The sequence below is a fragment of the Populus trichocarpa genome, chromosome 15 (assembly GCF_000002775.5).
Source record: "Populus trichocarpa isolate Nisqually-1 chromosome 15, P.trichocarpa_v4.1, whole genome shotgun sequence".
Lineage (NCBI taxonomy): Eukaryota > Viridiplantae > Streptophyta > Magnoliopsida > Malpighiales > Salicaceae > Populus > Populus trichocarpa.
This window is the reverse complement of record NC_037299.2, coordinates 13,240,441-13,345,429: the sequence shown is the minus strand read 5'-3', so window position 1 is coordinate 13,345,429 and position 104,989 is coordinate 13,240,441. Positions and strand designations below refer to the sequence as shown.

General features: G+C 36.0%; 9 protein-coding genes and 1 non-coding gene across 13 annotated transcripts; 5 read left to right on the top strand and 5 right to left on the bottom strand.

Moving 5' to 3' along the window:
- Window positions 1-9,046: 9,046 nt before the first annotated feature.
- On the top strand, window positions 9,047-13,148 carry LOC18105966 (exocyst complex component EXO84C). Its single transcript, XM_024586633.2, has 5 exons — window positions 9,047-10,290; window positions 10,593-11,108; window positions 11,750-11,938; window positions 12,331-12,467; window positions 12,542-13,148. Exons 1-5 carry the CDS (start codon window positions 9,583-9,585, stop codon window positions 12,786-12,788), a joined length of 1,797 nt encoding a protein of 598 aa, XP_024442401.1. The 5' UTR covers window positions 9,047-9,582; the 3' UTR covers window positions 12,789-13,148.
- Window positions 13,149-16,556: 3,408 nt separating this feature from the next.
- LOC7458307 (protein PHLOEM PROTEIN 2-LIKE A9) lies at window positions 16,557-18,484 on the bottom strand. The gene is made up of 2 exons (XM_024586634.2): window positions 18,232-18,484; window positions 16,557-17,420 (listed from the first exon to the last, which is right to left on the bottom strand). Exon 2 carries the CDS (start codon window positions 17,363-17,365, stop codon window positions 16,961-16,963), a length of 405 nt encoding a protein of 134 aa, XP_024442402.1. The 5' UTR covers window positions 17,366-17,420; window positions 18,232-18,484; the 3' UTR covers window positions 16,557-16,960.
- Window positions 18,485-19,782: 1,298 nt separating this feature from the next.
- LOC18105970 (protein PHLOEM PROTEIN 2-LIKE A9) lies at window positions 19,783-34,133 on the top strand. Of its 2 annotated transcripts, none has more exons than XM_052447430.1 (5): window positions 19,783-19,991; window positions 20,101-20,171; window positions 20,783-20,858; window positions 20,983-21,068; window positions 33,399-34,133. In XM_052447430.1, the coding sequence occupies exons 1-5, from the start codon at window positions 19,929-19,931 to the stop codon at window positions 33,850-33,852; spliced, it is 750 nt and encodes a 249-aa protein (XP_052303390.1). In that variant the 5' UTR covers window positions 19,783-19,928; the 3' UTR covers window positions 33,853-34,133. The 2 variants fall into 2 exon arrangements, with proteins under 2 accessions (XP_052303390.1, XP_006374712.2); XM_006374650.3 differs by lacking the exon at window positions 33,399-34,133 and adding an exon at window positions 22,074-22,808.
- A 12,856-nt stretch (window positions 34,134-46,989) lies between these two features.
- LOC127904389 (uncharacterized) lies at window positions 46,990-48,537 on the bottom strand. The gene has a single exon (XM_052447680.1). It carries the CDS (start codon window positions 48,535-48,537, stop codon window positions 46,990-46,992), a length of 1,548 nt encoding a protein of 515 aa, XP_052303640.1.
- Window positions 48,538-59,342: 10,805 nt separating this feature from the next.
- LOC7457641 (protein PHLOEM PROTEIN 2-LIKE A9) lies at window positions 59,343-66,274 on the bottom strand. Of its 3 annotated transcripts, none has more exons than XM_052447446.1 (5): window positions 66,077-66,274; window positions 65,891-65,976; window positions 61,577-61,643; window positions 61,386-61,465; window positions 59,343-60,443 (listed from the first exon to the last, which is right to left on the bottom strand). In XM_052447446.1, the coding sequence occupies exons 1-5, from the start codon at window positions 66,140-66,142 to the stop codon at window positions 59,912-59,914; spliced, it is 831 nt and encodes a 276-aa protein (XP_052303406.1). In that variant the 5' UTR covers window positions 66,143-66,274; the 3' UTR covers window positions 59,343-59,911. The 3 variants fall into 3 exon arrangements, with proteins under 3 accessions (XP_052303406.1, XP_002321802.3, XP_024442255.1); XM_002321766.4 differs by having other exon boundaries at window positions 61,577-61,646; window positions 66,077-66,273; XM_024586487.2 differs by lacking the exons at window positions 61,386-61,465; window positions 61,577-61,643 and having other exon boundaries at window positions 66,077-66,270.
- A 6,381-nt stretch (window positions 66,275-72,655) lies between these two features.
- Window positions 72,656-77,142, top strand: LOC18109190 (uncharacterized). The gene is made up of 5 exons (XM_024586347.2): window positions 72,656-73,345; window positions 73,496-73,651; window positions 73,873-73,920; window positions 75,214-75,866; window positions 76,191-77,142. The coding sequence occupies exons 1-5, from the start codon at window positions 72,811-72,813 to the stop codon at window positions 76,869-76,871; spliced, it is 2,073 nt and encodes a 690-aa protein (XP_024442115.1). The 5' UTR covers window positions 72,656-72,810; the 3' UTR covers window positions 76,872-77,142.
- Window positions 77,143-78,641: 1,499 nt separating this feature from the next.
- LOC7457639 (exocyst complex component EXO84C) lies at window positions 78,642-84,136 on the bottom strand. The gene is made up of 7 exons (XM_002321765.4): window positions 83,742-84,136; window positions 83,143-83,237; window positions 81,503-82,547; window positions 80,685-81,200; window positions 79,855-80,043; window positions 79,325-79,461; window positions 78,642-79,250 (listed from the first exon to the last, which is right to left on the bottom strand). Exons 1-7 carry the CDS (start codon window positions 83,835-83,837, stop codon window positions 79,004-79,006), a joined length of 2,325 nt encoding a protein of 774 aa, XP_002321801.2. The 5' UTR covers window positions 83,838-84,136; the 3' UTR covers window positions 78,642-79,003.
- A 995-nt stretch (window positions 84,137-85,131) lies between these two features.
- On the top strand, window positions 85,132-85,204 carry TRNAK-UUU (transfer RNA lysine (anticodon UUU)). Its single transcript has one exon. It is a non-coding gene; the product is annotated as a tRNA-Lys (tRNA).
- A 5,034-nt stretch (window positions 85,205-90,238) lies between these two features.
- On the top strand, window positions 90,239-92,832 carry LOC7481781 (vesicle-associated membrane protein 722). The gene is made up of 5 exons (XM_002322324.4): window positions 90,239-90,621; window positions 90,993-91,134; window positions 91,234-91,354; window positions 92,114-92,176; window positions 92,512-92,832. The coding sequence occupies exons 1-5, from the start codon at window positions 90,432-90,434 to the stop codon at window positions 92,653-92,655; spliced, it is 660 nt and encodes a 219-aa protein (XP_002322360.1). The 5' UTR covers window positions 90,239-90,431; the 3' UTR covers window positions 92,656-92,832.
- Window positions 92,833-93,150: 318 nt separating this feature from the next.
- LOC7457637 (transcription initiation factor TFIID subunit 8) lies at window positions 93,151-94,279 on the bottom strand. Its single transcript, XM_002321764.3, has one exon. It carries the CDS (start codon window positions 94,089-94,091, stop codon window positions 93,288-93,290), a length of 804 nt encoding a protein of 267 aa, XP_002321800.1. The 5' UTR covers window positions 94,092-94,279; the 3' UTR covers window positions 93,151-93,287.
- Between the last annotated feature and the right edge of the window lie 10,710 nt (window positions 94,280-104,989).

Genomic DNA, 104,989 nt, shown 5'->3' with positions numbered 1-104,989 from the left:
TAGGTAAGGCGTATTTGGGGTGCTAATACCTTCTCTTTACGCAATCAATCCCCGTACCCGATCTCTGAGACCAGTTAGGGTTCCTAGTGACCAAAATACTAGGTGGCGACTCCCATTCCATTTTCCACTGATAAAAGACAAGAATTTCTTGTCTTCCCATATTTGCCAGATAGATATTTACATTTTAGATTTAAAGTGGGACCATATTTCGCCGCGACGCCGCACACGTGCGACACTTGGATCAACTACTTTGGCAATATCTATGTTTCGCCAAGCAATTTCGATCACTTGTCATTCTGAGGATGTTCGGTGACAATATGACTAATGACACCCTCCTTCATAGATTCAACTCGTCTCTTACTCACCATCTTCCGGACTCGATTCTTGCAATTGTTCAACTGAATGGCCTGAAATCCCCCCATGATATTCAAATCTCCTATTTGGATTATATCACATAGGAAACAATTGTTGCATGGGATTTAACGGAGTCAGGCAAAAAGTCTAGAATCTGGCAAATGCTGGTAAATAAACTCAAATGGCAGAGGGATGTCAATCTTGGCAAAGACATTTGAGCAGTTGATGTTATGGCAAGACCTGACTAGGCAAAATAACTGAGGTTTCTCAATTGAGAGTCATCTTCTGATTCATCTCTCATGATTGTTCTGGAATTCATGGTAGAACCTTCAATCTTTCCCCTCTTCATAGCTTGTTTAATTCTTTCAGCAAATCCTCACAACATCATGTTAATCTTCCAATGTTGTTGTGGTTGTTTGAGGATTGTTACGAGCTTTCCAACAGCTAAGTAATCTTGGCAGTACACAGAAACTTGCAGCACTGTCACTACTGATGTATGGAATCAAGCGTTGTCTCTACTAAAGGAAGAGAACCTGATGAATCTGAAACCCTTTTGTCTCCTCTTCGATTCCTCACTGGCAGTGCAGCAAACAAGCACCTATAGGGGGAATTATGCTCTGTTAAAGTTCAATGTTTGCTCTTGTTTTTATTTCTGCGTTTCCTCCTACATGCAGAACATTCGTTCTCCATGCAGGAGGATGAGAGGGGGAAAATAATCCCCCCCCGGTTGGATTTTTTATGTTGGGCCAGGCTGGTGCTGGCCCAGCACTGATGGGTTCCCCTTTTTCTAGGTTAGGCTGATTCTGGCCCAGCCTTCATGTCTGGGCCGGGTCCGGCCCAGACCCAAAGAGGCAAAGTGAACTGTTGGGCCGAGATTAGCCCAACCCTTTTGGGGCTGAGCCCCGCCCAGTTAGTTGGGCCGACCTAGCCCAGCCCACTTAATATTATATATTATCTATTATAATGTTTTTATATTATTTATATATATAGATATATATCCAAAAAAATAAAAATAAAAATTCTGAAAAATCCTTAAAAATTTTGTTGATTTTCTTGCATATTTTTATCAAAATTGTTTAATACTGGTTTGTAGTTTTATACCGTAAAGATACAAATCCAGTATTAAAATATCGGGTTTTCATCAAGACATCAAAAAATATAAAATAAAAGGAAATGTTTTGCTTTCAAAATTCTGAAAAATCTTTTAAAAAAAAATTGTTGATTTTCCTGCATATTTTTATCAAAATTTCTTAATACTGGTTTATATTTTTATACCGTAAAGATACAAATCCAGTATTAAAATACCCGGTTTTTGTTAAAAAAAAATATTTTGTTTTCATGCATACGGCCTAATCTCTCCAAAATAAAGAAAAAAAATCATCACATCATATTTTCATACAACAAAGAAAATTTCAAAAAAATATATGTATTAACATGCATTTTGGCTTTAACAACAAGTTTGTTAGAGCCATGAGAACTAGGTAAATATTTCAAAAATTCTAAAAAAAATCTTTTTGTCTTCTTTTAGTATTTGGGATTACGAATATATGCGTAAAACATATTCTTGATATTAAAAAATATAGTTTTTTAATATATAGACGTTAGAACGGTTACGATTTTACCCGATAAGATAAGAACCTCCTTATTGTGGAGGACTTTTCTTGAACCACAAACAGACCAACAATTAAAATAGGATAACACCTTAGCTTTTTATCAGACAATCAAACAATGCAGCTTACCTTAGGTAAGGCGTATTTGGGGTGCTAATACCTTCTCTTTACGCAATCAATCCCCGTACCCGATCTCTGAGACCAGTTAGGGTTCCTAGTGACCAAAATACTAGGTGGCGACTCCCATTCCATTTTCCACTGATAAAAGACAAGAATTTCTTGTCTTCCCATATTTGCCAGATAGATATTTACATTTTAGATTTAAAGTGGGACCATATTTCGCCGCGACGCCGCACACGTGCGACACTTGGATCAACTACTTTGGCAATATCTATGTTTCGCCAAGCAATTTCGATCACTTGTCATTCTGAGGATGTTCGGTGACAATATGACTAATGACACCCTCCTTCATAGATTCAACTCGTCTCTTACTCACCATCTTCCGGACTCGATTCTTGCAATTGTTCAACTGAATGGCCTGAAATCCCCCCATGATATTCAAATCTCCTATTTGGATTATATCACATAGGAAACAATTGTTGCATGGGATTTAACGGAGTCAGGCAAAAAGTCTAGAATCTGGCAAATGCTGGTAAATAAACTCAAATGGCAGAGGGATGTCAATCTTGGCAAAGACATTTGAGCAGTTGATGTTATGGCAAGACCTGACTAGGCAAAATAACTGAGGTTTCTCAATTGAGAGTCATCTTCTGATTCATCTCTCATGATTGTTCTGGAATTCATGGTAGAACCTTCAATCTTTCCCCTCTTCATAGCTTGTTTAATTCTTTCAGCAAATCCTCACAACATCATGTTAATCTTCCAATGTTGTTGTGGTTGTTTGAGGATTGTTACGAGCTTTCCAACAGCTAAGTAATCTTGGCAGTACACAGAAACTTGCAGCACTGTCACTACTGATGTATGGAATCAAGCGTTGTCTCTACTAAAGGAAGAGAACCTGATGAATCTGAAACCTTTTTGTCTCCTCTTCGATTCCTCACTGGCAGTGCAGCAAACAAGCACCTATAGGGGGAATTATGCTCTGTTAAAGTTCAATGTTTGCTCTTGTTTTTCAGTCCAGGTCTATCTCTTCTCCCTACTTATGTGTTTTTATACTAATTATTGATGATCTGAAACTACTGCATCCTCTCTTGGATTCCCCACTTGTATAGCCACAAACAAATTTCTATGGAGAGCTCTGCCATGTAGAAGTTCAATGTTTGCTTCTGTTTTTCCAGATCAAACCCTATGTTGCTGGACCGGATGAAGCTCGCAATGGGGGTGACTTCAAAGGAGGTCAAGCTTAGAAAGCTAGCAGCTATTGGGTGCTCTTGGAAGATGTGAAAGCTATGAACAATTAACAGTGCAACTGACCAAGAACAATGGTTGTCATTAGTTGATGACTGAAGGCATTGCTGTTGTTGTTCATGATTGAAAAGGAGAGGTGCAACTTCAATAGGACATGGACAAGCAGTGTTCCCATAAAAGACTATGCAGACATTCCCTTTCGTCTAGCTATTTCACCTTTGATGCTCTCAACTTCCTTTTGACAATGAGCCTCTCTCTGACCCCTTTTTTTTGTTATCTGTCTTTTTCAGTCCAATGTAGTAAACCTCGGATGGGGGAACTTATTTTTTCATCCCAGTACATGCATGATAAATGTATGACATGTAATCTATATGATGAACTGACCCTTCAAAGGAGACATATGGTCATAACTCTTGCATGATGAAACAAGAATTTTATTCTTGCTCAAACTCTACAATAAAAATTTCTTGAATGATGACCATTATATCCCTGTAAGTCTTGAATTCAAGATGCTTCAAGAAGGGCTTGCTCAAATGCAAAACAATGTATACGGAGCATACATCCTAAAGGCATGTTCTAATATTTTTACGTGAGACAAAAGGTAGGTTTACTATTTAGTCTCTAAGAAGGGTCTCTCTTGTCCCAGTGATCACCCTCGTTGTCGCACGTGTGCGGCGTCACGGCGAAATTGTTCCACTTCAATCTAAAATGTAAATATCTATCTGACAAATATAGGGAGACAAGAAATTCTTGTCTTTTATCGGTGGAAAATGGAATGGGAGTCGCCACCTAGTATTTTGGTCACTAGGAACCCTAACTGGTCTCAAAGATCGGGTACGGGGACTGATTGCGCAAAGGGAAGGTATTAGCACCCCAAATACGTTTTACCTAAGGTAAGCTGCATTGTTTGATTGTCTGATAAAAAGCTAAGGTGTTATCCTATTTTTTATTGTTGGTCCGTTTATGGTTCAAGAAAAGTCCTCCTCAATAAGGAGGTCCTTATCTTATCGGGTAAAATCCTAACTGTTCTAACGTTTATATAAAAAAAACTATATTTTTAATATCAGAAATATTGCTACCCAATTTTTAACCCATATTTTTGATAAATTTTCAGAAAAATCAAAAATATCAAAAAAACAACGAAAAACCCAAAAAATGCATTGACAGGGAGAAAAATTTTGGGGGGACGAAAAATTTTGGGGAAAAAAAAAAAAAAACCCTAAAAGCCTAATCTTCTACACTCATGAGCGCCGCCTGACCTTGGCCAAAAAACCAGAGGCCACGGCCAATCTTTCCCATTTTCCACAGACCCTTCCCTCTCTCGGTGGCATCTCCCCGTCATCTACCTCTCATCAGCCAAAGTTTTTCCTCCTCTCAGCCAAGATCCCCCCCTCATCCAAACACACAAGACAGCCCCTCACCTGACACTGTTCCCCAAAGCCATTTCCAGCACCATCTCCTTCTCCTCAGCCAAAAAACCAGAGGCTCAAGCCCCCCTTTCCCCCCCTGACTTTTGACCACGACCCATCGTCCCTCTGCTCCCTCAACCGACAGATCTCACCCTCCAACGGCGACCCCCCTTGCACGAGAAAACCCAGAGAAACCGTCCCTAAGCTCTCCATCTTCCCTGCAAAAGGAGAGAAACCCACCGGACACAAGCCTTCTCCAGTTCTCCCCCTTGAGCCGCCGCCCCCCATCGTCTTGGATTTGTTTTTCTCCCGAGACCAGCCGGCCACTCATTTTTTCCCTTGGCTTTGCTAAACAAACCGGAGAGCATCGGACTGACCTCTCTCTCCCTCGGCCACGACCTCCATCGTCCCCAGCCTCCCAGCCGCCCGCAGACCCAGCTCTCTCCTCACTCGGCCTCGATAACCCATTCTCCTGGACCAGCCGCCAGCTCGTGAAGACCCGGCAACCCCCCACTCTTCTTCATCGGTTCAACCCACGTAGCAGATCTGGACCGTGAACCAACGGCCGGATCTGCCACCAACATGGGGAAACGAACCGGGAGGAAGAAGGAAGACCGAGAACAGATCTAAAAAAAGGAGTCAACTGCTTGTTGTGTTTTTGATTTTTTTTTTTTTTGTCACCGCCGGCATTAGAAGGAAGAAGGGACGAAGCTGGTACAGCCCCCCTGCTCTCTGGATTTCACGGCGGCGCGTGGACCCACCCGCCGCCAGTGTCGGTGGCGAGTGGAGGAGACGCGCCGCCACTGTTCCGCGCCCAGAAACCTTCCAGCACTGTTCCGGCCTTCTCTGCAATTCCTGTAGATTTTTTGGGTTTTTATTTTGTAACTTTTGAATTGTATTTGATTTATTTTGAATTTTTGTTATTTGTTTTACATGTAGAAAAAGGATGTGTAAGAAAAAAAAAAAAAAGAGATGTGTGTGTTTGTATTTTTTATTTATGTTATTGAATTATAAAAATTAAAAAAACAAAAAAGAATTAAGTGTTTAATTTGAATATGGTTAAATATATTGAGGAGAAATAAAATTATGTTGTATTTTTCATGAAAATATAAGAACATATTTTTATATATATTTTGAGATTTAATAGCTGATTTATTAAAGTCTTATAATTTAATTAATATTTTAAATTTTCAAATCACATTAAACCACAAAGCAGTTTATTTTAGATAGGGTATGTTAGGGGTGCTAATACCTTTTCTAGCCACAACCAGTTTCTTACCCTCGACTCTCTAATAAAGACCAATATATCTGGGTTTCCTAGTAACCATGAATTGGATACTAGGTAGTGACTCCCAAAAAAACCAATCAAGCAAACAAAAGAAAAAAATTGACAGCCGATCACCATGCCGGTGACGTGCGACAAGGAATACGTTTTACGTATAAATTCATAATTTCAAATACTAAAATAAGACAAAAAGTATTTTTTAGATTTTAAAAATATTGGCCAAATTCTCATGGCTCTAACAAACTTGTTATTAAAGCCAAAGTGCATACTAAAACCTTTTTTGAATTTGTTTTTTGTTTTATGTGTAAAAACAATATGATTTTTTATATGAAAATACGATGTGATGATTTTTTTTATTATTTTTTTTATCTTTGAGAGACTTGGTCGTATGCAGGAAAAACAAAATTATTTTTTTTGGTTTTATAAAATGTTTTGCAATATTTTGATGAAAACTAGGTATTTTAATACCAGATTTGTATCTTTACGGTATAAAAATACAAACCAATATTACACAAAATAGATAGAAAAATACACTAGAAAATCACAAAATTTTTTAGAAAATATTTTTGGAATTTAATTTTTTTTTAAATGAACAGTGGATTACTCTCCACTGTTCACATGTAACGTGAACAGTGGAGACCACCGAGGGAAGGAGGCTGACCTGCGGTGGAAGCTTGGCTGCGACGAGGAGGCTCTGCCGGTGGCTCAGCAGGCTTCGATGGAAGGAATGGCGGTCGGTGTCGGTTGCTGGTGAAGGAAGAAGAAAAGTTGTAGAGGAGAGAGGCTCGGCGGCGCGCTCACTATATGAGATGTTCGGGCGGTTGCTCGTGATGGAGATGGAGGTTTTCAAGCCGGTGGTGACGATGTTGGCGGGTGAACGCCCCGGTGGAGAGCGAGAGAGAGAGAGAGAGGCAGGTTCTGCTGGCAGCAGAAACCGGGTTAAGGAGGCTGGTTTTTCGGCTGTCTTTGGACCCAAATTTCCTCCTCTTTGAAGCATGAAAATCACATTTATTTATAGGTGATGGAAGAGGAACACTTCGTCTCTTCTAGTGCCAAATTTCAGCCCTTGGTTCGACCCGAAAACACTCCAACCACTGCTTCAAAGAAGCAATGATGAACTGCCAGTTTTGTGCAGGAAAATGGCTGGTCGGGTTGGCTACTTTGGGGCGGTGTCACCGCCTCTACAGCCTCGATCAGCCAAAATTATTTATACTAGGTTGTATTCAGGTGTCAGGGTATCGTTTTCGTGCATGTTTCATTTAATTTGGGGAAGAAATGAGGCGTCAAACGCCTTGGGAAGGAGGCCCCTCGGGGAGCCTCTCTGAAGAAGATAATGAATAGTAATTGTTCTGCCAATTAGAGTTTAGTCCCTTAATTTGTCATTTATCTCTAATTACACCCTTGATTGGCCTCAAATTTTCAATTTTGTTTAATTTCACCCCTGCCGAACTTCAACTCGAACCCCATATTTCCGTGTCTTTTCCAGTTTGGTCCTTGGTCTCTGATTTATGCAATTTTGACCCTCAATTGATCAATAAACTCCCAATTTCTTAAATTTGGCCCCTGATTTGGTTAATTGCAGCCTCTCTATTTACGCGCCTTTTCCAATTTAGTCCTTGGTTTCAGATTTCCTCAAATAAGTCCCTAATTGGCCATCAAACCTTAATATTTATGCAATTAAGCCCCTGATTTGACCAAATCAACTCTTAAAAATTATAATTTGACCCCAGAACTTTAATTTCTTCCATTTAAAGCCCAAATGGACTTAAAAATCCATTTTTCTTGCAATCAAACCCTCTATAAATTCAATTAAACCTTCAATAAAATCCAATTAAGTCCATAAACATCCAATTTTGGACTTTTCTCCTCAAATTAACTTTTTTTTTCCAACAGGGCTCTCATCATTTAAGAATATACTGTCAAAATTTCAATCTTTGTATTTTTATCCTCCTTAATCAATTTTTCTGACCATTTTCTGAGCGCTCCTACCTCCTATTATTTTTCTAATTTCTTCCGGCTATATATTATTATTTATTATTATTATTGTTATTTTATCTTTTTATATTTTTTTATATTTTTTTATTTTTGTGTGGGGATCCAAAAATAGGTTACAACACTCGTAAAGACAATATGGGGGCTCAGCAAATAATGAGATGACACGTATACCAATCACTAACAGTTTAAGCACTCAACGAAGAGTTAGGGTTTACACAAACTTAAACATTGATTAAAAGTCGTAAGATAAGCTGCTAGTCCCCCACCTAACCTGAAGCTTGTGTGTGCTTTCAAAAATTAAAACATGTGATGCATGAGAGAATTTTATACAATGGATGAATAAAACAAAAATAAAATAAAACAAAACATGAAAAAACTTTAACATATCAAAACACAAAGCTCAGTCCGATAATGTTGAAAACAATACCTTCCCTAGCAGATTCACTATTCTGTAGCACGTCACCTGCGCGGCGTTTGCTGGTGATTTTTCGTTCTCTTTGATTGATTGGTTCATTGGAGTCGTCATCTAATATTTAATTAAGGGCTACTAGAGAACCCAGATATACTGGTCTTATCAGAGATTCATGGGTAAAGGACTGGTTGTGACTAGAAAAGACATTAGCACCCCTAGCACACCCTACCTAAGGTAAGTTGTTTTGCGATTTTAGGTGAATTAAAAATTTGAAATATTAATCAAATTTTAAAATTTTAATAAATCAGTTATTAAATCCCAGAATATATATAAAAACATATTCTTATATTTTCATAGAAAATATAACATGGTTTTATTTATCCTTAAGATATTTAACCATTCAAATAAGACACTTAATTTTTTTTGTCTTTTTTATTTTTATAATTCAGTAACATAAATAAAAATACAAACACACATACACATCCTTTTTTATTATGCTTACTCACCCATAATTACATGTTTACAACTTAAAAAAAAAAAAACACAACAGTATCCAAATATACACAGCAACATTTGAAAATTACAAAAATAGCTTCGGGAACGGTGCTGGAAAATTCTGGGCATCTTCTGTGATTGTGGTACAGTGGCGGCGCGTCTCCTCCACGCGCCATGCACTGATTTATCTTTCTCTCTTCTTCTTCTTCTTCTTTTTTTTTTTTTGTCAATTCAGATCTGTACTTAACAGTTTTCTGCTGTAAATTACCTTGCATTCCTAATCTCGTTTGCTAAATTTTGTTTTCTGATATTTGTAGAATGTCTGAAGAAGTAGTGGAAATGGAGCATGAGTTGGTGGAATTGAGAAAGCATACTTCTGCACAAGGGATTCTTGTGCAGGATTTGATGACTGGGGTTTGCCGTGAATTGGAAGAGTGGAACTCTGCTAATGGCAACATTGGTGATTGTCAGCAAGATCCTCAAGTTGATGAACTTCAAAGTTCCTTGCTAAGTGACGCAGATAATCGGTAAGCCATATTCTTGGAGAATATTGATGTTCTCTTGGCTGAACATAAAGTGGAAGAAGCAGTTGAAGCTTTGGAAGCTGAAGAGAAAAACTGTCCAGAGCTGAAAGGTTCTGGAGATACCTCATCAATGGAATTATCCTCATATAGATCAGCGTTTTTGAAGAGAAAGTCAATGCTCGAGGATCGACTGATTGAGATTACTGAACAGCCTTTGGTTAGCATTCTGGAACTAAAGAAAGCTTTATCTGCTTTGATCAAGCTTGGGAAAGGTCCTTTGGCACATCAACTACTGCTAAAATCATATGGTTCCCGCCTCCAAAAGAGTATTGAGCTTTTCCTTCCGTCATGTTCTGTGTATCCCAAAACATTTCCAGCTACACTATCCAGGCTTGTGTTTTCAATAATTTCCGTGACAACAAAAGAATCTGGTTTCATATTTGATGATAATCCTGTATATAACAATAGGGTTGTTCAATGGGTGGAGTGGGAAATCGAATACTTTGTACGGTTGGTGAAGGAGAATGCACCCTCTTCTGAAAAACTTTTTGCTTTGGGCACAGCTAGCAATTGTGTTCAGGCTAGTCTTACATACTCCTCAATGCTGGAATCACAAGGTCTGAAACTGTCAAAGTTGCTTTCGGTGCTCTTACGACCATACATTGAAGAAGTGTTAGAGTTGAATTTTAGATGGGCCAGAAGGGCAGCTCTGGATGTGACAGAAATAGATGAGAGCTCGCTTTTGTCACCTCGATCTATGTCTCCATTATCTGCTTTTACAACATTGTCAGATAGTGTGCTTGTTGATAGTGGAATGAAATTCATGGACATCATTGAAGTAAGCTGGCTCTCTTCTGTTATTCTGCGAATGAAAAATTCTGTAGACCTTGTGTCCTAGTGCTTTATTTTACACATTTACTTCAAAGTTCAAACAAGCATCTTCAGACCTTGTGTCCTAGTGCTTGTGAAAATATCTGCACACATACATATGCATTTGAGTATGTATGTATGCGTGCATGACACTTTCTTGGTTCACAATGTTTCCTGTTTGAAGTTTACTTATTGATCTGGTAGTCTAGTAGTTTATGATGTTCTAATGATCATTTCATTGATAGTGTTTGGTTCAAATAATTTGTACAGGATATATTGGCACAGCTAACGCCCATGGCTGTCTTGCATTTTGGAGCCAATGTATTAACAAGAATTTCACAGCTGTTTGATAAATACATGGATATGCTAATTAAATCCCTGCCAGGTCCCTCTGATGATGACAATCTCACAGAGCTGAAGGAGGTTAGACACTTCAGAGCTGAGACTGATTCGGAGCAGCTTGCACTTTTGGGATTTGCATTTACTATTCTGGATGAACTTTTACCCCTTGCCGTAATAAAAGTTTGGAGTCTAACAAATGAAAGCAAGGAGCTGGAAAGTGAAAATATTGTGCCTAATGCGAGCATTACAGCAGAATTGAAGGAATGGAAGCGCAGCCTTCAGCATTCTTTTGACAAGCTTAGAGATCACTTCTGTCGGCAATATGTTTTGACTTTCATCTATTCAAGACAAGGAAAAACACGATTAAATGCACTAATTTATTTAAGTGGGGAAGGGGCGGATTTGTATTGGGACTCTGATCCTCTTTTGTCATTGCCATTTCAGGTTACCTTCTTTTCCTACTGCTGATTTCCCCACTAAGGTCTGTTAATGCTACTCTTGGATGTGCATGTGCTTCCATTCTCAATTTCAGTATTTCTTGCAATCCTTGTATCTTCAGGAAACTTCATGAATTCCTCTGTTACTGTGATCACGTCAACCCTGACTTTTAAACTATCTCCATTTCTTTTCTAAATTCATATTTATTAGATATAAATGCTGAATAGCAACCTATTGTTTCCACCACCAAACTTATTCCCATTCCAAGATATTAGATAGAATTGATATTCATAAATACTTATTAGAACTGAGATCTTTTGTTGAATTGCTCATTCAATAAACTGTCCTTATCTTTCATGTCTTGATGAGGACTCAAACCCCCATGCTCTTTAGCACTTATGTGAGTGTTTTAGTCCTTTGTGATATATTGTCTTAATCTTATCGGTTTTGCAAATAGTGTGTTAATGCTTTGATCTGACTCTATTTACTTGTTATTCAACTTAAAACATGCTCTCGAGAAACCTATTGTCAAGCCAAGGATCTTGGATCCGACCCCCTTTCTCTCATTCAGCCACTATACAGAAATTGGGCTTACTATGTATTTTGCACCAGTATCCTTTTGGTACTGAATCTATGTTTTTCTGCAGGCATTATTTTCAAAGCTTCAGCAATTAGCAACTGTGGCTGGAGACGTGTTACTTGGGAAAGAGAAAATACAGAAAATTTTGCTTGCTAGGCTAACAGAGACTGTTGTGATGTGGCTGTCTGAGGAGCAGGAATTCTGGGATGTGTTTGAGGATGAATCAGTTCCACTTAAGCCACTTGGTTTGCAGCAGGTATTTTGTTGTGTCTTCTGAGAGGATGCCAATGTGGGGGTGTTTATGTGTTTTTTTTTTTTTTCTTAAAAGAAAAAAATTGTTGTGCTGGTCATAATACATTTACCTGCTCTTTCCAAATTCTTAGAAAAATACTTTCTGTGAAGAATAATTTGTATTCGTTGCACTCTTCCAAGTTTGTCCATTAATAAATAATTTCTGTAAGGAATAATCTTCTTTTATATCACAAGTTAGAGTACAGGACTAATTGAGTATTATGAAAATCAGAAGTTGAGAAGTTATTTGTTGGAGTGAGAGTCAGTGACTTGGTCCCACAACTGGGTAGATTTGCTTTCTTGTTATCTCTTCTCCTATTCTGTATTCATTGACAATCACTTGAATTTTTTTTACAGTTAATTCTTGACATGCACTTCACTGTTGAAATTGCACGTTTTGCTGGCTATCCATCTCGACATGTGCATCAGATTGCTTCAGCCATAATTGCTCGAGCAATCAGGACTTTCTCAGCTAGAGGCATAGACCCACAAAGGTAGTCACATTTCATTTCCATGAAGTACTGCTGTTCTTGCTGGCAACTGATTTTGCCAACTTTCTCCTGTGCAGTGCACTACCTGAGGATGAATGGTTCGTTGAAACTGCAAGGACAGCCATCAACGAACTTTTGTTAGGAACGTCTGGGTCAGACACATCTGAGATTGACGAGGACCATGTTATCATACACGACGAGATGGTTTCAGACTCTGACGAGACTGCTTCTTCCCTTTCGTCAATAGAATCATTCAAGTCTTTTGCTTCTGCAAACATGGGTGAACTAGATAGTCCCGTGTATTTCACTGATCCCGAGGGTTGAAGATTTTTCGATGACAGCAATCTCTGATCAAATTTTTGGATGTAAAGATTCAAATTGTGAAGCTTAGGACCATGCATGTCATAGGATGTAATGCTCACAAATGTTGTAGCAAAATATTTTGCTGTAGTATCTAGTAATAGTAGTTGAGAGGTGTAATTCTAGAACTGTTACATAAGAGCAATGCTTCATGCTGACCAACTCTGTAGTTGCTAATCCCAGCTGATGTATCTTGTCAAGTGAGGTAGTTTATGCAATTTGGAAATTAGAACCGTCCAGTGAAGGCTAATTTTTACTCAATTCTTGAAGCTGCAGCTGCTTCTACGCAATGCAATTGGTGGAAGATTTTGAGCTTGCACAATATTTCATTTGTTTTTCCTCTATTTACCTGTAGATTCCAAACATGAAGCATCAGATCACGTAGTCAACCTGTAAGTAACATTTGCCATTGTAATTGTTTTTCCTTGAGAAAGAGGAGTTTTTTCCTTCTGCTTATAAAAAGATTCACTAAGATGGCCAATCAACTTTGAGATGCAGAAAATGTATGTTTATTAAAAGCAAGTCTCAATATTTAAACTCAAGAAGTCAAAAGAAAAAAAGTTACAATAGTTTATAATGCCCATCGAAAAGAGTCGTCTTGGGCAGATGACAAGTCGTACAGACATCCCCAAGAATCTAAACAAAGCCTGTCTTGTCTGTTCAGTTAGGGCATTCTGTCTTCCATTTTTGGAGCCAAGAAAGCGCGTGAAAACAGAAAACATAGAGAGAGAGTGCAAAACTTGAAGGGGCAACCAAAAACCCAAATCAAGAAAACAATCAGCAAAAATGGGTTTGGATGCAAATTCAAAAGCAGGAACAATAGGAACAATAAATCAGAAACAGAAGTCTCAAATTTGACAAGCAAGGTCCGCTTACTACCTTGCTGCATCAAATATGATGGCCCTTCTGCCGTTTCTCACTGCTTCAAACCCAAACCCAAACCCACTGGTAAGTAAGTTCAACTTCTTCTTCTTTTTCCCTTTTGGCCTTTCTCAATGTTCTGTTTCTTATAATTTTGTGTAGTTTTTGGGTGCTTTTGTAGGGGTAGAAATGGAGGGGATGAAAGTTGAGGAAGCTTATTTTAGAGGCAGGAATTTACAAGGTGCCAGGTTTCCTATTCCAAATGGGTGTTCTGGTAACTATGTTATATTGCAAGGAATTGAAATATGAAACCTGATTTTTCTTTAAAAAAATTTATGATCCATTATGGGAAAAAAAATGTTTTCTTGTTTGTTTAACGTGGGAATTAGTTTGAGTCTATTTGTGATTATTGTTTTTATTTTTTAATATAGACTATATAGTAATGATTTTGTTAAAGGAATAGCTTAAGTTTTTTAGTTTATTGATAGATTGCGTAAAAGCCCCTCTAAAGGGGTGGTGTTTCTTCTTTCGTTTGTGTATCATATGATTACATGAGAAATTGGCAACGCTGCAAGGAGTGGTGAGGATAGAAAGGAACATCACAGCTGAGGTCAAGGAGCTCACTATAGCGATAAGCTCCAAGGCAGTGAAAGCCAAGAAGAAACGGTTGTGAAGGAAGATGGGAGTGCCTGGATCATGAGAACCTCCAGGTATAGAGTAAGCGGCAGCATAGACACCCGCGGCCACAAGAATGGCTACTGTTGAGCATGACTGGGAGGTTTTCTCGACCCAATCTTGCGCCAACTTGAGTTGTTCTTTGTGCTCCATTTGGAAGAGCTCATGTGTGGTCAATTTATTCTCGTTGCCACCTTGCAATGCTTGAGATGGCGGAACCACCCACAGCCCCCGCTTCTTGGACAGAGAAGGTGGAAGCACCTTCAGCACCAGCTGCACGGACAGAGAAACATGAAAACAAATTCATTAGCGTTGGTAAAGTCATTAATTATAGGAAAATAGGTTTCCCTATCATGGTCCTTAATTATAGGATTACATTTTCTTTGGAACACTTGCAATACAAATCACTTATAGCTAGGTATAGAAAGCTGCATTTCACTGATTTTGAAGTAATTTGGAATATGGGCTAATTGAAAACATTCTTTAATTTCCTTGTAATTAACAAACAAATTTTACTTGCAGCTAGGAATAAAGAAATGTATTTCATAACAATATAGAATGGGGTTACGGTTGTACAAGAGTGGCTAGCTTACCTTGAACCATTTTATTTCTTCTTGTAGTTCGAGTGCAGGGCCGGGCTTGGTTCCTCCGTGATAGGAAGGATGATGGCTATTGAATCTCCTATAATCACGGAATGAAACTAGGTTCAAATTGAATCAGTTTTTTTTAGATTTAAAAAACCAACCGAACCGAGTTATATTGGTTTTGTAAAATATCAACCGGACCGGACCGAAATCCGGTTCAAACTAAATCGGTTCGGTTCGGTTAAATTCAATTTTTTATCATAAAACCAGGAAACTTAATCTCATAAAAGATCAAAGACTAATTTTTTCTTGTTTGGAATTTTATATTTTCTGCTATTACAAACTTGAGTCGACAAGCGAGGAACAATGCAATTTAGCTAACCATTCAGAAGATTTTGTAATAGATCCATCTATGTTACAACAAACAACAAAAGTTATAAATTCATCTTTGGTCATTAATCATTGTTTTTTGTTGATATGCCTTGGATCCCTGGTCAAACACCAAGTATTGGGTCAAACTTTTCCTTGTCTTTTCTCTAATGAAGGAGTCGTCTTCTTCTACTGCAACTTGCAAGAATAGAGGAGGATTGTGATGGCTTGCGCAGAAGTAAAGAGAGAAGAGAAGTCATGGAGATGGAGAGGTGGGTTTGTGTTTGGCTAGAATCTAGATAATGTGAGACTTTTGAGATGGACATACGCAGAGCAATTGAAACTTGAAAGGAAAAGGAAGATTGAGATAAATATTTTCAGGGGTTAGGGCAGTGACTTTTTGCGAGAGGAAGGGGGGGTATGTTAGGGTTAGGTTAACTTCAGTATTTAACTATTTATATCCTTTTTAAATTGTATAGCTTTTAGATTTTATAGTTGGTCCAGTTTGGTTTGTCGGTTTCAGTTTTAAAACTGAAACCAAATCGGACATGTTAGAATTTATGGTTTTGAAAATTGGTTTAATTGATTTTTTATCTCGGTTCGATTTTTTCGGTTAATTTTTCTTCAGTGTTTTTGGTTTTTTTGGTTGATCGGTTTTTTTGAACACTCCTAGTTGTGTGTGTGTGTGCGCGCGCGCGCTATAATAGAAAAACATAATACAAGATTCTTCTATCTCCTATGTTTCTTCAACATAGAATATTACTGTCTTTTTTGTTTCTTCATGGTATCAGAGCAAGTTCTTACTACCTTGCTGATTAGTTGAAATTCCTATGGAAAACCCGTTCAAGATTGATAGTGTTGATGACACCAATAAATCCTGCAACATGCTAGAAGGAGAGCCAAATCCTAATCAATGTTTAAGCTTAGTTTTACTAAATGAATTTAACTATCTCTTTTAGTCAAGAGCTGTGACAATTGATCTTGGTGGAAGATTCAAACCTGGCTATGTCAATGGCTATACTAAGCCTCTTGAGTCTTCTTCACTAGCTTATGAAGCTAGGCAATGCAAGGATCAACTTGTTATTTCTTGGTTTTCTCCCTTTCTACCGCATCTCTTCGACCTGTCTTTAAAAATCCATTAATTTGTTTTAATAATAAAAAAATGGTTCTTTTTTATCTACCCTAAACTTTAAAATCTTCAAGAATGCACGAGCAGCTTATATATTGAAATTAACAAAATATATATCAAACCCAGAGGATTAATTTTAGGATGTTGACGTAGCATATCATAAGACAAACAGAAAAGCTCTGGAGAAAGAGTCTTAAGTCTATAGTCTTCATTCAAACCATAGCTAAATAACTAGAGTCCTAGCACTGCATATTATAAGTTTTCCATAGTTGGGCTAACTATGAAAATCAAAATAACTTGAAATATGACACTGACGAAAATAGATATAATAGATAACTAGGAGATGCAATCTGGTCCGCTGATCAAATCCCTGAGAAAACATTCCCCCGTTACAAGGCTCTAAATCAGCTTCTACGTCCTCCTTGAACTTCGACTCGATCGGGGGTTTTCAGATGTTGAAATAGAATTAATCGTCATGAGCTGCTATTTCCTTCCCTCTGGACTCGTCGGAACGGGTATTAATTAGATGTAGAAGCATTATTCCCAGCTGGTATTTCCTGAACTATGGCCTCATGAATCCGTAGACCACCCTTCCATTTGTTAGTCCACACTTCATACAAGCCAAAATAGAGCGTCTCCTCGTCATTTTTAGCGTTTTCATCACTTTTAGACTTAGTCTGACTCTTCTTCTCACGAGGTTCCTCTTTACTTTCAGATTTTTCAAACTCAACCCGACACTTATCCGAAGGACGTTCCTCTACTTCCTTGCTTAAGTCTAATAGTTTTATTTCTTTGCGCTGATACTTTCCCTCCTTTCCTATCCTAGCCATCACCGTAACAGGATCGTCCCAGCCAAAGGAATTCTTTGTGTTCATGGATAACATAAAGCTAACTTCATACGTCTTCCCTTTGGTCACAGGCATTTCACCACTTACATCAAGCCAACACACCTCCAGCAGCTCTGCAAAACCATCATCCCTATATTTTGCAAAGAGCAAATAGATTCAAATTGACATAAACAAAATAGGCTCTACATTACTATAGCACCACTATTCAAAATCTGCAGATGCACAAAAGGTAGTGATACAGTTCCATTATGATGGTAAACCATTGGTCTTTAGTTTAATATACTCACCCCTAAAATTCAATCCTGTCATGTAAAGAAATAAATAAATAAATAAATAACTGTTTTATGGTCTCGGCCAAAAATGAAAGGAAACAACAGAAAGAAACAATAACTAATGGATTGAATAGTAGAGAAGATGCATATAGATGCATGCACCTGGAAACAATATCAGGCCAAAGCAAATTACTTTGCATGACCCAGAGATGTTAGAAATTTTACTAAATAACTATACTGTCCGCACATGCAAACAAACAACTTATATGAATGAATCAATCCATACAAATTCATCAACACAATAAATGATTTCTAGCTGCGTTTGGAAGAGTAAGAAAGCTTGATTATGGTGATGACTGTTTGGGTTATTGTTGGGGTAGTTAATGGATTGAATAGTAGAGAAGAAGAAGATAGAAGGAGAAATTTGGGGAGATTGGGTATCTAAAAGAGAAAAAGTAAAAGAAAAAACTAGGTGTGAACCCGATCCAGCGATATAAAATACTTTTTATGAATTTAAAAGACTTTCGTAAACATTTTATGATATTCAAATTATAACTATCAATACTTTCTCTATAGAGAAGAGTTATGCATGAAAAGGATAAAGAATATTAGTTAAAAATCTTGATTGTAATTTAATGATTGTAATTTAATGAAGGGTTCACGCGCCACCGTGAAATCAAGGCAGCAGCGGAGATCCATAATGGCTTCCTCCCTTCTTCCTTTCCTCGCCGGCGGTGACCTGCAAACAAAAAAAAGAAACGCAGGCAGTTGATTTTAGTCCATTTCTGTCCAGATTGTTCTTGGATTTTTTTCTTCTCTTCTTCTTCGTTTTGGATCTGCTTCTCTACAGATCTGTTCTTTTCTTTTCCTTTCCCATTCTTCTCTGTTTCAGGTGGCGGCAACACCAAGGGGGCCGCCGGCTGCTAGGATTTTGTCGGGTCTAGCCAGCGGAGATGGAAGTGGTGGTCCAGTCGGCGGGCTCGGTTGGAGGGGACGAAGAGGTTGCTGGCTGCTGTTGTTTGGTGAGTTGGGTCAGCTGGCCTGTGGGTTGCTGGCGATGTTGAGGCGGAGACACCGTCGCTGAAGAATACGGCGGGGGTTGCCGCTGTGTTCAGTCTAGGAGCGGCGGCTTCAACAGGGAACAAGAGACCCCTGTGTGGCTTCTGGTTTTGGGAGCCAAAAATCCCAATGGCAGGGTGGTGGCCATAAATGAAGAAGATGCTGTGAGCGGGGTCTGCTGGCCGGGGCTGAGGGGAGAAGGAAAAGGGAGCAGAGGGAAAATGTTGGGTTCGGGGCTTGAAGGAAGTTATGGCCTGCTGAAGAGGTGAAAATGAAGTGGCCGAGAGAGAGGGAGGAAAGATTGGCCGTCGCCTCTGGTTTTGGGAGAGAGGGTTCTCTGTTTTTGATAAAGGGGGGCGCGGCGGCCTCTTCCTTCTGTGGGGAAGGAGGGTGAGCGGCTGGGTTGGCAAAGGGAGGGGGTAGCGGCTGCTTAGAGTGGAGAAGATTAGGCTTTTAGGGTTTTCTTTTTCTTTTCCGTTTTTCCACAATTTTTCGTCTCCCCGAAAATTTTTTCGCTTAACAAAATTTGTTATTTTTAATTGCTTGCTACTCACACAATTCAAAAAATAAATTGATTCCTCAACTTTTTTATATTTGATTCTTTATCGATTTTGATTTTTTTATATTTTTAATTTTTTTAAAAAATAAATAATATTAATATCAAATCAACAATGAAAATTTATAAAATTTACACGATAAAAATTAAACACGTTTAAAATACATTTAAAAATTTAAATTCTTTTAAGATGATATTAAAAATACTAAAAATAATGTAAATATATCAAAAATATATTTTTTTAAGGTTTTTGTTATTTTTTATTATTTAAAAAAAATTATCAAAAATATAAATTAAAAGTTAGATAGCAACAATAGTAAAAATCAAAAGCAACCTGTCAAGCACTTGAGGGTCTAACTACCGTGGTCAATCGTGTGACTTGTTCCGTCCCCGTCCCGGGTTCGACCCTCTATGTGCACGTCTGTCACCCCCGCGGTGCCTTACTTGCTCCTGGGCTTGCAGGATGTCCAGCGGGCCGTGGGGAATAGTCGTGGTGCGTGTAAGCTGGCTCGGACACCCCACGAAAATCAAAAAAAAAAAAGCAACCTGTCAAAGAATATCACTTTACTTTAGATAGACTAGGACTACACTTCACGATGTGAATCCCACCATCAATCTTAAGGTAGAAGTCTATTGTCCATATGTGAACCTAAAATACCCTCCCATCTGAAAAAGAAAAAAAGCTATCGTTATTGTTCTTGTATTGAACTTTTACCACATAGTTCCTTGAAATCTCTTTGGCATCCAGATCATGAGTTCTACTTCCAAAAATTCAAGCAGAGGGGCCAGGCGCTCTCGACCACAGCCTCTAAAGGTCGGAATTCTTTTTACTTCTTCGGTAATTCAGATAATCAGTTCGTAATGATCAGGGGAGCAAATGAAATGTTTTAATGATATGACAATTTGGAATTTTTCTTGTGTAGCTTTTTTTGAAGGAATTTAGATCATGGTTCTACAAGTCTGATTCAAGTGGCGTTCAGGGACTTGGTGGAAGGTGAGAATATGGTTTTTTTTTCCTCCTATTTGAAGCTTCTATGTGCATGCTTTTTTTTGCAGTGGTTGAAACATTGTTTACTAATCAGTTTATTTTTGGTATATGATCTGCACATAGAAAATGGAAAAAGGGTCCTTTATTCTATTTTATGTCAATAGATCAGCCAGCCATCCAAGGGCGATGCGAAAATTTATTATTAAGGTGATAAAAAGACAAGATTGATCTATTGAATAAAATCACATACTTTTTTAGGTGAATCGAGATCGCCAATATGTTGAGGTGTGAAGAGGATAATGCTTAACGGATTAACCCGAGTTAACTCGGGTTGTTTTTTTATTTTATTTAATTAATATTTTTTTAATTTCATCATTTAACATTGAATCGGTTGAGAATTGAGTTTTATAATCTATTTTAATTTATTTTTAATGAAAATATCTTGATCTTGAGGTCAAGTTTACGAGTTTTGACATTTTAATTTTTGTTAAATCAAGTTATTTTTTTATTTTTTTCTAAAAAATTATATTAGTCTCATTATATTTGATCCATTAAAAATTAAACTATATAATCTATTTTAATTTATTTTTTATAAAAATACGACAACTATTTTTCAGAGGTAATATGAATATGACGCCGAAAGAGCCTACATCATCTACAGTTGGGTCAGAGACGGATAAAGTCTCCTCAGAGGTCAGCATATTATTACTGCTTGAATTGTAATTAATTAAGATAATTAGTTTGTGATGATTAGGGGTCAAACGAAACGATTTAATAATGACAATTTGGAAATTCTCTTGTTTGACATGTTTTACAGGGCCCTGATGGCAAAACCGTTTTTAAACCAAAGGATCTTAAAATCTGCTGGAAGGAAGAGAGTCAATTTTGGAGTATTCCTGAAGGGTGAGGATAACATACCTGTTTTCTTCTTGAATAGTTATGCTGTTATGTTACAAATCTTGATCTATTGTTATGTTACAAATGTTTTGTTAATAAAAGTAAAATTAGAATCATTAAATTACAATCAAGATTTTTAATTAATATTCTTGCATGTCTTAATTCATTATAAAAAATCAATACATAATTTACAAATATATAAAGTTTTAATAATAATAGCTGGTCCTTTTAGAATTGAACCAATTTAATTTTTTTATAAAGATTCTTTATCCTTTTCATGCATAACTCTTCTCTATAGAGAAAGTATTGATAGTTATAATTTCAATATTATAAAATGTTTATGAAAGTCTTTTAAATTTATAAAAAGTATTTTATATTGCTGGATCGGGTTCACACCTAGTTTTTTCTTCTTTTTTTTTTTTTCTCTTTTAGATACCCAATCTCCCCAAATTTCTCCTTCTATCTTTTCTTCTCTACTATTCAATCCATTAATTAACCCAACAATAACCCAAACAGTCATCACCATAATCAAGCTTTCTTTCTCTTCCAAACCGAGCTAGAAATCATTTATTGTGTTGATGAATTTGTATGGATTGATTCATTCATATAAGTTGTTTGTTTGCATGTGCGGACAGTATAGTTATTTAGTAAAATTTCTAACATCTCTGGGTCATGCAAAGTAATTTGCTTTGGCCTGATATTGTTTCCAGGTGCATGCATCTATATGCATCTTCTCTACTATTCAATCCATTAGTTACTGTTTCTTTCTGTTGTTTCCTTTCATTTTTGGCCGAGACCATAAAACAGTTTTTTTTTTTTTTTATTTCTTTACATGACAGGATTGAATTTTAGGGGTGAGTATATTAAACTAAAGACCAATGGTTTACCATCATGATGGAACTGTATCACTACCTTTTGTGAATCTGCAGGTTTTGAATAGTGGTGCTGTAGTAATGTAGAGCCTATTTTGTTTATGTCCATTTGAATCTATTTGCTCTTTGCAAAATATAGGGATGATGGTCCTGCAGAGCTGCTGGAGGTGTGTTGGCTTGATGTAAGTGGTGAAATGCCTGTGACCAAAGGGAAGACGTATGAAGTTAGCTTTATGTTATCCATGAACACAAAGAATTCCTTTGGCTGGGACGATCCTGTTACGGTGATGGCTAGGATAGGAAAGGAGGGAAAGTATCAGCGCAAAGAAATAAAACTATTAGACTTAAGCGGGGAAGTAAAGGAATTTCCTCCGGATAAGTGTCGGATTGAGTTTAAAAGTGATGAAAACGCTAAAAATGACAAGGAGACGCTCTATTTTGGCTTGTATGAAATGTGGACTAACAAATGGAAGGGTGGTCTACGGATTCATGAGGCCATAGTTCAGGAAATACCAGCTGGGAATAATGATCGTCCACCTAATACCCGTTCCGACGAGTCCAGAGGGAAGGAAATAGCAGCTCATGACGATTAATTCTATTTCAACATCTGAAAACCCCCGATCGAGTCGAAGTTCAAGGAGGACGTAGAAGCTGATTTAGAGCCTTGTAACGGGGGAATGTTTTTTCAGGGATTTGATCAGCGGACCAGATTGCATCTCCTAGTTATCTATTATATCTATTTTCGTCAGTGTCATATTTCAAGTTATTTTGATTTTCATAGTTAGCCCAACTATGGAAAACTTATAATATGCAGTGCTAGGACTCTAGTTATTTAGCTATGGTTTGAATAAAAACTACTATAGACTTAAGACTCTTTCTCCAGAGCTTTTCTGTTTGTCTTATGATATGCTACGTCAACATCCTAAAATTAATCCTCTGGGTTTGATATATATTTTGTTAATTTCAATATATAATTTCATTTTTGAAGATTTTAAAGTAGATAAAAAAGAACCATCTTTTTTTATTATTAAAACAAATTAATGGATTTTTAAAGACAGGTCGAAAAGATGTGGTACAAAGGGAGAAAACGAGGATACAGAAATGACACTTCCTTAATTTCCTTATGGTACTCGTGTCATCTTGGATGGGTCTCAAAATTTTCTGCATTTGATGTGCAAAATTTGATGAAAGGCAGTAAAATAGATGAAAGAAATATCAAATAAAATATTAGAGTTTCAATATAATTCTTGTAAATTAAAAGATCTAAATAGAAACAAAATAGTTGAGTTTTTAGGATAGAAAAATCTAATAAACTACAAAGAATTTTTTTTTTTTAAAAAAAAAACTAAGAAACAACTAGTCTAACAAAAACGGTAAATAAAATAGTAAAAAAGCACAATTAAAAAACATAAAGGTAAAGCATGGTGAGAGAAAAAAGAAGAAGAAGAAGAAAGATAAATCATAGGGAAAAACACATTCCGCTCTTTAAATCATCTTTCCAAGGATAGCTAAAACAGGAAACTAAAAAAAATATATTCTAAAAAACACTTTCCAACAAATCATCGTTCCCAAATAAAACAATGGCACGTGTCAATGTATTAATGGCAATGACATTTCAATGATGTACCGGTATTGTACGGCATCAGCAAGGTAAGAATTGTTTTTTTTTTCCGGGATCATTATAACAAAAGCTACATACTGCGAGAAAATCAAAATATTTGACTGAAGATTATAATAATAATTTTATTTTTTATTTTTTATGAGTGAATAAATATTTTTTAAGTTTTTTTTTTAAGGTATTTAGGTTTTTCTAATTTTCAAGTATAAGCAAATAACACTTTTAACTTCAAAAACAATAAAAGAAAAGTTATTTTTAGGATATTTGGTGTAATTAAAAGAACCATGAGGGTGATTTAGTTTTTTCATATATTTTTTAATAAAAAAAGCTATTGTCGTGTGTTTCACATGCTTATTAAGTTGAAAACATATGTGTCATTAAGAAAATTTATAAGACGTTTTTCTATGGTTAAATCTAACCATTCATTATATAATTAAATGTCTTTTCACATGGAGTTGTGCTTGAAGACATGTCATGATTGGATTGCAACCAATGATCAATTATTTATATTTTTTTTATTTTTAATAACTAAAATACATAATTATTTTTTTTTATTTGTTGTTTGTTTAGGTTTGGCATGAATTGCAATTCTTAGCCCAAAATAGATTTGGCTGATCGGGCCTGAGGCCCAACGTAATCTCAGTTTCTTTTTTTATTTTTTTTGTTAGCTGGATTTAGTCGCTGTTTCAAACCAGTGACCTGGACAGTGATCCGGACCCGCTGGGCAAATCAACAGGCGTACGTGAAATATTCATGCACGTGTGCGACAGTAAGGAGTTAATTATAAATGAAGATGCACAGTATCAAATGAATTATTTTGCGAAGCGGGAAGAGAAGAAGAAAGGTTTACCTGGTCTGCTGGAGCTGGTGGTCTGGAGCGACGACGTCTGGACAAGGCTTCTTCTTCCTTCTTTGTTCTTCTCTCTGTTATTTGTTTTCCCCTGTGTTGGGTTCTTTTCTGCTTTTTTGTTCCTCTGTTCTTTGTATCTCACCCCCTGTTCTCTGGGTTTGTTTCTTCGTTCGTGGCCTCTTGTGCCCCTCTGTTCTGTGCTTCTGTTTCCTTATGATTTTTCTCCTCAGTCTTTTTCCTTTTCGTTTATATCCCCTGGAAAACCCTCTGTTCACTCTATATTTGCCCTTGTGTTTGTTCTCTGTTCTCCTTTCCTGGCCTCTTTCCCTGTTTGCCTTTCTTCTTCCCCAGTTTCCTTTGTTACCCCCTCTGGTTTTTCGTTTCTTCCCTCCCAGTCTTTCTCTGTTTGCATCTCTCTCCCCTCCTATCAATGGTCCTTCTCTGGCTTTTATGAAGCCAAAGAATGTATGATCGTGCACGATCTGCACGATGGGCGTCTTGCACGTTCGCCTTCATTTGAAGACTAGTCGGGTGCTAAAGGCCCTGTCACTGCAAGACCAATTCTGGCATTTAGAGAATATCGTGTGGGTGAGGAGATCGTGTCTGGCCGAAGCTGTGTTAGTGGTGTCTCAAATGGATTTCCTTTGCTTTTCCTAGAGAAGAGAATGAACAGTGTCTTGGAACTGCGTCGTTTGGCTATCTTCAATTTCCCCCCTAAACTTTTGACATTTAGCAATTGGGTCCTTAATCAAGGAAAATCTTTTTTTCCCCTAGATCAAATTGCAATTGGACCCCTGGATTATAGCGTCATTTCCAAAACAATCCTTGGTTTCTGAGTTTTTCAATTTGATCCTTAATTGACTCTTCAACTTTTAATTCTTTCAAGATTACACCTAAAACAATCAATTAAACTCCCTAAATTACCCTCATCATTTCACTTTGGTCCTTGGATTTTAATTTCTTGCAATTTTGCCTCTAATCAGCACCAAACTTTGATATTTCTTCAATTACACCTTTAATTTCATTAATTAAACTAATTTTCAGTTCAATTAAATCCCCAAACTTATTAATTCTTTCAATTTTTGACCAAATTGACTCCCAAATTTATAATTCAATCCTTATTAGTCCTTAAACTTTCGATTTGTGTTGTCTTAACCCAATTCTCAAATTATTTTTTTATTCATTTTTTTTTTAAGAAATCATAAATTGGGTTATAATAAAAGTAATTGAAATGGAAAAGAGAGAACATACAGGATTGAGGATTCTATACTATTGGACAGTAATTTAATCTTTTCTTTACTCTTGATAGAGACATGTTTTTCATTGGCGATAGACATTTAAGTTGGAGAAAAAAATCCTTCAAAATTATATAAGTTAGTCATTTTATTAGTTATATTATTAGCTGCACCTGAGTTAATGACCCAAGAATCATGCACAATACTAGTTACCAAGGCAATTTTAAATGCAATGAGAATACCACCATCGATCTGTGTTTTTTTACAGGATGTGAACCGAGTTTGCAAGGAAGCCCGCAAACTTACCAAGGAGCGCCATAGAATCAGTGACAGATGTTGTCATGGCAATATCACCCTTTTTCCATAAGATATGCAACAAAGTCATTGAGAAGGGTAGATATAGAGAAATTTTTAACATTACTAGGAAGAGAACTAGTGAAGTGAGCAGTAACAACAATGTAAGCCTTATGATAATAGCCCCTTTGAGGTTTCTTCTTCTTTTTAAAATTCAGCTTTAGCTCTGGATGAAAAATCCAACACCTCCTAGTGACCAATATTGTCGATACACGACGTCGGGCGACGGCTCCCGCTTTTTTTGTTTATTTAACAAAAAGGGTTTTTATCTCGATTGGGGGAAACAAAGATTTTATTGGAGTCGCCATCTAGTAATTTGAGGGAACTAGAAATCCCAAATTAGACACTGGTCCCAGAGATTCGGGTACGGGGTTAGTTATGATTAAGGGAAGGTAGACACCACCCTTAAAACATCCTTTCAAAAGAAAGGTTACCCTTACTTGTGTGTTTTTTATTTGATTCAAATGCGATTATATTTTGGGCTTATTTGTAATTTTTTGTAAATGATTAACGTCGGTCCCTAAAAATAGGAGACACGTTAAAAATGACATCAGTCCCTAAAAATTAGGAGACTCGTCTAAAATATGACGTTTCAACCCTAAAAAGGAGAATTACGTCTGGGTTACCAAAAGAAATAATGGATATAATCCATTATATTTTGGGTTTATTGGTAATTTTTTGTAAATGATTAACGTCGGTCCCTAAAAATAGGAGACACGTTAAAAATGACATCAGTCCCTAAAAATTAGGAGACTCGTCTAAAATATGACGTTTCAACCCTAAAAAGGAGAATTACGTCTGGGTTACCAAAAGAAATAATGGATATAATCCATTATATTTTGGGTTTATTGGTAATTTGTTTTTTTTCAAATGGTTAACGTCGGTCCCTAAAAATAGGAGACACGTTAAAAATAACATCAGTCCCTAAAAATTAGGAGACTCGTCTAAAATATTGACGTTTATCCCTAAAAAAGGAGAATTACGTCTGGGTTACCAAAGGAAATAATGGACATAATCCATATTTGGTATTTGCATTTTTGACATCGGTCCTTTTTTTAAAAAAGAGACGTGTCGGCTTTGGTTTTTGTATTTTTTACAACATGCAAGAAAATTTACAAGCATTTATATATAAAAAATATCAAAAATACCAGTAGAAACTCCGAAAAATTACCTGAGTGCCACTGTATAGGCAAAATACTGAAATACCCTCCAATTTCTCCGAAAATTACGAAAATGCCACTGGCGGCGCGTGTGGCACACGCGCGGCTACTGTTGGCGGCGGTGAAGTTTTCTGGCGAGATTTCCGGCCAAAAAATGGTTGCTTCTGGTAGATCTGAGGGCGAGGATTCTGATGGCGGTGGTCTCGACGGTCGTTGATGGCTGAAGAGGGAGAATCGTCGACTTGAAGCTTCGGTGGCAAACCGACGATCGCGGTCCTTTTCCGGCCAGATGAGGCGGATAAAACGATGACAACCACCGGGGTTTTTCTTTACAGCAGGGGAGAAACCTTTCTGTGATGGTGCGGAGGCTGGAGACGGCCGGAAAGTGGAGATCGGATGAGAGAGAGAGCGTCGCCGGCGAGAGGAGAGAGATGCTCTGGGTTATGCTACGGTGAGAACGCAAGCATGGTACACCTGTGCAGTTGAGGCCTGTGATCCGTTGGATCTCTGATGGAAAGATCGTGCGGCTGGGATTGGCCCGATCTGCAGGTTGATCGGACGGTCCGGATGAACAGAGGTAGGATCGGGTGTGACGCGGTACACCGAAATCTCGGTACACCGGGTGACGTGGCGCAACGGGATCAAAGCTTAGATTATTTCAAAGGCTGAGATGTGTTTGGGTTTTAATCTGGTGTGGTAAGCCCTATTGTATCCTCTTAAATCAACGGTTCAGATCTAAACACTATTAGATCTAACGGTTAGGATATATTTGGTATTTTCCATATTGTTTTTTTTTTAAATCAATATCCTACTCTTGTGAAGAAATAGTAAAAAAAAACTTAATAGTGATCGGATATTTTTTTTTCTTTTTCTCCCCTTTTTCTTTTTTCCTGGCGCACTATCTGGCTATTTATAGCCAATCACAGGGACGTCCAAATCACCACCGATTTGCTTTAAAGAAAAAATGGATCATTTGCTTTCGGTGCACCTGCTCCTTTGACAAATTTTTATTTTTATTTTTTATTATGTATAATAATATATATTTATATAGGTAAAATTAAAAACTCAATTCAGTATTAGAAAAACCCGATTCAACCGCTAAAAATCAATTTTAATGACCGAAAATAACAGTTTTGACTCAAAATGACCTGAAACTTATTTTTTACCCTGGTCGACATGGTTTGACCCGTATTGACCCAGTGAACTCGGTTTTGACCAGAAATGACGGTTTTGACCCGAAAACGGCCTGAAACTCATTTTTTACCCTAGTCGACATGGTTTGACCCGTATTGACCCGGTGAACTTGGTTTTGACCAGAAATGACAGTTTTGACCCGAAAACGGCCTGAAACTCATTTTTTACCCTGGTCGACATGGTTTGACCCGTATTGACTCGGTGGAATCGGTTCTTATGGAAAGATGCGGTTGACTCGAGAAAAATATATTTTTGAATTTTTATTTTTCTTAATTTTTTTGGATTTTTATAAATAATAATAGAAATAAAATAACTTTTGAGAAAATCTTGGTGGATCCAAAATTGGGTTACAACAGTTGCCCCCTCTTTACAATGCTTACGGTGCAAAGGCATTGGAAAATTCATTTTCTTTTGACTTTGCATAGTAAGTTTTGTAAAGAAAAACGATGGAAGTGTTGAAAAATACACAGATTTTTCAGTTGGTCTAATTCTTATGGGCGACCTACCCCAAATGAAAAACATGAAAGTGTTTTCAATATTGATCTTGTGAAATACATGAAAGTGATTTCAGATTAATATTGTGAAATACATGAAAGTGATTTCAACATTGTGTTTTTTTTTTGTGTGAAATACATGAAAGTGATTTCAACATTGTTTTTTTTTTTTTTTTTTTTTTTTTTTGTGAAATACATGAAAGTGATTTCAACAATGGTTTTGTGAAATACATGAAAGTGATTTCAACATTGTTTTTTTTTTTGTGTGAAATACATGAAAGTGATTTCAACAATGGTTTTGTGAAATACATGAAAGTGATTTCAATATTTTTTTTTTTTTGAAACACATGAAAGTGATTTCAGATTAGCATTGTGAAATACATGAAAGTGATTTCAACAATGGTTTTGTGAAATACATGAAAGTGATTTCAACATTGGTTTTTTTTTTTTGTGAAATACATGAAAGTGATTTCAACAATGGTTTTGTGAAATACATGAAAGTGATTTCAACATTTGTTTTCTGAAACACATGAAAGTGATTTCAGATTAGCATTGTGAAATACATGAAAGTGATTTCAACAATGATTTTGTGAAATACATGAAAGTGATTTCAACATTTGTTTTCTGAAACACATGAAAGTGATTTCAGATTAGCATTGTGAAATACATGAAAGTGATTTCAACAATGGTTTTGTGAAATACATGAAAGTGATTTCAACATTGGTTTTTTTTTTTGTGAAATACATGAAAGTGATTTCAACAATGAGCTTCAGGGTTGATGAAAAATTCTAAAGGAAGTCATACCTGTATGGTTGAGATCTGATTTGTAAATCGATCTTAGAGATGATGAAATCTTCTCAAGAAAGTCTTGTCTGTACGGTTGGGATTTGATTTGTAATTGGATCCCAAAGATGAGGAAAGCTTTTCAAGGAAGTCTTGTATGTACGGTTGGGATTCGATTTGTGGATCCCAAAGAATGAGGAAAGCTTCTCAAGGAAGTCTTGTATGTACGGTTGGGATTCGATTTGTGGATCCCAAAGAATGAGGAAAGCTTCTCAAGGAAGTCTTGTATGTACGGTTGGGATTTGATTTGTGGATCCCAAAAAAATGAGGAAAACTTCTCAAGGAAGTCATGTATGTACGGCTGAGATTTCTGCCGTTCAAAGTGATGGTAGGAGTAAATTCCTTATAAATCACGCAGTATTTGGCAAAAGACATCATCAACTTCTTGCATTTTCAATACTCTCAAAGTTCTCAACTTTTGAAGCTTTAACCATGTCTTCCTCTTCTTCCAATGCTAACCCAAACCCTGTTCCTGCAGTAGAGCCTGTAGTTTGGCGTACTACCTTTGAAGTGAATGGTCGTCCAGTTACAATAGAGGATACTGTAATGGACAATGAAGATATTGTTGTAGCTGTGGCTAGAGACATGATCCTTCCTCGTGATGAAATAATGTTGGCAGCCAGGACTGATATTGAAGCAGTGAATCAGTCACTTGCTCTCAGTATCAGAGCTACCTCGTCTTTGGTGAACGTTGCAGAGCGTCTTCATGCCAGAAGACTTGAGTTGAATACTCAGGTTCTTGATCTCCATCATCAGATTGAGAATTTAAGGAATAGACTCTGTGATGAGAGACGTCACAGAAACAACTTGGAGAGGAGAAACCAAGAGTTAAATACACGTGTTGACTTTTGGAGGGACTATGTTAACACACGACACCTCGAGTTCGAGGAAGAGATGGAGCGTATGCATAAGCAATTTGAGGAATTCCGAGGCATGATTAATCATCAAGATGAAAATATCCCTGATCGTCCTCGCACTGTTTAACATTTGTACTTGTAAACCCCTTTTCCATGAATAAAAATCCATCTTTCTTGTCTTCATTTATGAATTTTGCTTTTGTGGAATTGCCATCTTTGATGTGATTTAAAAGAACTTCAATTCGTGTGAGTCTCGTTGGATCCCAGTGGGAATTTTGTTTCTTGAAATATCTGCAAAACAAATATGCAATGCCCGTGAAGTTAGATGATATGCAATGCATCTTACCTGTTTTTGAAATATAGGTTCCCCCCTCTTTGATGCTTCATCGTCATGGGGTGGCTTTGTTTGCATTCCAAAGCCTTCTTTGTTCTTTCGATGCATTGGCTCATTCATGTGCTAGCCACCTGCTCAGTTGTAAATGCAGTGCCCATCTTGGGCTGTCCGCGATAATTACTGTTCTCACTGTTTATCAAGCTTGACAATGCCCCCAAGTGTAGTGTTGCTTGATTTATCATTAAGAAGCTTAACAAATCGTTCATCTCCTGGATTCTTTCAAGAATTGTTCTCTGATTGATTGTGCGCATCGTGCCAACACCCATCAAGATTGTCAATCAGTTATGAACTCGACTTCAGTTGAAACATACCCTTCAAGTATATGCGGTCATCCACTTTCATGGAACTGTCATGTCATTCAGACCTGCATTTCATACTTTGCAGTAAAAAGCTCATCGTTGTATGCTCAGTTTCTTTCTCAATAAGTTCTTCTCAACTCATTTAACCAGATTGTGAAAAGAAGTGTCTCGGCCTCATCAATGATGTTGCTTTTATCACCCATACTCATGTGGTGCAGTGCACATTTAAGCTTCAAATCAGATGGTCCCACGGTCAGTCTAGGTGGGTGCGGTGCATCCTCCCAACATTCATTCAAAGCAATTCATGTGATAACATCTTTCAATAGTCATAGCCGTATTGGAGATGATAAACCAAGATGAAGATATGAAGATGTCCTTCAGGTACATCTTTGCTCTCAATTGTTGTCGGGGTTTACTAGATCATAAACTGTTCTTGAACATCATTGCCTTTAATTGATCTGAATGTGCTCATTCACTGATTATCTTTCTTTGAACCATATTGTCCTCAGTTCATTGATTCATCATTTGATCATCTCTATCCCCCAGCTGATTTAAACACTGTTTGTTTTCCTTCTCGGAGGTCCATTGTATTGCCCCCAGGAGTGTCGAGGAGAATTGATGTCATTTCTGTCAGGAATTTGCAAACTTGGTCGATGTTTTTCTTGTTTGAAAATCTTTCTTATTTTGGAATCAAATCTCACATTTCAAAGGTCATGTCTATTCAAGTCTGATTGTTGAAATGAAATCAGAGAGATGTCAATTTTTGAAAGTAGTTTTGGAAATCAAGCTTTATTGGTCAAAGATCCAACACACGCTATTCAATGTAGTCCTTTGATTGTCTTGTATTTTGAGAGAGAAAAAATTGACTCGTTGTAAGATTAAAATGGCTTTTTCCATGGTTTTTTTGTATTCATTTTAAACTCTAATTTTGGGTATATCTTTTGATTATCTGTGATGAGGTGACCTTTTATGAATTTCAAGAAAAACAAGGTACCCGAGTCAAAACTTGAGGCTTTATCAAGAAAGATTGTTTCTTTTTCTTGGCAACAATTTTATCAGCATGCATAATAATCAGTAGCTTGATTCATGAAGTCACGACCTGTATGAAACAACTCTTCAAGTTTTGAGATCGCCATTTATCGGTTCAGATTGCTTACTTGATTAAAAAGGACTTTCTAAAGCACGTAATGTAGGCTATGGTTCATGGCTATGAAAGAAAGGAATTTCACAAGCTCAAAAGGTGTTTGAGGGTTTCAAGAACCTAGGATCACCATCAATTACTCATCAATCTTTTTTCCTCACGTTGTCTTTGTAGAGACAGTGACATATAACCTTGTTAATCTCAAAAATAAAAAGTTGTTTAACATAGGTCATAAGCAAATCCAACTTTTCTTTGATGAATAGCCAATCTAATCTTTTGAATATCGTAAAGGCTTTATCATAGACACACCAAAAGACATCACACTTGATTTTTTTGGGTTAACTTTTGGCATTTGTTGTGTCTTTATCAATCTTTGGCTTTCTTCTTCTAGCCCTTTCTCAATCATTGGACTTTTGTTCTAAGCCTTCCCTTTATCCATCGACTCTAGCATTGTCTTTGTCTTTTCTAGGAAAAGATTCTCATTGCCCTCAGTGTGGGGTGTGATCCTAGTCAGGGTTTTTTATGAAAGAAATATTCTATTAGCTCAAAATGGGACTGCAAGGGATATATATTTCAAGATATATATTTCAAAATGGGACTCTAGCATTGGCTTTATCATATAAGTTGTTTGTTTGCATGTGCGGACAGTATAGTTATTTAGTAAAATTTCTAACATCTCTGGGTCATGCAAAGTAATTTGCTTTGGCCTGATATTGTTTCCAGGTGCATGCATCTATATGCATCTTCTCTACTATTCAATCCATTAGTTACTGTTTCTTTCTGTTGTTTCCTTTCATTTTTGGCCGAGACCATAAAACAGTTTTTTTTTTTTTTTTATTTCTTTACATGACAGGATTGAATTTTAGGGGTGAGTATATTAAACTAAAGACCAATGGTTTACCATCATGATGGAACTGTATCACTACCTTTTGTGAATCTGCAGGTTTTGAATAGTGGTGCTGTAGTAATGTAGAGCCTATTTTGTTTATGTCCATTTGAATCTATTTGCTCTTTGCAAAATATAGGGATGATGGTCCTGCAGAGCTGCTGGAGGTGTGTTGGCTTGATGTAAGTGGTGAAATGCCTGTGACCAAAGGGAAGACGTATGAAGTTAGCTTTATGTTATCCATGAACACAAAGAATTCCTTTGGCTGGGACGATCCTGTTACGGTGATGGCTAGGATAGGAAAGGAGGGAAAGTATCAGCGCAAAGAAATAAAACTATTAGACTTAAGCGGGGAAGTAAAGGAATTTCCTCCGGATAAGTGTCGGATTGAGTTTAAAAGTGATGAAAACGCTAAAAATGACAAGGAGACGCTCTATTTTGGCTTGTATGAAATGTGGACTAACAAATGGAAGGGTGGTCTACGGATTCATGAGGCCATAGTTCAGGAAATACCAGCTGGGAATAATGATCGTCCACCTAATACCCGTTCCGACGAGTCCAGAGGGAAGGAAATAGCAGCTCATGACGATTAATTCTATTTCAACATCTGAAAACCCCCGATCGAGTCGAAGTTCAAGGAGGACGTAGAAGCTGATTTAGAGCCTTGTAACGGGGGAATGTTTTTTCAGGGATTTGATCAGCGGACCAGATTGCATCTCCTAGTTATCTATTATATCTATTTTCGTCAGTGTCATATTTCAAGTTATTTTGATTTTCATAGTTAGCCCAACTATGGAAAACTTATAATATGCAGTGCTAGGACTCTAGTTATTTAGCTATGGTTTGAATAAAAACTACTATAGACTTAAGACTCTTTCTCCAGAGCTTTTCTGTTTGTCTTATGATATGCTACGTCAACATCCTAAAATTAATCCTCTGGGTTTGATATATATTTTGTTAATTTCAATATATAATTTCATTTTTGAAGATTTTAAAGTAGATAAAAAAGAACCATCTTTTTTTATTATTAAAACAAATTAATGGATTTTTAAAGACAGGTCGAAAAGATGTGGTACAAAGGGAGAAAACGAGGATACAGAAATGACACTTCCTTAATTTCCTTATGGTACTCGTGTCATCTTGGATGGGTCTCAAAATTTTCTGCATTTGATGTGCAAAATTTGATGAAAGGCAGTAAAATAGATGAAAGAAATATCAAATAAAATATTAGAGTTTCAATATAATTCTTGTAAATTAAAAGATCTAAATAGAAACAAAATAGTTGAGTTTTTAGGATAGAAAAATCTAATAAACTACAAAGAATTTTTTTTTTTAAAAAAAAAACTAAGAAACAACTAGTCTAACAAAAACGGTAAATAAAATAGTAAAAAAGCACAATTAAAAAACATAAAGGTAAAGCATGGTGAGAGAAAAAAGAAGAAGAAGAAGAAAGATAAATCATAGGGAAAAACACATTCCGCTCTTTAAATCATCTTTCCAAGGATAGCTAAAACAGGAAACTAAAAAAAATATATTCTAAAAAACACTTTCCAACAAATCATCGTTCCCAAATAAAACAATGGCACGTGTCAATGTATTAATGGCAATGACATTTCAATGATGTACCGGTATTGTACGGCATCAGCAAGGTAAGAATTGTTTTTTTTTTCCGGGATCATTATAACAAAAGCTACATACTGCGAGAAAATCAAAATATTTGACTGAAGATTATAATAATAATTTTATTTTTTATTTTTTATGAGTGAATAAATATTTTTTAAGTTTTTTTTTTAAGGTATTTAGGTTTTTCTAATTTTCAAGTATAAGCAAATAACACTTTTAACTTCAAAAACAATAAAAGAAAAGTTATTTTTAGGATATTTGGTGTAATTAAAAGAACCATGAGGGTGATTTAGTTTTTTCATATATTTTTTAATAAAAAAAGCTATTGTCGTGTGTTTCACATGCTTATTAAGTTGAAAACATATGTGTCATTAAGAAAATTTATAAGACGTTTTTCTATGGTTAAATCTAACCATTCATTATATAATTAAATGTCTTTTCACATGGAGTTGTGCTTGAAGACATGTCATGATTGGATTGCAACCAATGATCAATTATTTATATTTTTTTTATTTTTAATAACTAAAATACATAATTATTTTTTTTTATTTGTTGTTTGTTTAGGTTTGGCATGAATTGCAATTCTTAGCCCAAAATAGATTTGGCTGATCGGGCCTGAGGCCCAACGTAATCTCAGTTTCTTTTTTTATTTTTTTTGTTAGCTGGATTTAGTCGCTGTTTCAAACCAGTGACCTGGACAGTGATCCGGACCCGCTGGGCAAATCAACAGGCGTACGTGAAATATTCATGCACGTGTGCGACAGTAAGGAGTTAATTATAAATGAAGATGCACAGTATCAAATGAATTATTTTGCGAAGCGGGAAGAGAAGAAGAAAGGTTTACCTGGTCTGCTGGAGCTGGTGGTCTGGAGCGACGACGTCTGGACAAGGCTTCTTCTTCCTTCTTTGTTCTTCTCTCTGTTATTTGTTTTCCCCTGTGTTGGGTTCTTTTCTGCTTTTTTGTTCCTCTGTTCTTTGTATCTCACCCCCTGTTCTCTGGGTTTGTTTCTTCGTTCGTGGCCTCTTGTGCCCCTCTGTTCTGTGCTTCTGTTTCCTTATGATTTTTCTCCTCAGTCTTTTTCCTTTTCGTTTATATCCCCTGGAAAACCCTCTGTTCACTCTATATTTGCCCTTGTGTTTGTTCTCTGTTCTCCTTTCCTGGCCTCTTTCCCTGTTTGCCTTTCTTCTTCCCCAGTTTCCTTTGTTACCCCCTCTGGTTTTTCGTTTCTTCCCTCCCAGTCTTTCTCTGTTTGCATCTCTCTCCCCTCCTATCAATGGTCCTTCTCTGGCTTTTATGAAGCCAAAGAATGTATGATCGTGCACGATCTGCACGATGGGCGTCTTGCACGTTCGCCTTCATTTGAAGACTAGTCGGGTGCTAAAGGCCCTGTCACTGCAAGACCAATTCTGGCATTTAGAGAATATCGTGTGGGTGAGGAGATCGTGTCTGGCCGAAGCTGTGTTAGTGGTGTCTCAAATGGATTTCCTTTGCTTTTCCTAGAGAAGAGAATGAACAGTGTCTTGGAACTGCGTCGTTTGGCTATCTTCAATTTCCCCCCTAAACTTTTGACATTTAGCAATTGGGTCCTTAATCAAGGAAAATCTTTTTTTCCCCTAGATCAAATTGCAATTGGACCCCTGGATTATAGCGTCATTTCCAAAACAATCCTTGGTTTCTGAGTTTTTCAATTTGATCCTTAATTGACTCTTCAACTTTTAATTCTTTCAAGATTACACCTAAAACAATCAATTAAACTCCCTAAATTACCCTCATCATTTCACTTTGGTCCTTGGATTTTAATTTCTTGCAATTTTGCCTCTAATCAGCACCAAACTTTGATATTTCTTCAATTACACCTTTAATTTCATTAATTAAACTAATTTTCAGTTCAATTAAATCCCCAAACTTATTAATTCTTTCAATTTTTGACCAAATTGACTCCCAAATTTATAATTCAATCCTTATTAGTCCTTAAACTTTCGATTTGTGTTGTCTTAACCCAATTCTCAAATTATTTTTTTATTCATTTTTTTTTTAAGAAATCATAAATTGGGTTATAATAAAAGTAATTGAAATGGAAAAGAGAGAACATACAGGATTGAGGATTCTATACTATTGGACAGTAATTTAATCTTTTCTTTACTCTTGATAGAGACATGTTTTTCATTGGCGATAGACATTTAAGTTGGAGAAAAAAATCCTTCAAAATTATATAAGTTAGTCATTTTATTAGTTATATTATTAGCTGCACCTGAGTTAATGACCCAAGAATCATGCACAATACTAGTTACCAAGGCAATTTTAAATGCAATGAGAATACCACCATCGATCTGTGTTTTTTTACAGGATGTGAACCGAGTTTGCAAGGAAGCCCGCAAACTTACCAAGGAGCGCCATAGAATCAGTGACAGATGTTGTCATGGCAATATCACCCTTTTTCCATAAGATATGCAACAAAGTCATTGAGAAGGGTAGATATAGAGAAATTTTTAACATTACTAGGAAGAGAACTAGTGAAGTGAGCAGTAACAACAATGTAAGCCTTATGATAATAGCCCCTTTGAGGTTTCTTCTTCTTTTTAAAATTCAGCTTTAGCTCTGGATGAAAAATCCAACACCTCCTAGTGACCAATATTGTCGATACACGACGTCGGGCGACGGCTCCCGCTTTTTTTGTTTATTTAACAAAAAGGGTTTTTATCTCGATTGGGGGAAACAAAGATTTTATTGGAGTCGCCATCTAGTAATTTGAGGGAACTAGAAATCCCAAATTAGACACTGGTCCCAGAGATTCGGGTACGGGGTTAGTTATGATTAAGGGAAGGTAGACACCACCCTTAAAACATCCTTTCAAAAGAAAGGTTACCCTTACTTGTGTGTTTTTTATTTGATTCAAATGCGATTATATTTTGGGCTTATTTGTAATTTTTTGTAAATGATTAACGTCGGTCCCTAAAAATAGGAGACACGTTAAAAATGACATCAGTCCCTAAAAATTAGGAGACTCGTCTAAAATATGACGTTTCAACCCTAAAAAGGAGAATTACGTCTGGGTTACCAAAAGAAATAATGGATATAATCCATTATATTTTGGGTTTATTGGTAATTTTTTGTAAATGATTAACGTCGGTCCCTAAAAATAGGAGACACGTTAAAAATGACATCAGTCCCTAAAAATTAGGAGACTCGTCTAAAATATGACGTTTCAACCCTAAAAAGGAGAATTACGTCTGGGTTACCAAAAGAAATAATGGATATAATCCATTATATTTTGGGTTTATTGGTAATTTGTTTTTTTTCAAATGGTTAACGTCGGTCCCTAAAAATAGGAGACACGTTAAAAATAACATCAGTCCCTAAAAATTAGGAGACTCGTCTAAAATATTGACGTTTATCCCTAAAAAAGGAGAATTACGTCTGGGTTACCAAAGGAAATAATGGACATAATCCATATTTGGTATTTGCATTTTTGACATCGGTCCTTTTTTTAAAAAAGAGACGTGTCGGCTTTGGTTTTTGTATTTTTTACAACATGCAAGAAAATTTACAAGCATTTATATATAAAAAATATCAAAAATACCAGTAGAAACTCCGAAAAATTACCTGAGTGCCACTGTATAGGCAAAATACTGAAATACCCTCCAATTTCTCCGAAAATTACGAAAATGCCACTGGCGGCGCGTGTGGCACACGCGCGGCTACTGTTGGCGGCGGTGAAGTTTTCTGGCGAGATTTCCGGCCAAAAAATGGTTGCTTCTGGTAGATCTGAGGGCGAGGATTCTGATGGCGGTGGTCTCGACGGTCGTTGATGGCTGAAGAGGGAGAATCGTCGACTTGAAGCTTCGGTGGCAAACCGACGATCGCGGTCCTTTTCCGGCCAGATGAGGCGGATAAAACGATGACAACCACCGGGGTTTTTCTTTACAGCAGGGGAGAAACCTTTCTGTGATGGTGCGGAGGCTGGAGACGGCCGGAAAGTGGAGATCGGATGAGAGAGAGAGCGTCGCCGGCGAGAGGAGAGAGATGCTCTGGGTTATGCTACGGTGAGAACGCAAGCATGGTACACCTGTGCAGTTGAGGCCTGTGATCCGTTGGATCTCTGATGGAAAGATCGTGCGGCTGGGATTGGCCCGATCTGCAGGTTGATCGGACGGTCCGGATGAACAGAGGTAGGATCGGGTGTGACGCGGTACACCGAAATCTCGGTACACCGGGTGACGTGGCGCAACGGGATCAAAGCTTAGATTATTTCAAAGGCTGAGATGTGTTTGGGTTTTAATCTGGTGTGGTAAGCCCTATTGTATCCTCTTAAATCAACGGTTCAGATCTAAACACTATTAGATCTAACGGTTAGGATATATTTGGTATTTTCCATATTGTTTTTTTTTTAAATCAATATCCTACTCTTGTGAAGAAATAGTAAAAAAAAACTTAATAGTGATCGGATATTTTTTTTTCTTTTTCTCCCCTTTTTCTTTTTTCCTGGCGCACTATCTGGCTATTTATAGCCAATCACAGGGACGTCCAAATCACCACCGATTTGCTTTAAAGAAAAAATGGATCATTTGCTTTCGGTGCACCTGCTCCTTTGACAAATTTTTATTTTTATTTTTTATTATGTATAATAATATATATTTATATAGGTAAAATTAAAAACTCAATTCAGTATTAGAAAAACCCGATTCAACCGCTAAAAATCAATTTTAATGACCGAAAATAACAGTTTTGACTCAAAATGACCTGAAACTTATTTTTTACCCTGGTCGACATGGTTTGACCCGTATTGACCCAGTGAACTCGGTTTTGACCAGAAATGACGGTTTTGACCCGAAAACGGCCTGAAACTCATTTTTTACCCTAGTCGACATGGTTTGACCCGTATTGACCCGGTGAACTTGGTTTTGACCAGAAATGACAGTTTTGACCCGAAAACGGCCTGAAACTCATTTTTTACCCTGGTCGACATGGTTTGACCCGTATTGACTCGGTGGAATCGGTTCTTATGGAAAGATGCGGTTGACTCGAGAAAAATATATTTTTGAATTTTTATTTTTCTTAATTTTTTTGGATTTTTATAAATAATAATAGAAATAAAATAACTTTTGAGAAAATCTTGGTGGATCCAAAATTGGGTTACAACAGTTGCCCCCTCTTTACAATGCTTACGGTGCAAAGGCATTGGAAAATTCATTTTCTTTTGACTTTGCATAGTAAGTTTTGTAAAGAAAAACGATGGAAGTGTTGAAAAATACACAGATTTTTCAGTTGGTCTAATTCTTATGGGCGACCTACCCCAAATGAAAAACATGAAAGTGTTTTCAATATTGATCTTGTGAAATACATGAAAGTGATTTCAGATTAATATTGTGAAATACATGAAAGTGATTTCAACATTGTGTTTTTTTTTTGTGTGAAATACATGAAAGTGATTTCAACATTGTTTTTTTTTTTTTTTTTTTTTTTTTTTGTGAAATACATGAAAGTGATTTCAACAATGGTTTTGTGAAATACATGAAAGTGATTTCAACATTGTTTTTTTTTTTTGTGTGAAATACATGAAAGTGATTTCAACAATGGTTTTGTGAAATACATGAAAGTGATTTCAATATTTTTTTTTTTTTGAAACACATGAAAGTGATTTCAGATTAGCATTGTGAAATACATGAAAGTGATTTCAACAATGGTTTTGTGAAATACATGAAAGTGATTTCAACATTGGTTTTTTTTTTTTGTGAAATACATGAAAGTGATTTCAACAATGGTTTTGTGAAATACATGAAAGTGATTTCAACATTTGTTTTCTGAAACACATGAAAGTGATTTCAGATTAGCATTGTGAAATACATGAAAGTGATTTCAACAATGATTTTGTGAAATACATGAAAGTGATTTCAACATTTGTTTTCTGAAACACATGAAAGTGATTTCAGATTAGCATTGTGAAATACATGAAAGTGATTTCAACAATGGTTTTGTGAAATACATGAAAGTGATTTCAACATTGGTTTTTTTTTTTGTGAAATACATGAAAGTGATTTCAACAATGAGCTTCAGGGTTGATGAAAAATTCTAAAGGAAGTCATACCTGTATGGTTGAGATCTGATTTGTAAATCGATCTTAGAGATGATGAAATCTTCTCAAGAAAGTCTTGTCTGTACGGTTGGGATTTGATTTGTAATTGGATCCCAAAGATGAGGAAAGCTTTTCAAGGAAGTCTTGTATGTACGGTTGGGATTCGATTTGTGGATCCCAAAGAATGAGGAAAGCTTCTCAAGGAAGTCTTGTATGTACGGTTGGGATTCGATTTGTGGATCCCAAAGAATGAGGAAAGCTTCTCAAGGAAGTCTTGTATGTACGGTTGGGATTTGATTTGTGGATCCCAAAAAAATGAGGAAAACTTCTCAAGGAAGTCATGTATGTACGGCTGAGATTTCTGCCGTTCAAAGTGATGGTAGGAGTAAATTCCTTATAAATCACGCAGTATTTGGCAAAAGACATCATCAACTTCTTGCATTTTCAATACTCTCAAAGTTCTCAACTTTTGAAGCTTTAACCATGTCTTCCTCTTCTTCCAATGCTAACCCAAACCCTGTTCCTGCAGTAGAGCCTGTAGTTTGGCGTACTACCTTTGAAGTGAATGGTCGTCCAGTTACAATAGAGGATACTGTAATGGACAATGAAGATATTGTTGTAGCTGTGGCTAGAGACATGATCCTTCCTCGTGATGAAATAATGTTGGCAGCCAGGACTGATATTGAAGCAGTGAATCAGTCACTTGCTCTCAGTATCAGAGCTACCTCGTCTTTGGTGAACGTTGCAGAGCGTCTTCATGCCAGAAGACTTGAGTTGAATACTCAGGTTCTTGATCTCCATCATCAGATTGAGAATTTAAGGAATAGACTCTGTGATGAGAGACGTCACAGAAACAACTTGGAGAGGAGAAACCAAGAGTTAAATACACGTGTTGACTTTTGGAGGGACTATGTTAACACACGACACCTCGAGTTCGAGGAAGAGATGGAGCGTATGCATAAGCAATTTGAGGAATTCCGAGGCATGATTAATCATCAAGATGAAAATATCCCTGATCGTCCTCGCACTGTTTAACATTTGTACTTGTAAACCCCTTTTCCATGAATAAAAATCCATCTTTCTTGTCTTCATTTATGAATTTTGCTTTTGTGGAATTGCCATCTTTGATGTGATTTAAAAGAACTTCAATTCGTGTGAGTCTCGTTGGATCCCAGTGGGAATTTTGTTTCTTGAAATATCTGCAAAACAAATATGCAATGCCCGTGAAGTTAGATGATATGCAATGCATCTTACCTGTTTTTGAAATATAGGTTCCCCCCTCTTTGATGCTTCATCGTCATGGGGTGGCTTTGTTTGCATTCCAAAGCCTTCTTTGTTCTTTCGATGCATTGGCTCATTCATGTGCTAGCCACCTGCTCAGTTGTAAATGCAGTGCCCATCTTGGGCTGTCCGCGATAATTACTGTTCTCACTGTTTATCAAGCTTGACAATGCCCCCAAGTGTAGTGTTGCTTGATTTATCATTAAGAAGCTTAACAAATCGTTCATCTCCTGGATTCTTTCAAGAATTGTTCTCTGATTGATTGTGCGCATCGTGCCAACACCCATCAAGATTGTCAATCAGTTATGAACTCGACTTCAGTTGAAACATACCCTTCAAGTATATGCGGTCATCCACTTTCATGGAACTGTCATGTCATTCAGACCTGCATTTCATACTTTGCAGTAAAAAGCTCATCGTTGTATGCTCAGTTTCTTTCTCAATAAGTTCTTCTCAACTCATTTAACCAGATTGTGAAAAGAAGTGTCTCGGCCTCATCAATGATGTTGCTTTTATCACCCATACTCATGTGGTGCAGTGCACATTTAAGCTTCAAATCAGATGGTCCCACGGTCAGTCTAGGTGGGTGCGGTGCATCCTCCCAACATTCATTCAAAGCAATTCATGTGATAACATCTTTCAATAGTCATAGCCGTATTGGAGATGATAAACCAAGATGAAGATATGAAGATGTCCTTCAGGTACATCTTTGCTCTCAATTGTTGTCGGGGTTTACTAGATCATAAACTGTTCTTGAACATCATTGCCTTTAATTGATCTGAATGTGCTCATTCACTGATTATCTTTCTTTGAACCATATTGTCCTCAGTTCATTGATTCATCATTTGATCATCTCTATCCCCCAGCTGATTTAAACACTGTTTGTTTTCCTTCTCGGAGGTCCATTGTATTGCCCCCAGGAGTGTCGAGGAGAATTGATGTCATTTCTGTCAGGAATTTGCAAACTTGGTCGATGTTTTTCTTGTTTGAAAATCTTTCTTATTTTGGAATCAAATCTCACATTTCAAAGGTCATGTCTATTCAAGTCTGATTGTTGAAATGAAATCAGAGAGATGTCAATTTTTGAAAGTAGTTTTGGAAATCAAGCTTTATTGGTCAAAGATCCAACACACGCTATTCAATGTAGTCCTTTGATTGTCTTGTATTTTGAGAGAGAAAAAATTGACTCGTTGTAAGATTAAAATGGCTTTTTCCATGGTTTTTTTGTATTCATTTTAAACTCTAATTTTGGGTATATCTTTTGATTATCTGTGATGAGGTGACCTTTTATGAATTTCAAGAAAAACAAGGTACCCGAGTCAAAACTTGAGGCTTTATCAAGAAAGATTGTTTCTTTTTCTTGGCAACAATTTTATCAGCATGCATAATAATCAGTAGCTTGATTCATGAAGTCACGACCTGTATGAAACAACTCTTCAAGTTTTGAGATCGCCATTTATCGGTTCAGATTGCTTACTTGATTAAAAAGGACTTTCTAAAGCACGTAATGTAGGCTATGGTTCATGGCTATGAAAGAAAGGAATTTCACAAGCTCAAAAGGTGTTTGAGGGTTTCAAGAACCTAGGATCACCATCAATTACTCATCAATCTTTTTTCCTCACGTTGTCTTTGTAGAGACAGTGACATATAACCTTGTTAATCTCAAAAATAAAAAGTTGTTTAACATAGGTCATAAGCAAATCCAACTTTTCTTTGATGAATAGCCAATCTAATCTTTTGAATATCGTAAAGGCTTTATCATAGACACACCAAAAGACATCACACTTGATTTTTTTGGGTTAACTTTTGGCATTTGTTGTGTCTTTATCAATCTTTGGCTTTCTTCTTCTAGCCCTTTCTCAATCATTGGACTTTTGTTCTAAGCCTTCCCTTTATCCATCGACTCTAGCATTGTCTTTGTCTTTTCTAGGAAAAGATTCTCATTGCCCTCAGTGTGGGGTGTGATCCTAGTCAGGGTTTTTTATGAAAGAAATATTCTATTAGCTCAAAATGGGACTGCAAGGGATATATATTTCAAGAATTATGAAAGGATGAAACAAAAATGGCCTTTTCTCATTTCAAGCAAGGTCGGTTAGAACCGATAAATTTTGACCTCATCCAATGTAATGATTTAGACTTGTACGAATCATAATTCATGAGTCCATAACTATTGAATCCACTACGTGTCATTATGCATACTGCTAAAACTTAGCTACATGGTGTATGGTTCAATTTCATGTGTGAGCTCAAAAGTTTCTTGGTCACCTCATGTCATTTCAACAAGCATCGAGTCATTTAAGCAAAATAATTTTAATCTTCAGGATTGACTAATCTTAAACGCATGTTGGAGCTTGATCAAAATATTTTGTCAAAATAACCTTTGAAAGAAACATCTCATGCTTTCAGAACAACAAAGGGACAAAGAAAAGACATGTTTCGTTAAAAGATGAGATGTGATCCCAAAATAAAATGCAGAATGACAAAACTCATAACAAAAAGGATCGACAATTTAACACTCTTCTTGGATCAGCTTTTCTGGCGATATCTGTGTTTTGCCAAGCATTTCGATCACTTGTCAATCTGAGGATGTTGAGGTGACAATATGGCCGATGATGTCATTTTGCACAAACTCAACTTGATTCTTGAAATTCTTGCAACTGTTCAACTGAATGGCACAAAATCCCCCAATGATATTCATGTATCTTTTACTAAGGGATGAGGGCTCAAAGGCGCACTCAAAAGGAGTTGAGGGCTCAAAGGTGCACTCAAAATGGAGGTAGGGTTAGAAAACGCACTACCTAAGGGATGAGGGCTCAAAGGCGTACTCAAAAGGAGTTGAGGGCTCAAAGGCGCACTCAAAAGGAGGTAGGGTTAGAAAAGACACTACCAAAAGGATGAGGGCTCAAAGGCACACTCAAAATGGAGGTAAGGGCTTAAAGGCGCACTCAAAAAGAGGTAGGGTTAGAAAACGCACTACCTAAGGGATGAGGGCTCAAAGGCGTACTCAAAAGTAGTTGAGGGCTCAAAGGCGCACTCAAAAGGAGGTGAGGGCTTAAAGGCGCACTCAAAAGGAGGTAGGGTTAGAAAACACACTACCAAAGGGATGAGGGCTCAAAGGCGCACTCAAAATGGAGGTGAGGGCTCAAAGGCGCACTCAAAAGGAGTTGAGGGCTCAAAGGCGCACTCAAAATGAGGTAAATTGGCGGAGTCAGGGCAATAAGTCCAAAGTCTAACAGATGCTGGTAGACAAACTCGAGTGGTTGAGGTATGTCAATCGTGGCAAAGACATTTGAGCAATTGATGTTACAGTGAGACCTGGTTGGACCACATAATTAAGGCTTCCCATCGTCAGAGTCATCCTTTGATTCATCTCTCATTATTGTTCTAGAATTCTTGGTAGAATCTTCAATCATTCCCCTCTTCATAGCTTGTTCAAATCTTTCGACAATCCTCACAACATCATATCAATCTTTCCAATGTTGTTGTGGTTGTTTGTGGATTGGTAGAAACTTTCCAACAGCCAGGCAATCTTGGTAGCGCATAGAAACATGCAGCACCACCACTGCCGACGTGTGGAATCATGCGGTCTCAACTGGAAGAGAAACTGATGAATCTGAAAACCCTTTTGTCTTCTCTTTGATTCCTCACTGGCAGTGCAACAAACAAACACCTATAGTGGGAATTCTGCTCTGTTAAAGTTTCAATGTCTGCTCTTGTTTTTCTCAGAGCAGCATCCGATACTGCTGGATCGGAATGGTGTTCACAATAGAGATGTCTGGAAAAAAGGCCAATGCACCAGGAACAGAAAGCTAGCAGCTATTATGTGCTCTTGGAATATGTGAAGGCTTTGAATGACTATCAGTACAGTTGAACGAGAACAAGGGTTGTCGTCATTAATTGTGACTGAAGGCATTACTGTCATTGTTCATTGTTCATGACGAAAAAGGAGAGGTGCAACTTCAATGGAACTTATTCAAACAGATTTATGAGTTTGTACAGACGTTCCCTTTCCACTCTTGAAGCTCAACACTTATTCAAACAGATTTATGAGTCGAGTAGACCTCAGCAGGTGGGGGAACTTATGTTTCAAACGTGTGCATGCTTGATAAATGAATGAAATGCACAAATGGATGCAAAATGCCATATGTTTTATGCATGCTTGTTATTTGTTGCAAGGTTTCCTTATGACGAGGAATAGACCAGATCAGATTCTCTTAAGAAAGTTCTCACTGAGGACTCCAAACCTACAGGAACTTGAACCGATTTAGGGGAGAAATTTGATGCCATAAATCAGAATAAACATTTCTCATAACAAAAAGATGATGAAATTGCCTTTTTATTAATTGATAATATTAAAAGTACAACAAGTCAATCTTTCCAAAGCCTTGGACCGTCATATGCTGAGATCTCGTTAATTCCATCTCTGATCAACCCGAAAAATTGATGGAATTCATTTCTGGTCATTGGCTCACCATCTGCTATTTGTTGGGCTAGGCCTCGTAATCCTAAAGCATAATTCTTGGCATCATCTGCTTGTACATGATAGCGCATAGCTTCAGAAGCCCAACATTCTGCTTCTTTTTCTGCCTTTTCTTTTTCTGATGATAAGGTTTGCTCAATAGAAAGCAAATGGTCTACATGCTCATCTAAATTGGCAATGATTGTATCATGATTTTGACATTGTTCTTGAAGTGATTCATTTTTCTCTTCCAATTTTAACACCATTTTCTCAGCTTTTGATGCTCTTCTAACCTATCTCTTCATGTTGACATCTTGCTTCCTCTTATCTTCTGACAAAAGTACATATTTTTCTTGTAATTGCTGGAACTCAAGTTGTTGATGTTGTAGCTGAGCTGACAAGTCATCCTTTTCTTGTTTTATGATAGCCAAAGCTTTTTCTCGAGTGACTAGATTAGATTCTAACTTTCTTTTTTTAGCCCATAACTCTTCCACTTCAGCATTCAAACTTAGGTTATAGGATTCTTGTTGGGCGCGAACTTCTTCGTGTGTGTCTTCAGCAGACTGAATCAAAAACCTGGGTGGCCCTTCAAAAGGAGGAACTTTATACCCTTTCCCTCTCTTCTTTTGCCATATTGGATATCCTTCAGTTGTTTTTCCTTCTACTCTCTTAGCGGAAGTAACCCTACCAGGATGTTTCCATGCCTTCTTCACTGACTCCAATAATTTCTTTGAGGTCTTGAAATCTTCATAAAATGTTGCCAGTTTAGTAGTCCTTGGAATAAACTGCTCAAATCCAAACTGTCGTAAAACCAGGTTAGGACAGTAACTAATACAGCAGCGGGCTCCAATCAACGGGACCCATGGGTACTCACCACAATACGCCAGATAAGATTTGAAATAAGCATATCGACTTCTCCAATGAAATTGAGATTTACTTAGACTTAGGAACATTGATTCCCATGTGGTTTTTCCTACTTCATGCAAGTGTTTTTCAGCAAAATTCTCCAGCTGAGAATAAAGATGCCACGGGGTACCAACCAAACCTGAAATCTTCCCCTCAATCATATGACTCACAGTCCAGACAAACAATAACTGCAAGCAACATCTTAAACGACCCCTTCCAGCTTTTCTGCAATAATTCAAGGATGAGAAAGTTTCTGCCAATATTGCTGTAGCAGGATTAATTTTAAGGGTCACCACATTTGTGAATACATTAACAGCTTCAAAATCAATCATTCCTTCGGCAGATGGGAAAAGAACCAAACCATATATGCCTAAGGCCAAAATTCTCAATCGAATTTCATTGCTTTCATCATGTAATCTCTTCTTGAATATGGCCTCTAGCTCATTCCAAAACCAACCCTGGCTATTTCCACGTTTAGTTGCATGTGATTTTGCTAGTTGACAGTCTATTTGGGTAATCCAAGCAAAGTTAGAAAGTGCATGCTCTATAGGTGTGTAAAAGTACACCTTTTCTGACTTGGGACAATTTAGCAGGGATTCATACTCCTCGATAGTAGGAGTCATATCCACAGTATCAAATGTGAAGCACCGATATTCTGGATCCCAAAACCCTATCATGGCTTGAAAACAAGCATGTTGGACCCTAATTTTCAGTAAATGTGATAGATCCCCATATTGTTTCTGAAAAGTGATTTGATCATGAGACGATAACTTTTCCCAGCAGTCTAGCAGTTGTCCTGTACCAAGTGGTCTGTCATCTAATTTAACATGCTCTGGCAACTGAGACTCAAATTCTGATGGCAAACAATCCCCTTCATCATGTTGGCTCAATTCTGATCTGGTCAAAAATTCCTCAATGGTAATGGATTTTTCCATCTCACACTTCCTGTAAGGATCGGTGGAGACTTAATGAGCACATGAAATGTATATGAACATGTATGTTCATGCATTGACATTTGTTCGTGTCCTAATGGGTATATCCTACTTGATAGGATCTAGCTCATAAGGTTTGGCTCAGTTTAGTCTATCCTTAAAGATATTCTCCGGTTCTTAGATTGCCCGAATTACTCGTGAAGTAATCGGCCTCTTAACCTTATACAACATGAGTAGGGGAGAAAGACTCCACAGTACTAGTTGCATAGGGTGAGTTACAATCCAAGCAAAAGTCCAAATGAGCATCAGTGGACATAAGTCACACTTGCCACTTGAATCTCTCTTTTCTAATCTTAAAAAGGACGAGCTCGGGTCCAGAGCTTTTATGGGTTCACAGTGAAGTGTGTGAATACACAAATAAATAATATGTATGTATGTGATGAAATGAAAAATTGAAAAGAATCACAGTAGATATTGCATAAAATAAATAATGCAAATAAAATAAGTGCCCAAAAATAAATAGCGATAAGAAAGAGCAAATGAAAAGCAAACACAAGCAGTTGGCTCAACCCTAAGTCCCCAGTGGAGTCGCCATTCTGTCGATACACGACGTCGGGCGACGGCTCCCGCTTTTTTTGTTTATTTAACAAAAAGGGTTTTTATCTCGATTGGGGGAAACAAAGATTTTATTGGAGTCGCCATCTAGTAATTTGAGGGAACTAGAAATCCCAAATTAGACACTGGTCCCAGAGATTCGGGTACGGGGTTAGTTATGATTAAGGGAAGGTAGACACCACCCTTAAAACATCCTTTCAAAAGAAAGGTTACCCTTACTTGTGTGTTTTTTATTTGATTCAAATGCGATTATATTTTGGGCTTATTTGTAATTTTTTGTAAATGATTAACGTCGGTCCCTAAAAATAGGAGACACGTTAAAAATGACATCAGTCCCTAAAAATTAGGAGACTCGTCTAAAATATGACGTTTCAACCCTAAAAAGGAGAATTACGTCTGGGTTACCAAAAGAAATAATGGATATAATCCATTATATTTTGGGTTTATTGGTAATTTTTTGTAAATGATTAACGTCGGTCCCTAAAAATAGGAGACACGTTAAAAATGACATCAGTCCCTAAAAATTAGGAGACTCGTCTAAAATATGACGTTTCAACCCTAAAAAGGAGAATTACGTCTGGGTTACCAAAAGAAATAATGGATATAATCCATTATATTTTGGGTTTATTGGTAATTTGTTTTTTTTCAAATGGTTAACGTCGGTCCCTAAAAATAGGAGACACGTTAAAAATAACATCAGTCCCTAAAAATTAGGAGACTCGTCTAAAATATTGACGTTTATCCCTAAAAAAGGAGAATTACGTCTGGGTTACCAAAGGAAATAATGGACATAATCCATATTTGGTATTTGCATTTTTGACATCGGTCCTTTTTTTAAAAAAGAGACGTGTCGGCTTTGGTTTTTGTATTTTTTACAACATGCAAGAAAATTTACAAGCATTTATATATAAAAAATATCAAAAATACCAGTAGAAACTCCGAAAAATTACCTGAGTGCCACTGTATAGGCAAAATACTGAAATACCCTCCAATTTCTCCGAAAATTACGAAAATGCCACTGGCGGCGCGTGTGGCACACGCGCGGCTACTGTTGGCGGCGGTGAAGTTTTCTGGCGAGATTTCCGGCCAAAAAATGGTTGCTTCTGGTAGATCTGAGGGCGAGGATTCTGATGGCGGTGGTCTCGACGGTCGTTGATGGCTGAAGAGGGAGAATCGTCGACTTGAAGCTTCGGTGGCAAACCGACGATCGCGGTCCTTTTCCGGCCAGATGAGGCGGATAAAACGATGACAACCACCGGGGTTTTTCTTTACAGCAGGGGAGAAACCTTTCTGTGGTGGTGCGGAGGCTGGAGACGGCCGGAAAGTGGAGATCGGATGAGAGAGAGAGCGTCGCCGGCGAGAGGAGAGAGATGCTCTGGGTTATGCTACGGTGAGAACGCAAGCATGGTACACCTGTGCAGTTGAGGCCTGTGATCCGTTGGATCTCTGATGGAAAGATCGTGCGGCTGGGATTGGCCCGATCTGCAGGTTGATCGGACGGTCCGGATGAACAGAGGTAGGATCGGGTGTGACGCGGTACACCGAAATCTCGGTACACCGGGTGACGTGGCGCAACGGGATCAAAGCTTAGATTATTTCAAAGGCTGAGATGTGTTTGGGTTTTAATCTGGTGTGGTAAGCCCTATTGTATCCTCTTAAATCAACGGTTCAGATCTAAACACTATTAGATCTAACGGTTAGGATATATTTGGTATTTTCCATATTGTTTTTTTTTTAAATCAATATCCTACTCTTGTAAAGAAATAGTAAAAAAAAACTTAATAGTGATCGGATATTTTTTTTTCTTTTTCTCCCCCTTTTTCTTTTTTCCTGGCGCACTAGCTATTTATAGCCAATCACAGGGACGTCCAAATCACCACCGATTTGCTTTAAAGAAAAAATGGATCATTTGCTTTCGGTGCACCTGTTCCTTTGACAAATTTTTATTTTTATTTTTTATTATGTATAATAATATATATTTATATAGGTAAAATTAAAAACTCAATTCAGTATTAGAAAAACCCGATTCAACCGCTAAAAATCAATTTTAATGACCGAAAATAACAGTTTTGACTCAAAATGACCTGAAACTTATTTTTTACCCTGGTCGACATGGTTTGACCCGTATTGACCCAGTGAACTCGGTTTTGACCAGAAATGACGGTTTTGACCCGAAAACGGCCTGAAACTCATTTTTTACCCTGGTCGACATGGTTTGACCCGTATTGACCCGGTGAACTTGGTTTTGACCAGAAATGATGGTTTTGACCCGAAAACGGCCTGAAACTCATTTTTACCCTGGTCGACATGGTTTGACCCGTATTGACTCGGTGGAATCGGTTCTTATGGAAAGATGCGGTTGACTCGAGAAAAATATATTTTTGAATTTTTATTTTTCTTAATTTTTTTGGATTTTTATAAATAATAATAGAAATAAAATAACTTTTGAGAAAATCTTGGTGGATCCAAAATTGGGTTACAACAGTTGAGTCGCCATTCTGTCGATACACGACGTCGGGCGACGGCTCCCGCTTTTTTGTTTATTTAACAAAAAGGGTTTTTTCTCGATTTGGGGAAACAAAGATTTTATTGGAGTCGCCATCTAGTAATTTGAGGGAACTAGAAATCCCAAATTAGACACTGGTCCCAGAGATTCGGGTACGGGGTTAGTTATGATTAAGGGAAGGTAGACACCACCCTTAAAACATCCTTTCAAAAGAAAGGTTACCCTTACTTGTGTGTTTTTTATTTGATTCAAATGCGATTATGTTTTGGGTTTATTTGTAATTTTTTTTAATGATTAACGTCGGTCCCTAAAAATAGGAGACACGTTAAAAATGACATCAGTCCCTAAAAATTAGGAGACTCGTCTGAGTTACCAAAAGAATTAATGGATATAATCCATTATATTTTGGGTTTATTGGTAATTTGTTTTTTTAAAATGGTTAACGTCGGTCCCTAAAAATAGGAGACACGTTAAAAACGACATCCGTCCCTAAAAATTAGGAGACTTGTCTAAAGTATTGACGTTTGTCCCTAAAAAAGGAGAATTACGTCTGGGTTACCAAAGGAAATAATGGACATAATCCATATTTGGTATTTGCATTTTTGACATCGGTCCTTTTTTTAAAAAAAAGAGACGTGTCGACTTTGGTTTTTGTATTTTTTACAACATGCAAGAAAATTTACAAGCATTTATACATAAAAAATATCAAAAATACCAGTAGAAACCCCGAAAAATTACCTGAGTGCCACTGTATAGGCAAAATACTGAAATACCCTCCAATTTCTCCGAAACTTACGAAAATGCCACTGGCGGCGCGTGTGGCACACGCGCGGCTACTGTTGGCGGCGAGGAGATTTTCCGGCGTGATTTCTGGCCAACCGATGGTCGATCCTGGTAGATCTGATGGCGAGGATTCTGATGGCGGTGGTCTCTACGGCCGTTGATGGCTGACGAGGGAGAATCGTCGGTTTGAAGCTTCGGTGGACGACGACGATCGCGGTCTTTTTCCGGCCAGATGAGGCGGAGAAAATGATGAAAACCACCGGGGTTTTTCTTTACAGCAGGGGAGAAACCTTTCTGTGGTGGTGCGGAGGCTGGAGACGGCCGGAAAGTGGAGATCGGATGAGAGAGAGAGCGTCGCCGGCGAGAGGAGAGAGATGCTCTGGGCTTTGCTACGGTGAGAACACTAGCACGGTACACCGGTGCCGTTGATGCTTGTGATCCGTTGGATCTCTGATGGAAAGATCGTGCGGCTGTGATTGGCCCGATCTGCAGGTTGATCGGACGGTCCGGATGAACAGAGGTGTGATCGGGTGTGACGCGGTGCACCGAAATCTCGGTACACCGGGTGACGTGGCGCAACGGGATCAAAGCTCAGATTGTTTCAAGGGCTGAGATGTGTTGGGGTTTTAATCTGGTGTGGTAAGCCCTATTGTATACTCTTAAATCAACGGTTCAGATCTAAACACTATTAGATCTAACGGTTAGGATATATTTGGTATTTTTCATATTGTTTTTAATAAAAATCAATATCCTACTCTCGTGAAGAAATAGTAAAAAAAAACTGAATAGTATGTTTTATAATCTCTCCTTTTTTTGCTTTCTTTTTCTTCCTCCCCCGTCTGTCGCACTGTGACTGGCTATTTATAGCCAATTAGAGGGGACATACAAACCTTAAATTTCCACAAATTTTATTTTTTAATCACCGTCTGCTTTCAGCATTTTTTAATCACCGTTTGCTTTCGGTGCAACTGCCCGTTTGACAATTTTTTATTTTATTTTATTTTATTTTTATTTTATTTTTTATTATGTATAATAATATATATTTATATAGATAAAATTAAAAACTCAATTCAGTACTAGAAAAACCCGATTTAACCGCTAAAAATCAATTGTAATGACCGAAAATAACAGTTTTGACTCAAAATGACCCGAAACTTATTTTTTACCCTGGTCGACATGGTTTGACCCGTATTGACCCAGTGAACTCGGTTTTGACCAGAAATGACGGTTTTGACCCGAAAACGGCCTGAAACTCATTTTTTACCCTGGTCGACATGGTTTGACCCGTATTGACCCGGTGAACTTGGTTTTGACCAGAAATGACGGTTTTGACCCGAAAACGGCCTGAAACTCATTTTTTACCCTGGTCGACATGGTTTGACCCGTATTGACTCGGTGGAATCGATTCTTATGGAAAGATGCGGTTGACTCGAGAAAAATATATTTTTGAATTTTTATTTTTCTTAATTTTTTTGGATTTTTATAAATAATAATAGAAATAAAATAACTTTTGAGAAAATCTTGGTGGATCCAAAATTGGGTTACAACAAATATTATGACAATGATGCCACTTTAAATCGGGTCGTTTTCCCTTGTAAGGTCCATCATTGTTCATTGATTTGTTAATAGCATAAGCACAAGTTTCTGATAAAGGGATTTTAGAGTCAAAATTCATAACCTTTATGCGAGCTTCTTCTAATTGAATAGTAGCGCACACACACTAGTAAGGGATTGAAAATCAGGATTCATGAGGATCTTGATGTGAAGATCTTCATATTTTGAACTGAGACTAGCTAAGAGTTGGAAGATCTTGTCCTCCTCTTCATGTTTCCTTAATTTTGCTGCATCAACCGTATAAGGACGATATAGTGCAACACTACAAGATTTAAGAGTTTTACCGACGAAATTTTTTCATATTCCGTAAGACACATATTCTGTCGGTAATTAATTTACCGACGGAATCACCAACGGAAATGCTCCGTCGGTGAATCTTTCATCGGTAATTTTTTGTCCGTTGGTAAATCCGTTGGTAATAAAAAAATAAATTTATCTGCTTCATTTCGTCGATATATCCCTCGGTAATAATATTTTTTATTACCGATGGAATTTTCGTCGGTAATTCCGTCGGTAATTATTTAAAAACATTTTAAAAAAGTTCATTTTATAAAATTATAAAATAATTAAATTAACATAAATTAACACTATGTAATATATACTCAAAATGCTTGGAAAAAAGAATAAGAAAATCAACTCAAACAAATTTGCAACAAATAAATAAAACAAAAAAATAAATTCAACTAAAAAAATTCATATGAAAAAAATGAAGTTGCAATTGCTAAAAATTTAAAAATCCTATAAATAAATCTACTAAAAATTGATCTCATGTGAAAAAAAAATCTCACAACAACATTTATACAATTATTAAGAACAAAAACAATTAAAAATAAAATAAAAAACAAATATAGTGAAAAACATCATGAAAAAAGAAGAAAAAAGAAAAATCTTACCTTAATGTAGTTGCAAGTGAAGCTAAGGAGAGAATTTTTTTTTTGTTAAGCATATTAATTAAAAAAAAACTAAGAGGATAAAAGAAGAAAGAATAAGAAGACATACCCAAGCATGGAGGAAAAGAGAAGGAGATGAGGAGAGAAAAGAAGAGAAAGAAATAGATAAGAAATGATGTTTTTTACATATAATGAAGAAGAAGAATACATACCTTAATGATGTTTTTTACATATAGTGAAGAAAAAGAAGAAGAAGAAGAAGTAGAAGAACATGAAGAAGAATAATAATAATAAGAAATGGGTCTGTTTCTTGTGAAATAAGGAGATTTAGGCTTTTTATTGGAGCGCGTTACCGACGGATAATTGAATATTAATATTTTTTAATTATTCCGTCGGTAATTCCATCGGTAATATTTAATTTAAATTTTCAATTTCGTAAAAAGTTTACAGAAACCGCCAAAAAATTACCGATGATTTTTCAATCCGTCGGTGATCCCGTCTGTAATATTTAAATGAAAATTTTTAATTAATTGAATTTTTTCAGAAAACCGCCAAATAACACCGACGACTTTTCAATCCGTCGGTGATTTTGTCCGTAAAGAACAACAATTAACAGTGCAATTGGAAAGTGAACAGTTCTGGAGCTCTCTGGAAAATACCGACGGACAATTCCGTCGGTGATTCCCTTTGTAATTGACATGATGAATAGTGTTCATATTTTTACCAACAAATTTACAGACGGAATTACCGACGGAAGAAATTCCGTCGGTAATTTCGTTGGTAAAAATGACACGTCATTATTTTTTTTTGCTTTGTTTTAATTTTTTTTCCCACGGTAATTCCTACAGAGGGAATATTTCAGTCGGTAAAATCCCTCGGAAATATTCTCTCGGTATTTCCGTTTGTATTTATCAATTTTCTGGTAGTGCAAGTTCACTCGTCATACCTTCCAGGGTTTTGAGTAATTGAACATAAGTCTTTCCATCTTGCTGCAAATTGGCAAGATTTTTGTTGATATGAAAAATACAAGTTGAATTGTTTTGATTTCCATATATCTCTTTCACAGCTTTCCATAATTCCAAGATTCTAAGTAGCTGAATATTTCAGCAATATAATTTTCATCGAATTAAGTAACCAAAACATAACAAGTTGGTCTTTCCATTGTCGAGCTTCATAAGATGATGAAGTAGACTCAAGAGGCTTAATATGGCCATTGACATAGCCAAGTTTGAATCTTACACCAAGAGCAATTGTCATAGCTCTTCAGCAAGGGAGATAGTTAAATTCATTTAGTAAAATTGAGCCTAAACAGTGATTAGGATTTGGCTCTCCTTCCAGCATGTTGTAGGATTGTTATATGTTGAAGAAACAAAGGAGACAGAAGAATCTTGTATTATGTTTTTCTGTTATAGCAGCAGATACACACACACACACAACTAGGAAGGATGATGGCTATTAAATCTCCTATAATCACGGTCATACAAGAGTCTATCTATAGAAAACAATTATCCTGTTGGAGTCAAACTGAGACTGCAGTCTGCAATCAATGTTGTAGTCGGACTCTGCAATTTGTGTGGCAAGATGTCAGTGTTGCAGGAGGAGTCTGTGTTGGAATGAGAATCCATCTGTTGCTTTCCTTCAATAAGCTTGTTAATCAAATGGGGCAGAACATATTGCATTTGGCTGTGATGCATCGACAGAGGGGGGTTTTCCGTGCTGTCAAGAACAATAACAGACTAGTGACCAGGATGAGCTCGACAATCGACCATAATGGCTACACATTGTTGCACCAAGTTGCACACATGAAGCACTATCACGGAGGAACCAAGCCCGGCCCTGCACTCGAGCTACAAGAAGAAATAAAATGGTTCAAGGTGAGCTAGCTACTCTTGTACAACCGTAACCCCGTTCCATATTTTTATGAAATACATTTCTTTATTCCTAGCTGTAAGTAAATTTTGTTCATTAATTACAAGGAAATTAAAGAATGTTTTCAATTTGCCCATATTCCAAATTACTTCAAAATCAGTGAAATGCAGCTTTTTATACCTAGCTATAAGTGATTTGTATTGCAAGTGTTCCAAAGAAAATGTAATCCTATAATTAAGGACCATGATTGGGAAACCTATTTTCCTATAATTAATGACTTTACCAACGCTAATGAATTTGTTTTCATGTTTCTCTGTCCGTGCAGCGGGTGCTGAAGGTGCTTCCACCTTCTCTGTCCGAGAAGCGGGTGCTGAGGGTGGTTCCACCTTCTCAAGCATTGCAAGATGACAACGAGAATAAATTTCTTTTCCCATATTGGATCATAAATTTTTTTAAAGAAAAATCAGGTTTCATATTTCAATTCCTTTTTTTAATTATGATTTTTTTTAATTTTTGATTAACGTCGGTGTCCGGGTTAGTTTGTGCGCATCTCGACTAATACTACGGGTCCTGAAATTAACGACCATGTAAGCCTCTAGTGGCCCTGAGGTTTGTGAGACTCGAACTGATGACCTCTAGAGAGCAAACTTAGGATCTGACTAGTTGAGTTACAAGGGTTTTCACATTTCAATTCCTTGCAATATAACAAAGTTACCAGAACACCCATTTGGAATAGGAAGCCTGGCACCTTGTAAATTCCTGCCTCTAAAATAAGCTTCCTCCACTTTCATCCCCTCCATTTCTACCCCTACAAAAGAACCCAAAAACTACACAAAATTATAAGAAACGGAACATAAATTGAGAAAGGCCAAAAGGGGTAAAGAAGAAGTTGAACTTACTTACCAGTGGGTTTGGGTTTGAAGCAGTGAGAAACGGCAGAAGGGCCATCATATTTGATGCACCAAAGTTAAGTTAGGTTTGGGCTGACTTGGGCTTGAGTTTGGGCTAAAAATTTAGGTCTTACACTGATTTTGATATGAGTCAATATAAAAATAAAAATGATTATTATTATATTTTTAAAACTCAACTCGGGAGTCGAGCTAGAACTAGGTCCAGGTTACAGGTCAAGTTGACCATTAACCCAAGTCAATATAAGGATAAAAATAATTATTATAATAGTTTTAAAACCAACTCGGGAGTTGACCCGGGACTTGAACTAGGTCATGAGTTAGGTTAATCATTGACCCGAGTCAACATAAAAGGATAAAAATCCTTATGATTATTATTATTATTATTATAAACCGAGCCATCAAGTCGCTGGATGAATAATATTCATCAAATATTCCTGGTTCAACCCCAACGAACCGACCAATGTTCAGAATCGGGTTTTTGACTAGTTTAGCCTATTTTTGACTCATTTTCAACCAAGTCAAACCGATTACCTATTATTTTGACCATTCTAGATTCATACGCAGTGTCTGTCTTGTCAAGCTCAACTCCCAGAAGGTGATATAGTCATTCAAAGAATAAAATGACTATAAAAAAATGCACAAACATTCATTTCGTAGCTATCTAAAGGTAATTATGATAATTGGTGTATTAGACTGAAAGCATTTTTTGGCTCACAGGAGTGTATAGAGATTATGGACAAAACAAATCAAATAATATTCCTTGCTTATTCTTCTTTCTAATTTCCTTATTAACCAAAGTGCTCATAAAAAAAATAAACATTTTTCAATTGATCACCGAGTAATTGGGACAAATTGATAAACTTCTATTGTTTAATAGAGCAATGTAGACGTTCAAACAATATGAAGGATCAATCAAGACAAAGACAAACTAAATTGCAATACAAAGCGCCCCCCCCCCCCCCCCCCCCCCAATTCTTATTTAGGAAAAGCTACTTTCGTGAAATTAGTATTTCTATTTAGTTTAGCTTTTTCTTTTTTACTTAGTTATTAAGTTTAATATTTTTTATAAATAGATCGAAAACCAATATCATTGTTTTTCTTTGCTATCTCAATACACATATTTTTCTCTATGAGCATATCTTCAAAGCTATAATTTATCATTATTTTTCCTTTTTTCTCTATGCTTTACCTCTATATATTTTTTTAATTAAGCTGTTTTTATTGCTTCATTTACATATTTATTGTTTTAGATTTTTTTTTTAAATCTTTCCATTTACTTGAATTTTATTGAAACTTTAATATTTTAGACACACCCAAAATGACACGAGTAGCATCAGGAAAGGAAGTGTCATTTGTGTATCCTAGTAATCCACCCTAAGCTTTAAGAACTTCAAAAATGAAAGCACATGCATGCAAGAGATTACTGAAATTAACAATGTATATCCAGCCATTTTGTACTTTTTTAATTTTTCAAGCAATATAACCAGCTCTTTAGAAGTAAGATCACACCTGCTTAAAAAACTTTCTTAATCAGTTCACACCCAGAGGACTATTGGATGTTGACGCAGCAATTCACAAGGCAAGCAGAAAAGCTCTGGAGAAAGAGTCTTTAATTAAGTCTATAGTTCTTATTCAATCCATAGCTAAATAACTGGGGTCTTAACATTGTATAATTTAAGTTTGCCATAGTTGCGCTGACTAAGAAAATCAAAATAACTTGAAATATGACACTTGCGAAAACAGATAAATAGTCAGATGGAAATCCGGATTAGAAATCAATCTGCCCTGCTGATCAAATCGCTGAAAATACCTGGAAGTAGGCATTGGAAATGGATTTTGACCCTCAAACAGCCTTTGTTGGCTTCACATGAGCTCTAAATCAGTTTTTCATAATGGGATTTCGGATCCAATCAGACACTCGAATTAAAGTTTTCTGCCTTTAATTTTATTTTTTTAGCCTTCCAAGTTAACTTTTGGGGCTTCTGTTTTCTACTCATTTTTTTTTATATGATAATCGAGCAATATTATTGAGGATAACTAGCCATATAGTAGATGTAGAGATTCTGTTTTTCACTTATCTTCTAGAGATTCCTTCGAGTCATAGAACACATCTTCTAGATTTTCGACAAGAGACGGGGCAGCAAAATCATTAACATGATTAGTAGATGTGGAGGCCGAATCGTGAACTGTTATTTTCTGAGCTCGTTGGGAGGAGCTGGCCGTACTTGCTTATCTATGGACATGTCCGCTGTTGGGTTTTCAGATGCTGAAGTAGACTTGTCAGCTGTTGCTTCTTGCACTTTGGAGTCGTCCGAACGGGTATTAGATGTAGAAGCAGAATCTTCAGCTGTTAATTCCCGAACAATGGCCTCATGGATCCGTAGACCACCCTTCCAGTGGTTAGTCCACACCTCATACAAGCCAAAATAGAGTGTTTTCTTATTATTTTCAGCGTTTTCATCACTTCTAAACTCAACCCGACACTTCTCCGCCGGAAATTCCTCTTCTTTCAGGCCTAACTTGGATAGATCTATTTTTACGCGCGTATACTCTCCCTCCTCTCCTATCCTTGCCATCACATAAACAGGATCTTCCCAGCCAAAGGAATTCTCTTCATTCATGGATAATATGAAGCTAATTTCATACGCCTTCCCTTTGGTAGCAGTCATTGAACCAGTTACATCAAGCCAACACACCTCTAGCAGCTCTGCAGGATCGTCCCTATAGCTTGCAAAGAGAAAATTAATAGCCTCATATTGACATAAACAAAATAGTCTCTACAAAAACAACTACAGCACCACTATTCAGAATCAGCAGATGCACAAAAGGTAGTGACACAGTTCCATCATGATGGTAAACCATTGATCTCTAGATTAATATACTCACTCCTAAAATCCAATCCTGGCAAGTAAAGAAATAAATCAAAACTTTTTTTTATGGTCTCGACCAAAAATGAAAGGAAACAACAGGAAGAAACTATAACTAAAAGCATGGCGGGAACCTTGTATATTGATTTTTTTTTAATAATGAATACATGCAAGAATATTCACCAAAATTTTTTATTTTAATTTAATGATGTGGAATAATTAGCCGGGATTTTATGGATCAGATCGAAAAACAAAAACAGTCAAAGAAATTATCCAATCAGGTAGTTTGACTCAAAACAGTTAATCCAATTGTTAAATAAAGCTCAAATTTTATAGGTGAATTCCTGATAGAAAATTGAGCTTGTGCTAAGCTTCCTTTCACACTCCAAGCCCGTTCGATCAATGCTCATATTCGCCAAAAGCTCACTCCAAAGGCCCTCAAAGTTTCAGTCCATATTTTATACTTCTTCCTTCTTAATTTTGGATTTTAGCTATATTATTTTTCCTGATTGGTTGTTTCCTAGTTATTTGAGGTATTTAAACCAATCTTTTCAGATTTTATGGGACTTTTGTTGAATAAACTATAGACTTTTACAACTTTAGTTGTATTTTTGTCTAGCCTTAGGGTTTTATACGCGTGTTAAACTAAAAACCATAGCTTTCTCTGTCTCATTTAGTAGTTATAATTTTACTTCTATTAACAAAATACTTGTAACACAGCACCAGATGATGAACCACACCAAAGTTTGTAACACAGCACCTCAACAAGAAAATAGGCATATATTATCCTCAGTACCTTTCAGAAGTTGTCCAAGCTTGACTTTCTTCCTCCGAAAAGATGCTAAGATTCTTCGGTTTAAACATGGTTTTACCAGCCTATAAAACATGTCAAACAATAGAATTTCCAAATTGTCATCATGAAACCATCTCATTTGATCCCTGATCATCACGAACTGATGATTAATTACCATTTATTAGTATTCTCACCTGTGAGAGGGCCGGTTCTGGATTTTCATTATTTGAAGATGGTTGTTGAGAGTCGCTACTTGCCTTACTGCTGTTAATATTTGTCGAAATCTTCTTAATATCAAATAAAGAAAGGAGTTCTGAATTTAATACACAACTATTGAGAAGTAAATTAAAGTTTAAAAACGTGTGGGATCATTGATCTCTTAGGTTCTATGCTTATTTTAATGTAAATACTCTCTGCGTGTCTAAAATAAATTGCATTATTAACTTATATTGTTTAATTTCTCATGATATAACTACACTATACTAAATATAATATATTTCAATATAAAAAAATTTGTGTTTAAATTATATAAAAGAATTGTGAATAAAAAAGATGTTCTATTAAGGAAACTAAAGAAATCACATAAGTGCCACCTCAAGGCTAGTTGTCACCATTTATGTTACTACCAGATCTTATATATTCCATGATTCTAGGATCAGTTTTTTTATTTCTGTTATGTTAAATATCTTTAAATACCTAAATTTATGCTCTTGGGTTGTATAAAAATACAAAGCATGTACAGAGACTTGAGTGTGTTTTTATAATAAGAACAACAATAACAGTTCAAATTCTTTTTATGGTATCAGAGCAATAATCTCTAATGAGTATTTTTTTTTTCCTTTTATTTTCTGCAACATGGCTGCCATTTATACATCTACCATTGATTCACCCATCACCACCATCAATACGGTCACCACCATCAACAAAAAACTCACTCCTTCCACCTTTTCTCAGTGGAGAGCTCAATTTGAGGCATTACTTATTGATTATGATTTCATTGACTTTTTCACTGGTGCAAAAAAAAGCCCAGCTATTGATACAACAAACTCTGTTGTCTCCAAAGCTGCGAACTCCCATTGGTTCGCCAAGACAAACTCATCCTCCATGCCATTCTTGCCTCCACCTCCACAACTATCACCCCACTTCTTACTTCATACAAAACATCTCATGAAATTGGTATTGATGGCTCTAAATATTATTTTATTTTTGTTAACCACTATACTAAATACACATGGCTCTATTCTATGACTCATAAATTAACAGTTCAAACAATTTTTCCGCAATTCAGAAATCTTGTGAAAAATAAGTTTAACACCAAAATAAAAAATCTTATTCTGACAATGGTGGAGAATATATTGGTCTCAAATCCTACCTTTCGGTTCATGAGATTAGTCATTATACAACTGCTTCCCATACCCCACAGCAAAATAGTATGTCCGAAAGACATTATCGCCATCTTATTGAGATTGATCTCACCTTACTCACATATGCTCACACAAGGTAGAACCTAAGGCCACACCGTGCACATTTGTGGGTTTCTCACTCTCCCAAAATGCATATCTCTGTCTTGAGCCCAATAGCAACGGCTGCAGCTGAGTCCATGTGGCTGCTCTCTCTACTTCACAAAACGAAGTTTCCATTAATACACTCACCTACACTCTTAGATGATAATTTGGGCGCAACACAGTTAAGCTTTAATCCTCTCCAACATTCTAGAATGAAGCACATTCAGATAGATCTTCACTTTGTGCGAGATTTGGTTGAAAAAAAATTTCTTCATGTTCACACTAATGACTAGCTCCCTGATTTACTCACTAAGCTACTTTCTAGACAAAGGACAGAATATCTATAAGACAAGATTGGCCTAGCTGATGGTAACCTGTTCTTGCTGGGCGTATTAAGAATACTAAAGAAATCACAAAAGTGCCACCTCAAGGCTAACTATCACCATTTACGTTACTACCAGATCTTGTGTATTCCATGATTCTAGGATCAGTTTTTCTATTTCTGTTCCGTTAAATATCTTTGAATGCCTAAACTTATGCTCTTGGGTTGTATAAAGATACAAAGCATGTACAAAGACTTGAGTGTGTTTTCATAATAAGAACAACCATAACAGTTCGAATCCTCTTTACGTTCATGTGATAAAATTCAATCCATGTGATTTTATGAGACCCATAAATTATTTAGATATGATTTGAAATCTCTAAGTTATAGTGTAGTGAAAATCGCAGATGACAACTGCTTTTAGATTATTATATTTGTTGTAGGAAGAAGTTTTATAAGTCAATTGTGTGTTTGTTTTATAATATGTAAAATAATACCATATTATTTCAGTTGTTATGGAAGAAGATTATTCTTGTCAGTTCAAAAGAACATAGAGTGAGATTAACAAGTTGTGGAATGAGAATAACATTATCCTTAATCACAAATTGTAAGGAGAGAAGAGTTAAACTAATGCTAGAATCATGTGAGTTTTTCTTATTTATTTATGTTAAACAATGCCCTTTTAATTACAAAACAATCAATTACTATGAACCATGAATATGTTCTCACAGAGAAGTTCATATTCAAGACTTCACTACACTTTAAGGCCAGTTATAGATACAATTTTTCTTTATTAAATTCAGGTCAAAAGTATAGGGACCAATTAGTAAGAGAAAACGTGAGATGTTTAATTTTTATTAAGGTAAAGGGAGAGATTTAATCCACAAAATGTATCTCCCAAGTTTTGAGAATGCTCCTTTTTTCAGCAAGAAACTATCATGTATTTGGCAGCGAATAATGAAAACAATAAATCCATCCGAATTAGTGCAAAAGTTTTAAGAAATAAACTAGATTTGTAGTCCAAAATGACGAGTATGTTCACTTTTAAAATGATATGTTGTTGGGAGATTCATTGCTGAAAAATAGACAACTGAGACTATACAAATTGTCTCCTGGGAAGCTAGTGACAATTTTGAACCTGAGTTCATGGTATAATGGATTTTGGACTTGGCAGTTAGGTTGGCAAAGAGAGTCGAGGGCTTTTGAACTTGATCAAGTTTCTTCCCTGCAAGGCCTCTTAAACGAGATTCAATTGTTTCAATGGAATCCAAATGCTAAAATCTAGAATATTGGAAGTGATGGGAGATTTTTAGTTAAATCTTGCAGTACACTAGTCGATGGCTCTTTTACATCAAACATTTGAGATTCTGCAGATCCCCCAAAGATTCAGACATTTTTATGGTTAGCTGTGCAGAACAGATTATGTTCCTTTCTTTTAGTAGATGGTTACTTCCAATTGATCAATCTTGTTGTTCTTTTTGTGCGAAAGTTATGGAGAATTCAGACCATTTGTTACTTTAATGCAAGTTTGCTTGGAATTTTTGGTCAAAATTCATCTCTTGGTAGGGTATCTCTTGGTGTGTCCCGAAAACTTTCTACTTTTTCAATGGCATACAAATGGCTAAGGGAAAATTTCAAAGAAAAGCGTGGATTCTTCTCTTTTTTGGTGTTGCCTGGAGTATTTTGTTAACCAAGAATAATTAGATTTTCAAGGAAATTTAACCTGAAACATGTTTTACATTAACATTGTGTCGATTGTTTGCGTGGTTGAGAAATGTGACTTAAACTTTTTTTATTATTATTAATTTAGATGTTCGAGTCAGCTTATATGTACATCGATTAATCTTACGAGCCTAAAAGTTAACGATTATATAAACTTCCAGTGGTCCTGAGAGGAATCGAACTCGTAATTATTGGAGAGCAAGCAAACCCAAAACCTGACCAGCCCATCATCAGGTTACTTAAACTTTAGTTACACAGGTAATTAATGACTTCACTAGAAGTTCAGACGATATCTAAATGTGGACGAACACCAACAGTAAGATAATTAAAGTCATACAAATTGATAATCCTCTTAAATACTAAATTTTCACGTCGCCCTTATATGGCTGGCTGACCTTTCGACATAGAAATGAATAATGGACCTCATGCCACTTTCCAAGTGCAGATCATATACAAAAAATATAAACGGTGTTGAAACTACTGCAAACAAGCATGCTCATAGAAACTGCTAATAAAAAAGATAGAAGCATATTCTACCCTCTAAAAATCTTCTGTAAGGGACTTTCTATCTTAGAGGAGAAGCTGGAAAACACTGATCCTTTTGATGAAGCATAAAGTTAAGGTAAGAAGTGTTGTTCTTTGATAAAGCAGGCCAAAATCTTGAGGTTTAACCCTTTTTTCAATGTTTTATTTTGTTTCAGTTTACCCTATGAGACTTGAAATGAGTCCATTTTCATTCCCTAAGGTTTCAATCCTTTAGTCCTAAAAGTTGACAGAAAGAAACTTTTATGAAATGATTTGACGAGAATTAATATTTTATTTTCAGTTATATATCAAAATAAGATTTATATGCAAAGAGAGAGTTTAACTATTTGAACTGCATCTTGAGGTCACCGAGAAAATAAAGAAATAAATATAAATTAAATCATTTGTTCATAAAGGAAGGCGCATATTCTCACCCTTTAGACCCTCTCCCGAAGAGATTTTTCATCTTGGAGAAGTCGGGAAACGATGATCCTGTACCTTCAGCACCCTTTGAAACATGCTAAACAAGAAAAAAAATCCAAATTGTCATATCATTTAAACATTTCATTTGCTCCCCTGATCATTACGAACTGATACCGTAGAAGAAATAGTATTCTGACCTTAGAAGGCGGTTCTTTAGAGCCTTTGGAATCCCCTTGTCTAGAACTCTTGGAACGAAAACTCATGATGATCTGGATGCTAAGGAAAGAGTTTTCAAGGAACTAGCTAGGTGGTACAAAGTTCAAACAATGATGGGAGCTATGTTGTTTGTGAGTATCTATTTCCACGATCTAATATTCTAAATCCAATCCATATATGGTCCATAAATTCACCTCACTGTTTTAGAATCTATCTCCTTCCTAAAAAGAATCATCTACTTCCAGTATTTTCCTGTGATAAAAATCTTTCCTGATCAACTTTCGGTTATAAGTCTGTTTGGGAATGTGGTTGCGGTTGCTTTTCAAGGTGATTTTAATGCCTAAATGCATTAAAATGATATTTTTTTTATTTTTAAAAAATTATTTTTGAGATCAGCGCATCAAAACAATTTAAAAGATTAAAAAAATAATTTTTATCAAAAAAAAATTAAACTTTTTTAGAAACGTGGGTATAACCGCGTTTCCAAACGCACACTTGTGTTCAATATTAGTGTTTTGACGAGACTGTCCACATATTAAATTATGTATTTAAAAAATTAAAAATGTTTCCATACTACCCCTTCTAAGATTCTAATCTTTAAATAATAATAATAATAATAATAATAATAATAATAATAGGATGCATGTATAATAGATTAAGAGGTTTCTATGGAGGGTGCTTTGCAATGAGATAAAAACGGTGTTTGTTTAAAATTTAAAATTATTTTTATTTAAAGTTATTATATTTATATTTTTGAATTGTTTTAATATATTGATATCAAAAATAAATTTTAAAACATAATAAAATATATATAGTTTTAATTTATTTCCGAAAAAAAAACATTTTAAAACGCTTCATCTACAACACTCTCATGCAAGCCTTTAAACAAGCCTCATTCTTTTCAAAGATATGATATAAAACTTATTATTGCTAGGTCTGATAACAATTTGTTTTCTAAAACAAAAACCAAATGGTCAGCTTGCCCTTGTGCTTTAATCAATTTATAAAAATAATTTACTTAATAACCTTACGTGGGGGAGTTATGAAGCAAACTTTGAGGCATATTAATCATGGTTTAAAAACTGATAATTGAATTCTACAAGATCGAATCTTGTGCTGTGTTGTTTCCCAGTGGCTAAACGGTAGAGCCAGGAGGCTTGATGTGGCGCTTCAAATTCGATTTGACCCTAACAAAGTAAAAGATGAACAAAAATCACAGATAAAAAAAATAATCAAAAACAAAAATTATAATATTAGTATAAGAAAAGAAGAGAAGGAATAATAAATAAATAAATCTTTGTTCAAGATCGATAAATCCATTTGCTCAAAAAAATCCATCACTGTTTTTTTGAATAATCATCAAAAATATATTGAAAAAAAAAATCCATCACTGTGAGACATATAATCCAAAGCCACCACCGACAAGCCTGTAACTTCTCCCAAGTCCCATCACCTATTGTCCCTAATGGAGCGAAAAATATTGAATAAATTAGGTAATTAGCACACACAAACTGCGGAATTTTGTTTTTTGGTGAAATAGTATGAATTTAGATGCTGTAGTTGTAAATTGTGATATTTAATTAAATATTATATTTTTAAAAGATAATATCAATTAAATTCAAGATAAATTTGTTGATTAGTTTATAATAATTAGTTAAATTAGTTGACCGGTTCCAAAAATAACAAGAAAAATCACAAAATTATCAAAATCAGAGACTTGAAGTGATTTTTTTAAATCTAAAAATCTGACGGTTATAGTAGCAATTTTATAGTTACTCTGAGAAAAACAGCCTTTAGAAACTTTTATAAAAGTTTGAGCGCAATTTAACGATTGAATCAAAAGTTATGGTCTTTTTAAAGCTATTATTTTGATCTAGCGCGACTAGATTTTGTATTGAGTCTAGACCTATTTCATTAGTCCGTAAATATATTTTCTAGGCTATCTATATAATATGTTTACAGCAGATCTTCATCTAATTATGACAGACTCACATTTAATTGTTTAGAATCATCGATTATTGTAAATCTCTACATCATTGATTTTCATAAAAACATATTGAAAAAAAATTCATAAAATTATGTTTTTTTATGTAAAACAGTCAACTGGTTCATATATCTATAGATCAATCAGCTGACCAATTTAGCAATAGGATTTTAATTAAAACTACATGCTAAGTTGTTATGCTTCAAAAACACAACATATTTAAATGTTATTATTTTAAAACGTGATAATTATCTTGTTATATTTAAAAGTAGAGATATTTAATAAATATTGAGTTAATGTGCTATTTCACATAATCTTAAAAAAAATATATGTTATTTTATCAAATTGTTTAAATGCTATTATTTTAAAACTACATGCTAAGTTGCTGTGTTAAAAAAAAGGGATATATTTAAATGTTATTATTTTAAAATGTAATAATTATCTTATTACGTTTAAAAGTTGAGATATTTAATAAATATTGAGTTAATGTGCTATTTCACATAATCTTGAAAAAATATATATGTTATTTTATCAAATTGTTTAACTGACTATGCTAATGTTTTTTTTTTTAAATAAAAAAATATTTGGGTGTTGAGGTTGTCGGTATAGTTATTAAACCTGGACCCAGTCGACCCGGGAGCTAGACTAATCTGGGTTTGTCAAAAGATCCAGGACCCAGTTGACCTGGCGGGTCAACCCGTGACCTGATTTTTTTTTCTTTTTAAATGTGGGATTTGAAACCCATCAATATATATACTTTATGTTCCCAAGAAAAAAGTTATGCTTTTTCAATGTGGGATAAAAAACCTTTTGATTTAAATACTTCAACTTAAAATGATAACATAGTATCTTTTTAATATGGGATTTGAAACTCATTAGTATATATATTCATGTTCACAAGAAAAAAGCTATGTTTTTTCAATGTGAGATTTGAAACCCATTAGTATATATATTCTATGTTCCAAAAAAAATTGTGTTTTTTCAATATAGAATAAAAAACTTTTTTGGTTTAAATACTTCAACTTAAAAGCTTAACATAATATCTTTTTAACGTGGAATAAAAAACTTTTTAAAATAATCTTTTAAACTTCATTATTTATAATATGTATAGCTTATATTTACATGGATTTTTTTTAATTTTTTCATATAAAATATTAAAATTTTAATTTTTTTTAATTTTTTCAAGTTGATTCGAATTGATCTAGATTGACCTATAAAATCTGAAACCCGATTTTTTAGCCGGGTTAACCCCAGAATAGGTTTAATAACTATAGTTGTCGGAAGGAGGGAAAAATACGGAGGTTGCAGTAAACTGTGTCAAATTAATAGAAGACTAGAGGTGAGGAATCCAATGTCTCTGGGATTAGGCTATATATTATTATATTTAGAATGATGTTGGTACGCTATTTCATTAAAAATATTAGATTTATTATTAAAATAATTCCTACATTCGACCTTTTTAGAATGGTCAGAATCTAGGAAATACGAAGAATTATTTTCAAAATAAACTTGATATTTTGATGAAAGATGGGATAGATGTTTGAACATATTTAATAATTTCTCACGGGAGTTTTAAAAGATTTATGGATATCGGTGCCGTTGAAAAAACCCCATCCTAGTCTAGTTGAAGTTGGAGCACAACTTATTATTGATTAAAAGCTTGTATAATTAGTAGTCATCTCTCTCTCTCTCTCTCTCTCTCTCTCTCTCTCTCTCTCTACATATATATATATAACTAGGGCAATACACAGCAGTTATTCTATAGGGCACTACACAGTATAAATATATATATAAGAAAAGTATAATATTTCTTAATTATATTACAACACATCTTATAATACACCTCCTGAAATTGAAGGTACATTAATGACATGAAACTTGGACGCAAATAAGCAAAAACAGAATAAAGAAGCTACTTAGTAAGAACATTAGTTAATTGATCTTTGAAGGATATAAAAGTAATTTGTATCTTCTTTTTAGTTATTCTATTATAAACAAAGTAATAATCAACCTCAACATACTTTGTACATGCTTAAAAAAAATAGAATAAGCAAACAGATACGTAGCACCCAAATTATCGCACCAAATGGTGGGAACAGAACTGAGAGAAAAATATAAATTTGTTAAAAGATAACAAAGCTAAAAAACCTCAACAGTACCATCAGCTAATGTCTTATATTCTGCTTCAACGGAGGAGCGAGCAACAGTGCGTTGCTTGCAAGATTTCCATGAAATGGGAGTGGTGCTGAGAAAGACAATGTAGCCACTCGTAAATTTCCGATCATCGATGCTCCCCCTCCAATTAGCATCAGTAAAACCATGAAGTGATAACGAGGAGCCATGAGTAAGATAAAGACCGTAATTTTTTAAAATTTTGAGTCCTAAATAATGATACAGGAAAATGCTATATCGTCATATCCTAAACTCTTAAAAAGTTGAACTTCATAAAATGAAAAACTTTCTATTTAATTGTAAAATAGTAATTTATAATAAAATAATAATTTTTATTTTTATTTTAAACCCTTTAATTTATTTATTTTTCTTCAATTTTTTTATATATCATATTTAGACTTCATTCTTTTAATAAAATTTTAAAAAAATATTAATGAGTTATTTTTTATAATATAACCAAACACTGAAAATTAGATTATTGCCTTCTCTTTTTCTTTTTTTAAGGAGAACTCAACATGTTTTTAAATTAGATCACACTCTATTGTCAAAAATTAAGTTATATAGCATTAAAATCATTATGAAACACTTACGAGGATTTCTACCCAATTTGAAAACTTGATGCTTAGATGCGTGCGTACACGCTTTTTTTCCCCCGGTCCCCGGGCGGCAGCAGAAGGGGACAACTAAAGGCACGAGCACTTATATTCCATGCGCCAATATTTTTTAGATTTAAATATTAATTTATCAAGCCAAAAAAACCAAATTGTCCTCGTAATTATGAAATTAACAAAAAAAAACCTATGTAAAAGGAAAAAAATACCGCTGGATGCATTGCTTATTTTTTTTTATTTCGAGGATAAAAATTTTATTTTAATTTATTTAATAAGTGAAAATAAAATAATTTTTTTTTACTTTTTTATATTTATTGTATTTCCTACAATGAAAATAAAATTATTTGACATCAAATTCAGCCTCAAACTCAGCCACTTTCTCTCTTTTTTAGGAATAAAAAATCTGTGGGGCCAGGTTATAAAGTGATCAATCCTTTTCTAAAGTTGTAACGTCGCAGAATTTATTACGGTTCAAAAATCTGTGGGGCTAGGAGAGGAAATTAAGCCTGAGGCGCAGAGAGCGAGTGATCAAACCTTTTCTAAAGCGGGGCTGTTTAGTAATTAGGCTGTGATAATTTTTTAAAATATATTTTATTTAAAAATATATTAAAATAATATGTTGTTTTTAAAATATTTTTGATATTAGTGTATTAAAATGATTTTAAAATATTAAAAAATATCAAAATTAAAAAATTAAAATTTTTAAAATTTTTTTTAAAATACAAAATAAATATGGAATAAAATTTATTAGGATTCAAAAATCTGTGGGGCAGGATAGGAGATTCGACATTGTGAAGGATAGGCTGAGGGAGGTAAGAATAATGGTTAAAGGGCGGCGAGAGGGGACAACTAAAAATTTATTCCAAAGGGTGTTTGGGTGGAAGGTGTGGTTGTTTTTTTCAAAAAGCTACTACATCTCCTACTAAAAACATGTATTTTTTGTTTTTAAAAAGTGTGGTGCGTGAATTAAAAGGATGATACCTTTAAAAAAAAGCTATCACACCTCTCATCCAAACACTGAAGATACGCATCAACAACTATTAAATTTAAATATTAATTTATTAAAAAAAATTAAATTATCCCTATAATTACAAAATTAATTAAAAAAACCTGCGTAAAAAGAAAACAATACCCCTAGATACATTGTTTATTTTTTTTAATTTCAAGGATAAAAATATTATTTTAATATATTTAATAAATAAAAAATAAAATTTTTTGACCTTTTTGTATTTATTGTATTTACTACAATGAAAATGGAATCATTTCACATCAAAATTAACTTTTAGTTGTTTTGTTAATGTTCATATTATTAAAAAAAAAAGGATTAGCCTAACTTTTAGTTCTTTTCAAGAATTTCATTGTATTAATTATTTGGTATCGATCTTTGTTTTTAAGATTAGAGGTCGAGTAAGATATTGGCACTTGGTGAGGAGTCTTATAGTGTACTCAACGAATGGATTAACTGAATGTCAATAAATTTCGAAACCTCCTAATAAATTTCCTAAACTATCAGTACTGAATTTACAGGCTTTATATATAGCCCTTTTGCAAGCATTGCTTCGAATCTAAATTATCAAAATTGATTGTGGAACATTCAGTTGAGCACAAAGTGAATAATATTATGTTTTAGGCATTGAATAATACACCTTTGATTAAACAAAGTATAAAGATCAAGTCTATATCTCCCCTTCTTAATTTTCGTTCCCTTCTCTTCTAAATGGCAGGTTGCCATGTTGAAGGCTGTTTAGGATTCGCCTCCCAAGCACAATCATAGATGTTATAATCCGCCTAGCCCTCCGCCCTTACCAGTCTTCTAAAATATTACTTGTTTTTGTTTTTTGTTTACTTAATGTATTCAATGAAGAGTTTGCTGGAACCAAGAACGTCCCATTACGAGTTCGCTCCTCATTATTAAACCAATTGCAGAGGTACTTTAAGGTAGACAAAAATGAAAAAAATAGAGAGGACATATAAAACTGTAGCCAAGGATGTCTACCTAGCAGCCTTGGAAGAAGACTGGGAGAGGATGATTTATGCTTGCAGTGGCAGCAGTGATATGTACGTGATGTCTCCAGTAACGGTTTCGGGAGATACTCCATTGCACCTGGCAGTGTATAGCAAAAAGGTTAAGCCGCTTCAAACTCTACTCGATATTGCCAAAAAACATTCATTGCTCGAGAAACCCCTTAAAAAAAAGAACGCGTATGGAAATACAGTTCTTCATGAAGCAGTTTTTGCTGGAAATATGGAAGCAGTAGAGCACTTACTCCAGGGTGAATATGATCCTTCAATGCAACTTCAGACTAAAAACGCGCTTGGGGAGACTCCATTTTATAGAGCTGCTGCATGTGGTAAGAAAAAAATAGTGGAGCTTTTAGCTAGAAAAATGGGCCAAATCCCAGAGGGAACGCTATCAGAGGATCACCGCAAGAGAGAAGATTCAAAGCCGATTCTTCATGCTGCCATCCAAGGACACCATTTTGGTTTTGTTCTTAATCCTTTTATTCTCTTTCAAACGAGACTCTTAAGACATCTAGCACACACATTCATCCCCAAACACTTTAGGTACAACTTAAATCTACAATTTATTAGGAAAAAAAGAAAGTAAAATGACATTATACTTTCTAATGCAGACACTGCTCTGACTTTGCTGAAACTGGATCCATCACTTTATAAAATGAAGGACGATCAGGGAATGACCTGTCTTCATGTCCTTGCTGGGATGCCTAGTGCTTTCAAGAGTGGATATGCACTGCGCCAAATTACCATTACGAACTTGATCTACTGTTGTATGTTTGATGCAACATTTTTTCTTCTATTTATTTATTTATATGATCAGCGTTAATAAGCTAACCCCAGCTCGAACATCTGCTCTCAAGGCAAGCTGTTTCAACGGCTGATTAAACACTGCTTTTCGAGTTTTTTTTCTTTTCTTGGAGCATGTTAAATTGCTTACACTACTTTAAATCCCAGAAGGTTTGATTTGACTTAAGTTGAGAGTTTTTTGCAGGCCTTTCCGCCGCAAAGGGTGATGGCGACCAGAGCCGTTGTAAAAAAGGTACTGAAGATTCAAGCTATTTTGCCATCTTGGACAGCCTAACTATTAAATTGATAATAATAATTTTCCACTGATGATGCTCCCTGGTTCTTGTGCTTTTAAAATCGAGCAAGTATAAACAACAACCACACTGCTCATGCAAAAAACTCCTCAGTAAATGCCGACAGCAATTCGTCGAGGGACGAAATTTCCTGCTGCCAAGCAAGAAATATCATCGGCCTTATACTTAGAGATTGGGAGGTAGACCGCACGAGCTGGCCCGATGGATTGGTCCAGTCTCGAGCTTGGGTTTAGCGTTTCCCTATGGGGCTAGTACTATCCACCCGAATATAACTAAAATAAGAACTACCCTATAATCTTTCTAACAAGCATTTGAAAATGTTGACATTAATCCTTTCAAGTACACATGCGTGTGCTTGGGAAATTGTTGAAAAGATAGGAGAGAAGCTAGCCTACTGCATGATCACAGTATGGATAGAACATTAGAAAATATCTATTTTTAAATTTTAAAAAAAAAACACAAACCTTTTTCTCCTTTCTGAGTGTCACTTGAACTGAGGGAGTACTCTTGACCTCGCCGACTTGGGAGGTTTTCCTTGTCTAAATGGGTTTCCTAGTTTCAAAAGAGAAAATATTAAAATTTTCTGATCCGATTAGACTAAAAGAAAAAGTATCTTGTTATGGTTATATTTGTAAAGATCCGAGTTGCCGAGCTAAAAAGGCTCCATTCTCTTTTTTCTAGACCTGGGAATTTCAGCCTCTTCTCTTCCTCTTCTATGATGTGATAATTTCACGGCCATGTATCTCACTATGAATCCAGTTTTTAATGCTAAATTGATTTTCCCTTTTTCCGTGATATGGTCACTCGTACAGAGCTCTAGGATCAGTTCATATCATGTGATGATCAAATTGTTGATGTGCTTACCAAACCTCATTCATCTACGCGCTCTGCATTCCGTCGATCTTATTTGCATGTTGAGGAATAAAATCATCTAACAGAATAGGAGAAGCCAGAACAGAAATCCTTTTATGATACTAATTATACATACGTACGTACGTACGTACGTACATACATATAGGAAGCAACAGTCAGCAGCTGCTGTGTGAACGATTTTTCCGCAGCCTTCTATTGGGGAAACTCTGGGAAAGTGACATAGTAGTCGAAACTCGTACACTTCTCACCAAAGTTGAACTTTTGTAAATTTTCCGGTATACTCCTCTGTTCATATTTGCAGAAAATTCATTATAGCTAGCTCTCTCTGTGTATATCTCACATATGAGGAAACACGATAGGATGGCCACTGGTGGAAATAATCCGGAAAGAAAAGCACAAGCATGAATCTGCGTTGGAACTTGCCAAGGAGCTTATAAAAAAGAACAAGCTTAAATGGTGGCAATCTATCACAGTGAAGCCTACCAAAGTTAATATCGAGACCCCTGGTCAAGGAGGAAGAGGAGGACAAAGTGAAAGACAAGGAGGGGGAGGAATCCCAGGAGGAGGACGCGAAGGACAAGACGGAGCACGAGAAGGAGTTGACACAGGAAAAGGAGGGGGAGGAGGAGAGGTAGAAAATAATGAAAATGGTCAACCAAAAATAGAAGAAAATAGAAGACAAGAGAAGCCTCCTTCACCTCCAAACCCGTTGTTTATAGCAACTAGTAATGGAATAGTAGAGATTGCTAAAGAGATACTTGCTAAATTTCCTCAGGGTATTGAGCTTGTTAATGATGAGGGGCAGAACATATTGCATGTGGCCGTGATGCATCGACGGCGGGAGATTTTCCGTCTTGTGAAGAAAAAGAACATAATAGTGACCAGGATGAGTACGAGCGTAGATAATAATGGCTTCACATTGTTGCACCAAGTTGCACACGTGAAGCACTACAGCGGAGGAGCCAAGCCCGGCCCTGCTCTCCAGCTACAAGAAGAAATAAAATGGTTCAAGGTGAGCTATCTACTCTTAGTACAATCGTAACCCATGCCATATTTTTATGAAATGCAGTTCTTCATTCCAAGCTTTAAGTAATATCTGTTCGTTAATTACAGAGTTTTCAATTTGCCTATATTTCAATTTACTTGAAAATCAGTGAAAGGCAGCTCTTTAAACCTTGCAACAAGTAAAGTAAGATTGCACTTTAATGCACAATCTGTTGCTTTAATAGAAGAAGAAAAAAGAGAATATGTGCCGATGATAGGGAAACCCATTTACCTATAATAAATGACTTTACCGACACTGATGAATTTGTTTCCATGTTCTCTGTCCGTGCAGCGAGTGCAGAGGGTGGTTCCACCTTCTCTGTCCGAGCAGCGGGTACAGTGGGTGGTTCCGAATGACAAGAATTACAACTTCACTGCATTCGAGCTCTTCCAAGAGGAGCATAAAGGTCAACTCAAGTTGGCGCAAGATTGGATCGAGAAAACCTCTCAGTCATGCTCAGCAGTAGCCGTTCTTTTGGCCACCGTTGTCTTTGCTGCCGCTTACACTATACCTGGAGGTTCTGACGATCGTGGCTTTCCCATTTTCCTTCACAACCCTTTCTTCATAGCTTTCACTGTCTTGGATGTTACCGCCTTAGCGAGCTCCTTGACATCAGTTGTGATGTTCCTTTCTATCCTCACCACACCTTTTGAATGCGAGAAATTCTATCACAATATTCCTCGGAAACTGATATGGGGCTTTACTTTGCTCTTCTTCTCAGTGATGACAACCATGCTTGCTTTTACTTGCACTCTTCTTTTAATCATTCGCTTGAAGAAGCAATGGACCACAGGTCTGATGTCCATGGCTGCTTTCCTTCCCGTGTCAGTATTTGCAGTGATGCAGTTCCCTTTATATGTCGCCTTTATGACTACTATGAAGGACTTCTATAAGGAAGTCGTGAAGTCTCTACCTTGGATCCACCTCCCTTTCCGCTCCCATTTCAGGCAAGGGAAGGCCAGAAGAAGATGATTGGCATTTTGAAAAAGTACCTGTTTGCTTCAATATGTGTCTGGAGACCTACCATCGTCTTCAGTTAAGTATTTACTTGTGTTTTCCTTGTAACAAACCCTTCTTTATGGGAGTCAGTCAGTGCCTCTGTCATTTTCTCTTATGATCAGGACACTAAATGAAAAATAAAATATTTGTGATCCAATCTGAAGCAGGGCCGAATCATTCTGGCAATGAGAAATTCTATCATTGATTATCTTAATCACCATCATTATATATTTAAGGTGTTTTGTTTTGAGAGTTTTCGTGAATTAATAAATCATGCTGTCCCTGTTATCTTACGTGTCACATTCTCTCTCTGTTCCTTTTCTTCTTCCCCAAGTGATAAAGGATTTACCGATACTCCTTTGGCCTTAAAACATTCTCCATTAACGTGCTCTAACGATCATAATTACCATCAAAGCATGGATAACAAAATTATCTGAAGCCGTAGAAGTTCCTTATTGCTACCAGTATTTGCTAATTTCAGACGCTCTTTTTCCGCTGAGATTGGAGGCTGATTTTCCTCTGCAACTTTTTGAGGTTGCTGCGTTGGTTAAAAATTTCAGGCGCTGTTAAGGAAGTCAAACTACTCCCTTGAAAAATGTATGTCAAGCTATTAGTATTAATTTTTTTCTTATTGAGTGAGCTAAACATGGAAGAGTGAAAGAAAATAATAAAATAAAAAGACTAAAACTGAAGTCAAGCTTTTCCCCTTAACTCAATCTATTAATTAATGAGAATTTCAAAGTATGAGCTCCACGTGCATACTCCGTCGATTGTTTTACTCTCCGGAATTGCGGCAACTTGTTTTTTTAATCTAAAATTTTAAAATAAATTTTTATCACTGATGTTTTTTGTTTTTAAAAAGACCTCCCAATTTTTCAATGACAAGCTAAATATAAATAAGATTATTAAAACCTATAAATCAATGAGTACTCTCCATTTTCGAGTAAATTTTAACTCTTGAGTCGTCTAATGAAATTTAAAGAAGTCTAAAAAAGCCAAAACTATACATATGTTTCCAATTCATTTTTCAAAGATAAGCTATATATATATATATATATATATATATATATATATATATATATATATATATATATATATATATATATATATATTATTTGATCCAACGTTGCAGCGTTGCCAATTTCTCATGTAATCATATGATACACAAACGAGAGAAGAAATACCTTGCCTGTCAAATTTGGGACTTCTGTTTCTGATTTATTGTTCCTGCTTTTGAATTTGCATCCAAACTCATTTTTGCTGATTGTTTTCTTGATTTGGGTTTTTGGTTGCCCCTTCAAATCTTGCAGTCTCTCTCTGTTTTCTGTTTTCCCGCGCTCTCTTGGCTCCAAAAATGGAAGAGAGAATGCCCTAACTAAACAGACAAGACAGGCTTTGTTTAGATTCTTGGGGATGTCTGTACGACTTGTCATCGGCCCTAGACGACTCTTCTCGATGGGCATTATAAACTATTGTAATTTTTTTTCTTTTAACTTCTTGAGTTTAAATATTTAGACTAACTTTTAATGAAATTATTAAACAGTGAAGGAAGATGCGTCCATACATTTTCTGCATCTTAAAGTTGATTGGCCATCTTAGTGAATCTTTATAAGCAGAAGGAAAAACCTCCTCTTTCTCAAGGAAAAACAATTACAATGGCAAATGTTACTTACAGGTTGACTACGTGAACTGCTGCTTCATGTTCGGAATCTACACAGGTAAATAGAGGAAAAACAAATGAAATATTGTACAAGCTCAAAATCTTCCACCAATTGCATTGCGTAGAAGCAGCAGCAGCTTCAAGAATTGAGTAAAAATTAGCCTTCACTGGGCAGTTCTAATTTCCAAATTGAATAAACTACCTCACTTGACAAGATACATCAGCTGGGACTAGCAACTACAGAGTTGGTCAGCATGAAGCATTGCTCTTATGTAACAGTTCTAGAATTACACCTCTCAACTAATATTAATATATATACTACAGCAATATATTTTGCTACAACATTTGTGAGCATTACGTCCTATGACATGCATGGTCCTAAGCTTCACAATTTGAATCTTTACATCCAAAAATTTGATCAGAGATTGCTGTCATCGAAAAATCTTCAACCCTCGGGATCAGTGAAATACACGGGACTATCTAGTTCACCCATGTTTGCAGAAGCAAAAGACTTGAATGATTCTATTGACGAAAGGGAAGAAGCAGTCTCGTCGGAGTCTGAAACCATCTCGTCGTGTATGATAATATGGTCCTCGTCAATCTCAGATGCGTCTGACCCAGACGTTCCTAACAAAAGTTTGTTGATGGCTGTCCTTGCAGTTTCAACGAACCATTCATCCTCAGGTAGTGCACTGCACAGGAGAAAGTTGGCAAAATCAGTTGCCAGTAAGAACAGCAGTACTTCATGGAAATGAAATGTGACTACCTTTGTGGGTCTATGCCTCTAGCTGAGAAAGTCCTGATTGCTCGAGCAATTATGGCCGAAGCAATCTGATGCACATGTCGAGATGGATAGCCAGCAAAACGAGCAATTTCAACAGTGAAGTGCATGTCAAGAATTAACTGTAAAAAAAATTCAAGTGATTGTCAATGAATACAGAATAGGAGAAGAGATAACAAGAAAGCAAATCTACCCAGTTGTGGGACCAAGTCACTGACTCTCACTCAAACAAATAACTTCTCAACTTCTGATTTTCACAATACTCAATTAGTCCTGTACTCTAACTTGTGATATAAAAGAAGATTATTCCTTACAGAAATTATTTATTAATGGACAAACTTCGAAGAGTGCAACGAATACAAATTATTCTTCACAGAAAGTATTTTTCTAAGAATTTGGAAAGAGCAGGTAAATGTATTATGACCAGCACAACAATTTTTTTCTTTTAAGAAAAAAAAAAAAAAACACATAAACACCCCCACCCTGGCATCCTCTCAGAAGACACAACAAAATACCTGCTGCAAACCAAGTGGCTTAAGTGGAACTGATTCATCCTCAAACACATCCCAGAATTCCTGCTCCTCAGACAGCCACATCACAACAGTCTCTGTTAGCCTAGCAAGCAAAATTTTCTGTATTTTCTCTTTCCCAAGTAACACGTCTCCAGCCACAGTTGCTAATTGCTGAAGCTTTGAAAATAATGCCTGCAGAAAAACATAGTTTCAGTACCAAAAGGATACTGGTGCAAAATACATAGTAAGCCCAATTTCTGTATAGTGGCTGAATGAGAGAAAGGGGGTCGGATCCAAGATCCTTGGCTTGACAATAGGTTTCTCGAGAGCATGTTTTAAGTTGAATAACAAGTAAATAGAGTCAGATCAAAGCATTAACACACTATTTGCAAAACCAATAAGATTAAGACAATATATCACAAAGGACTAAAACACTCACATAAGTGCTAAAAAGCATGGGGGTTTGAGTCCTCATCAAGACATGAAAGATAAGGACAGTTTATTGAATGAGCAATTCAACAAAAGATCTCAGTTCTAATAAGTATTTATGAATATCAATTCTATCTAATATCTTGGAATGGGAATAAGTTTGGTGGTGGAAACAATAGGTTGCTATTCAGCATTTATATCTAATAAATATGAATTTAGAAAAGAAATGGAGATAGTTTAAAAGTCAGGGTTGACGTTATCACAGTAACAGAGGAATTCATGAAGTTTCCTGAAGATACAAGGATTGCAACAAATACTGAAATTGAGAATGGAAGCACATGCACATCCAAGAGTAGCATTAACAGACCTTAGTAGGGAAATCAGCAGTAGGAAAATAAGGTAACCTGAAATGGCAATGACGGAAGAGGATCAGAGTCCCAATACAAATCCGCCCCTTCCCCACTTAAATAAATTAGTGCATTTAATCGTGTTTTTCCTTGTCTTGAATAGATGAAAGTCAAAACATATTGCCGACAGAAGTGATCTCTAAGCTTGTCAAAAGAATGCTGAAGGCTGCGCTTCCATTCCTTCAATTCTGCTGTAATGCTCGCATTAGGCACAATATTTTCACTTTCCAGCTCCTTGCTTTCATTTGTTAGACTCCAAACTTTTAATACGCCAAGGGGTAAAAGTTCATCCAGAATAGTAAATGCAAATCCCAAAAGTGCAAGCTGCTCCGAATCAGTCTCAGCTCTGAAGTGTATAACCTCCTTCAGCTCTGTGAGATTGTCATCATCAGAGGGACCTGGCAGGGATTTAATTAGCATATCCATGTATTTATCAAACAGCTGTGAAATTCTTGTTAATACATTGGCTCCAAAATGCAAGACAGCCATGGGCGTTAGCTGTGCCAATATATCCTGTACAAATTATTTGAACCAAACACTATCAATGAAATGATCATTAGAACATCATAAACTACTAGACTACCAGATCAATAAGTAAACTTCAAACAGGAAACATTGTGAACCAAGAAAGTGTCATGCACACATACATACATACTCAAATGCATATGTATGTGTGCAGATATATTCACAAGCACTAGGACACAAGGTCTAAAGATGCTTGTTTGAACTTTGAAGTAAATGTGTAAAATAAAGCACTAGGACACAAGGTCTACAGAATTTTTCATTCGCAGAATAACAGAAGAGAGCCAGCTTACTTCAATGATGTCCATGAATTTCATTCCACTATCAACAAGCACACTATCTGACAATGTTGCAAAAGCAGATAATGGAGACATAGATCTAGGTGACAAAAGCGAGCTCTCATCTATTTCTGTCACATCCAGAGCTGCCCTTCTGGCCCATCTAAAATTCAACTCTAACACTTCTTCAATGTATGGTCGTAAGAGCACCAAAAGCAACTTTGACAGTTTCAGACCTTGTGATTCCAGCATTGAGGAGTATGTAAGACTAGCCTGAACACAATTGCTAGCTGTGCCCAAAGCAAAAAGTTTTTCAGAAGAGGGTGCATTCTCCTTCACCAACCGTACAAAGTATTCGATTTCCCACTCCACCCATTGAACAACCCTATTGGTATATACAGGATTATCACCAAATATCAAACCAGATTCTTTTGTTGTCACAGAAATTATTGAAAACACAAGCCTGGATAGTGTAGCTGGAAATGTTTTGGGATACACAGAACATGACGGAAGGAAAAGCTCAATACTCTTTTGGAGGCGGGAACCATATGATTTTAGCAGTAGTTGATGTGCCAAAGGACCTTTCCCAAGCTTGATCAAAGCAGATAAAGCTTTCTTTAGTTCCAGAATGCTAACCAAAGGCTGTTCAGTAATCTCAATCAGTTGATCCTCGAGCATTGACTTTCTCTTCAAAAACGCTGATCTATATGAGGATAATTCCATTGATGAGGTATCTCCAGAACCTTTCAGCTCTGGACAGTTTTTCTCTTCAGCTTCCAAAGCTTCAACTGCTTCTTCCACTTTATGTTCAGCCAAGAGAACATCAATATTCTCCAAGAATATGGCTTTCCGATTATCTGCGTCACTTAGCAAGGAACTTTGAAGTTCATCAACTTGAGGATCTTGCTGACAATCACCAATGTTGCCATTAGCAGAGTTCCACTCTTCCAATTCACGGCAAACCCCAGTCATCAAATCCTGCACAAGAATCCCTTGTGCAGAAATATGCTTTCTCAATTCCACCAACTCATGCTCCATTTCCACTACTTCTTCAGACATTCTACAAATATCAGAAAACAAAATTTAGCAAACGAGATTAGGAATGCAAGGTAATTTACAGCAGAAAACTGTTAAGTACAGATCTGAATTGACAATAAGCAAACGATGGAAGGAAATGTTCAAAAGAATATCTGCAGACATTATCGTTTATCTATTAGAAAAACCTCCCATGTATCGTGATATATGTGGATAGGCTTAAGCTTGAAGAGATCGTCCATACAAGGGTCACCTATCCAAACTACAAGTGTTTAGATGGCCACTGAAATAAGGAAGAGGCAAAACATTATGCAAGTTCTAGTATTTCAGTAAGTCAACCCAAATTGTTGTGAATTGTGGGCCCAAATTCTTCTGGAATTCAGAACAAAACTTAAATGGAGGAAATGCTTAAAATCTAGGAGAAGAGGAAGCAATACCCTGCAGAAAGTAAGAGAGAACAGATTTCTCCAAATGGGCTTGCAATCGTTTCCTTGAAGCACTTCAGGTATGATAATCTAATTCTATAGTCTGAGAATAAAAAGTCTCTAGCTTGTTTTCTTAGATCGGACATGACATGAGGTACATCTAATTATCAAGCAAAAACACATGGAATTTTTTACCTCGAGAAAGCAAAGTACTTTGTTTGCATATTGCCGCATAGATTCTCCACAGCATCCTTCAAATCCAAGAGTTCACAACAAACTTTTCTGATTCCCTGCGGTCACAAACTTACTTAAGTTAGTGGAAAAAATACGCAGCCATCTGACCACAGTAACATTCATAAAATCAACACAAAAGGATGACATAATAGAAAACCATTTTCAATGCCCAGGATCAACACCAGTAGCTCCAACCTATCAAAATCCGGATCTATTGAATGCGCAAAACAGGGAAAGATGCCATTAATACATCCGAACACTACAATCACTAAAAATCTAATTCAATGCACTTAGAATTTCGAATCAAATCAACTGAATACAACTTAGAACAAGGCAAAACACCAAGAAACACAATTCTGCAATAGTATGAGAGAAGCCCAGAAGACAAAAACGGCTCTTGACGCTAATTGAGCTCAAAATGAAGAAACCCCAGATTCAAAAATAAAATCTTTTCTCAAATAGTCACAAAAAAAAAAATTAAATACAAAATTTAAGGTCCAACCTTAAACCATTCTAGCTTAAATAAGAAACAAAGAAACATTTGGAAGAAGAAAACAAACCTTTTCTGTGTGAGACTGGTACGAAGAGTCGATCTTGGACTGAGAAGTAATGCTTTCTATAGAAGGGAAATCATCGTCTTCTTCACTGCTCTCCATTTCTTTTTCTGAAAGTGTTTTATCGCAAAGCTCCTCCTTTTCTCTTGAAATATTCAGTTATGCGTAGCTAAGTAATCAAATTAAAGCTCGAAATATAGTAAGAAAGAAAGTAGTGGCAATGTGAGGGTCAGCTAGATCCTAGAGGACAAGTTGGCCTGTCACTTTGGAACTTGTGCTCAACTGCTAGTTTTTTACTTCTCTCAGAGACGGAAGGTTTTTCGATCTCGAGAGCTAGTTGTGATTGGTTGGTTCAATACCATAATCAATTATGGATTAAATTCAAGAAAAGATTAAGAGAAATAAATTGTTTTCCATAATTATACTAATGCCTTTCTGTATGAGATCTCCTTAAAATGCATATATGTTAGATTCAGTTTTATATTACTAAAATTGGCTCCAAAATACTCCCACTATTAAAGCTTTAAATTTGTCCATCAAGGGAATCTTGTAAAAATTATGCAAGATTTGTATTTTAGTCTTTGCCCAGCTAAATTTGTGTTAAAAAAATTCAGCTATTTTAGTGGGTAATTTTCTCCTTTAATTTCACCGTACTTGGTGACTTTGCAATGGTATTTTTTTTGTGTATGTCTTTTCATAAACAATGAAGCTAAGTTAAATTAACATAGAAAGAGAAAGTTTTTGTATTATAGTTTAGTAGTTTTTATACTTATATTTTGTATTTTAAAAAATTATAATTTATATTTTTAGTAATTATAAAATAGATTAAATAATATAAAATTTAAAATGTAAATTATTATACATACAACAAAATTTAAGATATAAACTATAATTTTTAAAAAAGTAATGTAAGTTAAAAGAACAATTAAATTATAACTTCATCATAGTAATTTTTTTAAAAATAAAAACTCTTAACTACCACCTAGATGAATAATTAGAGTTGGATTTAGATACCCCGAGGGCAGTAGCTTATTGGTCAAGTTCTAGGTTTGCTTCTTAGAAATCATCAGTTTGAGTCTCATAAATTTTAAGGTTACTGGAGGCTTACATGATCGTTAACTTCAGAACCTGTGAGATTAGTTAAGATACACACAAACTAATTCGAATACCTATATATATATATATATATATATATATATATATATATATATATATATATATATATATAAAAGTTGGATTTAGGACTCTAATCTCGGTCGTAATTATAACCAAAAGTTTAAAAGAGAGAGATGACTGCAATTACATAATTGAAGATATGATTTTTGATAAAAAGAAGTCTGAAAGTAAACTATATGTTATGAAGTATTAAACATAATGAGAAGACTAGAAATGTAAAGCCGTCTTAGCTCAGCTGGTAGAGCGCATGGCTTTTAACCATGTGGTCGTGGGTTCGATTCCCACAGACGGCGAGACTTTATTGTTTGATCTTTTTTTTCCTCCTATTCGACTACCTGTAGAGCGCATGATGGCTTCCGCTTCACATCCCTTCACCAACACACCACCATCTCCTCCTCCATTACAGCAAACTGTGTCTTCAACAACAAGAAGAGCTCGGTCTATCATTTCCATATCTACTGTGTTTTCCGTACCAAACTTCTATGCTTCGTCTTTTACTACAATTAGTGACTTCTTGGACCTCCCAAATTCCGGTGGTGTCAAGGCCTTGGACATATTTTTAAGACCATTCATTTAATTGTATAAAGGTTGCAGCAATGCATTGCTATGGAAGGTTAGCAGCAAAACAAGGTTGGATGCTTTTCTTATGGAACTTTTTCCCCCTCCTTTCTTAGGTTATCTATAATTCTTTGCAGTGCCATGGCCTTGTATGTTTCTCTGATTAATCTATATATATGAAGCAATTTCAAAGTCATAGGTCATTTTCCAAATGTTAATGCCTCGTATTTAGTCCTTTTTTGGCTCCAAGTATCTGAGCAATCGCTTAAGGTTGAGTGGCTATGGAGTTCGCTTTTCACAAAGCTCAGAAAAAACTTGGTGCTGTCCTTTGCTTCCTGGAGAATAGTTGGTGCAGCTAGCCTTAACTGGACAGACTGAACAATCTTCCTCACAATTGCACAATCTAAAGACTTTATTTAGCACGGGTGAATCTTCATATTCCTCTCCTTTCATATGATGCAAGTGTAAGAACACCATGCTGATCTTAACATATTAACCTGAGATCCTTTCTTTCTGCAAATCCCTCTTGGCCCAATTCAATTCTACTCCACGTACCAGGTCTCCACAGGTCTATCAATGTCAGAAAAATGCAAAATAGTGCCCCAAATGTTCTTAACAGTAGCTCATGAGAAGAACAAAGGATTCCTTTCTTCGGAATGCTGATTGCGCATTTGGGATATCCCTCGAGTCTGCGATATTTCTCCCCATTTCTGACTTTCGTGGCCTTTGTAGATTAGCAAATCCAGTATAGATAACCACACAATAAAGATATGCCTTGGAACCCCGAACAAGTTTGAGCTAGTCCACTATTGTATTTTTCTGCCTTATCTGATCTCATTTAGACTTCACTGAAAGAATGCCAGATACAATCAGATGTCAAGATATACTGTATAGTATACAAATAGAACCTTGAATGTTCTCCATTACAACTCACCTTGCATTTGGCTATTGCCACTCATCACCAACAATTAATGTAGACACCTTTGCATCGTTAGAGTTTTCAGTTTCATAAATCAGTCTGGTTCCATATTTTTTAGCAAGAGGGCCACGAGGATGCCATTTATCTCACAAGAGAAAAGTTTCTTCCCCATTTCCAACAGCGTGGCTGGTATTCCCCCAAATGGCGGTGAAGTCTATATTTGAAAAGATAATTCATACCCCATTTGCTACCCAGAAGGAAAATAAGGTTCAGGAAACTCTAGTCTCTAGTGTGGTCATGACCAGGGGGACTGTTGCCCCTTAAATCTCGAAACGGTCCGACTACTTGGGCTCAAGAATTGCATATAGAAACACTCAGATTTTCAAGACATCATCATAGGATAACCACATTGCATGTTTGATATGGTTTTGGTGTTAAAGTCAGAAGCAATAGAAAGAAGCATTTAGCAAAATGCATTTCTTTTTGCGCTTTTCCTTGTCCTTGAGAGGATTAGAATGTCTTAATATCAATGCCTTTTCTACAGAAGTGTCCATTTTCTCTATTCAAGGTCTAATGTGTTTCATCATATTGGAGTGCTGGAATGAAAAAAAAAAGCAACAAGGAATTTAGAAAAACTCATTGCTTCTGCAAATAGATTACCAGTAGATTGCTAGAGCCTGCACTGCATAAAGACTCTGCTGCATTTGATGCTTCTTCCTGTAACATTTCTTTGAGCTCTTTCTTGTGGATTGCAGAGTTCTTAACTCTTATTGTTCTCTCTAATAAAGACTCCACTTTCGAACATAAAACTGTTGAAGCATATGGTAAAAAATCACACAAATCCGAGCATTTGAAACTCCTTGAGGCATTTTCATTGATAAAAAGAAACACTGGATCCTTACTATAGAATTGTATAATTTCAATAAATTGACCGAGTTCTGTCCTTAAATTATCATAGATTCACTTGTGGATTCTCACTGATGTTATATTCTTCTTATTAGTTCTTCGAGAGGCAGAGGCTTTTTACTGGCATTTTCAATCCAACGAGTCTCGCCATTGGAGAAGGCTCAACTTTGGGAGCTCTTATATTCGACATTGAGCTTGTCAGCCTGAGGAATCAGTGAAGCAGATATCTTGAATCTAAAAGACAAAAACATTCTTAAGCAAGCCATTGGAATCCAATCAGTTTACCAGTAATCAAGATTTTTGTACCCTATACGCAGGACAACAATTGTGTTCGAGTAATGCTAAAGATACTCCTTTTGTCTGAGACGTCACTGTTGTCATAACGGGCTTTTGACCCCTTTTTCAAAATAATTGAGAAAATATCAAGAAGAAAATTTAGGGGAAAAAAAGGAAGAAGAAAATGGCCAGTGCCGTATGTTACATCACAGTGCCGTATGTTACATCACTGATTTGTATAGCAGAGTCATTCCCCATGCCATTACGTTTGTAATGCTGGTCAATAATAATAGGGTTTCTTGAATTTACAAGTACTGTGATATTCTCGAAAGTGATCTTCCTTCCTGACATATCATGATCCACCCTAGAGAGCGAAGAAATCATAACATCAGTACTAATTTCTGGCTCTTTCTCTATTGTTACCCTCCCATGTCTTGATTCTTGCACCATTCGTAGTTCCATTCAGTGTACAGCTTTTAACATGGACCTCTTCTAGTGTTTCATAAACTCCATCCTTTCCTAGACTCCCAGCACTGCATAGAGAGAGTAATGTTTCAAGAAACAGAAGAAAAACCATTGATGGCAATACAATCATCATCTAATTGAACAGAAGAAAATGTGCATAAGAGAAACCTTAAAGGTTCGATCACCAGTTCCTATAAAAGAGTCTTGGACACTGGCACGGTTTGATGCAGAAATATCAATTCCATCAGTATTCGGGCTGTCTTCTAGCTGGAGATGTTGACATCTGATCACATTGATTGATGGCTATGTGACTCTTTTGACTGCTGACATGTTTCAAGTGACTTAGACGTTGGAGGCCATTACATTTGCTGAAATGGAGAGCCTGCAGGCACAAAATTCCTTACTCTCACGATCAGAAAATTGTGAAAGGTGTTCCTTGTATGTTTCGAAGATGATGATGATGAAGACTCAACGTTGGATTGATCAATCTTACCACGCGACGTCTCGAGCAGGTAATAGCTACCACTCGTTGACAATCATAGTAAAATGAGTGACAGTCCAGAAGAAAAAATATGGAAGAAATTAATTAAATTCATTGAATAGCTAGCGACATACATTGCGCAAGCTTCCCAGCAAGGTCCTCCGTTACCATTAAATCTTCCTCCTCCATCAATAACGAGACCATTAATATTCTTAAACCCGATCCATCGATCTCTCAAAATCAACACCAACCCATGAATCAAAGCTTTTTGGTGCATTAATAAGTCATTTAATCTGCAACAATTTTATGAAGTGATTGGAATATTGGATTGAGACAGGTATATATATTATATATAGGATTAGCACAGGCACCAATGGTAGGAACGGGAATATTAAGAAAATGATAAAAAAAAAAAATTGTCTTGAATATTTACATCCTTTTCCAAAACTCACAATATCATAGCTTATAAATCCCCCTTCATTCGGTCTTCACCTAAGATTTAAGTCAATGATTTCGTCAAAAAAAAGTCAACTATCAAAGTTAACATTTTTACTATGATTTAATTGATATTTTTTAAGAAATAAAGCTAATTAACCACAATGCACGCAACATCAAATTAATGACCCTTTCTATTTGTTTGTTCACTCTTCATCATTATAACGTGGCGGTTAGGGCAAAATGAAGGCATTACCTCCAAACCGATGTTCAAAATAAAGGTATTTTCTATGGCTTATAACTTTTCAGGTAGCTCATTATTTTCCGGTATGAGAGTTCGGAGTCTGCTACATTTCTTTTATGCTAAAATTGATAGAGATTGTTTGTATCCTTAAAACAGCCAAATCCCATGCATGCACTTCTTAATTATTATGTTCGAGCTAGGCTTGCATGGTGAGATCATTGTAAATTCTAGGAGACAAGAGGAGCAGTTAATTAAAAAAAACCTTATATTATTGTTAATTTTAGAGCTCGTGAAATTAGTCGAAGTACGCGCAAACTGACCTGGACATCACGTTAATAAAAAAAATTATTTCTTTTTTTTATTTTTAAGTTAAGATCTTAATTAAAATTAGTATTTATAAGCATTTGTTCAAATACCAATAATAAATAATAAGAGAATAACCAAGGATTGAACTTTGTGAAGATATCAAGAAATGAAAGCATCTCACACTCGCTTTGCAACACAATAATGCTAAGTTGTAAAGTTTTACTAATTCCATGCCAATATCCAAGTGAAGAAATTTATGTAAGCAAAGTGATTACACAAGATACTCAACTTGATGAAGTAATTTATCACTTTTATTTTTTATTTTTTCTTTCAAAAATAAAATCATGTTTTCTAAAAATAAAGTTTCTTTTTTTCTTTTTCATATTCTCCATGTATTTTTAATTCATCCATGTTTAATTGAAATGATAAATAAAGACTAATATAAATAAACTATTCAAGAAAATAAAACTTAATTTAACTTACAATATTTTTTATTAAATTAAAAAAAATTCTTGCACTAACTTACACATCAAATAAAGAAAATAAATTTCACAACCATGCCAAATATTTATTTATTTATTAGATAAATTAGACAAAAGTGGTCTTATGGATGTAAAAAATGAGAACAATCTCTCACAAAATTATCCTCTTAATTACCCTTCTAATTAAAACATTTGGAAACCTAATTAATTTTCTCACACAAAACCCATTATTAAACCTCACTTTCCTTTTTCTCTACTCTTTCCTCTCTCTCCTTTCCCTTTTAAAAAACCACATCTTTGAAAGCCCTCTCCTCTTTCGCTTTTACTCTCTCTCTCTCTCTCCTTCCCAAAAGCAACAAGGAAACAAACGACAAGGAGAGAGAGATACCAAAAAATCCCTCTCAGATCTCTCTCTCTTTTGAAAACCCCAAATTTTGAGTTTTCAAAAATGAGCCAGAAATCACTGATCTACGCATTTGTTTCTCGAGGAACTGTGATTCTTGCTGACTATACTGAGTTCAGTGGGAATTTCAATTCCATAGCTTTTCAATGTCTCCAGAAACTTCCTGCTACTAACAACAAGTTTACTTACAACTGTGATGGCCACACTTTCAATTACCTCGTTGACAATGGCTTTAGTAAGTGTTTTTTATTTGTGGGTTTTGTTTAGTTTTGAGGTTTTTATGTTTTCAAAGAGTTTTTGTTCTGGGTTTTCTGTTTTGGTATCTCGGTTATCATTGTTTTTTGCTGTAAGAGAGGGTTTGTTGGGTTTTTGTAGATTTTATTTAGGGAGGTGCGGTTGATGAGACATGAATTGGATCTGTTTGATTCTCTTGAAACTGTGGCTCGACTGTAGAGAGGATTTGTGTTTTTGGGTTTCGGAAAATGTTATGTTAATGCAAAACCTAAGAATTCTAACGTTCTTAAATAACATATGAAAGTAGTATAAGGATTCTAAGTGACTTTGCCTTTACGTCGAAGATTGACTTGAGCGTTTTTGTTGTTGCAGCTTATTGTGTGGTTGCAGCTGAATCGGCTGGAAGACAAGTACCTATAGCTTTTCTGGAGCGTGTTAAGGATGATTTTGTGACAAAATATGGCGGTGGAAAGGCTGCCACAGCCCAGGCCAACGGTCTTAACAAGGAATTTGGGTGGGTGATCTAGCTGGGTTAAGACTGTTGAGAGAAGAGGGTGAAGTTTTGTTTTGTTAATGTTGTTGATAATTGAGGTGAACTGTTAACTTGTTGCAGGCCAAAATTGAAGGAACATATGCAATATTGTGCTGATCATCCTGAAGAGATAAGCAAGCTTGCCAAAGTGAAAGCTCAGGTCTCTGAAGTTAAGGGTGTCATGATGGAGAACATTGAGAAGGTAGGTGACCTTTTGCCCACCTGAAACACAGTATCACATTTTTCAAGTTATATTTTCTTGTGGTACATGATTGAATGAGGCACAAGTTTTGTTGTTGAATCATTAGTGCTAGAATGTTAAAACGTCTAAAAGTTACTTCATGTGTGCATTCATGCAAGTTTGCTTGTTTATGTGCACGTGGGCACTTGGGTGTGTGTGTGTTTCGTCACCGAGCGTAAGTAATTTCATGTTCCTGACAAGATTATTACTTTCAAATACTTTGGTTTAAAGCTGTTATAAGTATTTCCATTGAATCATTAGGTTTTACCAAAATGTTCAAAAGTTACCTTATTTGTCATATGTGTAGATTCTTTCAGGTGTACTTGTCAATGTGCCTTTTGAATGTGTGGACATGTATGTGTTATTGAGCATCAGTTCATTGAGGTTTATGTTTAAGTGGGATGGCATTCCCATTTTTTGGTGCACAGGTAGCTTTAATTGCTAAATTGAGTCTTCAGCACCAGTTTATTTGTGTGCTTTCCCTCCGAAGTTGTTGGACTTCTTATTTCATTGTGTTCATTGGTGTAGACTAGATGGACACTTTTTTCTCTGTATTTCCGTGTGTTTTCTTATGTTTGCAGATTATGAAATTCAGCTGACCCCATTTGGAATTAATGTGTTCACTTCATTTACTGTTGAGATTGAGCTGCACTTGGTTCCTCTAACACATGGTGTTTTCAAGGTTTGAATAAAAGAGATCTTTTTTCTGTATTGATACAGGTTTTGGATAGGGGGGAGAAAATAGAACTTCTTGTGGACAAGACTGAGAACCTTCATCAACAGGTCAGTGACTCTCTCTCTCTCTCTCTCTCTCTCACACGCGCGCACACACATTTATGACATTTCTAGGGAGCAGTAAGCTGTTCTAGAAAGTTTTGCTACTACTCACTCGGTGTTTTGGAAGAATGGAGGGTTTTCTTTAAGGAAAATATGTAATCATCTAAATGAAATTTACTTCGTTGGTAGTTTTTATACCTGTTTCACAACAATCATATCACATTATAGCAACACCATCTTAACATGCCTTTTGACAATTTATCTAGATACATTCCTAATCTTCATTGTTTCGGAAAGATACTGATCCCCTTTTATTGTTTGTGGAAATTGGTAAACTGTAGGCACAAGACTTCCGCAGTCAAGGGACACAAATCCGGAGAAAAATGTGGCTGCAGAACATGAAGGTTAAGCTGATTGTATTGGGTATACTGATTGTCTTGATCCTCATCATAGTCCTCTCTATTTGCAAAGGCTTCAACTGCTGAGAGTGAGAGATGTTTTTGAAGGCTTGATAATACTGTTTCTAGAGCTTTTGCGAGTTACAAAAGCAAATACCGAATATATTGTTATGACTGTGTGTAGCAGCAACTAGTGATTTCTTTGATATATCGTCCAAGAACTTTATTTTTGAACGTGAATGAAACCCTATATGTTATTTGTCATATCATTCCAACGTTTCTTGGTTGATGGATAAAATTTTGGATTGTCACAATACTTTGTAAAAAATGTGATGCTCGGTAATGATGGCTTTCTTAATCTTTTGCTTGCACGCCAACTTGTTAGCTGAGCAAAAACTACTCTCCATATTAGAATTTTCATGGCACCAGTTTCATTTCTTGCAATCCCAGAATAGGTTTCGTGGTTTTGATAAATGATCGCATCGGTGATACAATCATTAAAGTTTGGCTTGAAGATTTTAACCATGTAAATCAACCATGACAAGAATCATTCCAACCCGGTAAAAATCAATTAGAACCCGGTAAAAAAAAAAATGTTTATATATAAATTCATCACGAACAACAAAATTCAAGCACAAGCAGGGAATCTTGAGATCAATTATGGTTTGCGTATTCCAATTTTGGCAGAGAAACAGAGTTTAAATCCTGCCAGCAACAAATCACAAAAAAGAAATTAAAATCCCTCCTTTTTGTGCCTTCATTGCTTCCCCAATCTTAAAACTCACCTTTCCTCTCTCCACCGACAAATCACCATCACCATCACTTCTTTTCTCATTCTCCCTGGAAATCCCCTGGGATTTATTTCCACTTCCACCACTCAGCAAATCAGAATTCTCCCACAAGGCCAAGCCCCCTTCCCTCCTTTTTTCCCACCTGTCCCCACAATTCTTATAACTAGTCTCATCAGGAAACCTTGGCAACCACCTAGGAATATGCAAACCCCTGGAATCCAATTCATCTATTTCCAAAGGAATTGAATTCCTCCTCAAAGAAATCGAATTCCCTCTTGGAATAGGCTTGGCAAAAGGGATTTCATCACTGAACTCAACAAAAGATTTAATATCTTTAAACACACCAGACCTTAAAAGACCAATGCCACCACTACTACAATGCAGCGTGGATCCTCCTGTGAAACCTTGTACAGATGACATGTCATGTAATGAGTTGATGATGTCAAAGATGTTTGATTGAGTACGGTTGGATGCATTGGAATATGACACAGCTGTTTTGGCTAGTGTTTGGAGGTAAAGGGTGGCTATATGGGTTAGCGTTTCAAGAGCTGAGAGTTGTGTGGACTTAAACCCTACTGATTGGCAGATTTGTGATACTGCTGTTTTTGTTATTTTGAAGGCATAATCTGATGGATTTTCTGCTAGTGGTGGTGGTGGTGGTGGGTTTTGGAAGCGGGTTTTGTTGGATCTTTTGTGGGGCTTTGGTTTCATGGTGATTGGATGGACGGTCATGGAGGAGGAGGTAGAAGAGAGGCTGATGATGATTGGCGGAGGGGGAGGAGGAGGATTCTTCAAAACCCTTACTATGGATGATTAATCATATCTTGGATTTTGTGCTTGACAAGACTTGAACCCTAGCTGCGCTCCAATTTCTCTAGAGATGTTCCTTTTTGCCACCGAACCACTAATACTATTTTTTCACTGTTATTGTGATTTAAAACTACTTATAAAGAAAGTAATTACTTGAATTAACTGATAAAAAATTAACATTGGAAAAGGAGAAAAAGAAAATTAAGATTGACCTTTTAGTGGAAATTAATTCTTTTCATATTAGAATTCGGATAGTCTATTAGATTTTTAAGACTTAAGCAAAAAAAAGAATGATAAAAACTATTAATTTTAGCACTTTTCTTGAGCAAAACAATTAGCTAGACTTCTCTTTTATTTTATTTATTTGTTCACTAACACAGTGTTTGGGAAGGAGGAAAGGGGAGGAAAGAAATAGAGGGGTATAGAAAAACACCATTTTCAAAGTATTTTTTATTATTTAAAAGTGTTGTTTTGTGGTAAAAAAATGTTTTTGAAATTTTTTGATTTTTTTTAAATTAAATTTTTTTATGTTTTTAGATTGTCTTGATATGTTGGTGTTAGAAATAGCTTTTTTTTAATAAAAAATATTATTTTAATTTATTTTTAAGTAAAAGTATTTTGAATAACAACTATTATTACATTTCAAAACACTATCGAAAAAGATTGGTGAGAAGTGGAGGAGAAGAAATTGAGAAAAGAAACTTCTTAAATGGTGGGCAATTCTTGAACTCTTCAACATGAAGAGAAATTCTACAAAATTATTATTTTATCTTTGATGAATTATAAATAAAGAATTATCACTATGTCGAAAACCATGCTCTTTTGTAAATTACTTTCATTATAAATTACATGTTTTTGAAAGAGAAAATAGTGCAATTTCTCATATATTTAATAATTTTTCAATAATTTAATCTTCCCCTCCAACTCCTTACAATTTTTAAATAAAAAAAATTATTTTATTTTCTTCACTCTCATCCCCTTATTTTTCACTCCATTCAGACAAAAGAAAGAAAATTTCCAATGGAGATGTGTTTATATTTGTATATTTTCAAAATATGGAAAATGGGCCTTTTCTGAATATGAAACATGGGCCCTTTCTGAATATGTGTTAGCATCATCTAAATACTTTTGGCCCAAGACTACTTCCTATGGATCTCTCTGCCTTTTAACCGTTTTAACCACCTCTCTCAAGCCTTTGAAAGGAGAGAAGCAAGAAATCAAGAGGCAGCTTAAAATGGTGTCGCCAAATTAGCAAGCATGTAGCTTAACTGGTAATAAAATCCCTTTCCACCAAGAAATTTCGTGTTTGGATCTCTCTTCTGTAATAATAATTATAAAATATTTTCATTAATGCATCAGATTAGAAAAGGAAAAAAGATACAGAGTTGAAAAGAATCTTATCATATTAAGTCAGTCTTTGTCCTTCTATTGATTTTTTCTCCATGAACGAAGATGAAAAAACTAATAACATGAATAGTCATGTAGAGAGCTAAGAAGCTAGGGAAGTAACATGGCATCTCCTACAGTAGACCTACTGACTAGCGAGATCATTTTGGTCCCTGAGAATGAAGCATCATTGCTTGGATGACTTGCTGATGAAATTTACAAAATCAAGATGGAGTTGACAAGCATGAGATCCTTTGTAGAAAGATTTCCTCGCCGAGGGAGAGAAAACCAGGGTGGATAATATGAAGACCATGGCCGGTGATGTGGAAGACATCATCGACAACTTCATGTATTACAAGAATAGGCTGCAAAATTCGGGTAAGTACCACACTAGGCTTTTGAATCAACCATTTACATTCCCAAGAATATCTCTGTGAGGCATCAAATTGCAGCAAAATTAAGAAGGAACCATTTTGCATTATGATACTAGATGGATGAAAAGTCATGGCGCTCTTGTCTTTTCATCGAAGATGTCTTGTTGGGATTGAAAATGTAAAATGTGACTGTTGGGGTGGTTCTTAACGGGAAAACCATGACGATCTGTTACTTCTTTAGCCAGAATGGGTGGTTTAGGTAAGATAACTCTAGTTGATACTAACTACAACAGCCAAGTTGAAGTTGTGAGGCCACATTTTGATTGATATGCTTGAATCACTGTTTCTCAAAGTTATGTTATTGAAGATTTATTAGCCATGATAACAGGACTTGTAAAAAGCAATAAAGGAGGGCGTTCCAATGAATTTGAGCACCATGAGTTACAAACAATTGGTGGAGATTCTGGTGAACTTCTTACATGGAAGGAAATATGTGATTGTATTAGATGATGTGTGGAGTATAGATCTCTGTAGTGAATAAATGTTGCACTTCCTGATAGTATGAACGGAATCAGAATTTTGCTTACAACTCAAAAACAAGATGTAAGTTTCTTGGGGCACTACGGTAGGAATTAGATCGATCATGACGAGAATGGACTTCCCCGTTATGTAATAGAAGAGTCACAGCCTCTTCTCGACTAGACGAAGGAGACTTGAGTTCCATTCAGGCTTGGCTTGACCCTCCTAGAGGCGCAAAGTTCATCATTTAATGTGGTGGCCGGAGCCTCGCCAGGCAGATTGGGATGACTTGGATGCTGGGCAGATCCAGATAGAGTCTCACTCATAGATAGAGGAAGAGTACGCATGTTATGGGCATCGGATCAGGTAGCCCTTCGGCGAACCAACCGCACATCCAATTCCGATCAAGCTTCGTTTTCATTTGGGGCTGGAAGCCATGTTCATCAGCTTCTACCTCCTGAAAAGGATGAGGCTTGGGCATTGTTTTGGATGGAAGCTTTTTCAAGCAACAATGGATGTTGCCCACAAAAATTGGACTTTTAGCAAGGAATCTTTCTGAAAAATGTAAAGACTTACATCTAGCAATTGTGGCTTTGGCTGGTCTCATGTCTACCAAGAAGTTAGAGTTCGAGTGGAGGAAAGTCAATAAAATCTTGAATCTAGTCCTGAGCTTGGATTCGTAAAGAGAATATTGATGCTGAGTTTTAGTGACTTGCCTTGTCAATTAAGAAATTGGTTCTTATATTGCTGTGTCTTTCCCGAAGATCATATGATTCGACGTAAAAGGTTCATTAAACTGTGGATAGCTGAAGGGTTCGTTAAGATGGTGAGAGGAGCAACATTAGAAGAAATATCTGAGAATTACTTGATGGAATTCATTTGCAGGAGTATGCTCCAAGTAGTAGAGGGAAACCCATCCATTCAACATTAGACCAAAAGCTTGCAGGATGCATGATCTTATGCGGGAGCTAGAAATTTCACTATTATAATCCATGGAGTTTTGTGATGTATATGATGGGAAAGAAGCAATTCAGGAGAGCGGAGCTCGTCGACTGTCAATTCAAGTCAAGGACCGAGAAATACAATCTAGCAAGGGCATGCTCTCACAGACTCGCTCGCTCTTTCTGTTTCCTGCAGACAAGACATCTAAACCTCTTTTAAGTACAGTGTTTCATGGATTTAAATTATTAAGGGTGTGGGATCTAGAGAATCTGCAGATTTGTAAACTACCCAATTCATTCAATTTCAGGTACTTGAACTTGACTGGAAATCAAGTGGAGCAACATCCCAAATCAATCGGAAAACTTTCCAAGTTAGAAAACGCTGGCTATTAACGAAACCAAAATCAAGGAGTTTTGGTGTGTGGCTCATAGACAAATGCCCTTTCTGGGATGTAAATTTAAATTTTTTTGTTGATAGAGATGATTGATAGGTTGGGGGTGCGGGGCACTGTCCCTCACGGTATGGTAAAGAGTATTATTGAAAAACAATACATTATGTAAATCTAATTTGATATATAGTGAAATAAAGCTACCTGCTCATGCTCATGTGGATGTAAACATAAGTTTTTCTTGTTTTCTCTTTTGTGTAATATTCATTATTATTGCTGAAGGTTTCTCAACACTTGTGGCATCGCAAAGCTGCAGTATCTACGGCACTTAACTGCATACCTTCACAATCCCGGATAAGGAACTGATTTTAATTATGCATTCGGTACACCGTCGTCATCAGATATATATATAAGCTGAAGAACTTACATGTCCTGGCAGGTGTTGGGGGAATGGAAACCTCATCGAATGACTGGAACCTAGAACAATACAGGCGATTTATCCTGACAAATGTGAGGCAAGCAGATGAGAAAGACTTGTGTGCTGCAATGGACAACATGAAACTACACAAATTGTTTCTGAAAGCAGCTAATGAAGAGGAGCCATTAAGGATAGATGCACTTTCCTCACCTCCTTGCCTTGAAAAGCTCAAACTAGTTGGAAAATTGGAAACGGTGGCATGTTGGTTTCCTTCTCTTCACTCCGTCACATTTTTGCTCTTCTTATGGTCTAGATTACGAGAAGATCCACTTCCTTGCCTACAATCAGTGCCCAATTTGGCAAGGCTTATTGTCGTCAACGCCTACGTAGCCAAACAGTTATGCTTTCTTGATGGGTTCCAGAAAGTCAAGATCTTGAATACATACAACTGCAATCAACTAAATGAGATTGTTCTAGAGAAGGGAGTGATGCCAGGTCTTCAAAGTTTGAGCTTTGGTAGATGCATGAAACTAAAGGCATTGCCTCATGGTATTGATATTCATAATTGTTAGAGAAAGGATCATAGAGTGCATTCGTGGAGAAGTAAGAGTAGATCGCCAGAAGGTTAAGCACATTCCCAATACCAGCTATCATTTCCAAACACAATCTGGATTGTCTTTTGAAAGACTTTCTTGACAGATTGCACCACATAAAGGTGAGTTATGTCTTCTACTATATGAATTACAATGCCAAATTCTTCTCTCTCACTTGCACATGTACGCATCTGCATGCCCTTTTATTTGTTCTCATTACTAGTTAATAGAAATTATCATTGTTTGTGATTTAAAATTGCTTCTGATTATGCTGATTAACTATGGTATTAATTTGCAGAAGTGATTTAGAAAGAATGGAATGCCTAATTGCTTAGTGTACGATTGAATAGTGAGATGTTGTGATTTGTTGGATATGTCCAAATTGCATTCTTTTCCTTTGTGTGTGTTTGTGTGTTAGTTTCCATTTCTTATAGGAAGTTTTTCCTTTTTGGCTAACATGTTCTATGCTAACATGCCAGTTTTATTTTGAACCAGAACTTGCAGCATAAGTTCTCAGATGCATCACGGGCTAGTCAAAGGTCCTCTGCAGCCAGAGCATTGCTGTTGAATCGTCTGCATCATAGTGACTCTAGATATCGATTCAAGGTGTCCAGTCCCAATATTCTAGGGTAATAATAATTGTGCTTAGCACCTCAAACTCTTAATCCCAACTGAAATAATTTGCTGTAATCCTAGAATTTATGTACACGCATATTTGTCACTCCAGAGAAATGAATACAGATGCCATTAACCCTGTTATGTTCATAGGCTGGATGTCCATGTCCAGTTGCTTTGTGGTTAAACTACAGAATGTTGACCATCAAGCATGACATGCTTTATATATATTTGAGCAGCCTTGGGCTACAAATTTCTGCCAGACATCTACTAGTGACTGGGCTTGGATCAACTAGAGCTTGAGCAAAACCTGTCCAACATGAAAAAAGGAACTCGAAACTTAACCTCCTCCTTAAATGCTCCGCTCTTCTCACCAACTGAATTGCTCCCCACTTCTCACCAACTGGGCTAAGTCTAATTATTACCAGAAGGATCACTATAAGTTGATGTGATATATAGCAGCTACTTGAAGCTCATTTAGGACCACTGCAACTTTTTTGAATGGGGTATGGTAGGTAGTTCATCAAAGAACAGATCAAAGAAGAAAAAAACAGAACGTAGGCCAAGATTCACGTGATAAAATAGTATGCACTCACAAGGTGAATTAAAAACACCTCTAGTTTTGAATAGATTACAGCATCATTATTTATTCACTTTCCTATGATATCCACAAAAGAAAAAAAAAATCTTGTAGATAAAGTCTAGTAAAAGGGACTCTGCCGTCTGAATTGACCTATAGTTTCACCAACATGACCTGACTAAGTAAGAAGTTAATGCTATTCACCTTGATGAGCACACAAGGTTCTTAGCAGGTATCTTCAGATCATCAAGTATAATAGGCCACACTGTTTTCTATCTTTCTATATTACCCAATCACATTATTTTCAACTTCAACCTCTGAACAAATTGTTTCTTTCTCACCAATTTACAAGGAGACTATTCTTCCACCCATGGAAACGAGTAGATGAATTCATTGACTCTTTAAAGTCTTAATTCCAAGTTCAAGGAGACGGGTTCACACCCTTACAACTATGCAGTATCAGACAACGCATCTACAGTTTTGCTAGCACATGTAATGGGTGCCCACTCTCACTGGCTCTAATAAAGACAGTCCCATAAGACAATTCAAGTTGGGGCACTAGACTTTAAGGTTTAAAAACTTCTAAAAGCAAGACATGACAATCTTTCTACCATAGATGGGACTTGGAAGTTGGGTCTGCATCAAGCACATAGCTTGGATGTTGCCATAATGTCCAAAACCCCATTAATGGGATGGAAAAAGTCGTGCAGGCTTGGCACATGGAATTATTGCTAGTGGGAAAAAATATGACCTGTGCAATATATCTTTCAAACCTCAGACAGAAAAGTTGATTGGTTTCTATTGATTTCACTTTTCAACACTTTATCCACAATTGCTTTATATTCAAAATGAAATTCATAATGCCCTAGCTTTTCTTCTACTCCACCTATGTCAATGCCATCATCCAATCCCACTAATAAATCCCTTCAGCCATAGAACAACCCTCTTGATAGGTTGTCAAAATTCCTTGAAAGTATGAAACACATTATGGAGGGTAATGACTCATGATCATTACCTTGTAGATTCATGAGTGGGACCTATATCAGAAAGGCATAATGTGTTACGCAAGAAGAAAAGACAAAGCAATGTCAATTCTATGTGATGGGCTAGAGCTGGTTTGTGCCCTAACCCACATTTAACACAAAAGTTGAAGGGTACTCACATCTTGGACCCCATAGAGCCTTGCATAAGATCCAAATTTCACGCCTGGTTTCGTCTAATCTCTATCCTCTTTGGAACCCCATCAATTCAAATGAATGAGAAATCAACATGACATATAAATCTCCATTTTTAAGGCACTTTTACATTATTTTGCCCCTGTCTTATCAGGGATACGCAAGGATTTAGGGACAAAAGGATGGACCAAGTTTGAGGGGGAGAACAAAACAAAGTTAAGTGGACCTATGGATGATCATTTCTCATGAAGTGTTTGGTGTTAGATAGTTAGCATCCCATGTGGGAACAGCTCAGGTTGTTTTTTATATATATATATATAGTTTGTTCTCCTGATTTTTACTGCAAATTTAAGAGTTAATTAAGGAAAATGATCTTTATATTGATGAAGAAATGGGAAATTGAGATGGGGAGCACCCCCTGCACATGAAATTATTCCTTGTGATTTTATGACAAGAAGATTTTTTTTCTTGATGGTGCTATCAGGGTTTGTTGGTTAGCTATTTGGCTTTAATTTCTTTCTTCAACTATAATTAATAATGTATATTAGCCTGTGATCATCATGGAGCATTAAAGCCACAATTAAGTAGATTAGTTAGACGATTCTCTTCTACTCATTGAACAAAACAAGCAGACCACTTTGCTCTTCTAGTTTTTTAAACACTAAATTTTATTAAGAAAAATAGTGGGAAGAACCATTATACAAACTTGAAGTGAAGTCACATGTATACCTAATATTGTTTTACAGAGTTTGAAGGCAAAGTTCATGCTTTAAAATGTCATGATGCCCCTCTAATAGCTAGAAAAGGACAAAGTTCCTAATTCAAAGGCCCCATTTGCCAAGATCCTTTTATAATTATCAAAGGTTTCAGTGTACCTTCACAATCATTTGTTAATCTATTTGGAAATTTTTATTCTCCTATCTCTTAGATCTCCAGGTGTTTCACATTCATGGAAGCCTACAAGAAGGGCAGCACCATGAAATATATATATATAAAATAACATTATTAATTGTTAATTATATGTGACTTCACCTCAGTTGTTAATTGTTATTGTACAGCTACAGATGAGGAATGCCGGCACATGACTGAGTTCCATTAACATATTTTTTTTAAAAAAAAATGTTCTTGAAAATGCAAGAGCTACATTACCTGCTCCAGAAGTTTCTGACAAAGAAACAAGAGTTCACACTAAGTTATATGTAATTAATTATCTATCATCAACAACTCAAGTGCATGATTTTAAAATGTATACAGATATTCAAACATAAGACTTAATTAATTTAAGTTATCTGGGAATTTAAAATAATTATGTTGATAAGTAAGTGACTTGTGCATCAAATGGCATTTTGTTCAACAGTTAGGTGATTTGGTAAACTAATCAGAATCCAACAACAGCATGGAGTTGAACGTGAATTGTGATCAAGAGGATTTTAATCAGATCAATTGCTAATTAATTATCAGTATCAATTGACTGCTATCTTTGAATATGTAAGAGAAGGTTAATTTTAAGCTATGCCATGAGAAATTAATGAACTCTGTGGTTGACTGTCGTCTCTCATTAGCACAAAACATTTTACTTAGTTTGCTTCCATGATCATGAGGGACAAGCAAACTCAATTTGATTCTACATTCTTAATGATCATTAATGCTCTTAATCAAGGAGGAAACTACTAACAACAATTTCAGGGTCAATAATGGGACTTGATGAGGACAAATCTCCATTAGGAACTTGTACCTGAAGAATTTCTCCTGATTTTGTGATCTTGATTGTAATGGCATGCCAACAAGAAACTTTCTTTGATATCTTACTGGAAGTTCGTCATAAATTCCATCTGATTAGACCTGTAAATTAACTTATCTTGCTATATAGGGCATGGTGGCAACACTGTAACTGTGAAAATTCTTGTACAACAACATATGGGGAAAAAAGCGTCTTTTCTAGCATTCACAAGGAAGTTGCAAGGATTCTGAAGCCTTTCAAGTGATTTTGGAATGAAGTACAAACAAAGCGTGAAAAGAGAAGGTAATTTTCATTAGGTAGGTACTGCCTTGCACGCAAACAAGACTTTTCAGAAAGTTCTTCAAAACTGTCCAAGAAATGGTGATTAATTTCTCTAATATATCTTCTAAACTTAACAGAAGATAAGAGGCTTGAAAATAAAGCTCGTATATATATACAACAGTGTAAGATTCAAAGAGACTAGAGGTCACTCAACTTTGCAAATCTTAGGCACTGAACAAGTTAAATTGTTCCTCGTGCATGCCTATTGAGACAATATCCTTACTGTAATTTCTTGCATCATGCTTGGGATTATATATTTGGCCAATTCTCAAGCGCATGTCTCAAATAAACTTGGGATTTCAGAACTAATCATCTACCTATAAATTCTTTCTCACCTTTCAAACACGTACCAGCTATAGCCCAACTCATTATTGGCGATTGTTTCATGGATTCCAACGCTAAAAATTAATCCCAGAATTCTTAATGGTGTATTGTGTAGTGGGATCAGTAAAAAATAAGATACATTAACCTCAATCATATATATTTTCAAGTACAATATCACAACTAAAACAGGGCCTATAGTTCTATTGTAACTCCATTATTATTTTTTTGGTTTTGATGCGTGATCATGTCATGACACACAACAATATTCTTTCAAAATATTGCACCTATATATAGCTAAATAAGCATGTTCCTAACTCGACCTCTACAGCAAGGACTGCAGTTTCCATGCACGTACTCAGTCTTGGAACCTTGTATAGTTATGTTCCAGCAGTACTGCACTCGATTAATGCATATATTGCGTTCATTTTTGCAGGAGTTCACCAAATGCACATGCAAGAGCCAGGAAAACTACAGGAAAACAAAGACTTCTTATGTGATCATCACGTGTTGATCAGAGCTTTTTCTCCAGATATCATTGATTTATTTACCTACCAATTCAGTTCTCTCTCTTGCCAATTATTTGCTACAAGATTTTCGTATTTCGAGGATAATTGATGGATGTTTAATAGCTCAATACTACTCCTATTTATACCTGACCTCTGTATAGGTTCCTTTAACTTCATACGACCAATTTAATATTTGATATCTCGAGTTATTGTTCCTTAGAAGGATATGTAATTATAAATTTGTTTTGTGTATATCTTGTAGACTTGGCAAAGCCGTTGTTTATCATTTGTTGAGATGCTGTGCATGGTGGGAGATGAATAAAGAATGTAACTATCTGCTATCTTAATTATTACGATCTCCACTGAAAACTTGGTCAAAAATAGACGACTCCAATTCATATGGGGCAAAGAACTTCGGTAACAGTCTATATATGATTCTCTATGGACAATGACAGGTATCCCATGAGGCCTTTGTCTTGATCAATCTAAGATTACCAACCTAACTTTTATTATTTTTGGTCATTAGTAGTAATTTAAAAACACCCCTTCCCTGTTTGATTCTTGGTGGGTTCCTTAGTATACAATATTATAGTTTCAACTTGTAAGAAATGGAAAACCAAATCCACAAAAAATGCTTCCTTAGAGAACATGATATGGACCACAATGGCACTTCACAGTTTGATTATTATTCTTTCAATTATCGATTATATTATACCGACAACTGTAGGCCGGGCTCAAAATCTTAGCTATCACATGCATGCACATCCATCGGCATCCCAAAATATAGCTGTTAAATCTAATTTGAGGATCAGGACACAGATCAAGTAGATTAATTCAGTTGATTTAAATAAAAAACCTAAAAAAAATTGTTTGAGAAGGGTAATTAAATAAATTGGATTTAACAGAGTTGATTAGATCAAACTAATTAACTTTAAATT

Excerpts from the sequence above, each read along its gene's own strand:
- LOC7481781 (XM_002322324.4), top strand. The coding sequence starts at position 90,432 with ATGAGCCAGAAATCACTGATCTACGCATTTGTTTCTCGAGGAACTGTG. Across the intron at positions 91,135-91,233 it reads GGTCTTAACAAGGAATTTGG|GCCAAAATTGAAGGAACATA; the intron begins GTGGGTGATCTA and ends AACTTGTTGCAG. Across the intron at positions 92,177-92,511 it reads CTGAGAACCTTCATCAACAG|GCACAAGACTTCCGCAGTCA; the intron begins GTCAGTGACTCT and ends GGTAAACTGTAG.
- LOC18109190 (XM_024586347.2), top strand. The coding sequence starts at position 72,811 with ATGAAAAAAATAGAGAGGACATATAAAACTGTAGCCAAGGATGTCTAC. Across the intron at positions 73,921-75,213 it reads CCAGAGCCGTTGTAAAAAAG|GATGGCCACTGGTGGAAATA; the intron begins GTACTGAAGATT and ends GAAACACGATAG. Across the intron at positions 75,867-76,190 it reads AAGAAATAAAATGGTTCAAG|CGAGTGCAGAGGGTGGTTCC; the intron begins GTGAGCTATCTA and ends CTGTCCGTGCAG.
- LOC18105966 (XM_024586633.2), top strand. The coding sequence starts at position 9,583 with ATGGAATTATCCTCATATAGATCAGCGTTTTTGAAGAGAAAGTCAATG. Across the intron at positions 10,291-10,592 it reads AATTCATGGACATCATTGAA|GATATATTGGCACAGCTAAC; the intron begins GTAAGCTGGCTC and ends TAATTTGTACAG. Across the intron at positions 12,468-12,541 it reads AGAGGCATAGACCCACAAAG|TGCACTACCTGAGGATGAAT; the intron begins GTAGTCACATTT and ends TCTCCTGTGCAG.
- LOC7457641 (XM_002321766.4), bottom strand. The coding sequence starts at position 66,142 with ATGAGTTTTCGTTCCAAGAGTTCTAGACAAGGGGATTCCAAAGGCTCT. Across the intron at positions 61,647-65,890 it reads TTCGGGAGAGGGTCTAAAGG|CAGTAAGGCAAGTAGCGACT; the intron begins GTGAGAATATGC and ends AAATATTAACAG. Across the intron at positions 60,444-61,385 it reads GCTTGGACAACTTCTGAAAG|GGACGATCCTGCAGAGCTGC; the intron begins GTACTGAGGATA and ends TGCAAGCTATAG.
- LOC7458307 (XM_024586634.2), bottom strand. The coding sequence starts at position 17,365 with ATGCCTGTGACCAAAGGGAAGACGTATGAAGTTAGCTTTATGTTATCC.
- LOC7457639 (XM_002321765.4), bottom strand. The coding sequence starts at position 83,837 with ATGGAGAGCAGTGAAGAAGACGATGATTTCCCTTCTATAGAAAGCATT. Across the intron at positions 83,238-83,741 it reads ACCAGTCTCACACAGAAAAG|GGAATCAGAAAAGTTTGTTG; the intron begins GTTTGTTTTCTT and ends TTGTGACCGCAG. Across the intron at positions 79,462-79,854 it reads AGCCACTTGGTTTGCAGCAG|TTAATTCTTGACATGCACTT; the intron begins GTATTTTGTTGT and ends TTTTTTTTACAG.
- LOC127904389 (XM_052447680.1), bottom strand. The coding sequence starts at position 48,537 with ATGGAAAAATCCATTACCATTGAGGAATTTTTGACCAGATCAGAATTG.
- LOC18105970 (XM_052447430.1), top strand. The coding sequence starts at position 19,929 with ATGAGTTCTACTTCCAAAAATTCAAGCAGAGGGGCCAGGCGCTCTCGA. Across the intron at positions 19,992-20,100 it reads CTCGACCACAGCCTCTAAAG|CTTTTTTTGAAGGAATTTAG; the intron begins GTCGGAATTCTT and ends TTTCTTGTGTAG. Across the intron at positions 20,859-20,982 it reads CGGATAAAGTCTCCTCAGAG|GGCCCTGATGGCAAAACCGT; the intron begins GTCAGCATATTA and ends CATGTTTTACAG.
- LOC7457637 (XM_002321764.3), bottom strand. The coding sequence starts at position 94,091 with ATGACCGTCCATCCAATCACCATGAAACCAAAGCCCCACAAAAGATCC.